Consider the following 119,587-nt stretch of genomic DNA (forward strand, 5'->3'; position numbering starts at 1 on the left):
GGGGGTCTGTGGCACAAAGTAACCTGATCCTTGGGTTCTGCGTTGGTTCAAAGAAGTAACCCTGGCTGCTGAAACAAACCAACCTCCACTTCTCAGCCAGTTAGCAAAATGAAAAGTTAATGGCTACTTCCTGTCTAAGTCTGACAGCGTTGGCAGGGAAGCTCTGCCCAACCCTGTTATCTGGGAACCCAAGTTCCTTCAACCACATGACTGCAATTTCTGGGGCCTCAGAGTTCTCCCCTGGCTCCCAGCAGGTAAAGAAAGAGCAAGTGAGAACACAAAGGCCAGGCCTGAAAGTGGCATACTTTATTTCTGCCCATATTTTGCTCTCAGAGCTCAGTCACATGGCCCCTCCTGACTTTGAGGGAGGCTGGAGAAACACAAGCTGAGACATGTCTGTACAAAAATGGGGTTTAGTGAACACATGGCCGTCCTCGACTCCATCTTCCAGCCCCACTTCTCCCCCTTCTCTTTGTAGTTGTCTCTGGCCTGTTGTTATTTAACCAGTAATACAAGGACTGGCCAAAAAGGAATGGCCCCCAAAATCTAAACTCTTTGCTACCTGGACTTTCACAAAAAAAAAATTTGACAACTTGTGCAAAACTACATCAGCTTTCCAAATTCCAAGAGTGTGTTGACCTCTCTTGACTGTGTCTGTTCTTCTGTTTCTTTCCCCCTTGTGGGTCAGCCTGGTACGCTGGGCAAGCCACAGGACGAGACAACCTCTAGAGAAGAGCTCCAATGTGTTGGAGAAGAGCTTGGATCCTTGTTTACTCTCAGGGTTCACTGGAGGCATTTTGGTCATTTTGTAACATGAATGAAGTTTTTTATGTTGTTTAGGCTTACGGAGATTCTTCCTGAATGTCCTTTCTTTCTCTTATGCACCCTCTAAAAGAAAGTTCCCATACCACCTGGAAGTTTTATATATATTTTCAACGAATGGAACAGAAAGTAAACAATCTGAGTAAGAGCAACTAAAGGACACAAAACAGGTTCTAGGAGGAACAGAAATTGGGAAGAGATGAGAGATGTTATGACAAGTCTCACAGACTGCAACGCCAACTCTACTCCTCTAGTATCTTCTTATTGTTGTTACTGAAAAAGACCAACTGCAGAATTTGACGTATCGCGTAAGTTGTGCTATCTTTGTAAATTCAGAGATTATATGGCACTTCCATCATCTTTGTTAACAACGACCATATGTTGCCTCGTTGTCCTTTATCATAGACAATGCTATTGAACGGTGCTGTGTGATCTAGGCTTCCCAGATCCTTTACTTAATAAAGATCTTGGTACTTCAAAAGAAGCTGCATCCTGCTCAGATGGCCTCTTCTCGCCTGGGGTTCCTGTGATTCACAGCACACCGTCCCACTCCCAGGGGCTCTGCCAAGCCCTTCTGCGGTGTTTCTGAGGACATAGGTTTGATTTCCAAAAAGCACCGACGCCTCCCTGCCTCTCCCAGCACTCAGAAAATGAGTTTCCCACCTCCTGGTTTGCTGGCTTTGGCCAGAGCCCACGCCCTGTTCCCCTGTTTGCAGAAGGGAGCCTGGGCCCTCTGGCGGAGACACTATCCTCTCATCCCACGGAGGAGTCGCTGGTGGGGAGGGGCTATGCACGCTGCCCTCCCGAGCTGCAGGGAGACTCTGGGCGGGGTTGGGGCTGGAAGATTTGAAGGCTGTCTCTCTGGGCTCCACCTGAAAGAGCTGTGGCCGCCTACAAAGCATCTGAGGAATTTTGGCTTTCTGCTTCCTGGGCATTTTTCACTAATCCCCCTCCTTTTTGTGGATCCTTGTGGCCACCTCAATGGCCCGAAATCTGCCACCCTCCTGCTGAAATCTCCCCTTCCTTCACCCCCAGACGTCCTGCTGAAATGTAAGTTCCATGAACACAGCGCTCTCTGTCTCTTCGCTGATGGACCCTCTAACAGCCCAGTACATATTAGGTGCTCAGTAAATATTCGTTGAAGGAATGGCTCTTAGATGATTTACCTATATGATACTTGGGAATGACTTTTGTCTACTTGTGTCCCTTTAGAACTATGCCTTTTTTATTTCTTAAACAAAAGAGCCTTTATTTAGGTGAAATTTACAGACAGAGAAATGTAAGGTCTTCAATGCACGTGAGGTCTGAAAAATATATTCCCTATGCAACCGAAACTCCAATCAAGATTTATAATATTTCCATCACCCCAGAAAAGATATAATGCCCTTTATTAATCAACTTGGGGTCCTACCTCTCTTCACATATTCCTCTTTAGGGTTCTTTTTTCTCTTTACACTTTAGAGGGACTCATGCCTGCCCTCACCTACCAAAGTATAAGCTCAGCGAGCTTGGGGATACCGTGACCCGTTGTGGCCTTTCCAGAGCCAGGCAAGTGAATAAATGTCGAAGGGCCCTCCTGGATAAGTAGAAGATAAAACTTACATTACAGATGCACGGTGTGCCTCTGACCTATTTCTGAGTGCAGTGCTGGGTGCAGAATCACAGAGAGGAAATCCTGCTGGAGAAGGAGAAGCTTCCTAAGGTAAAGAAAGAACAGAACAGGCCTCAAGAAGTGTCCCACGTTGGGACACAGAAATCTGATAGTTTTGCCTCAAGTCAGCTCTGCTCTTCTTATGAGCCAAAGGATTCTCTTTCTAATCATTCGGTGGAAGATTAGCACGGTTCATCTCCACACCAAAACCTACAGCCCAGGTTGACAGGCTAGCTGTGCTTTGCACCCAACAGATAGTCAACTTGTGATTCTTGAATAGAATTTATTGAATACCTGTCTTATCTCATGATAGAGCTGTACCTGGCCTGCAGCTAACCAGGGCCTATCAGACCCTGCAAGAAACGGGCTAAGGTCAGGCACCAGCCAATAAGAGTGGCGTGGTGAAGAGCACCAGCTCTGGGGCCACACTGACTGAGTTCACATTCCAGGACCAACACCAGACTGGTGACTCCGTGCGTGTCGCTTAGCCTCTCCGTTCGTCAGTGTCCTCCCTTGTAAAGCAGGATGACAAGGAGAACAAGCTTCTTGTGAGGATTCATGAAAACAGCACACACGAAGAGCTCAGCACAAGTCTTGCGTCTACTAAGTGCTCAGCAAGGATGTTCATTATTAACAATACTCCGAGAAGGGCGAGTCTTCCAACATCAGCCACAGCTGCAGGAACGAGGTAAAAAGGAGCTAGTCCATTCCAGGGCCAGCCACAATATGGGGGAGATGTGGCCTCAGCAGGTCAGAGTACCGCAGAAAGCGAGCCTTGGAGAATTTGGGACAAGGCAGCAGAACAGCCCAAGGAGCAGGGAAGAAAAGCTTGGAATTCAGGGGCAGTGGGGATTGATGGAAAACGAGGCAGAGAGAAATCTGGACGGTGAGGATGGAAACTGAAAATGAATGACTTGTCCCAGAAATGGGAAGAAGTCAGTTCAGCCTTCCAACCTCATACATTCGATTCCTTCCCCCACTTTTTGAATTAGGCTACAAGTACACACCAGGCACGTACTGAATATTGGCGTGTGTACAAATACAGCACAGATTTTCATGAAGAAACGATCACAGCAATTAACATAGGCTATTGAATATACAAATGGGGGGACAAGAATGTGTGAAACCTTTCTGTGGTAGCAGTCTCTGCTGAACCGTGATTGTTGGCTCTATAAATGAGATTAATATTGCAACCCAATGGCAAGTCGCTGAGGCCGGTGAGAGCTTTGTTCTGGAAAGCCGTGCTGAGTTTCGCTGCATCCCTCAACGAGAGCAGTGCAGGGAGGTGGGAGGCACAAAGCAGACGCGGAGCTGCCGCCCAGCAATTTTTTCCTTTTCCAGGCTACTCTCCCAACATCACAATTATTAATTAGCCATCTCTGTAACCCTATTGGAAGCACCCCTCCAGGGAGAAAGCAGTTGACCTTTAAAAAATGCGGTCCTTTAAAGGTTTAGACCTGTGACTGTCCCTCGGAGATGTTCTAAAAATGCTTCCCTGAGCAGCTCGGCTGTGACTCATCCGGCACAGAATAGCATTTCAGGGAAATTATGTTTTCTCTGTCTCTCAAACCAGGCTTATGGTCTAGTCGCTGTTGTAGGTTTCTCTTGCTTGGCTGACGGGACTTCATGGGGCCTCTTGGTGAAGGAATCAGGGTTGTATCTGCACATAGAACCTCTCCACTCCGCCGCCCGTCTCTATTTGGTGCGGCAGGAGACGCTAAGGCAGAGGTTTCCCACTTCGTGGTGGGGAGGCCTGGGGCATCCGCTCTGGGCCCTGAAATTCCTGGTGGCCCTTTCCTGCCGGGACGGACAGCTGTCCTCAATAAACAAGGGCTGTCACTGGTGCCTGTGGGAGCAGGTGGCCCTGCGTCCTCCCTGGCATGCTCGGTCTTTGATTTAACACAGAAACAGTTTGACTTGGAGAGTGAAGAAGGGATTCCTTCCCAGGGGATTTGTTCACCTGGCAGCAGATCTGGTTAGAAATTTACCTGTTGGCACAGGAAGAAAAGAACAGAGGAATTCTGTAAAGCTGTACAATCAGACTGGGCAGCCCTCTCTGAGTGAAGGCCTCATGTTGGAGTCCATGCCTCGTGAGCAGGAACAAGTGGGCCTATTATTGGATAAAAACAATTACCTGCGTGCCAGGAGACAGCAGGCTGCCGGGGGAATGGCCATGCTTTGCTTGTGTCCCAGCACTGTCACTTCCCTGATAAGTGATCTTGATTGAGCAAGTCACGTCAACTCTACAGGCTTCGGTGTTCTTACCTGTAGAACAGAACTAATAAACACAAAAATAGGGTGTGGGGGAATGATTAAATTAGATCAGTCATGGAAAGTGGCCTACAAAGTGCTTGACACATAGTAGGCCCTCACTCTTGTGAGTTTCCTAACATATTTCTCTTCCCTGTTCCTTTCCCTTTCCTGCTGGCTCTCATAAAAGCATGGAGAATGGGAAAATAAATAAAGAAAAGGCATGAAAAAAAAAGGATAATCCAGGCAGGGAGGACCACAGAACTGGAAGGAAAAGTCTCAGAAGGAAAGCTTAGGACATTCAGAAACAAGAACAATGATGGTATTTCGTGTCCTAGTATGTCCTGTGGCGCGTATCTGTCTCTTCTTCCTGTCTGTTCGATGTCATTCCTTCTTGTGTTGGTTTTCTATTGCTGTGTAACAAATTACCCCCAAACTTAGCAGCCTAAAGTGATGCACATTTATTATCTCCCAGTGTCTATGGGTGGGGAATGTGAGTGTGGCTTCGCTGGATCGTTCAGCTCAGAAGCTCTCACAGCTGCAATCAAGCAGTTGGCCTGGGCTGCCCTCTACTCAAGTCTCAGGTGGGGAAGCATCCACTCCCAAGTCCACTCAGTGGTTGTTGGCAGGACTCAACCCCTTGTGGGCTCTTGGCCAGAGGCAACCCTCAGTTCCTTGCCACATGCGTCTTTCCACGGGGCAACTTACAACATGGGAGCTGGCTTCATCAGAGTGAGTAAGAAAAAGGGTGGGAGGGGAACAGGGGTCCCAGACTTTGGTTAAGCAACGGCAGAAGGGATATCCCATCACTTTTGCCATATTCTGTTCATTAGAAATGAGTCACTAGGTGAAGCTCACACTCAAGGGGAGGGGATTACGGAAGGCCTGGATACAGGAGGTGGTGGGGATCATCTGGGACCATCTTAGATGGCTTATTACCTCACTGCTCTTCTGATAAGAGCAACACTCCTTCCTCGATAAAGGCACATACAATTCTGGTGGGGCTGCTCTCCATAATACCTGCCATCCCCACCCCTCCCCCACACTGGGATAGCATGAGACCCAGGTCTGGTCAATCATCATAACCCATCCAGATGGCCACAGTTCTTGGTCCAAGAAGTATCCATGTGACCCAAGTTCAGCCAATCAGTCTTTCCCCGGGATGTACATACACTGAAACGAGGAGACAGAAGTTCTCTCTTTCATCTAAAATAACTAGCATGAAATGATATAGGCTGGGATTTCCTGTAGCCATATCTTCTACCAGCCATATAAAGGAATTCTAACTATAACAAGAACAATTGAAGCCATGACATTTTGAAGTAGAGACAAAAGATTTGAGATTAAGAAGAGAGCACAAATCAACTAGTGATATTAAAAAACAAATTCCCTGAAGCTAGCCCCACCCCTGAAAGCTAATGTATCTCTCTTTTTTTCACTTGAGATAGTTTAAATTGTGTTGTTTCTTGAAGCAAAAAAGAATCTTGTTTAACTCAGCCTCAGTTTTTGCATCTGTAAAATGAAGAAACTGAACTAATTGATCTCCATGTTTTCCCCTGTATTTCGAGTTCTAAGATTCAAGCTTAAATGGTCTGACCCTTTACGAAGAAATAGATTGTTTAAAAGTGGAGAAAGAGCAAGAAGAGCAGCCTGAGTGAAGAGGAGTGCATGAGAGAGAAACAGGGGCACTCCTGTGACCCATGGGAGCCACAGACGGAGTCTGCCTTCTTCATAATGTAGTCAAGGCTCCAAATTTTAACTCAGGGCTTTAAGAATGCCACCGAAAAGGACTCATGTCTGTAGTGATCCAGGGTAAGACCCAGACATATGCTTCTTTCATGCTTCTGGAGCCATGATTATGCAGTATAAGGGGCATGGGCTTTATTAGCTAATGTTTACTGAGTACTTACTATGTACCCGGCAATGTCTCATGTCCCAGTGTCTTGACTTACTAGGTATGTAACCTTAGGCAAGTGGTTTAACCTTCCAGAAGGCTCTGTTCCTCATCTGTAAAATGGGCATAAAAACAATTTCTTTCTCACAGGGCTGTTGTGAGCATTGCAAATCAATCAATGCCAGTAAAGCACCAAGCACAGTATTTGGCGTGGCTGTTCTTACAATGGTTCTTCCTTGCCTTTTACACCCAGCCCAAATGTCAACTCTTTCACAAGCCTTCCCCCATTGCCCTCCACCTCCTCTGTACTCCCACAGCATTTCGCCACTGCCTGCTTTTCTAGCCTGAGGACCCCGCATTACATTTCCCTGCTCACACTTTAATCACTCCTGGCAGACCATACCTTCGTTATCTTTGGGTCCCTGAAGCCTAGATCAATGCCAAACACACAGTGGGGAGCTCAACAAATCCAAGTGGATTGATAGACACAATGAGTCTCACAAGAAGAGAAAGAGACAGGCTGATTAGTACATGGCCACACCTTTTGGTTTCACCGCCTCATTGGGCATGAAGGGCTTTTGTCAGGCGAAACTCTGATGTGTGTTTGTAAAAGTGCTTCTCAAATGAAACCACCAATTGCTCAAGTTAAAAGTAACAATTCCTTACAACTAAGAGGCCAGCCCATCAGTAACTGGTGCGGAGCCCAGTGTTAGCGGGCGCGGTGCTGCTGGTCTGGAAGCTGACCAAAGAGACAGTGAGTAAACACGACGGTTGCCCGGGTGCATAAACACAAAACCAGTGTCTCATCGCCTCATCCCAGAGACACTCTAGTCACAGCATCGGTGACACCCACAAGTGGTTACTTGTCAGCTCCTGTCAAGTGCAGCAGCAGGGGCCAGCCATCCCCAAAAGGCAGATATTAAGGACAAAAACACAGTAACAGCAATTTTTATCAGAAGCTAAACACTGTGTGTGCTTGTATGTGAGTGTTCAGAAAAAGATAGCTTTCTAAGGAGAGTATAGCGCAAGGGTCCGTGTTAAAGGAGGAAGTACGGCTCTACTTTTGAGACCATATTCTTTGTCCAGCTAGAGGCTGGGTAGGACCAGAAGGGACATTTTGTTGGAAGTGCCCACCCAGCTGAGTACAGAAAGGCCCTCTGGAGTACAATCTGCAGTGCTACACGGGTCTGACCGGGTGGCACCTTATTTCTCATTAGTGCAAATCCCAGGAAAGCAGTCCAAAGTGCTTTCGGAATCTATAAGGAGAGTAGGGGAGGAAATGAGAAGCTTGCCTGGCTGGGGTGGCATAAATAATGAAATAAGAGATTTTAGATACAATTTGTATGCCCCTGTGTTGCTCGGAATTCAACTTCAGGGCTTACAGGATTGCGGTGGGTGGTCTCCTCTCACAGGACAGGAGTGCAGTGAAACTCTCTTACTCCCAATTCTTCTTCCCCATCTGCTTGTTTCTATTCATTCACTCGTTCATCTATTCACACCCTGCCTGCTTCCTGAAAGCGATGCAGCCTCATCCTCTATAGGCACTGGGGAGCTATCAATGGATTTTAAACAGGGGGACTCCAACATCAAATATGACTTTTAGATCATATTGGTGTTGAGAATGGAATTTGAGAAGACAGAGGCTAGGAGCCATCCACATGCGTCCTCATCAGTGGCTGTGGAGGGGCGAGGACAGAGATTATTTAAAAGAGAGAATCATCAGGATTCTTTGTTGGCCCAATGTGGAGAGCAAAGAGAGTAAAAAATAACTAGAACGTTTCTTGTTTAGATGACTTCGTGAATGATGATGGTACTAAAGCATATTGACAACATGGGAGGGGGACCAGCCTTGGAGAAGGGGCGATAAAAAGCTCAAGGAACTGCTTTAGTGCAAAGTGCCACCAAGTGATGTGTCCATTACCAGTGTGGGGACAGATAACGTTGTTCCTAAAGGTCAGTCATGACTCCAGCAGTCTGTCGTGGGTGGGTCACTTAATATTACTCTGTCCTCCAGCCAGTTTGTCAGATGTGCTGATTGTGTCCCACGGCATGGTCACTTTGAGCAGTGGATGAACTTTGAGGGAGTGCGGGAGTAGTACAAGCCTAGGGCCTCCCTCTGAGACCCAACGAGAAGGCTTCTCCAACCGAAAGTGAACCCCACGGGGTACCACTTTCACATAGAAATATCTGGAGACTGGACAGGAATCAGTGCATCATGGAAAAGCGAGTACAGGAGGGTAGATAATGTGACTGTTGTGATTTTTCTCAGGTCCCTCTCTTGAGTCTCTCCCCAAATCTGATCTCCTAGCCTGAGGGATGGACAGGAGAGAGGAGTCCTTTCAAATTAGCCTCGTTTTCTCTTTTGCCCAAAACGCCTCCTTCCCATCTCAGAGCCTCTGCTGCTCCTTGCATGTCCCCAGAATGCCTTCCCTTTCCACACTGGACGAATCTCCGGGCTGGCCAGCTTCCTGAGGGGGAGGACTGTTATCTGTTAGGGCTGCACCACCTCTGGATTCGGTAGCTGTCTGTAGTACAAATAGAATACTGTCGTTCAGCTTGGGAATGTTTTTGTGTATTGCTTATTTATTCTCATCTTGTTTTAAATAAACTTTTGAGGCATTTTGCAGTGTAACAATTTTTTTTTTTCAAATAAGAACAGGACTGGGGAAGGCCGTGCATGGCGCTAAGAACTCACAGAGCAAATGTAGAGGCTCCCCCTGCTGGCTGGTTTTGCTCCTGCAGCCCTCTGGCGGACTGCCTTAGCCTGGGTGAAGTCCTGTGTCTCCTCGCAGGGGAGAGGGAATCACCTAGCTTCAGAAGACACTCTTGTTTCACAAACAGGGGTTGGTGTCCCTGGTTAACTGACCGTGTTTAAAACTCTTTCCATGCTGGGGTGCCTGGGTGGCTCAGTTGGTTGCGTGTCTGCCTTTGGCTGGGGTCATGGTCTTGGGGTCCTGGGATTGGGCCCTGTGATGGGGATCCTCACTCCATGGGAAGTCTGAGGAGCCTGCTTCTTCCTCTTCCTCTGCCCCTCCCCCCACTTGTGCATGCTCTCTCAAAAAAACAAAAACTAAAACAAAAACAAACAAACTAATTAAACCTCTTTCCAACCCTTTCTGCTCTCTCTCACTGGCTCTTGCACAAATACTCACTTCAGGGTCTTAATTTGTTCGCTTGTGGAACATTCATTGGGCCCTGAGGCTGAGCCAGCCCTTTGCTAGCAGCGGGAACACTAAGGTGAACGCGACCCACTCCCTCCCTGCCTTTAGGAGTTCCCCCATTAGCAGAACTGCCCTCCTTGTCCTAAAGCCCCAGCCAGCCCACGTTGAGAACACGCAGACCGAAGGGACTCCCCAGCCAAGGGCCCAGATAGATAGCACCTGGCTAGGATTTTCAGGAAATAGTATTTTATCAGCAGTTAACTTAGAGGTTGGGGGGGAGGTTCCTTACTCTAGGCTGAGACGGAACCAAACTGCCGCTTGCACGTGGGAGGGAAAGGTGGGCATCCTGGAGGCTGCACCTCGGGGGCTGGGCTTCACCCAGGTGATCTTCAGCTCTGAGGGCATCCCCGCCTGGTTAGAGCCGTGGTTCTCAACCTGTGATTCCCATACTAGTGGCAGCGGCATCGCCTGCGAATCTGTTAGACATGTAAACTCTCAGGCCCCACCCCAGTCCTACTGAAAGGCAACTGCGGGGAGGGGGCCCGCAGGTCCAGGGGATTCTGATGATCCCTCAAGTTTGAGACCCCCTGGCATGGCCATGTCCGGCATCCCTGCTGGCTAGCTTGGCTGCAAGAGCTGTGGCCCCTCCTGCCTCCTATCAGCCTCAGGACCACAGCACTTCAGAGGAACCCGCTGCATATCCTGCCCTTAACGAACTGGAACAGTGAGGTAGGAGGATGTGTGGTTTGCCGGAGGCCATCCTGTCAAGGAGTCTTCGCCCAACCCTCCCGAATTACAAGAGAGGAAAGGGAGGCCAGTAAAAAGGACTATCTGGGGTTCCTCAGACCTAACTGCTCACGGTCGTCTGCCTCTCCCAGGCCTTATGGGGTACGTCAGAGCCCTGGGCCTGGGCACGGGCACAGGCTATGTGCGCCCCACCTTGTCCTCCTCTTCTCTCCTTTGGGATGACGTTCCATCCGCTTTCTCCTCTTTGATCACGCTGGTCCTGCCTGTCACCCACTCAGAGATGAACACAAAGGGCCCAGCTGTGAAAAGATCACAACAGGATTTGGTTTTGTTTTTATCAATCCCCAGCAGCTAAAACTACTTGTCAATCAGAGAGATAGGAAGTCACTAGAAAGACAGGAAATGTTTGAGGATGGAAACGCATCCCCCTCAGCCTGGTCATAGGGCACAGATGTCTTTTCAGATAAGTGCCACGGTCTCTTCGGCAGGCTGGCATTAGGAGAATGCTCTGCCCACCTCGTCCCACAATATTCCCTTCCTAGAAGGGAGGTGGGGGGAGGAGAAAAGGAGAGAAGAATGCCATCTTTGTTAATATTCGTATCTTTACTGGTATCATCAGAAGTGTTGGGTCACAAAGGGGAGGTTGTGCTTTAAGACACAGCTTTTCTCTCAAAGAGCAGAAAAATTATCTGCTCCCTTTTCTAAGCACTGTAGTGCTGCGCTTAGCCGCAGACAGTCTTTCTCTACCTCTCCACCAGTTACGGCCTTTGCAACAGGTCCAGTGTTCCTTTGTTTCAAAACAGCACCATACACAGTTCCATTGCTTGCCCAGTGGGCAGGGCAGGGAGCGGAAGGAACTGTATACAAAGGAAAAGCTATCGTTCCTCACCAAGTGTGGAGGAGTCATTCTCCCGGGAGGCTCTACTCGGCTGTTGCGGAATTGAGGAAGAGCTGGGGTAATCATCCAGTAGTAGGACAACCCTTTCTCACCCTTGCAGTCGGAGCTCCACTCCCTGCAGCCCTCTTGGGAGGTGGGCTTTGCAGAAAACCCTGTTCCACTCAGAGCGGTTTCAGCAGGTATTGGTAGCATGGCTGGACTTTGGGAATAGAATTAAAAGAAGAGAAGGAGGAAACTTGGCAAGGGGAGCTCAGGGTATAAAAGTCTTGCTCATCTCACACACACACACACACACACACACACACACACACACACACTTAGAGCTGATTCTGTTTTGTTTTCTGGATATCCTACTATATTCCAAGAAAGTGGCCAATCCTTCTATTTCTTAACCTCAGGAGCACTTGCAAGGTGGAAAGCTGATGTTTCTAGAAGATGAACTCTTTCCCTGGCTTAAATGAAAGTTTAATCTCATTGAGGATACTATATTATTCTGGAAGTGGGCAGTGTCTGGGGAAGGGATGGGGGTTGAGCTGAAGGAGGAGGAAGATTCATGGGTTCATTGGTGGATTGGGACCCATTCCCTGTGCCCTGTTTGTGCCCCAGGGATACGGCAGGGCTTCTAGGAGGAATGACCTGTCCAGGGAGGTTAGATCTAAGTCTGGGGACTACCCAGTTCACACAGAGATGGTGTCATGGTTAAAAGAAATCAGATGGCCTGGATTTGAACCCAAGCTCTGCCACTTGCTGGGTATGTGACATGGGATAGCTACGTCCCTTTGTGTGTCTGTTTTCTCACTTGTAAAATGAAAAGTATGTATGTATTCCACACACACGTATTGAACTATATGCCAGGTACCGTCCTAGGGGCTTGAGAGATAGAAGTAAACAAAAAAAGATCCTACCCTTGTGGGGCTTATATTCCAGTAGGGGAGGCAGACAGAAAACACTATTAGTATGTAAAGCATAAAGCGTAGTATGTTAGAAGAAAGTGCTCTGGGAACAAAAGTACCACAAGGGAACAAGATGGGTAGCTGCGGGGGGTGAGGCCCAGATGCAGGTGTCAGAATAGGCCTCACTGGGAAGGTAATACTTGGGCAAAGACTTGGAAGAAGTGAGGGGGAACCATGAGTTATCTGGGAAAAGTATGTTCTAGAACAAAGAGTAGTTGCCTCATATGAAATTATTCATGTAAAGCACTACTGAGCCCCTGGCATTTTAGTAATGTTCCAGAAATACTAGTTATTATTATTTTGATGTCCAAGTGCGGCCCAGCAGCTACCAGACACCAGGGTACTATGTGGGCATGGAAAAGGAGCCTATCCACAGCTACCAGCATGCCCTGAACTGGGGCAAGCAAGGGCCGGGTCCGAAAGAACAAATGTGCCAACAAGGATCCTGTTGAAGGACACATCTGGAGATACTACAAGTGGTGTAGGAGTGGCTCTGCCGGCAGGGGCAGGTGGGCAGGGGCAGGTGGGTACCCTTAGTCAGAGGGGCTGGTGGTGACGAGGTGGGGAACAAAGGCAACAGAAAGGTGGGTACAATTAAATTTCCTTCTAACCTGCAGCCCTTGGACAAATACTAGAGGCAGGCAGAGTAGGCCATTCCTCCAGGAAACTCACAGCTATCCCAAGGTTAATGCTTTGCTAGAGGGAAAAACAACGCTAGCTTGATAATAGCTAGGCCTCCGGGAGCCTGTAAGTCTTTAGCATATGAAAGTTCTTTTGGAAACTTCCCTTGTCTTTACCTCCCCCAACTCCACAGTATATAATCATTTGCTCCTCACAATCAGGGCAGCCCTTTCTGCCCACGGGTCCTGTCCCCCCTGTCCCCGTGCATCAACAAAACCACCTTTTTGCACTGAAGACATCTCAAGAATTCTTGCTGGGGCTCCAAATCCCAAAGTTTCCTACATCAGCGATAGGGGCAGAGTGGCATGTGACTCTGGGGAAGCGAGTTCACCCACAGTCAAAAATGCTTGGGCTCCATAGATTGTGGGACTTAATTGTGTTAGAATTCTACAAAGTGTTGAAATCCTGGAAAAGGCTTTGGTGCTTTTCTAATGTGACCCACTCCTTTTTATAAGCAAAGGAACTGAGACTCAGAAACATGAAACAACTTGCCCAAATCACATTCAACTCATCGGGACTCTTTCATTCACAGTGACAGAAACCCAACTCAAACCAGAAGGGAAGCCATTGGTTCCTGAAACTGGGAAGACCAGGACCGGTCCACACGCCAGGATCTAGACAGAAATGTAGGAATGAAATCCAGGATTTATAGCAGAGACAAGATGAAAATTAGACTGCGGTTCGAGTATTCCGGGAAGACAAAGGCAGGCATGAGGCTCCCTGAAACATACAAGGCTTTTCTCAAAACGCATTGTGGTCTATTTCCCAGAACAAAATTACTCAACCGTCTACTCTGTGGGAGGCGGAGGGCTGCTCCCAGCCCTAAATGGCACTTTTCTCCAAGGACCTTCTATAAGGGTCTAAAAGGGAAGCTGTAAACTTATGGCCCTTGAACCAAATCAAATCCCCAGACGTGCTTGGGCTGCTTCACATAGTGGGGTGGTTTTTAAAAATCATTTACTTAACAAATAAATGTTGAGCACTATTTGCCAGGCACTATTCTAGGCACTTGGTGTACAATAGCTAACAAAACAAGACAAACGATTCTTGCCCTCATATACTTTGAGTATAGTGGTAGGGAATGCATAGACCAATCAATAAGTTTTTTAAATTACTATTTATTTAGAAAGTGATAAACAGTATGGAGGAGGAAAAAAATACAGGGAAAGGGGAGAGAGCACAGGTGGGAGGGGGAAGGTGTTGCAATTTTAAAAAGGGTGGTCAGGAAAAGCTTTGCTGAGAAGGTGACATTTGGACAAAGACCTGAAGAGAAGATGGACCAGGTTGTATAAGGTGTCTAAGAGGAAGAGCATTCCGGAAGGACCAGCAGGTGCGGAGACCTTGAGGCAGAGGCATTCCTGTGATGTTTAGGAAATAGCAAGGATGTCTGTTTTGGGTTTTGACTTCATTTTGTTTTGAATCCATATGAGCTGCCAACATTTAAATTTTGAGGGAGTTTACACTAACATCCCGATTTCCAGCTTCTCTTGAAAAAATAAAAATTCGGTTAAGACCCAGCAATGCTGGCCCCAAAATATTTCACAAGAGAACAAGCTAAATCTGAGACCTGCTCTTCTATAATGGGACAAGCACCTCCAATTCAACAATTCAACTCCTGCTCCTAGTTCACCGATAGCTACTTTATTCATTTTCATTGTCTGCTAGTCAAGCCCCTGCAAGCATTTAAGCCCTTGTAGTCTGCATATTATGCTAGGCTAGGCTGTGGTCATAAGTAAACCCAGACAGCTCAGTGGCTTAATTTCACAGATTTACTTCTTGTTCACACAAAATCCAACAGGGGTGGGGTAATTCTTCTAGGCATCTGTCCTTCGTGCAGTGAGGCCAGGATCCAGATAATTTCCATCTTGTGGCTCTACCATTTCAACCTGTCAGTTTCACAGTCACCATGGACAGGAAAGAGAGAGCATGGAGGGGACACACTTGCCTTTAAATACTTTCCATTGGAAATGAAACACATCACTCCTACTCACATTTTATTGGCTAGAATTAGTCACATGGCCTTGCTTAACTGCAGGGAAGCTGAGAAGTGTACCCTTCAGTGTCCAGGGAAGGAGGAAGAACTGGAGAGAGGTAAGAAGTATTAGCCTCTTCCCTACCCCTGTTTAAAACTGTTTAAAGGGGCGCCTGGGTGGCTCAGTCAATTAAGTGTCCGACTCTTGGTTTCAGCTCAGGTCATGGCCTTGGGGTCATGGGATCTAGCCCTGCATTGGGTTCCCCGTTGGTCAGGGAGTCTGCTTGAGATTCTCTCCCTCTGCCCTTCCCCCCACTCGCATGCTGACGCTCTCTCTGTCTCTCTTTCTAAAATAAATAAATAAATCTTTTTTAAAAAGGAGGAAAGAAAAGAAAAGAAAACTGTGTTTAAAAACTGTGAATGTAGTCCCAGCCAGAGCCACCTGGTTATATCTACATGATTGGATATCATTGAGAATTTTCCAGAGAGCTGAGCTGGCCAGCCAGATGGCTGATTAATCTAAGCACTCTTTGGTAAATTATACATGACACAGAGGTGAAGTGCATGAATCAGACAGCCTCTCTAAATTATGGCTCAATCATTTCTAGCAGTGTGACTTTGGCCCAGTCTTTTAACCTCTCTAAACCCATTTCCTCATCTTTAACTTGCAGGTAGTAAGAGTACGTGCCACATACAGTTAATGTGAAGATTAAAAGATATTACACAAAGTGCTCTGAAGAGTATTTAGTAAGCATTCATCGAGTCTTCAATAAAAGCTGGTATTATGAGGTATTTTTAAACTATATCGGGAAGTAATTTGAGACTGATAAATTGCAAAAGTAGTACAAAGAATTTCCACACACTTTCCTCAAATTCCCCAAATGTTAATATATTATCACACTTTATTATTCTCAGCCTCTCTCTACACACATGCAATTGTTTCTGAAATGTTTGAGAGTAAATCACAAACGTGATACCCCTTTACCTCTAAATATCTCACTGTGTATTTTCTAAGAAAGAAGGCCAGTTTCTTACATAACCATAGTATAATTGCCAAAATCAAGAAATTGGCATTGAAACAATAATATGCAATCTACAAACCTTATTTAGCTTTTGCCAGTTGCCCCACTAAAGTCCTTTTTCTGGTCTAGGATTAGATTCCGAACCGTATGTAGTGTTTAGTTGTCATGTTTCCCTTTTAATTTGAAACAGTTCTTTCATGACCTTGAAAGGTTTTAAGAATACAGTCTAGTTCTTTTGCAGAATATTCCTCAGTTTGGGTTTGTCTAATGTTTGTTCATTAGATCAAGGCTACGCATTTTTGTCAGGAATATTCCAAAAGCCATGTAGTAGCCTTTTCAGAGCTTCGTGTCAAGAGGCACGTGATGCCTTTTTGTTCCATTAATGATGGTGTCCCCTTTGATTACTTGGCTAAAGTGGTATCTGCCAGGTTTCTCCATTATAAAATGACTAATTTTAGCTTTGTAATAAGCATTTTATGGGGAGATACTTTGAGATTATACTAATATCCTATTTCTCATCCTACTTTTGCTCATTAATTTTTAGCTTTTCTTGGGGCACCTCGCTGGCTCAGTCCAAAACAGCATTTGACTCTTGATCTCAGGGTTGTGAGTTTGAGCCCCACATTGGGTTAGAGATTACTAAACGAAATAAATAAACTTTAAAAAAAATTTTTTTTAGCATTCCTCGATGAAGCTTTCCTAAAACTGTTATTACTGTGGTGGCCAAATCGCAATTTTCTAATGCTGGCGTTCCTCCTACATTCCTCATTAGTTATCATTACGTATCAATGCGCCTTGAGCCTCTCAAAGGAATGGGCCCTCTGGGATGAGACTATGAGATGTGCCATTAAATTAAAGTTCATGAACAATGAAAGAATGTGGCAACATCAAGGGACTTGTGGAATGAGCACTGTTGTTTCTATAGGATCTTGTAATTTCCGATATGAATGAATGTGGCCACCATCGCCACCCACAGCCTTCCAAAGTGGTGAATTGTAAGGGCGGGGCGGGGCGGGTAGACTGGTGCATGTTTGCACATCTTTCAAATTATCTAAAATAAGCTGTGCCTCCTAGGACCTAGCATACCCTTGGTCACATCAGAGGAGGAGGGGTCTTCACAGGGCTTTCAGAGAGCATGGGATGAAAGTGAAACCCAGGTGGTATGCTGAGAGACGAGGAATGAGAATGAAGGGGAACTTGGGGTGTTTTGACTATTACAGCCCATGCCGCTGAGCCAGTGAGAGAGGAAGACCAGAGAGGGAGGAATCGTATGGTGTTATGGAAACCATGGTATGAATCTGAAGAAAGAGAAAGCATCCAAGGTTATCTTCTACTCCTGAGTATAGTGTTAGATTTGGAGTGACTTGGGTGCTTTCAATTAGAAACACTTGGGTTGAACATTGTCAATATACCTGACTCCATAAAGTAATGGGGAACCTCCCTGTGGGCCCTGGGGTGTCTGTCCAACTGCTTTTCCTAAAACAAAAGTCACACAGCCAGTCCTCTGCCCAAGCAGCATTGTGCCCAAGTCCACCAGGATGTACAGGACCTGCTGTTCCGGCTCCGATAATAGGGCCTGGGAGGCAAATCTGCCCCCCTCCAGCCTCCATGAAAAGGAACCAAGCCCAAGGCCCTGGTGTGTCTGACTCAGCTTTACCTCTGTCACGGCAGCTTGCAAACACTGCACCTCCCCTGTGGAATCTCATTTACCTCCTTCTCCTTCTCTAACCCCCACTGCCCCCCTTTCCTAAGCATGGCCCACAGTCAGGAGTATCAAGGGTTACAGAAATCAGCAGCATGAGGTCGTTGGATGTGGCGTTTAAGCAGTGCATTGATGACCTTTGAGAGGCCAGTTTTAATAAAGATTGTGATAGTTCCAGATAAATTGGCTATAGCCTACAATTTCCAGAAAGACAGGTTAGCTAGCAATCTGACAGGAAAGCATAGCTGTGCTATAGGTTTTTGCAATTAAGACAACAGGCCTGCTTTCAAGAAGCTAGAGGAGAACAACTTGAAGATGCCAGGAAAAGGGAGATAATGAACAATGGGGATTAAGTGGAGAATCATTGGTAAAAGACCCCCAGGAAAGGTTAGCTTTGGGGTGGAGAATAAGATGCGGCTTCTCTAGAAATAGAAAGAATGAAGGGGAGAAAAAAGCAAAGGATGGATGGGGATGCAGACAAAACTGAGACAGTAGAAGAGCTGAGGACTTGACCTTCTCAGTAAATTAGGGGTAGAGGTCATCTGAGGCAATAGGGGGAGGTCAGAAGTTTTTTAAGAAGAGTGAGAAGAGGGGCGCCTGGGTGGCACAGCGGTTAAGCGTCTGCCTTCGGCTCAGGGCGTGATCCCGGCGTTATGGGATCCAGCCCCACGTCAGGCTCCTCAGCTATGAGCCTGCTTCTTCCTCTCCCACTCCTCCTGCTTGTGTTCCCTCTCTCGCTGGCTGTCTCTATCTCTGTCGAATAAATAAATAAAAAATCTTAAAAAATAATAATAATAAAAAAAAGAAGAGTGAGAAGAATTTGGAACAGCCGCCTTGAAGAATTCAATAGAAAGTTAAGAGGAACAAAAAGGCTACTCCGACAACAAAATGACGTATGAATCTGAAAAACAAACATACCTAGAGAATGCGTTGGGTACAGACTGATTTTCTCCAGAAAAGTCTTTACAGGTCTCTGCTGACTGTAGTGCTTGTTTGATCATCTATCTGAAAGTCCAAGTTTGATAGGAATCTTTGGCAGACTAACCAATGGCTGGAATAACTATTAGCATGCACTTCTCAATACTTAGAGAAATAACATTTTCCACTCACAGTAAGCTGTTAAAATCCTAATTATTCCCTTGGAGCCTGGCCCTCTCAATTTCAGAAACTAGCTCCTTTACAAAGGAAGGAAATCACACACACACACACACACAAACACACACACACACACACACACGCACAGGTACCCATTCATACACACCATGAATAAAATAAACTGATCTTCATTTCCTCCTCCAGTAAGATACTCTCAGTCACGCCTTGACACATTGACTTTCTGGTAATCTCATCATTGATCATTCCAAACACAGTAAGCTTTCTACCCGCTCCAGCAGCAGCAGCCGGTTTGTGTTAGAAGATGCATTTATGTCAACTCTGGAGAACATTTACTCCAATCCCACCGCATCCCATACCACACAGTGGCCAATTACGAATGAAAGGCCAGTTGCTTCACTCCCGAGCTTTTGTGGAGAGACTGAGAAAATCATTTCCTGAGGAAATGAAGGCTGAGAGCCCTGGCAGGGATGGAGACAGTTCTCCAGGGAGGGATAGGAAAAGGTTGGCAGGGAGAAAGTTGTAAGGGACTGATGCCAGAAGCAAGGTACCGAAGGTTGACAGCACCTTCTTCCAAGCCCTAAAGGGGTTCTTTGCGGGCTCTAGCTTTCAGCAAAAGGCAGCTTGCAGGAAGCAGTGAGGAAAGTTGTCCTCACTTGGTCCTGAGCAAAAAGACTGAGTAATGCAGCCTAGGAAACCCCCAGATCATACAGAAGCCCCATGGCAGGTTGCCCGAAACAGAATCCAAGAACAGAGTGGACATTGGAGGAGGTTGGGGAAGCAGAGTCAAGCTTCAACCAAAAGGTGATCAACAGTAGAAGAAAGGGAATAGAGTCTCCCACGAAGTTATGCCTGCAGAGAAAATGGAATTAAGAGTTATAATAATAATTATAATAATAATTACATAGCATTAAGAGACTCAAATATACTCTACAAAACTGAGAATTTGCAGCATTTTGTTATTTGAGGGCTTGTGTTAGATTGTAGTTAGATAAGTAGTTTAGTGTATAGATCATATCATATTATGTAGTTTAGCATATGCAAATCATATCATTTTATATATTGCTATAATTATTAGAGTTACTTTGCTCTTTGCCTTATAGGAAATGACCATCTCCCTAAAATAGTGCTGACTGAAAAAGTGATTCTGTTGTAGGGGGAAAGTAACTGTAAAGTCAAACGCTTTAGAAAAGTCAGGCTTGGCGGAGGGCGGGGAGGAAAGCGTATTTACCTTTAGAAGTGTGCCTTAAAGTCCACCAGTAGTCAAAAAGAGAAGAAACCGACAGAGCTATGAGGGTGGGGAAACACCATGGGAACATAGTTATATACAGTAAAAGAGTACAAATAATATGAAGTTAAATGAGTAGAATGGGGCTACCGCTGTAGATAAAAGTAAACAATTGAGTTGAAACACAACCAGACAGGTGATATATTGTGTTCTTTTCCGCAGCTGGCTGTTCTTTAATTGTGCTGTTTATCTCCTAAAAACACTTGAGTGGTCGCAAAGCAAACTTCTGAGCTGAGATCTGAAGTCTCAACTCAAGCACAATCCATTAACAGCTTCCCTATTGCTGTAACTCCTTGGTGCAGAATTTAAAACCCTCCATAAATTGGCCTCAGCCTGCCTTCCCAAACCGAGGTATAGAAGAGCCAGTCGTTAGAGCATTGGTTGAGAAGAGATGAGTTAACACTGGGCTAACACCATGTTGGTAATTGAATGAATTCACTAGTTGCCTAAAAAGGACTGGGATACTGGAAAGAACAAGACCTACCCACCGGTCCAGGCATTGTCCCAACTCCTCCGCTGCCCTCTCCACTGCCTCCTTCCTTCACCCTCACCCCATTTCCAAGGCATCCAGTTGAACTCGGGAGGTGACCTCAGACTTGCTGTAGTCATCATCATCATATCCAAAACCAGACTTGCAGCCAGTGCTTTGACATGGTCCAAACTTACCTTCACATTCTACCCCACTCCCCTGATTAAGAAATCATGGCATCATATCTCACAGTAAAACATAGTAGAGAATGTGGAATTAGGTTTGGGTTTTTTTTTCAAGATTTTATTTATTTATTTGACAGACAGAGAGAGAGCACAGGCAGAGTGGCAGGCAGAGGGAGAGGGAGAAGCAGGCCCCCCACTGAGCAGAGAGCCCAATGTAGGGCTCAATCTGAGGATCCCAGGATCATGACCCGAGCCTAAGGCAGATGCTTAACTGACTGAGCCACCCAGGCACCCCTTAGTTTTTAAAAAAAAAAAATACATAGTTGGCCCATTATGGAGTACTATGCAGCCATAAAAAAGGAGAGAAAAGTGCTATATGAACTGATGGGGGAAACATCCATAATATACTGTTGTGTCTTTTTTTTTTTTTTTAAGTAATTAGCTCAAAACTGTATCTGGAGTCAAATGACTCCATCTTTGTAAAGTAAATGAAACAAAACAGAATTACATAGATGTCTGGAGATCCCAAGGGCAGGACTGAGGGTGAAGGCCAAAGACTCTTGCCTTGCTGGGTTGGACTGAAGGTACTAATCCAGGAATGACGGTGGTGGAGAGCGAGAGCCAGTTCTCGTGCAGGGAGGCTGGGAGGAGGCAAGTTTGGGAGGAGGATGGGCAGGAGAAAAGGAAGGGCTAGAGAGATCCCAGAGAGAGAACTACCTTGAGGATGTCCTTTCAGCTACCCTGCAAGTCATGTGGGGTTGTGGTGGGGTAGCCACTTGCCCGAGCCAATTGCTCAGCTCAGAATATTTTTGCAAGAAACAAGACTCCTCATTGAGTTTTAGGGTTATGAATTGTCAGAGAACTTTTATTTATTTATTTTTAAACCATTGCAAAAGGAAGATAATGGAGCTGGTTCTCGCTGCCTCAAACACCTGAAATCTCACTGTTGGTTTTAAAGAAGAAAAACCCAGAGAAAAGTGAGAAAGGAGAAGAAAAAAAAAATGCTTTGAGTTTAATGGGATTTCATATATGTATCTCCCTGTGATTAATACTAAAGTAATTTGTGAGCCATCATCATTTCCTATCGTTGTTTTACTACCTTCCACGACTGTATGAGCCTTTATCACAAGCCTTTCTGTCCATAGAGATGTCATAGATTTATATTTGACAAGGATAAGGCTCTGGAGAAAAACCTTTTGACAGCAATGGTGATTTTATCCCCCTGTAATCAATAACAACAGAGAAAGCTGTACTTTGATGGATAGCAGGCACAGACAAATTTATGCTAATCTGAGACCTTCATCACTATCCCAGTAGTCAGCTAACAAAGGCTTTTCGTTTAGTTCATTAGGTCCTTATTTCAGCTTCTTCATCAGCCAAGGGCAGGGCATTTTCAACACAATATTGAATAAATAAAATATTTTAGGTCCAAGTGATTTGTTTCATAGAGTCCATTGAATAAAAACTGATTCTCTTCTCTCTTTTTTTTAAAGATTTATTTATTTTAGAGAGAGAGAGAACATGCATGTGCACAAGCAGGGGGAGGGGCAGAGGGAGAGAGAGCATCTCAAACAGACTCACCCTCTGAGCTGAGCAAGGAGCCCCACACAGGGCTTAATCCCACGTCCCTGAGATCATGACCTGAGCCGAAATCAAGAGCCCCCAAACTGATCCTCTCCTTAAGGAAAAATATACTTCTGGTTTTTTGTTTCAAATTTAAAACACAGTCATGGATATTAACTAGACTTATTGTGGTGATCATTTCTCAATATACACAAATACCAAATCATTCCATTGCACACCTGAAACTAATAGTAAAATGTTATATTGTGTGTCAGTTATATCTCAATTAAAAAGAAATTCTGGGAAAAATTGCTGCTTGGGATTTTGATTGGAATTATGTTGAATCTACAGGTTAAATTGGGGGAAACTGCCCCCTTCGCAATGTCAAGTTTTCTGCTGCATGAACATACAAATAACCACATCAGTGATAGCTAACATTTGCTGGTACGTAGTATGTTCCAAGCCCTGTGCTCGGTACCATATTTACAGCAACTCTTTCAGGCCTCAGATAGGTCCATGAGGTAGGAAACCATTAACAATTGTTTTACTGAAGCATAAAACATACAGAAATGTGCACAAAACTTGTAAAATCTTCACATGTACCTGATACCAGGCTTCAGACTCCTGAGGGACAAGGGGTATTTTGTTCATATTTATTTTCCCAGAACCTGGGACGGAGCCTTAACATACTAGGCAATGTTGTTACGTGGTTAAATAATAAGCTCGTAGACAAAAGTAAATAAATGGTCGCTTGTCTTCCCTGTTACCAACTTTTGGCCCATCACTATCACCTGTGGAACTTTGAAAGATGGGGCTGCCTCTGCCCCAAGCCCGGGGACCCTGATACAGTGGGAGAATCCTGATTCAGTAGCTGGATTTTGGCCATACAAATATTTTCATTAACTTTTAACCCGATGCTGTTCGCAAACGAGAACGTGTTTCCTATGACTTCACTAAATCATACGACTAGAAGCTTCATCATGTGTATCTGTCATTGCTGTACTTCTAAGATGACTTTTTTACACAACTCTTTATCTCAAATGCCTAAATTAAAGTACTCTAGGAAATATCACTAAAAGGATTTTTTAAACCCACATTTTCGACATTTTTACATCACAAAAAGAATAAAAGTGATCATTGGAATAACAATGAAAATGTCTCTGGCAGTGCACAAAAGGGAAATAGTTACTAGGTTAAGAAGGAATCCATTAATATTATAAATATCGGTAGTATCCAAAGCTGTGGTATTTTATAAAAGCAATACTCTAAAATTTGCTCTATTTTTCTTGTCAAGAGAACCTTATTGATGTTCTATTATGACAAGAACATAAATGGTAAAAAAAAAAAAAAACTTTTGAAACGATAACTATTTATGTTCAGAGCTGTTATAAACATGCTAAATTTCATACCATCAATTTCATTCATTCAATTACTCATTCATCCAACAAATGTTAGATAAACACCATACTAGGCACTAGAGATACAGAGATGAAGAAAACACTGTTCTTTCTTTTAAAGTTATGTGTTTAGTGAGAGAGTCAGTTTAGGAAATTGAAAATTACAATGGATGTGAAAAGAGCAATATTATAGATACACACAAGGCCCGACAGGGGCTTAGAAGAGAAGAAACAGGGGCGCCTGGGTGGCTCAGTCGTTAGGCGTCTGCCTTCGGCTCAGGGCGTGATCCCGGCGTTATGGGATCGAGCCCCACATCGGGCTCCTCTGCTGGAAGCCTGCTTCTTCCTCTCCCATTCCCCCCGCTTGTGTTCCCTCTCTCACTGGCTGTCTCTCTCCCTGTCAAATAAATAAATAAAATCTTTAAAAAAAAAAAAAAGAAGAGAAGAAACAAATTTGAGAAGGGCAGGTAGTACAGAGAAGAGGTCAGTGAAGGTTTCCAGAAGGGGTAATTCTTGTGGTTTGAATTTTATCTGAGGAACAAATAGAAGCCACATAGTTTAAAGGAGTATCTGTCAGAGTTCTTAGTCACCAGCAACAGAAATGGACATTGACGGCTTATGTGGAAATTTATTTAAGTATTAGGTAGCTCACAGAGTTTCCTGTATGAGGCAAGAACCTGGCTCAGAGTCCAAACAGCCAGAAACATCTCCCCAAACGTGCCAGAGATCTGGTCCAGTGAGAAGGCTGCCAAAACTGGTATTGCCAGGGCTACTGTCCTGCACATGAAACGGCCACCAGCCCCTGCTGCCTCCGAAGCTCAGTGTCGCCGAGACAGCTACCATCACCATCAGAAAAAGTTCTCTGTGGTTCTTGCTTCTATTTGTTAATTAGCTCCTAATTCAAAGCCTGGTGAGAGGCATCTGTTCAGCAAAGCCCAGGTTGCATGCTCCACCTAGCAGCAAAGGAAGCTGGGAAAGGAAGTATCTGACTAATTTTGTTGCCAATTGCTGAGTAACAAACTATCCCAGAATTTAGTGGCTTAAAACAGCAATCACCATTATTAGATCTTCAGATTCTGTGGGATGACTGGGCTCAGCTGGTTAGTTCTGCTGGGTCTAAAAATCATCTGAAGGCTCATCTACCTGGAATGTCCAAGATGGCTCACTTACATGGCTGGCTGTTGGCTGAGAGCTTAGCATGGTCACTTCTCTTATCTTCATGTAGATTGGACTTCCCACAGCGCGCTGTACTCAGGGCAGTTGTACATTTGATGTGACGTATCTCTCTTCCAGGATGAGCATACCAAGCAGCAAAGTCAGAAGCTTCAGTTCTCTTAATGCTCAGCCTGAAAAGTTACCCAGCACCACGTCCACCCATTCCATGGGTCAAATTAAACCACAGGCTAGCACACACTCAAGAGGAGTGATAAACTCCATCTCAAAAGCGCTGAGTGGCAACAATGTGCAGCTGTCTTTAATTCCCCACATTGGCCCTTTCAGCCTTTATACTGGGAGGAAGGGGTTGCCTCCCACCTAGACTCATAAATTGGTGATTTCCCCGAACATAGGAAAGGGGTTCAGATTCTGAGCTCTGGAAGGAAGGAAGGAAGGAAGGAAGGAAGGAAGGAAGGAAGGAAGGAAGGAAGGAAGGAAGGGAGGGAGAGGAAGAAAGAAAGAAAGAAAGAAAGAAAGAAAGAAAGAAAGAAAGAAAGGAAGGAAGAAAGAAAAAGAAAAGAAAGAAAGAAAAAGATAACCATCCACTGTTAAGAAGCAGGAAGAAAGGCATTTCGAGCAGAAGGAACAGTCTTGGAAAGTCAGAGAGGGCTTCAGCTGAGACTGCCACTTAAATAGTGTACTACTCTTGATAATATAATTCCCGCTGTTCTCTTGCTAACACTGCATTAGTACTGCTCCTTGTTGAGCAGAGCTGTAATTCTACTGTATTTGTGCATATTAGAGGATTTAAACTAATTACGATTGATTTGGAAGTTGCAGTCCTTGCTTGTTTTCTCCTTTCTGCATCTTTAAAACCCTTTACAAGATCACTGTGTACAAGGTCTGCTCCAGAATCAGAAATGTGTATTTGACAATGATCGCCTAGGGAATGCAGTCATTTGGAAATAAATGTAAGGGAAACCCAGACCTCATCTGTATACTTGGGTATCTTTTAAGAGCCTTTTCTCCTACTTCTTATTATGAAATACTCAAAATAGCAGAAAAGTAAAAAGAATAGCATAATAAACACTAAGACATCCACCACCTAGATTCAACTTAATAATGTCTAGTCTTTTGCCATATTTGCTTAGGTCTATGTATTTGGGTTTTTTTTTTTTTTCTGAACCATTTTATTTTTATTTATTTATTTATTTATTTATTTATTAAGATTTATTTATTTGAAAGAGAAAGAGAGAGCAAGCATGGGGAGGGGCGGAGGGAGAGAGAGACAAGCAGACTACCTGCTGAGCAGGGAGCCTGATGTGGGGCTGATCCCGGGACCCTGAGATCATGACCTGAGCTGAAATGAAGAGTCAGATGCTTACCCAACCGAGCCACCCAGGTGCCCCCTTTCTGAACCATTTTAAAATAAATTATACACATCATTACATGTCAGGCTTCTCCAAAGAGTAAGGACATTCTCATACATACCCACAATTTCATTACTCTATCTTAAAAATTTAATAACTCCTCAAGAACATTTAGTGCCGGCACCTAGTCAGATTTACTCAACTATCTCCAAAATGTCTTTTATAACTGGTTTATTCAAATAACGATTCTATCAAGAACCACAAATTGCATTAGGTTGTCATTTTTCTTAAGTCTCTTTTAACCTAGAATATCCCTTTTGAAGAGAATGAGTTATTTGTTTGTAGAATAATCCACGTGCTAGACTGGTACAATTGTTTCTTAGTAGTCCTGCTCAACTCGTTCCTCCAGTATTTCCTATAAACTGGAAGGTAGTTTTAAAGGGTTGATAAGATTCAGATTAAATATATTTGGCAAGAATACTGTGTACTTCTGCCATCTCTATGCTTTCTGTGATCTGGGTATTTTAGCTATGATCTGCATCACATCGGGGGCTCATGGTGTCCAATTGCCCTAGTCTTTCGGTTTGGGAGGGACAAACAGAAATAACGTACACAGGTTGGGTGAGACAAAATAGTCTTAAGGCAGGAATGCAGCAGGACTAAATGTGTAGAGAGAAGTGATAGCCAGCCCCCTGGGGTTGCGCTCTGCTTCTGAGCCCATAGCCTGGGGATGACTCAATTACCTGAGAGGAGAGACACTCATCTTGGTGGTATTAATGAAGGGAGGCAAAGATCCTGGCTGGAGTCTGAGAACAAGTCCTCCTCTACCTCAGAGAAGAGTAAGGTCCCAGCATAGCCCCTGCTCAAGTCTCTCTTGCCTTGTTCTGGGAGATGTCTGATCTGATTTCCCATTAGGAAAAGTACCATGGCAACATTTACTTCAGGGGGTCTACAGAGCTATAAGAATTTAGGGTCTGGAATACTTAATACGGACCCAGAGGCCAGAACACCTGCATTATTGTCTCTGTCAGTTCTAACATACCAGTAGAGGCCCAAAATGCCAGTAGGAAGCTCTCCAGAAATCCAGTGTGGCAGTTTGGCTCCTGGAGTGATTTTTAAGTTTGGGGGAGCAGTAGCAGACACTTGAGGGAGGGACCCTAGAGGCTCTACGGGGACTGTGTGAGAATCAGAAGAGATAATATACTGAAAAGCATTTTGAAAAGTTGTACAAATCTTAGATACTAGCATTAGCACAATACGTCAGGAACTCTCTCTAGAATGCTGTTCACAATTCATGGTTTTAAACTAACTAGCTCTGGAAAAGCTATCTTTTAACCATGAAAAAATGAATACAGAGCATGTCAGAGAATTACATAACACACACCACGTACCCTCTACCTAGAATTAAATGTAAATGGCTTGATCAAAATATCAATTGTACATCTTAAGTAAATACAATTTTTTTGTCAGTTGTATGTTAGAGCTAGAAAAAAAAAGAAAAAACTGTAAATGGCTTGTCACATTTGTTTCAGATTTTCTTAAAGATATAAAACATTGCAATTACAGATAAACCCCACTTCAGTGCTCTCTGACCCATTCCATACTGGCCCTTAATCTGTTTTGTGCATATCATTCCAGTCCATGTTTTTATACTTTATTATATAAGACTTATATCCATAAAGTATTGGTTTATTTGTAAAACTCACAGACACTATAAAACTCATATCACATTTTACCCATTCTGAAACTTCATTCACTCTTGTTTTTATAATCTAACCATATTGATACATATAGCCCTAGTTTATTTAAGTGCTGAAAAGTAATCCATCTATGAATATGTTATCATTTATTTGTCCACTAAAAAGTATTACTTAGCCGGGGCGCCTGGGTGGCACAGCGGTTAGGCGTCTGCCTTCGGCTCAGGGCGTGATCCCGGCGATCTGGGATCGAGCCCCACATCAGGCTCCTCTGCTGTGAGCCTGCTTCTTCCTCTCCCACTCCCCCTGCTTGTGTTCCCTCTCTCGCTGGCTGTCTCTATCTCTGTCGAATAAATAAATAAAATCTTAAAAAAAAAAAAAAAGTATTACTTAGCCAGAACGTGTTTACTGGGTCGTAAAATGAAATCCTAGGAAAATGTGTAGATGCAAAGGACCTTGGAAGTCATCTGATGCAGGGTTTCTGAAGCTGCTCATAGACCCTCTTCCATGAAATGAGCTTTAGGAAGTCTAAGAAATCTGAACCTCTGTGGGATGAGCATTTTCTGCAGAAAGGGCCAAAGCTTTGACTATATTCTCAGAGATACATGTGCTAGTTACTTGTCCTAAAGGAGTTGAGAACCCGTGACCTAGCTTCCCTCTCTCATTTGACATATAAGAAGACTGAAGTACAGAGAGGTTAAGTAATTTATACAAAATCATAGTGATGACAGACCCTGTTCGTAGATCCAGGTCTATGTCATTGCTTTTCCAGAACATCACATTGCTGAGGTTTGTGCTTGTTGATTTCTTATACAATATGAATTAAGCTCCTTTCAACTTTTAGTCTATAAAGTATAATTCCATATTTTTTTGTTTTGATTATTATCCACTGCTGGTAAGGAGGTGGTCAGATTGGTACATTCCTATATTACTGGTGGCATTGTAAATTGGTATAGTCTTTTGGAAAATAATATGAGATGATAAAGTGCCAATAAAACATTAATAGCTTTTTGGCTCAATCATTTTTATATTGAGAAAAAAGTCCTACAATTGGATAAAGCCACATGCATAAAATGTTCATTGGATTATTATTTGCAATAGTGGAAAATATCTACTAATAGGGTAATGGATAAATCACAGTATGTCCACTCCATTGAATACCATGTAGGCAATTAAAGTTAAGGTTTTATAAAATGTTAAGCAATAGAAGGAAATGCTTACTACATAATATTAAGTGGAAAGTTATGTTTACACATAACTTTATTAAGTTATGATTACAACTTTGTAAAAAATCTGCACAGGATAAAAAACTAGAAGTAAACACAATACACGATAAGTGATCATTTACTTTTTATTTTCTTGATGCAAATTCGTAGGTAATGAAGTTATGGTCATAATTTTTTAAAAGTAAACAAAAATAATACCATCATTAGATCCAAATGCAATGAATTTTTCCCAAAAGCAATGAATTTTAATAATTATGTTTCCTACAGATTCATCTTCTTAAAAACACTCAGAAACAAAGACTGTCCTTTAGTACTACATTTTCGTAGGTTTTGGAATGCCATCTTTAGAATCCTGTGTAAGATTGCCAATTACAAGTTGGTTGATTGCACTCACAAGTCATCTGACAAATTGCTACTGAATTTCCATATTCAAAGTTGGACACTGATTTCTAAATCGTTGTCCCTAAGTAAATAGAATTGGCTTCTACATTTATCTGACAAGAATCATCACTTTATAATCATATGTTATGTATGGATCAGGGAGATATTTTTCCCAAAGCAGGGTTTACTTTTTAACTTTTTGACGTTTAAATTCATTATTTCAATTTAAACATTTTCTTGGTGTAGGGTCTGCTATAGGATTTTATCGTATGCTCTTATTCCGATATTTCTGGTTAGTAGAGCTATCAAATTAAGACAAGAATGTGTTCACCTAAAGTCAGTTCATTTCCAGTCTGTATACAAACACACATATATTTTTCTTTCTTTTCTTGGTCAATAAACATTTATAGTGACATATACATTTATTTTTTTCAAGGTTGCACGCGAGCTACACCAGCAGGGGGCGAAATACAATAGGAATTTGACAAGCCATATAGATCTTTCTTTAGTGACTGAGCAATAACAAAAAATCCAGTACCACCACAAAGCAATTGGTACTCCAATTTAAAGTGATGCAGTCTCCGTATTTCTTACAGCGATTGAGTTGTAAAAAGACAAATGCGGGTCTCTTTTAGCGCTCCAAGTTAATTTGTCTAGAACATTGCAGAGGCGGGATAAACCGTGATGAACTGCTTTTGTCCTTATCTTTCCCCTGATTTGTATAATTTCGCCACTCAAGGGGGTGGACACTTCTCTGTGGCTGAGGGGGTGTTTTCCGTCCTTGTTTCTTTGCGTAGCTGTTGAGCTTTGCTGTCTTGGAACTATATTAAACTATTCAAATTACCGGTGCAGGTTTGGCAAAGTGAGCAGAATGAGCACTCAGCAGGGCTCATGATTTGCAGGGTAGGTACCCCAGGCTCATCATCCCGGAAGATATAACAATTCTTAAAGCCTTGTAGTCTGATTTTTACAGTGGTCGCTGTTCTAACAGGTATTTGTGATAAAAAGAGGGAAAGGTCATAAAAACGCAAATGACCAACTCCTCAAGAATCCGTTATGACCCCTGCTAGGGAAATGCATAAGTTGATTTGGTATCTTTAGCTTCATTGGATATTCTCCCGCAGCATCTATGAAAAATTACCACCGTCTCCATCTGTTAGCAAAATTCCCAATTTTTTTTCCTGTTGGTCTCAAAGCCGATTTGTCAGTCTTCAGCGGGTGCTTTCCCTTTTAAGGTTGATTTATAACAATCTCTTTGTTATGTATCAACCACCAGCTTCCTCTTCTGTCAGTTTAAATTAAAAAGAGGAAGGGACTTGGACTGAATGAAAAGTCGTTTTACGGGGCGAAAAGGGCAAGCTGATAAGGGCTCTCCGGTAGGTTTTTGGTGAAGATATGGCTCTGTATTTCAAAATCTTGGCAATTTTATTTGGAGAGCAAGAGACTTAACTTGGTCCTGACTGAACGATATCGTTAACAGACTGAAAAACACCTGTCCCTCGCCTTGAGCGCAGCTTCACCGGGAGGCGGAATGCGGAAAGACGTCCTTCTCCGCAACAGCTCGATGACTCGCAAGGAAGTAAAAGAAAAGGGCAGCTTGCCCACACCCAAAATGGCGGCCAGCACTCTGCACGACCGCGCCTGCGCAGGGGTAAGCGTTCCGTGACACTAATTCCCCTGGAGTGTCCTCCCCCCAACCCCCCCTGCACCCACCAGCGCCCGGCCCCGACCTAGCCACCTGCGCCCGGAAGTGACGTGTCGGCGGCAGCGGTTCCCCCGCTGCATGATGGGAGAGTGTGTGGAGTGGGCGGGGGGTCTCGGCGGAGGAGGAGGTGGAGGCGGCGGCGGCGGCGGAAGAGGGCGGAGGGTAATGGGATGGGGGTCCCGCGACAGCGCTGAAACTCCGGGTGGGCGTCCATGGCGCTGCTTCGCTGACAGGGCTGTAAGCAGCCTGCCTTCCGCTATCACCAGCTTCGCGTCGGACTAGCCGGTCCTTCCCCGGGGAGCCAGTTACTCCCCGGGCCCCTGAGCCATGCCCATCGCGGCCGCCCCGAACGAGCCAGGTAAGCGCCACCGCTCCGCTTCCCCGGCCGTGCGGGGGGAACAGGGGGCTGGGACCCGGCCCGGCCCACTGGCCGAACCCTTGCCCGGGCCGGGAGCACCTGCCTGCCGCGGAGCCTGGGACTGCGGGGACGGGGACGGGGACGGCTCTGCGGGCCTGCGGGCTCCGGACTTGGGCTCTGCCCTCTTCCGCGGCGGGTGCGAGGACGCCGGCGGCAGCGCCCAAAGCGCACAGATCCCTCCCCGCCATCCCGGGCACCGGCCGGGAAAGTGTGAACCGTTCCCACATCCCCGGCCGCCGCCGGCTCGCCCTGCCCCTCCGCTTCCACCTGCCCACAGCTCCGGCCGGCTGCTCTCCAGGAGCTGTAGAGAAGTTTGGGGCTTTGCTCGGGCTTCCTCTTTTTCCCTCCCCCTTCCTCGTGACAGGTGTAAACACTGCCTGCTTCTCCCCAGGCCCGAGGCCGGCTGCGACCGGAGTGTGGCTGCTTCCAAGGGTCTCGAAGCAAGCGGGTTTGGAGTCCTCCCAGCAGGCAGAGGAGAGCCCCAAAGCTCATGCATCCCTTCCTGAAAGGATCTTTCCTTCTCCTTTCTTGCACTCCTCAAGAAATAATCTGTGTCTTCTCCCCAGATTGCGTTCGCAAAGTTGGGCCATTATTCTTTACGCTTCCAGTTTGGCAGGTGCAGTGTCTTGCTTGGGCAGAGGACAAGAGTATAGGGTGAACAGGGGTAAGGTCTTTTCTCCATTAGGAAAGTACTGAGAATGGTTGGGTTTTTCTCTTAGTGGTTAATGTAAGTTTTAGCTTGGTTTCCCACTGAATCTTCTCTTGGGGGCCGTGGAAAGGACTTGTAAATATTTTAGTGGGAGCATGGGAAGGGGGCACATTAAACAAAAGCAGTGGTTCCGTTTCAAAGTTCTCACTTCAGGAGAAGAAAAGTAAAACTTTACTTTTGAACTTTAATCTTCCCTGTTCACTGGCTTTCATGGAGTACGTTCTCATACTCCGAATTGGGTTTTTTGGTTTTTGTTTGTTTTTTCTTTTGAGGGTGGGAGGGGGAGACAGATCCTTGAATTTACATTTGTTACTTTTAGTTAACCTTTTAGACATTAAAATATGCCAAACTCCACGGGAAACAATTGTTTCAGCACTATTCCATTGATATAATTTGCACAGTTTATCTACATTTTATATGCTTTGCCGGCTTAAATGTTGGCTTTTGTACTAGTCATTTTTAAATTTGCAGAAGTATATGTGTCTATACAGAGTGCCTATGGTAGCCTTGTTAATTTTGTCTATGAAGATATTGCACACGGATTTAAAGGTCTTGTATAAAATATTTAGCCCAGTAAATGACACCTAGTAAATACTCATTAGATTGAATTCCTTTATGTATCAGTTAGATATATTAATTGATCTTCAAAGTATAGATATATTTTATACCTTTAAAAAGCTCTTGTAAGAAATTCACTAGAATTCACATAATATGTAGGGCATTTGTTTTTCTGTTTTCTAATTTTTGACCTAGAGACTGTTATAAAAATAATCCTTTAATGTGTCCATAATTAGATACTGAATCCATAATTGCATTGATAAATTTTGCAGAATCCAGTTGTCTTTATGAAAATTTTGTAATCTAGATGAATCCTATTATAAAACATCATTTAAAATTTTAATTTGTTTTACTTGCAGTTAGTTAAAAGTTCAGAAAACAAGTGAAATTTGAGTACCAAATGTTTTATTTTTGTGTGAAACCTAAAGTGCTTCCCTTAGCAGTCTAAAAAGTCTTTGAATAGCTTCTCATTGAGGAATACCCCTTCTCTCCTAACCCTACTCCCCAAAACTCATAAAAGGAGGCCATTAAGTATATAGGTATTTTTAAACTGTCATAAACCATTTAAATCAAATGTTTATATTGTAATTTAATGTTACCTACAATTCATAAGTTAAAAAGTAAGGACTTCATTCTCTCTGAGCAGTTTCAGTTCCTCTTTAATTAGGCTAGTGAATCTTTCCAGCCTGAACTTCATATGTATTTATAGTTTTTACACAATTTGAAGAACATCTGGCACTATATGGGTTGTAATATCTATCAATTCGATACTTAGTCTTTTCGCAGAGTGTGTGTATATCATACACACAATCACGGGTCCTTTCGCAACTTTATGATAATTACTAACGCTGATATACATTACTGTGAGTGAGATACTCATGTAAGTGATTTATATAAAGTATATTAACTCATTTAATCCTCAGAACAACCCTATAAACTCGTAGGTGATATCCCCATTTTTCAGAAAAAAAACTGAGGCATGGATGTTAAGCAACTTGCCTAAGGTCAAACAGCTGGTAACAGAGCCAGGATGTAATATGATAGTTTTGCTTATCATATTTATGTAGTTTTAATATAGTTTTTAAAACATACAAAACTATACAATATATTTTCTGGGAATCATGGAATATGTAGCAAAAGTACAAAAACATTCATTGGAAAGATAAATACCAAATGAGAATAAAAGTTACCTCTGAAAAACTGAAGAGGGATAAAGGATCTAGGAAGGGACTGTTTTTCAACCATAGCTTTACCGTTTTTAATATAAATCTGAAGCAATTTGGTAAAAGATTAAGATTTAACACAGCTAGGTGGTGGATACTTACTCATTATATTTTTTTCTAAACTTGTGTGCTTGAAATCAATAAAATAAAAGGTCAGGTTTTTCATTTTAAAATAAAGTATCACTTTGTCTTTTAGCATTGTATATTTAAAAAGAGGACAGGGAAGTAGTTAAGTGTTATTTTGTATTGACTTCCCTTTAAGATATAAGGAGGTTCTAACTTGAAAATATTTAAAGAATTGTTCCCCTTCTGAGGTTCCTCTGCAGTAACCTCTCTTGCCTGGGCTCTCCTCTTACTCCTTCCAACCATCTCCACAGCCCTATATCACACTCCTAGTTTCTATTTCTGGCCTTACCCTGGGGTTGGGGCTCATAGGTCTGGATTAGACCTATTCCCTGGGAAAAGGAAAAAGTCAGAAACTGTACACTGGGGAGGAAGCAGAGGGGTGGGGAATCATTGCTCGTTAGTTTGGGAGAAATGAAAAAAGAAGGAAAATAGGTTTAATACACTCCCCTTTCTTCCTCAATCACCACCATCCCTATTTCAAATAACTTAAGTAAACCTTGCAGAGATAAATTGCTAGTAAATTAAAGGTTCTCTGTATGCTCAAAGCTTAATTTATAAGCACTGTTTTGCTGAATAGTTCCCAGAGGAAAATAAAGTAGTAAATTAGAATAAATTCACTGTAGGTTCTATTTATGTAAATACTTAAAAAGTGCCATAAACCATTTCAACTAAATATCTAACACCATGGTATTCTCTTCCTTTCATTCTTGCTGCAATATGTGAGGTCCTATTCTAGATGCTGGGGATACTGAAATGAACAAATTTTTAAAATTGCCCTTATTGAGCTTCATTTTCTTGCATTTGGGTGTGTGTGTGCACGCACGCCTGTGTGTGCGTATTTATGGGGATTAAAAAAATAAAATATAGAGGGGCACCTGGGTGGCGCAGTCGTTAAGCATGTGCCTTCAGCTCAGGGCGTGATCCCAGCATTCTGGGATCGAGCCCCACATCAGGCTTCTCCGCTAGGAGCCTGCTTCTTCCTCTCCCACTCTCCCTGCTTGTGTTCCCTCTCTCACTGGCTGTCTCTCTCTGTCAAATAAATAAATAAAATCTTTAAAAAAATAAAAAATAAAAATAATAAAGTATAGAGATGGCAGATGATGTTAAGTATCACAGAGAACAACAGTCCATTTGGAGGGATATGGGAGTACAGACTTTTTGTCTTAGAGACAGGAGTGGGAGGTTGTTGTTGTTGGGGCTTGCTGTTTTATATAGGATGGGCTCAGAGAAAGCTTAAGACCTGAACTTGGTGAGGAGAATACAGGGGAAGAGTGGTAGAAGCAGAAGTATGCCGGATTATTCAAAGAATTGCAAGGGGAAAAGTAGTATATGTGATCACAGTTAGAGGGTGAGAGGGCAGTGTTGCAGGGCTTTGTAGAAATTCTAATGACTTCGGCTTTTTACTGTGTGAAATGGGAGGCCATTGCAGGGCTTTTGAGTAGAGATGTGACATAATCTATGTTTTTAAAGGATCTGGCTGTGGGGGAAAAAAAAAGAATCTGGCTGGCTGCTGTACAAAAAATAGACTATAGGAGTGCAAGAGTGGAAGCAGGAAGATTCCATTAGGAGGTGGTTACAGTGATATGGACAATTTCTTGAATTGGAACCTCTAGTAATTTCCCCATTGCTAAATTCAAAAAACTTACAAGGTACTCCCTTCTGAAAATTCAAGGCCTTCACAGCCTACTTTCCCCAGCATACTGCCTACTTCCTTCATATATCCTACATTCTAACCAAACTCTGTTATGTGACTTACTGTTCTTTGACACTTGCCCCATACATTATTTTTAGTGCCTGCTGTTACCTCTATCAGTTAAAATCCTTTTCATTTCAGATTCTATCTCCATGAAGCTTTTTCTCATTTTCACCATTCTTCCTCTTCCCAATCAAGTAAGATCTTTTTCTTAGAATCCTTGTAACTACATTTTACTTCATTTGATGTTTATATTCTGGCTTGTGTTAATTACTTTTATTTTTCTCTTATGTTGTTCCCCCTAATTAATTGTAGTTTTCTTTAAGATTGTGACTCCTTTTACTCATTTCTACCTCTTACAGAACCTAGCACAGTTATGTATGTAGTAGATGCTCAGAAATAGTGGGTATATATATATTATGATTTTTTAAAGTAGTCTTTTATTACAGGGGCATTGTAGAAAATAGGCAAGCAAAAAAAAAAAAGAAGAAGAAGAAGAAGAGAAAAATCACATTCCTGTTATTCAGAAATCCTCCCTGTTAACAGTTTGATGTATATCTTTCCCCACATTGTGTGTGTGTGTGTGTGTGTGTGTGTGTGCCCTTTTAACAAACCGAAGTCTTATCATACAGACAGTGTTGTAGGTTGTTTTGTGTTAGTCAACTAAATTTCTCTTACCATTTCAGAAAATTTTCATCTAAATTAATATTCAGGGCTATATTAAAATTCTTCCCCAGGTGGATGTCCCTTTACAGTTGATTTGCCCATATCAGCATCCACTCCATAATATATTTTTCTGGTTATTAAAATTATGAAAGGATAATATGTTCATTATAGAATATTTGGAAAATATGGAACAGCATAAAGAAAAAACTGGTGTGCCCCTTGATGGCAGGGCCCATCTGTTTTAATGCCTGGCACATAGTAACACTCAATAAATATATGTTAAAAGGAATAATATGTGTTAAAAGGAATATTAGTCATCACACTACGAAGAGGTAACTAAACATTTTGGATTGCATTCAGTTTTTTCCCCCCTGTGGGTATATGAGTGTCCTCTGCACATGTATGTATGAATCAGATTGTATCTTGGTGGAAAAGTTTGTGATCTTTGACTTTGTTTTTGGTTATTTCCATAGGACTGAGTTTTAGAAGTGGAGTTACTAAATCAAAGGGAAAACCAGATGCTTTCCAAGGGGTTGAAATGAAATCACTTACCTACAAGCAGTGTTTGAGAGTACCCATCTTCATTTAATCTCCTCAGGTGATCAGTAAAAATGCAGTTTTGGGTTTTTTTTTAATTAAGCCCCCCTTTGCAGGGGCAGTCTTTTTTTTTTTTTTTTTCCTCCAAGATTTTATTTATTTATTTGAGAGAGAGGGAGAGTGCACAAGCAGGGAGAGCTGCAGGCAGAGGGAGAGGGAGAAGCAGGCCCCCACCAAGCAAGAAGCCCAATGTGGGACCCCGGGATCATTACCCAAGTGGAAGGCAGATGCTTAACTGACTGAGCCACCCAGGAATCCCAAAGATGCAGTTTTTAAACTGTTTACCTGAATTTTTACTTTGGATTTAGGCTTTTTAGCAGTATGGAATATTTGCATAATTTAAACATTTTTGAAGGGTTTAAACAGGAGATGTATCCTTATTTGATATGAAGTTAAAAATTCTTAATGCCATGTTCTTTTTAAAATAACTCTGATTATGTTAGCAAGCTATTTAAGTACAAGAAATACAATATTATCTTCTGCAACTATGTTGTGTAGTACAATAACCACTAGCTACATGTCACACTTTTAATAAAGCCAGTCCCAAGTAGATGGGCTCTAAGTGTAAAAAACACACCAGATTTCAAAAACTACTGTTAAGACATATATTTTAGGTTGATTATATATTAAAATAATATTTTAGATGCTTTGTGTTAAGCAAAATATAATTTTATCTGCTTTTTTAATTGACTATTGGAAGAGTTAAAATTGTATATGTGGCTCGTATTGTATTTCAGTTGGACAGTACTGCTCTGGAGCATGACACTGACTTATTTTTATCTATGGAAATGAAATATAAGATTAACTTCACTACTCTGGAAAGCAGTAAATAAGTTTTTAAAAATCGCTTCTTATATTTCAGTTAGTATGTTTTTCATAGGATACACAGTTTGCACAGTAATCTTTCAAATTATAAGACTATAACTTACTGCAGTTCTTATGCTCCGAATGAAATATAGGACTTGGGGAAGGGTGTTAGGAAATTTACCTGAGAAATTGATCCCTCATCTAAGAATTGAAGGATGTGTGGAAATGTTTTAGGCAATGGGACTGCCAGTGCAAAGGCCCTGTGGCACAAAAGAATGTTTGCCTTTCAGTAAATGAAAGAGGGCCTAGTTTAGAGCATTGGAAACAATAGGGGAAGAGAAGAGGAGGTGACTGGAGAGCTGGGAATGGCTTATATAGACTTTATTAAAGATTTTTAAAAAATCTTTATCACAAGCAGAGAATCAGTGTGATCAGTTTGACTTTTTTTTTTTTTTTTAAGATTTTATTTATTTGACACACAGAGAGACAGCCAGCGAGAGAGGGAACACAAGCAGAGGGAGTGGGAGAGGAAGAAGCAGGCTCATAGCGGAGGAGCCTGATGTGGGGCTCGATCCCAGAACGCCGGGATCACGCCCTGAGCCGAAGGCAGACACTTAACGACTAAGCCACCCAGGCGCCCTGATCAGTTTGACTTTTAAAAAGATTATTTGGATTGGGCGTGATTGAATACCAGTCAGGAAGAGGCTGTTTAAGATCATGGCAGCTTAGACCAGAACAAGTCACAGGAGGTGAAAGGAGGTACAGATATTCTAGAATTGAGGGATTTATGAGATAAAAATCATTCTTTAGAAGATAGGGGAAGGTGAGAGGAGCTTTGTCAAGGGTGGCTCTCATGTTTCTGACTTAGTAACTAAGTAGGTAGAGGGGCCATTCCCGGAGTTAAGAGAGCCCTGGAAGAGGACCAGATTTTGAGGAAAAAAAGCTTGGGTTCTCTTCCTGTTAAGCTCAGTTTGAGTTGAGGAATTTAAATGGAGAGAACTAGTAGAGAGTTGGCCTGGCAGGTCTGGAGCTCAGGTTTGAGGGCTGGGGCTGTAGAGAGAAATCTGGGAGTCCTAGAATGTGGTAATTAAAGCCTTAGGTGGATGAGATTGTTTGGGGGGAAGCTGAATAAGAAAAGAGCCTGGATGAAACCTGGAAGAACTTACACTACTAATTTGAGTATGTTTCATACTTAACAAGAAAATTTAAGTTTGAGACCTACTTGTAAAAGTGAAAGTAAGGAGTAAATTGGATCAAGTAAGTTAAGTATTTCTGTTTGACACGTGTGTAATCTAGCAAATAATCTAAGACAATGCTAATTTGATTATTTGGAAACATATCTTTTTCCTGCAGCAGAACACAAACTGGGCTTCCCTTATGAACATGTTGAAAACAATTATGAATAAGTATTGGGTTTTTTTGTTACTTTAACAGCCCTAAGGAAAAACTATGTAATTCTCTCCATAAATACTTTAACAGAGTCTCTCCATAAATTTTGAAACTCATTTTTAACTTTTTTAACAAAACAATTTAAAGTAAGAATTATTGAATAGTTCTGTAATATGATAAAATGTATACACCTCAAATCAAAAATCAGTATCTTAATGTAGGGTGAATACTAATGCCTGCTATCACCACTACTATTAGATTTGGTATTGGAGGCATTAGCCGGCACAATCAATAAAGAAAAAGAGAGACGTAAGAATTGGAAAGGAAATGGTCAAACTACTCCAGTTTGCTTATGATGTGATGGTAAATGTTACAAGTAACAGGAGCTTTCAGTTTTATAAATAGTACTCAGCAGTTAGAAAATAGGATGGAAGTGGAGACCCCATTTCACATGAGCAGCAAAAAAATAGATAAAATACAAGTTTAAAAACAAATGTAAGAATTCTACATTGCTAACATTGAATTTTTATGTTAAATAAAATTTAACAGTTCCATGTTTAGGTATTAGAGGATATCATTCTTAATTCACGTCTTATTATTCTTTAAGTGCTAACTTCAAATGATACTTTTCAAAGCAAGACTTTCAAGGAGGATCTTTAATATTTGTATATGTCTTAATAAGGCCACAGTCGTTTAAAGAGATAAGATAAATAATGTTTCTGCCTCACCCACCCACCAAAGTGGGTGTTTTTGTTGTTGTTTTCTTCTTAGTCATTGCTTATGTTTTGTAGTATTTTCTGTTTTGCTGTAGTTAATCATCTCTCATCTTAATTGTTTGTTACTTGGATGCAGAAATGTTGACCTGGAGTGTTTTCAGGTAAGACACTTCTGCTACAGTGACACTCAAAGTCTGAGGCATTGATTTCTTTTCTTAAGGCTTTTGTTTTTAGTAGCTATTTATAAAAAGTAGTGAATCTACATTAAGAGATAAATTAACTCTTCTGCACTGCATATTTTTAATAGCATCTTTGTTCCTTTAAAAAAAAAAATACCAGGAGTTTCGAGTATCACATTCAAATTTTCTCTTTCCTGAAGCCCAAACTGGAATGTTTGAATATTCATTACTTTTTTTAAAAAAAGAATATTCATTACTTTTTACCTCCAGTTAAGTCATCATTTCTTCTTACTCCTTTCATATTTCAGACACATTCCTCTATATCATAATGAGCTGGCCGATAACAGCTTTCCATCTCATTAGGTTTCAGAAGTTTACCTGAAACACAGTGCAAGTGTCACACCTAACTAAATAAAAAGTACAGATTTTAATCAGATTACCAGTGACCTTGGTTTCTGGAAGTAGAGAAGTTTCTGTTGTTGCTGTTCACATTCGTTTAATATTCAGCTGCAAGTGAAACTGATAAATTTTTTAAACATGATTTTATTTTTTCCAAGGATTCTACAACATTTAAATTATATACTTAATTGCATCTGTTTCAAGGATTATTGCAGTAATTTAAATTTGATCCTTTAAGGAAATTTTCCAAGTTTATTTAGGAAAAATATCAAAAATTTTATGTTGTGAACTCTTTCTTTTTTAAAATCTTGAATGTGAATTTCTTTGTGATATTTTCAGATAAATGTAAATGACAGCACTTTAAGAAATGTTTGTACAATTAAATTGTAAGTAGGGGAAAACCTTTTATAAGGAACATTACAATTTCATTGATTTACCTGTATCAGTGAGTTCAGCAATGAAGTTTACAGACATTTATGTCATCCCCAAAGTTATAAAGTCCAATGATATTATTATCCTCTGGGAACTTAACTCAGTGTCTGTCAAGCTTTGCTGACAATCGGCATCATCTTGGAAACTTTTAAAAAAATACTGATCTTTAGGTCCACCTGTTCTATTAAAAAAGGAAAACAATACAAAGCTAAGAGTGAGTAACATTGGTTTACAGGCTACTAGAGAAGAAAAATGTGGAAACAAATTTGATTTACTTTGTTGAATATGATAAAAGAGATAGATATAAAGAAGGATTAATTCAGAAAGGCAACCTAACATAATGAAAAGAACACTGGCTGTAATGTTAGAGCCCTACTTTCCATACTTAGTCTTTATGGGACCTTGAGTAGATTATTTGACCTCTGAGCCTGTTTTTTCCTCTATAAAAATGGGTGGTTGAGATTAAATTGGATAGTGTATGAATAGCACCTAGCATAGTACCTGTGATATAATAATTTGGTAAGTATTGGTGATCTCACTTCACAGAAAACTTCATGACTGAATAGGGTGTGAAGGTATAGTAAATGCGTTCTCCAAACAGGTAAGGATAGGAAGTTAGAAGAAATGACATGTGACAACCTAGATGAAACAGTGCCCGTGGAGGAACCAGGGGATACCTTTTGTCTGAACGGAGCAAAGAGAAAGTATCTTAGCTATGTTGGATAAGATAGGAGTTTTAAGTAGACTGTAGTAATCCTGGCCAAAAATCATGAGGCCCTGAAATAAGCTATTGGTCATGGGATGTTAAAACAAACATAGCAAGCAATATAGAAGATTTAATTTGTGGGATGGGGTGGCAAAGGAGGAACGGTCAGGGCTAACACTGGACACCACAGATTTCTGGACTCAGAATTCAGAATGTTGTATAGGAAGAAGTGGTTTCTGTTCTTTGAGTAGAGGTTGACTTCAGTTTTGGAATTGGAGAATATGAGATATCTTTGGGACATCCAAGTAGAGATATTCAGAAAGGCATTTGGGTAGTTGGATCTGGAGGTTGGGCAGCCTGTAGATAGATAGGGTTTCAGCATTATGAATATATAAAAACAAAACTTGGATGAGATTTCTCCGGTATAAGAATATGGGGAGGCCAAGACTTGGGAAACACTGAAATTTAAGAGGCAAGCAGAAGAAGCAGATCCATTGAAGGAGGAGAAAGGCTATGGTAAGAGGAGAATCAAGAGAGATTGCCTTCCAGAAATGCTTTTTTTCACTTAAAAATGTGTTTTAGACACATTTCCTAATTAGTAATGTAGCTTTATCTTTTTTTTAAAGGCTATATTTTAAAGGCTATTCCTTATAAATATTTATTTTCAGTTGCTCTTTAAACAAACTATATAGGAATTAACATTTATGTGGAATGATCTTTGCATACTTGTATGAATGCTTCTATAGGATACATTTTTGTGGATGAAATTGTTTAGTCCAAAAAAAATGCATTAAAATTTTTGGTATATTGCAGAATTGCCCGAAATATGAACCAACATTTACTTCCACCAATAATACCTTTAATTTTATTCTTAATGTGGCCTGCTTCCTAGATTAGGGTAGTATGGATTTAAAAAATAAACAGTAATTTTTATTACTATATGTAAAATTCTGTGAAGAGAAGAGGAACACTTTAATTTTATCAAATTACTTGGTTCATTCAAATAATGTAATTTAAGAATGCATTTTGTCCTTGTAAGCACCAGATCAAGGAGGAGTTCTTTGTTTTGAAAGAAGCTCTGTTCCCTCCTCTTATATATGCTGGAAGCAGTAATTGGATTTAGAGGAAGTGGATCAGAAGGAAAGAGAATGATAGTATTATTGCGAGGGGGATTAAACCTTGAACAAAATTGATGTGTGCAAACAGTTACTGTTATGGTAGACATACATTATTAACACAAATTCTGTGCTAAGATTTTGCACAGAGGTAATTTTGAATTTTTTTTCTTGTAGCAAACTTTAAGCCATGGCTACAAGACTGTAAAATGAGGTATTCCTATAAAGCTGATCATAGAAGAATTGATGTCTTAGAAAATACCAAGAATAGAAATACTGCAGAAGTTTGAAGTCACCTTAAATCGTGCCGCTTACATAGTTTAAAGGTAAAAAATATGGACAAATTTCAAATTTTTTTAATTGATTGACATTTTTCGTAACATCTGTATAGAAGGACCTGCATTTCCCTAACCTCAGTGGTACTAATAGTATTTAGGGGAAGTTGTTAGTTTTGGTCATTTTCTTTAAATTCTTCAGTGTCCTTTTTGTCTTGTTTTGTTTTGTTTTTTTACTTTGGGTTATGTCCTATTTCTGGTTTGTAAATTTAGGTTTGTAAAATCAATTTAGGGGATCCTGACAGCTATTAAGAAAAAGTGAACTAGAACTATCAAGAGTACCCAGAGAGTAAAGGATAAGTACTGTTTGGTGAAATTCTTTTTACCCTTTAGCCTTTCTACCTCTCAGGAGAAAGTAAAACTTTAAACCAAGGAACAACACCATTAAAAGGTCAAACACCTAGAATTTGTTTGCTATGGGAATTCCTTCCATAGTTCCACGAAAGTTATCAGTACAGGGAGACCTACTTGTGGCATTACCTGTGTATACCACACACACATACACTCCTGAGCGCTGTTTCAGAATGTGTTTATATTTGATTTTTCACATATACAAAGGTTTTGTTTTATAATAACTCACCCCAAGAATGTCATTATATGTTGTTATTTGTGGATGATTTATACTCGTTTTAAGTCTGATTCATCATCTGGTTTCCTTCTCACATGTTTCTAGGTTATCTTTTTCTCAATAGGTGGTCAGGGAACAAATTAAAGTAACAAATACCACTTAGCAAAGACAATTTGTGAGGTAAATCTGTTACATATGTCATATTTTATAGCCAAATTTGTGAGTTAGAGATTATGTAGGACACTGCATCCTTTCTCATTAGCTCAAATAATTGAATTCTAACTGCTTTTGGTTGCAGTTTTAGAACTTTTACTAGATGGCTTTTTTCTCTAAAAGGTGAGTTGCTCTCATGGTAGGCATTTATAGTATGGAGAGTAGCGCTGTCAGGAAGGGCAGCTGCCAAAGGCCTGCCAACATACACGTATTTTAGTTACAGACTGGGGGGCGGGGTTCTGTTTTGAAGGTTCACAAAGTTGGTTTTGTGTTTTTGGTTTTTATTTTTTTCAGAATACCTTGGGATCTTGAGGTTTAACTCATCAGTCTTGACCAGAATTTAAATCTAAAGCTTTACAGCAAGAAATTTCTTTCAAAACATGTCAGCTATTCATGTCGGCTGATTGCAAATCTGTGGGAAATTTAACATGGAGTACTAAAGTTGCTGGTAGCAGAGAACAAGAGCAGGGGAAATTAGTTGGGCCATCCAGAGTCACATCACGCTCTGGAGACACCAGCTGACACCTCCACTTATGGTGAGAAACTGTCTCAAATCAAAGCAGAGAGTCATACTAGCTGGTCTGTTAAAAACACATGAACAAAAATTTGTCCTTTAGCTGTTTTTTCCCCTAGCTTGCATATAAGTACTACCCCTCTCAACATACTCTCTTTTCCGACAGGTGCAGTACAAATGATTGGATTTGCTTTCTTTTACATGTGTTACATTTCAGACCAGCCTCTCTCAGATCACACTTACTTACCTTAACTGAACCTCGGTGTTTCCTAACTTACTTGGTGGAGCACCAGAGCTAGGGTTATAGAAACCTAGTGGGAGGTGGAGGAGGAGACAGTTCATGAGTGGTCATTGGAGTAAATGCCCCAGCAAGACCAATAATAGTGTATTCAGTTCCTCCCGTGCACCAGGCCCTGAGGATGCAGTGGCCAACAACAGAGGCCTGCCTATTCCTGCACAACATTTCCAGTCTTTTGAGCTCAAGTAAAGTACCTCTTGCAAGAGCAGTTTCAGTGGAGTGGTAGGAAAGAAGCCAGATTGTGCTGGGTTGAGGAGTGAGTGGGAGGTTAGGAAGTAGAGATAGCGAATAGATAGGGCCCTTTGAAGAAGCTTGGTGGTGAGGAGGAGGAGAGCTAGAAGGACACAGAAGGGAGGAGTTTGTTTTGTTTTGCTCTGATTTGTTTGAGGTTGGAAGACTCTTGAATATTTACAAGCTTGATGAGAAAGCGTCAGTAGTAATGGAGAAATTCAAAGGGTCCTCTGAGCAAGCAATTCAGATAGAGAACAGAAGGTCCAGGGGTTATCTCTAGACAATACTGTAGATGGAGGCACGATTTCAGTGAAAGGACATGAAAATGAAATAATTCCTGCTTTTAGATTCTGTTTTTGTCATCAAGTTTCAGGGATATGAGAGGGAAAAGTTAAGGTGGCGAATTTATTCTGTAACTGTGTACAGAGTACTAGGGAAAAAACTTTATCCCAGGGCTAATGCATCTTTCCTCACTGCTGCTTCTGTTCTGTTGTCTTTGTTATCAGCAGTTATCCAATATCATTTATTCAATTTCAAGTTGAAGTACCTTTTGGGGAATAGTAGCTAGTAATCTCTCAAATATGGTCAGTTGATTGGGTTAATTAAAGGTAAAACAATTTCAGCTATTTTTATTTATCTTGTTTAATTTTTACTGTGCAGCCATACAAACACAAATAAAATGCCTTATGGATTTATGTAGAAAGTTAAAATATACAGAAAAAGGAGGGCTCTTTCTTAGGAATTTTTGAAAACGACCATCTGTAAAATGATAACTCTTATTGCTGTTTAGCAACATTCATTGAAGAGTGAATGTGAGTTGCTGCTTATGTCATTTACATTATGTATGATATTTGCACTTTTGTGAATCATCCTTATTGACATCAAAATCGGGAAGACAGACAATTCGGTGGTTATTTTTGGCAGTCTGGCCTTTTGAGGGTGATCAGCTTAGTTATAAAGATATTTTGCTGCTTGTTTCATTCTTCACCACATTTTTATTACCATGTACATTAATATTGAAAGAAGACATTCGCCTCTTGGCATTTTTGTTGGTTGTTAGGTTGTAAGAATCTTTTTTTTTTTTTCCTTCCAAATTATTGTGGAAGTTTCAGAAACCTTTTTCTGGACAACTCAGAAACCTTTAAGGGATTATTCTTGTAATTCCAGTATTTGCTGTCAATTATTTCTGCAATAAGACATATTTCAGGTATTTTATTAACTTGTGACGGATTCACTGCTTTGTAGTTACACTAACATGAGGGATTATTTAACCTCCCTAAGCTTTTATTGTAAAATGAAGATAATAATCCCTACCTCATAGCATAGTATGAGAACTAAATGAGATAATTCATGAATGCTTTTCTCATAGTAGCAACACATAGTAAGCATTGAATAAATGTTAACTTGATATTGGCGTGAGCAGAAAATGAAAGCACTTGGAATATACTATTTGTTCAATGAACTTTTTTTAAGATTTTATTTATTTGAGAGAGAGAGAGCGTGAGTGGGGTGGAGGGGCAAAGGGAGAGGGAGAAGCAGACTCCCCACTGAGCAGGGAGCCCACCCAATGAGGGACTCAATCCCAGGACCCTGGGATCATGACCTGAGCCGAAGGCAGACACTTAACCAACTGAGCCACCCAGATGCCCCTCAACAAATGTTTTAAATAATACTGCATGTTACGCAGTTGGTATCTATGATGTCTTGGGTTTTGTTTTTAAATCAGCAAGTTTGAAGGAATTATGGGATCTCTTAAAAATATTCAGTTTCAGAATTGTGGAGGTTTATTAAATAGCCTTGAAGTTTACAGCCTATGTTGAAGGGAGTCCTACCAACAAATAACAACAAAACTTTCCTCAATTCTTTACTAAAAAACATCTGTTTTTAGGGGTTCTCTTTGTTTTATTAGCCACCATAGAGCCAATATAAGATGCTGAGGACAAACCACTCAAAAAGAGAAAATGAAAATTATCATTCTTATAGATTGTCAATTTTAGAAGCATGAAAACGTTTGTGACATGCATGGTGCAGTCATCTCTAGATGTATCGAAAACCAGAAAGTTAACTAGAATCTTATCTTCATATCACTCAGAAGGAGGCTCTTTTTGAGACAAGATGATATGACTCTTAAGCAGAATGTAGGCTGGGCAGATTCATTGACAGTGTATTTTGATCATATCTTAAAACTCCCGTGGGGATATTACAGTAAAGATTTGAATAATTTGAACTGCAGTAGCAGGCAACATTTGTAATGCAAATTGGTGTTGTTAATTGCTTATGTAACATTTTCTTTCATTTTTCTAAAGAAAATACACATTTTCCCCCATCACTCACTCAAAGGATTTGACAAGTGACTCATTAAAAACGTCAGACATCATGGTAAGAAGGTAGCGTTTTTTGTGTGTGTGATCCATTAACTAAACCTTGCTGGGGGGTTTGCGCTGCTCAAAGCTTGTAGCACAACTTCGGATATGGTTGGTTGTCTTTTCTCTTTTCTTACCACCGTCCTTCTGCTTGTTTGTGTTCTCCATTGTCCCCACCCCCATTCCAGTCCAGTAAAACTAAATTTGGAGTGAAAGGTCCTCAGTAAAGCTGGGGATTGTATAATCTGGGTGTGCTTATCTGGCTGCATGTTGATGTAGCTTGGCTGGTGCCCTGTAAAACGTGGGAGTTTCTTTCTGGTGCATTTTTAGCTTGTCTGCAAGGTTCTCTCAGTGTTTGAATCTGGGAAATTCCTAAAGGGCTTCTTAGAGACCCCACGACTACCACCAAATGTGAGCCCGAAGACCCTAAGATAGTTAAATCACTGTGTGAATGATGGAGGATAGAGGGATGGTCAAGGATTAACTCTTAGAGGAATATGTAGAATCCTTTCCATCCCAACCAGGTACCTTAGAAGCCTTTATTCTCGTGGTCTTGTCGCTAAATGGATAGTATCTACAGCCAGTTTACTTCAGGTTACTAGTGAGGACTTCTGGGTTACATTGTCCTGTTCCTCATCAAAACCTCCGTTCCTTTAATAAACGACTACGAGGCTCTGAACTACCAGTAGTAGTAGTAGTTCAGAGACTGTGGTCTCAGTCCTTCCACCTTGGGCATTGTTTCATATTTTCCAGGGGTGAGTTATAGAAATTGGCAATAAAGTCAATGTCTTGTATCTTTAGTGTGGTTAGTAATATTTTTCTTAAGTGACTTACTCTTTCAGTGACCTTTTAAAGTATATGCCAAGTCATGAGAATGTTTTTTGGCAACTAAGCCAACATTGGCTTAGATTTTTGTTAAGGGTAGATTATGGTTGGAACCACAGACTTGGTTTAAGTTAAAATGTAATGATAGTTGATAACTTGCTGAGGCACAGAATGTGCCAGGTACCGAAGGTCTGTTATCTGTAATCCTCACAACAGCATCGACAGGGAGGAACTGCTAGCCCTTTTTTATAGATAGGAAGCTAAAGCTCAAGGAGGGCAAACTCACGTAACTAGTAAATGAGGAAACTGGAATCTGAACCTAGAATCTGAATCCAAGTCCAAGATCTTTCTCCTACACTATGCTACCTTTTGAGACATACATATATTACCTGAAATCCCAGAGTTAGGCAAAGTATAAATAAGCACAACTTTTTTGTAATAGAATGGTATGCTTATTATTATATATCCATTCACTTGGAATGTAGTTGTTGTTAATCTAAGTATGTTGATTTTCTGAGACACACTTTTTGTTTTTTATTGTTACATACATACAGCAAAGTATATAAGTCTTAAGTGTACAATGGGATGAATTTTTACAAATATATGTGCCTGTGTAACTGGCACTCTGATCAAGAGATAATAACATTATTAGCACATACCCCCTTTATACCCCCTTCCAGTCAATACTGTACCTGCTATAGGTACCCCTATTTGGAATTAACACTGTAGTTTAGTTTTGCCTGTTTTAAACTTCCCAGAAATGGAATCACACAATATGTATTTTGTGTGTGTGTATCTGGTTTCTTCCACACATCATGTCTGTGATAGGCATCCATGTTGTTGCATGTAATAATAATTCATAACGTACCCTATTCGTGTGTGTGTGTATATATATATATATATATATATATATATATATACCATTATTCATTTTAACCATTCTGCTGATGGACACTTGGGTTATTTTTAGTTAAGAATAAAGTTGTCATGAACAGTCTTGTTCATGCCTTCAGTGCATGTATATACTCACTGTTGTGGAGTATATACCTGGTACAGTTTTAGTAAATACTGCCAAACAGTTTTCCAAGTGGGTATACCAGTTTACACTCGAACCGTTAAAGTATGAGAATACCAGTTGTTCCATATTGTTGCCTTTGGAAGCTATGATTAAAATTGTTTTGTCTTAATTTTAGCTGTTGTGGTGGGTGTATAGTAGTGTCTTACTGTAGTTTTAATGTGCATTTCCCTGACGACTTTTCATATGCTCACTGGCTATTTGGATAATCTCTTTTGTGATTTACCTGTTCAGGTGTTTTGGCCATTTTTCTGTTGGGTTGTCTCACATTGATTTGTAGGAATTCTGTGTATGTTCTGGCTATGACTTCTTTGACAGCTAATGTACCACAGATATCTTCTCCCAGGCAGTGGCTTGCCTTTTTGACCCTCTTAATGTTGTTCTTCAGGTGAACAGAAGTTTTAAATCTTAATGAAGTCCAATGTATCATTTTCTCTTTTATGATTACTGCTTTCTGTGGCCTATTTAAAACACCTTGCCTTCCCTAAGGTCATGAAAATAATCTCTTAAGAAGGTTGATTGTTTTTACCTTTCACGTTTAGGCCTACAGTCTGTCTGGAGCTGATTTTTGTGTGAGTTATTAGGTAGAATCAAAGATTGATCCCCCTGTGTGGGTATTCACTTGATCTAGCACTATTTGTTTAAAAAAAAAAAAAGGCTCGTCCTTTCCCCCTCCACACTGCAGTGGCATCTTTGTTATCACATAACATGTACCTTTAAACCAGGTCTCGATACCTGGTAACTTAAGTACTCCAACTTTGTTCCTTTTGGGAAACTATTTTTAAATTGCCGGCTAGTCTGAGGATGATAGTTAACCCCATTCCCCCTTTCATTCCTCTATGTTCCCAAGCCCACCTTTCCACTTGAGCCCAGAGCTTTCTGCCTACAGACCTACCACCTCTTCTTTTCCATGACCGTTTCAGACCTGCGGCTGGCACTCCTTGAGCAGGTGCAGCTCCCTTTCTTGTGAGAGATTCATATTGAGTCGCTTTGGCCCGTTGTATGCCTTGTTACCCTGGCTGCTAATCTGACACAGGACTCAGGATTCCACTGCTGATTGCTACTCGGATTGTGGATTAGTCCCCTGGCCCCTCTGTAGTGGACTCCTATAATAGAATTACCAAACCCAGGATCCTTTGATTTTCATGGTTTGTAGCCCTGAAGGTCTTCTTTGGCTTGCATTTTTATTTACTATTTTTCACGTACAGTGTCCCTAGGCTCTGTATTAAGGATGGGATTTCCCATGGGCATATCTCCAAAGTGCAGGAGGTCTGCCAAATTCTCTATCTGCATGCTCTAACTAACTTCAGGTTACCCCGTTTATTACCCAAGCATGAAAGCCCCATGTCTACTGTTTGTGTATACTATGACTTGACCCTTTCCTAGATACCCCCATTACTTGTTTAAACAATTACTTGTTTAAGGGGTCCTGGAATAAGCAGGCATAAAAATGGGAATTTGAACACACCCTTCTACACACACACACACACACACACACACACACGCACCTGTGCATGTGCTTGTTAAGATTATAAAGAAATTAGACAACTGATTAGAACTCCTTGTGGTGTGGAATACGTAGTGCATTAAGAAGGACGAAGAAACATTTATTAAGGTCGCTGTGTGCCAGGCACAGCATTAAAGTAGCTCATCTATCCCTTTTTCCTGTTAAGTAGGAATAGCTATTTAAAGTCTATATTTTCTGTGTAAAAAAAAAGGAGGGGGGGGATTTGTCTAAGTCAAACTTACTATGCTAATTCATCATACAAATACTTCAGTTAACAATTAAATAATACTTCTTGGGGCTCCTGGGTGGCACAGCGGTTAAGCGTCTGCCTTCAGCTCAGGGCGTGATCCTGGAGTTATGGGATCGAGTCCCACATCAGGCTCCTCCACTATGAGCCTGCTTCTTCCTCTCCCACTTCCCCTGCTTGTGTTCCCTCTCTCGCTGGCTGTCTCTATCTCTGTTGAATAAATAAATAAAAATCTTTAAAAAAAAAAAAAAAACAAATAATACTTCAACTAACAAATTTTACTGAGTTGGAAAATTTTGGAAAGTTCAAGCTTCCTCCACACTGGCTGGTTGTCATTCTTGACTGGAACTTGAGAGTAGCATTCTCTAAGATTTTTGAAGGATGAATGGACCAAAGCCAAGACCCGCTGAAGGGGAATGTGTAGCCCAAGTTCTTCCCATCAGTAGGTGACACAGTTTTGAGAAAGAAGGAAACATTCATAGTCTGGGAGGCTGACAGAGCCTGTTGCATCTAGAAGGAGAAAGAGAGTACTTTTTCAAGATGTGACAGGAAAACTATTTTCTGTGTTGTTGGTTTGATCACAAACTTTCTGATTCAGATCTTGGTATTTCCTTGACATATGAGTTTGAAATAAGCCTGAACCAAGGAAAATATTTCATTTTTCAAACAATGAAAAGTTTTAGGAAAAGCAGTAGGTTAACCGTGAACAGATTCTACTAATAAGAAACATCACACATGGTTCTTTAAAAAGTAAAGTATTATGGGGGCACCTGGGTGGCTCAGTCGGTTAAGCATCTGCCTTTGGCTCAGGTCATGATCCCAGGGTCCTGGGATCGAGTCCCGTATCCCTCATCTGGCTCCTTGCTCAGTAGGGAGGCTGCTTCTCCCTGTGCCTGCTGCTTCTCCCTGTGCCTACCGCTCCCCCTGCTTGTGCGCTCATGCTCTCTCTCTCTCTCGCTGACAAATAAATAGAAATACAGTCTTTAAAAAAACAAAAAAAGTAAAGTATTATGGAAGGTAAAATGGTACAGCACTCTGAAAAATAGTTTGGCAGGCTTTTAGAAAACTACACGTGCACTTACCATAGAACCCAGTAATCACACTTTTGGGCACTTATCCCAGAAAATAAGAACTTAGGTTAACACAAAAACCTGTACATTAATGTTGTTAGCATCTTTAATATGTATACTATTTAAATATGCCCCTGGTACGTATATTATTAATGTAGTTTATGTACTACTTATAATAATAAAATATAGGAAATAACCCATATGTCATTCATTTGATGAGTAGTTGAGCAAACTCGTGTATCTGTACCATAGAATACTACTCAGCAATAAAAATAATTGAGCTACTGATACATGCAATAACCAGGATGGACCTTAAGGGCATTATACTTAGTGAAAAAAGTTACCTTCAAGAGGTTACATATTGTATAATTTCATTTACATAACACTTTTGAAATTACAACTGTGAAGACAGAAAACAGGTCAGTGGTTGCCCAGGGATGGGGTGCGAGAGAGGGAGCAGTTCTGTATCTTGATAGTTGTGGTTACACTGATCTGTATATGGGATAAAATTGAACAGAACTACACACAAACACAAGTGGATGCAAGTTTTGTTTTTGTTTTTTATAAAAGTGAGGACTGAATAAGGTCTGTAGTCTAGTTAATAGTTCTGTGCCAACATGGTTAATTTCCAGGTTTGCTATTGTGCTAGAACTGTATAAGATTAACCATTAGGGGGAGCTAGGTGAAGGGTGTGCAGGTGTCTACTATTTTTGCAAGTTTATATTAATCTATTGTTTCCAAACAAAAAGTTAAAAAAAAGATAAGGTATGTTGTACACCTATGTTCATAGCAGCATTATTCACAGTAGCCAAAAGGTAGAAGCAACCCAGCTGTCTGCCAACAGATGATAGTATATGCATACAGTGGAATACTGTTCAGCCTTGAAAAGGATGCTACACAAAATGTATAAACCTTGAGGACATTATGCTAAGTGAAATACACCAGTCACAAAAGGACAACTACTGTGTAATTCCACTTATATGAGGTACCTAGAGTGGTCCAATTCATGGAGATAAAATAAAATGCTGGTTGCAGGAGCTGGGAAGAGGGAAAATGGGGAGTTACTGTTTAATGAATACAGAAAAACGGGGCCACCTGGGTGGCTCAGTTGGTTAAGCATCCGACTCTTGGTTTCAGCTCAGGTCATGATCTCGTGGTCATGGGATAAAGCCCCACGCGCGCTCCATGCTCAGTGTGGAGTCTCTGTGTGTGTGTGTGTGTGTCTCTCTCTCTCAAATAAATAATAAAATCTGTTTTTAAAAATGAGTACAGAGGGGTGCCTGGGTGGCTCAGTCGTTAAGCGTCTGCCTTCAGCTCAGGGCGTGATCCCAGCGTTCTGGGATCGAACCCCACATCAGGCTTCTCTGCTAGGAGTCTGCTTCTTCCTCTCCCACTCCCCCTGCTTGTGTTCCCCCTCTCTCTGGCTGTCTTTCTCTGTCAAATAAATAAATAAATAAAATCTTAAAAAAAAAATAAAAAATAAAAAAATAAATAAAAATGAGTACAGAAAACATTTTAATATTTTGGAAGATAAAAAGAGTTCTAAAGATGGGTGGTGATGGTTGCACAACAGTTTGAATGTACTTAATGCCACTGAACTGTACACTTAAAATGGTTAAAACAGTAATTTTTTATATTTTTAAATAGTGAATTTTATGTATATTTTGCCACAATTTTTAAAAATAAGATACTATATAAGTAGCACATATTTATTATACAATGTGCACCTTTAAATGCAAACATAAATCTTGAATGCTTTTAATTTTTTCATTTTCATTTTGAGATGATCACAAACATAGAAAAAGTTGCAAGTTCGGTACAAATAATCTTTTTCCAGAATAATTTGAGACTGTTACCAACCTGATGTCCTGTCTCCCAAGGATGTTAGTGTGCATTTCTGACAACCAAAGACATTCTCTTACATAACCACAATACTGCCCTCAAAATCAAGAAATTAGCATCAACACGTTGCTCCTTGGACTCTATTCAGGTTTCACGGTTGTCCCAATAATGACCTCTATAGAAAGGGAAGCCAGTTGAAAATCAAGTGTTGAATTTACTTGTCGTGTCTCTTTAGTCATCTTTAATTTGGAAGAGTTCTTAAACTTTTCCTTAATTTTCATGACATTGATACTTTTGAAGATTACAGGCCAGTTGTTTTGTAGACTGTCTCTCAATTTGAATTTGTCTGAAGTTTCCTCATGAATAGGTTCAGGTTGTGTATTTTGGGCAGGAATATTCCAGGAGTGATCCTGTGTTCTTACTGCATCTTGTCAGGTGATGCATGATTTCAGTATTCCCATTGCTAATGACGTTCACTTTGATCATTTGCTGAAGTGTCAGCCTCCACCACTGTAAAGTTACACTTTTTTCTTTGTAACTGAGTATGTTGTGGGGAGATACTTTGAAACTGCAGTATCTCTTACATGTTTATATCTGAGGACTGACACTTGATTCTTTTATTCAGTGGATTATAATCCAATATTATCTTTATTTTTTTTAAAGATTTTATTTATTTATTCGACAGAGATAGAGACAGCCAGCGAGAGAGGGAACACAAGCAGGGGGAGTGGGAGAGGAAGAAGCAGGCTCTCAGCGGAGGAGCCTGATGTGGGACACAATCCCATAACGCTGGGATCACACCGTGAGCCGAAGGCAGACCCTTAACCGCTGTGCCACCCAGGCGCCCCCCAATATTATCTTTATTTTGATGCTCAAGTTTTCACTGATTTTACCACTAAGAATCCCTTCAGGCTGGCTTTTGTGTCCTTTTGACATGTTGCCAATATTGTGAATGCTTTTAAATTTAAAAAAAAAAAAAAAGGAATCATAATATCAATGGCTACATAGTATCCTATTGGAAGGACAAAGCATGATTTGCTTAAGTAATCCCTTTGGAGCATTTTGTTTTGTTTTTAAGAAAGAAAAAAAAAAAAAACAGTTTGTATAGTATAGCCAGATTGCGTTCTGGAAGCCTTCTAACAATTTACACACCCACCAGCAGTATGTGTGTGCAAATGTCCTTTTCTCCACACACTCATTAACAATCAGTATTTTTTAAAAATAGAAATCATAATCACAGGGAAACCATTAGAGGTCAAATTACCCTGTATACCTAAGCATTGGAAGGGGTTATCAGGACTCTGGACAAAGGAGGAAAATAGGGTTTATATGTATCTTTTACTGTTATCTGCCTTTTCTCTTTAAATCAGCAGAAAAGAAGGTATTTCAGAAGTAAAGCCATCATTTTCTTCTTTATGATGCTGATTTTGTAAGGAGGGCAGTTTAAAATAGATACATTACAATGGAGTCTTTTTTCTTTTTTTTATGACTTGTTCAATTTCTTTCAAATAACTCTCAGTGACTGACCAGTCATTGACCTCAAAGATCCTTTTCAAAATTCTGAAGCCATTCTCTACTAACCAGCTGTATGACCTTTAGGAAAGTTGCTTACCAATAGGCCTCTTTTTCCTCATATCTAATTAAATTAAGTGGTTTCTAAGGTACCTTCTCCCTATAGCTGGAAGATCTTATGAAATTTTATTCTGAGAGTTGGAAGAAAGTGGTTGTTTTATTTTTTGAGTTTACAAAACTGGTTGAATTGTGTAGTAAAATATTTTCTTCGTGTATCTAATTTTGCAACTGTGAATTGCAGGAAATATTCCTTGGGCTTCAGTTCATTGAAAGTATCAATTTATGGTCTGGTTTTATTCTAGGACTTTTGTTGTTAATTCTCCCTTTACTTTTAATGTAAATCTGTCTTGTGGCCCTTTTGACTTTTTATTACAAAGGAACAGGATAACCCAGACATAGATTCCATTTGAGAGTTAAATGTATATAGAAAGAAGATATCATAAACTAATGGGTATGGGAAGGATTATTCAGTAAATGGGATTATGATAATTGTTTGGCTCTTTAGAAAAAAAATTACTTAGACCTTTGCCTTAGACCATATACCAAAATAAATTCTGGATGTATTAAAAACTAAATGCAGATGAATCATCAAACACTACATCAGAAACTAATGATGAATTTAAATTTAAAAAAAAACTAAATGCAAAGAAAACAACTAAAAGAAAAAACTAAAAGTGAATATTTATTAAATCTCAAGCTTATATGAAAGCAAAATAATGAAAATTACTAAGAAAAGTTGATCAATTTGTCCCCTTAAAAATTAACTTTGGAAAACAGTTTGGCTGTTTCTTATAAAGTTAAACTTATACTTATTGTAACCAAGCATTGCACTCCTGAGAATTTATCTTAGAGAATTAAAAACTCATGGTCAGGGAACAGTCTGTACATAAATATTCATAGCAGCTGTATTTGTAATTATTTGTAATTAGAAATAATCCAAATGTCCTACATTGAGTGAATGGAGAAACAAACTGTGGCACAGCTATGCAGTGGAGGACTAGTTGGCAATAAAAAAGAAGGAGCTCTTGACATGCAACAACATGAATGGATCTCAGGGGCATTAAGCCGAGTGAAAAAAAACCAACTTCGAAGAATTATATATTGTGTAATTCCATGTACATAATACTTGTGAAGTAGCAAAAGTATAGTGATGGAGAATAGATCAGTGGCTGGCACAAGTTAGGGCTTTGGGGAGGGTGTGAATATCGAGAGGTAACACAAGGGAGTTTCTTTATATAGATGAGTATTATTGAACTATTTTTACAGCAGTTCTTACCCCAATTAATAGTGGTGGTTATTTGAATCTAATCTGCACGTGTGATAAAATTTCACAGAACCACATACACAAAACTGGTGAAATCTAAATAAGGTCTGTAGCTAATAGTGTTGTACTGATGTCAGTTTTCTGGTTTGGTCATGTACTATCATTATTTACCATGCTATCATTGTGGGAAATTGGGGGGGTATACATGAGAACTTTATATTGTGTTTGCAGCTTACTTTAAGTCAGAAATGATTTCAGTATTGAAAATTATTTTTTAAAATGACTTAAATAAACTGGAGTACATCTAGACAATGGAATATTATTCAGCGCTAAAAAAGAAAATGAGCTATCAACCATGAAAAGACGTGGAGGAGGCTTAGATGCATGTTACTAAGGGAAAGAACCAATCATACAGTATGTACAGGCTACATACGATGTGACATACTGTGTGATTCCAACTGTATGATATCCCAAAAAAGGCAAAACTATGGAGACAGTAAAAAGGTCAGTGGTTGCCAGGGCAGGGGAGAGGGAGGGATGAATGGGTGGAACAGAGGATTTTCAGGGCATTGAAATTACTCTTTGTGGTACTGTAATGGTGGATACATAATTTATGCTTTTGTCCTGACCCATAGAATGTACACCACCGAGAGCAAACCCTAATATAAGCTATGGACTTTGGGTGATGATGTGTGTCAATGTAGGTTCATCATTTGTAACAAACAGACCACTCTGGTGTAGGATGTTCATAATAGAGGAGGCTATGCATGAATGGGGGTGGGGAATCTATAGCAATCCACTGTTCCTGCTCAGTTTTGCAGTGAACCTAACACTGCTCTAAAAAAACTGCTCTAAAAAGTCTATTTAAAAAAAATTAACTTGCATCAGAAATAAACATTGAAAAGCAAAGTGAGAAACATATCTGTAGTAATTATTAGAGATAAAATTTTCATGTCTTGTTTATAAAGTCATACAAATCAATAAGGCAGGCCCCGAATCCCCAGTGGACTGGGAAGAAGAGAACAAACAAGTTCCCCAAGATAGAATTTTGTAGATAATACTTTTGTGTTTATTCAGACGTTTTTGGAAACCTCAAATTCAGTAATGTAATACCAGTGTTCTTGGAAACATACACTGGAACTGGAAAAGAGGATTTTTTTTTTTTTTTTTTGCCATTATAGCTGTGTAAAGTAATCTCACCTAATAATTTAAAAGGTACAAAACAGAGCACTGTAAATTTGCATTGTTTTGAAATAGCTTTGAGAGAACTTTGAAAGACTTTATTATATGTAATCTATCCCCTCCAAAAAAAAAAAAATCTGTTCTTTTTTTTCAGGTGTAAATTAATTATTTGAAAGCAATTGAATAATGGAGCCAGACATCATTCGAATGTACTCTTCATCCCCACCACCACTAGACAATGGAGCCGAGGATGACGATGACGATGAATTTGGGGAATTTGGTGGGTTTTCAGAAGTTAGCCCTTCTGGTGTAGGGTTTGTTGATTTTGATACACCAGATTATACTCGTCCCAAGGAAGAGTTTGTACCTTCAAACCATTTTATGCCAATTCATGATTTCTCAGAAAATGTAGATAGCCTTACTAGCTTTAAGTCCATTAAAAATGGTAATGATAAAGACATCACAGCTGAACTTTCTTCTCCTGTAAAAGGACAGTCTGATGTTTTACTCTCTACCACCAGCAAAGAAATAATTTCATCTAAAACTTTAGATACTTCCATTGATGGCATGGAAAGTCCCAGAGATTTAAATACTATAGTGAAGCAAAGACAGAATGTTGAAACACCAGAAAGTTTCTCTCCAGGAGATTTTAGAACTGATGTGAATGTTGTTCATGAAAACAAGCAGTTAGAGAGCTGCAATGGTGAAAAGCCTCCTTGTCTGGAGATTCTAACAAATGGGTTTGCAGTACTGGAAACTGGAAATCCTCAGGGAACAGATGATCTGGACACTGTAGCCAATTCAAAAGGAAGAAAGCCTCTTAGCACTCATAGTACTGAGTATAACTTAGACTGTGCACCTAGTCCTGCTGAGGAATTTGCAGATTTTGCCACATTTTCCAAAAAGGAAAGGATACAACTAGAAGAAATAGGATGTGAAGTTTTAAATGATAGAGAGGCATTAACCATTCAGGAAAACAATAAAATTAATAGAGTCAGTGAACTGAATTCTGTAAAAGCAGTGTCTTTGGGTAGAAGTTTTGATGATAAAGGAGACATGGATGGAGAAGATCAGGTTTGTGTTTCAGAAATAAGCATAATGAGTACCAGAGGTTTCAGTACTGAAAAACAAGGCCTTCCAACATTGCAACAGGATGAATTTTTAAAAGCAAGTGTTCAGTCAAAGCCGTGGAATTTGGCAGACTCAGCTGATAATTCAGAAGCCAGTATGAGAGAAGAGTGTAAAACTGAGGAAAAACTTGATTTGTTTACTTCCGAGTGTGCTGACCTATGTATGGATTCTGCTAAAACTTCTGATGCTGATGATGAAGTTGGTTCTTCCAAAGAAGAAAGTAGAAAGTTTACTTATTCCCAAAGCCCCAGCTTTGATCCTACAGAAGAAAATGTTCTGGATGATTCTATAAGTGTAAAAAATGGTGATAGTAGTAACGACTTTGTGACTTGCAACGATACTAATGAGGATGAGTTTGGTGACTTTGGCACAGCCAGTGGCACGACTCCACCTTTTGTTTCTGGTACTCAAGATTCAATGAGCGATATCACTTTTGAAGAGTCCTCAGAGCACTTTCCACATTTTAGTGAACCAGGTGATGACTTTGGAGAATTTGGGGATACAAATGCTGTTTCTTGCCAAGATGAAATTATATTCACTGAGTCTGACCTAAAGCAGACTTCTGATGGTTTATCAGAGGAATGTAAGTTGGGAGGAGAGTCTGCCGGGACAGGCACTGATCCTGTTTCAAAACTGGAAATTGGGCAAGAAGGTGAATTTGGAGATTTCGATTCTGTGCCAAATATTCGAGATGACTGCAGTGCTTTTCAAGACTCCGATGATTTTGCAGACTTCAGTTCAGCTGGGCCTAGCCAAGTTGTAGATTGGAATGCTTTTGAGGATGGACAGAAAGATAGTTGCTCTTGGGCTGCTTTTGGAGACCAGCAGGCTACTGAATCTCACCATCGAAAGGAAGCCTGGCAGTCACATAGGACAGATGAAAAGATTGATACTCCAGGAACCCCCAAAATGCACAGTGTCCCTTCAGTAGCTTCCAAAGGAGCAGTTGCTGGTGGCCATTTACAGGAAACAGCCACTTCAGTTCAGGTATTTACTGATTTTCCCTATTTTGTATGATATATTAATTGCTGTGAAGACTTTTCTGAAAGTATTTTTAGATTGGGTACCTGTTGAAGGAATCTCTTACGATACATCATGCTTGCTTGATTTGTAGATTAGTTATGTTTTTCACGACCCTTTGGTAAACTTTAGTAGACAGTCCTATAGTGAGTAATGCTTGGTAAGCTTTTTCTTTATCTCAGTGAGTTTAATATTTACAGAAATTCGTCAGCTTGGTTTTTTGATTAACATAAATACCACTTATGTAAAAATTCATTAATTAGGTAATTAACTATCCAATGAATCCTTCAGTTTTTACCTTTCCAGTGATTTTTTAGAACGTTAAACTGAGATACAGAAGATTTTTTTTTAAGTTTCAGAAATAATGTCCCTTCATTTTGCCCACCAAAAGACCTAGGAAATTGAAGTACAGTCTGTTGTGAGGTTTTTTTTTAAGATTTATTTATTTGAGAGAGAGCCTGTGCATGTGCACGAGCTAGGGGTGGGACGGAGGAAGAGGGAGAAAGAAAGAGCAAGAACCTTCAAACAGACTCCTCGCAGAACCTGACCAGGGAGGGGCTTGATCCCAGGACCCTGAGATCACAACCTGTGCCACAATCAAGAGCCAGCTGCTTAACCAGCTGAGCCACCCGGGTGCCCCTGAAGTACAGTTTTGAGTGCAGGAGAGAGCAAGCAGAATTTGAAACCTCAGCGCCTGCTGAAGGCTGTAAGGAATTGAAGGGTGGCAAGAGAATTTGAACAAAGTGGATTTGGACTTCATAATTTGACAGCAACTAAAGACCTGGGATGAGAGTATGAGAAGAATTAAGGGTTAGACCTAGAACAAGAAGCAGTCATGGGTTGACTTACTGTGGCTGTATTTATTTGCTTATAATTTCCTGCAAACGTACATTTCTGTTTACACTTCTTGGGGAGTAGGTGTGTCGGAGAGAATATTTTTACCCCCCAGCGCCTATACTTTATCCTTTTCTGTTCCAGACTCTTTGAGAAGATTCACTAAGATTTATTTTGAACTAAAGTAGCTCCTAGAGATGCAGTTTGATATCCATCTTGTTCCCCAATCCTAAGTTGTATCCTGTGCTAAACCTAACTTCTCCTCAACCCCGCAGGTGTTGAAAAGAGCACTCCCTAGAAAATCACTGCTTTGTAGTGACAGTTGGTATAGGCAACACTTATCTCACAAGCTTCTTTTTTTTTTTTTAAGATTTTATTTATTCATATGACAGAGAGACAGCCAGCGAGAGAGGGAACACAAGCAGGGGAAGTGGGAGAAGAAGCAGGCTCCCAGCAGAGGAGCCTGATGCGGGGTTCGATCCCAGGACCCTGGGATCACGCCCTGAGCCGAAGGCAGACGCCTCATGGCTGAGTCACCCAGGCGCCCCATCACCAGCTTCTTTTAAAGATACTAAGAACAAGATCAGAATCTGCAAATTCTTTCAGTTATCTTTTGCTAAGCAAACCATTTTCAATTAGAAGTATTTCCAAAGTCTGAGTGTTAATTGAAATGGTTATACATCATTGCTTTGATACATGAAGGTATTATTATGGTATTACCAGGTGGTGGAAACAGCTTATCACTTTTCATTTGACTTTGAGTGTCTGAATAGCTTAATTTGCTAATTCAGTTATTATATGATTTGGCAAATGTGTATTTTTCCTGTTATTTATTATCGAAGTAGAAGGTTTCCATTTTAAACAAGGAGTAAACTAATTATATAACGCAAAACCAAGACCGTTGATTTTGACCTAATCCTTTCCTATTTAGTTTCATCTTACTGTAAGGTGACACTGGTATTCAGTGATCTTTATAGCCCTAGAACTTGTAGACATTTAACATGAGATAATGAATTTTTTAAAGTATGACCACTTTAAAAAGGAATTTTTTGCATTACACAAGTTGAAGTTATTTACAACTTGATAACTGGATATAAGAGGTAATAAAGTATATAAGCTTCATATAATCTTACAAATCTGAGTTTGAATCTTGACTCGGCCTCTTACAAGCTTTATGATTTTGGACAAGTTACTTCTGAAGTCAGTTGTTTGTTAAAAAAAAAAAAGAGAGAGAGATAATATCCACTTCAAGGGACTTTTGTGAAGATAAAATGACAGTAGATTTTAAAGTGAATGAAAAAAATCCACTGAAAAATAAAAGTTTTGTAGTATGATTCTGTTTTGTAAAGATAGAGCAAAAACTGTATAGATGTGGCAAAATACATTTAAGACTGCCTGAGATTTGTTGGGCTTGGCCCTCAGACTTTTATTTTTGCTTAATAGGTTTGGAAAGTGAGTAGACTTTAGAGATGGATTTTGGAAAGGAGAAATTGTTGGAAGAGGCTGGAAGATAAGTTTAGAAGGAAGTTGAGGTAGGGAAATGGGTAAGCCCTGCTGAGTTAAATGACTGAATTGGAAGTGATTTTCATTCTTACCCTGCTGTTGTGAAGGCAACTTGTGGCCTTCAGTTTCTTCCTTTTCCAGAATATGCTGGAAAAGTACATTAATCTAAGTCCCCTAGGAGAGGATTAGATTCACTGGTATTTTTTCTAAAATGTTTCTCCTACTTGCTACAGTGTTGGGGACAGCACAGAAGTCCTCACGTATTAATGACAGTGAACGTTGGGTTCTTTTTTTTTTTTTTTTAAGATTGATTTTTTATTTTAGAGAGCACACACAGGCGTCGGGAGGGGCAGAAGGAAAGGGGGAAAGAGAGAGAAGCAGACTCCCCGCTGAGTGCAGAGACTGACACAGCACTCCATCTCAGGACTAGGAGATCATGACCTGAGCTGAAATCAAGAGTTGAATGCTTAACCGACTGAGCTACCCAGGAGCCCCAAATGACAGTGAACATTAGGTTTTTAACGGTAAAATTTAGAATGATTTATTCCTCTTGAATCTTACCTGGATACAGTAATTCTGTCCTGAACAGAATAGTGCCTTCAAGTCATTTTGTCCAAATTCTGCTTTGACAGAATGTTGTGAGTTTTTTAGAATTCATAGTTCAGTTAATTCAATTAAACAAACATGGGGAACAATTCTTTGTTTTGAGAAATGAGACAAATGGTGCAGTTGTCTTTTCAGATTTCTGGTTTTCACTGTGATGTGATCTGGGTCCCTATTTTTTAGTACTTTCCTTTTTTCAGGCTACCAAAAAGGTACCTTAATATTTTAATCAAATATACCTTCCTTGGGTCAAGGGACAGTTAATTGTTGCAGCTTTATTGTAATAATTTATTATTTAGTTAAAAGTCAACCAAGAAGACATCTTTCAAACTTATAAAATGTTCTTAGTCAAACTAATTCTCAAATGTGGGTCTAGTGAGCCTCAGAGGTTCAAGCCTTGATGTAAAGCCATACATGACCATTTATTGAGAGATATTCTTCCCTTTCAGTGAATACTTTTTTCTGAGAACCCAGAGCTCAGTATTTCATTTTCTTGTTAACATTCTTATATATTGTAGAAAACAAGTAGAGGTATCTCTGTTGTACAAATTGGAGGAGAGGTCCAAACTGTTTGCTTTTTGGGCTAAGAGTCAAAGCAAAATGATGATAACAAAAAAAAATCCTTATTTTCAAAGCAGTCCTTTTTTCCAGATTCCTTTATTTCTTTCCTTTTTGAATCTGTTAATATTCCAGAAAGGAAATTTGATTGAAATAACCAAGATTACTTTTTCTTAGATGTATGGTAAATGAGGTTAATATTCTAAGTACTACATTTAACTCTGAGCTTTTATGAAATTTTTAAAATGTTGGCTATGGATGTTATTTGAGAATTTAGGTAATTGGTAAGTAATCTCTTTATATTAATTGACTATAGAAAAGGAAGCTATGAGTAATTTTTTCTTATTAGCCATCTACTTAATAATGCTACTGGGAAAGTATAACTGGATGAAGATTTGTTTTGAGAGCCTTAAAAATTAAGAGTATCACAAAAAGAAAAAGGAAGAGAATTATGAATAGTTTGGCCTATTTTATTTTGAAATTAAATTTTTGGTTTGTTCACCAGAAAGCATTCTCAGACTGACTCTTAACTAACCCTACATTTTCATCTTTGTTTATTTAATCATCTACCTAAGATTTGTGCAAGTTTTCCTTTCTGTGGATGAACCTGTACTTATTACTGAAAACAGAAATAAGCAACCAAATAAAGAAATTAAGTGGTCAAAAGATACAGTTATAAAATAAATAAGTTATAAAATAAATAAGTCTTGGAGATGTAATGTATAGCATGGTGACTATAGTTAATAATACTATATTGTATATTTGAAAATCTCTAAGAAAATAGATCTTAAAAGTTCTCATCACAAGAAAAGAAAATTTTCTAACTACATGTGGTGATGGCTGTTAACTAGACTTACTGTAATCATTTTGCAGTATATACATATGAAATCATTATGTTGTACACCTGAAACTGATATATGTCAGTTATATCTCAGTTTTTTTCTTAAAGAAAGAAATTGAGATTTTGGCTTTATAGCTCTTTGCTTACTTGAAGTATCTGGATAGCAATTTCTTTTGTTGTTTTTCCCTCAGGAAATTCTGGTCTTTAATTCCAGAATAGGTAGAACTACTTTATTAAATTTATCCAGAAATTGTGCAGAAGGGCCACACCATCTTTTTGGAGCATGGTGAATATTACAGTTGGTCACTCTTCTTACGTTATAGCTTGAAATTGGGAATTGACTAAGTGTACAATTGTAGATTGTACTTGATATCTTACTTAATATTTAATGGTGGCAAGGCATTAGGTAACCTCTTAAATGGAAGATTAAATTACCCACTGGATTTTATGTTCTTCTAAACTTCCACTAAGAACAAGATCTAATGCTATCAATGTTAAAACTATTAACATTAATCAACTTTTGTTCCAAAGGAAGAAAAGAAAACTAACTAGAAATATGTTGAAGGAATTTTAGGAATTACCTTAAGTACAAGATACTTTAAAGGAGATATGCATTTGAGTGGCATAAGAACCAGAGTCTAGGATCCTAGGTGCTGGTCTTACACACACCTTTGGAAAACTGAATGGGATTTTCAATATACTTTTTATACTCCAGTTTAGTCATTTATAAAACAGAGATATATTAGGGTTCTCCAGAGAAACAGAACCAGGTGGGGGAGAGGGGGGATGGCCTGGGAGGTGGGGGGGAGGTTTGCATAGAAGGAGAGACTTATTATAAGGGATTGGCTCATGTCTTTATGGAGGCAGAGAAGTCCCAAATAGAGTCCTAAAGCTGTCTTCAGTAGATTGGCTGAGGCTCACTCATATTAGAGAAGACAATCTGCTTTACCCAGTCTACCAATTCAAATGTTAATCTCATCCAGGAACACCCGCACACATATACCCAGCATAATGTTTGACCAGTCATCTGGGCACTTCATGGCCCAGTCAAGTTGACACATAAATTTAACCATCAGAAGAGGGAGCGCCGTTTGTCCCTGTATGCTTTCAGGATTTGGGGGAGACTTGTAATCTGTGACTGGGGCCTACCAATTGGGAAACTCTGCATTTGATAATATGACTTGTTTGCATCAGTGGGTGAAATGAAATGGCTGCTTATATACCTCCTACCCTAAACATAAGATTTGTAGAATGAGTATAAGTGAATTCATACATGATGCTTTTGCCCTCATTGATGAATTAAACCACTGGATAGTTGATCATTTGTGTTTCCCCAGAAATCATATCAGGTTTGAAAAAGCAGTAACTATTATTACAGAGACATTCAAGGTAATAAAGGACCCTGATAGGAAAACAAATATATGAGAAATGAGAAAATTGGAAAAGATAAAAGCCAGTGTACCTTTGAGAGTAATGTAGTCAGGGCCACATATGACTTTATGTGTTTTACACATAAAAGATATTTAAAATTCTATTTTATAACTTGGTATAAAGATGAGTATGTTAATATTAGCTCTTAAAACATTTTCACGAGCCTAAAGTTATTGTGGGCCTTAGCAATAGTATAGGGCCTGGCAATAGCTTAGTGCTTAAAAGCAACGCTCTGGAGTCACACTGCAAGGTTGAGATCCAGGTTTCAGCCTGACTTGTACTAGTCACTTACCTGAACCTTAGATTTAGAGAATAATAATAGTAGTTATTTAAAATCTCTCATTCTGAAGGTAAAATGAAATTGTGCGTGTAAACCTGCTTACTACCACATTGTCTTGCATATACTGAGCACTCAATAAAGTTACTGAATAATCTCAGAAATGAACTTCTTGGAAAATGGTCTTTAAAGGTGCAAAGAAATAGTGTTGCCAACTGAATTTTTTGGTGAATGGCAGAAAGTAAAATGGGGGCAAATGAGAATTTGTGTGGGAGTACCTCCAGCTGTGGCTATATACTCACGTGTCAAACTATTTTGAGAGGAAAGCTGCTGCTTTGGGCTAGTTTCCATTCTCAGAATAGTGTTGACAGGTTAGGAGCTCTTCTGAGTACTAATGCCCTCCTCCTTTGTCCTAGCACTGGACGTGAGTAGAGAAAATAAAATGGAGTCTGGCATCTGCCTTGAATAGCATTTGACTTTCAACTCTACAGATTTATCAGAGCCCGAGTTCTTACAATGTGTAATTGCCAGATGTGGTGCTCTTTGCCAAGCTGAGAATTTGATGCACGTGTGAACTGGTTACATAACTGATACTCAGCTAACCAGTCACCAGTTCTCTAAGTCCAAGTTCAAGGGAGAACTGTTGACTACTTTTCTTCTTTGACTTTGGAGTTAAAGGCATTTGAAAGTCAAGTAATTAATGTGAATATTATTTCATTTAGTTTGCTATTTGGTTACTACCGTAACCTCAGCTAACTAGTATGCTAAGTGTGTGGGCACTTGGCACCTTCTCATTAATTTACAGTACAGCACTCGATTAAAAATTTACAATTTGCTTTGTTGAAAACTATGAATTATAGTGTTAGATGAAATCATTGCTTTCTTAAGTATAGTCATCACCTCAGCAGTTAACAGCTGAATCCCTTATCTGATGGCTACAAATGTTTGAAAGACCACCAAAAGTGGACAAAAGCATGATTTGGTGAAAAGAGTAGGCTTTGGAGTCAGACTTGGGATCAAATCCTTGCTGAGTACTGTACCAGCATGAGACTGTGGTTGGTTAATCTCCCTGAGCTTTAGTTTCATCTGTAATATTGGAAACAATAATACTTATCTTTTGGGGTTTTTTTAAAAAGATTCATTAAGTAATATATGTAAGTATCAAGCATAGTACCTAGTATGTAAGGGATTCAGTTATTATTTATACTTGTTATGATAATATAAATATATCCAGCCTATGTACAAAAATGGTTTAGATGGTTTATAAGACACACTTTCATACGTAGAACAAATGTGCCCCCTGCAGTCTTGAATAAAAGTGAAGTGTGTTGTGTTTTGTTTCTTAAATCTAGTGCGCCCTGATCTAGCTAACCTTCTTCATCAACTTGTACAGGAACCTAAGTGCTGGAGATTCAAGATGAGACATATTCTCCTCCCTCAAAGCTCCTAAATTTTTAGAAATTGAACTTAGAACTGCTTTGGTGACAGCTTAATACAGTGTTTAAGAACACAGACTCTGAAACTGTACTTTCTAGATTAGGATTCAGCATGTAATATTCATCTAACTATGGGCAAGTTAACCTCTTAGTGCTCTGTTTTTCTCATCTAGAAAATGGGGATAATAATATGACTGCTACCTCCCTCCTGTGGTTCCTCTGTGTTCTTCTGTGAGCTAATATTTGTGAAACATTTAGAATAATGCCTGGCATGTGGCAAGCACTGCGTAAGCATTAAATAAAACACGTAATGCACTGTATCAGGCTTTTGCAGTTTCTAACTATGTTGTAGAGAAATCTTTTGATATTTTACTGAATTTAGGCCCTCACTTTCTTGCACTGATTAGGGTTATACTGATATTGTTTGCTTTATATATTCTGGCCTGCCTAAGGAAACTTATTTAGCCAGTCTGACTTTACCTCTAATTCCAAATAATAAAATACAGTCTTTTAGAATTTTATATCTAATACAAGTCCATATGTACTGTAACATGTTAATAAACATTACTATTTAATTCACATCTTTTTCTGAGTTAATCAGCTACAAGGAGTTTAAAAATTTGTAGTGTCCCCATTTAATCAAAACCAGGAATAGGTTGCCTCTTATGGCTAGATATACTCTATAAAGAAATAAGAATTCTTACAAGCAGGGTAATATTAAGTTCCTTTTCACTTATACACAATAGAGTAAGTCCATGTTTAAATAATATTTCACTTTGTTGACCCTAGTGTTGATGTAATACTAATTTTATTACTGATTTGGTTTAAGGCTCTTGTATGTATTAAACTGGGCGCTGGGCGTGGAGCCTGCTTAAGATTCTTCCTCTCCCCCTGCCCCGCCCCCCTTTCTCTCCCTCTCTCAAAAAAAATTTTTTTTAATAAAAAATAAATAAAATCCACAAGGAGTAGCAGTAAGAGGTTCTGTTTATATAAGTGGTTCTTAATGATAGACATTTTAAAATTGGTACTTATCTTCCAATTCAGTAGGAGGATCTTAGGGAGGTTGCAAAAATTTGGATTATTTAATTTCTTCTTATGGTAGAAATTGATAGATTGAAACAAGTATTTTCATAATGATGTAGAATGCTAAATAGTGGTAGAGAAACATCCCTATGAGATTTGAACCTAGTTTTGACATTTATTTTCTTCCCTGGTAGGCCACTGTGTTTTTGTTATGTTACCCTCTGTATAATAACAATAGTAGTGCTGAAAGTTCCCACTTCTCAGGTACACACTGGGTGCCAAGTATTTGATCCTGTAATTCGTCACCCAACCTGTGAGATTGCCCCTGATATTTCCAGTTTAGAAATCCAGAAACTGAGTCTCACCCCTGGGTCCACAGTCGTCCATTGAAGCATTATAGTTCATCAGCCATTTACTTCCTGGAATTAACTAGTAGCAAATGAAATTTGGTATTATTACCATGAACAACATATTGGTAAGAAACCCTTTTTAGAGGATTCCCTTTTACATCAGATTACATACATTGTGGATAGCTGGAAATTGATATACTTTTAAAGGAAAATGTCAGGAAATTTAATTTTCATCACCATCTTTGTTAATTCTGTTAGCTGCTTTCTTGTTGAATTGTTACAATCCCTCCTTTTGGTGGGTGGTGCTGTTCAGTTAGTGGATTCTGATTATTCGAATCTTTGTTATTTATTGCTCTACCTCAGGGGTCAGCAAACTGTGGCCTGTGAGACAAATCTGTCCTGCTGCCTGTTTTAGTAAATAAAGTTTCATTGGAACACACCCCACTTACTTGTTTATAGATGGTGCAAAGCTGAAAATACTTACTATCTGGCCCTATACTGAAAAAAATTGCTAAAAGAAAAGAAAGAATTGCTGACCCCTGCTCTACTTCAGTCAACAAAATATTTGAAGCAATTGAGTGTAGTATCTAACTGTAAAGATAAATGGAACTTTCTTTTAAATTTTTCATGTAATTTACATTCTGTATGAGGAAAGGTTAGGGAAGAAGTAAAAACTTGAGGTGAATGTGATCTGTTTGTTCACGCACATTCCACGGATTTGAGAATTTGCTTACTGGTGTACCTAAGACTGGTAGTTAGGTATAATATTGCCCAATTGACTGAATGTGTTTTGGGGTCATTTCTTCCTTCCTTTGATAAATATTTTTTCTTTCCCATTAAAAGGATAACAAAGAGCATACGAAGAGATTCAGTTTTAATTTACGGACAAGTAAAATTTGGTCATATGTGAGTTTTTGTTTACCTTCCCTGCCCAGAAGGAGCCAGGGCTCATCATGTTTCCAATTAGATGGTTATCTGATCCCTTTAAAAGTGATGTCTGTCCGTTCCCTCTGTTGACGCAAGTAAGTGCCGGTCCCCTTGACACACTCAGGTTTCACAAGCCTTGGGATCTGGAGTCTACTCTTTACTGTAGGTTTCATAATTGATACTGAGAAGCTTTTCCCATATCACACACATGAATATAATGAAGGCGTTAGAGTAACTTTTGTCGAGATAGCAGAAGAGTACCCTGAGACTAATTATTCAGTGTTAAGTTTTTTGCTCTGATACAGCTTCCAAAAGAGATTTTGGTTTGGAAAACATGTTTGTGAAGGTTTTTCCTTTTGTTTTTCATTTTCCTGTTTGCTGACTATGCAAAACAGCAGAAATCAAGCGTTAACTTGTTTTTATTACTTGGCAGGAAATACCACCATGATGTGGCATTTTCTTGTACACTCAGTATCATTTCAGGAGGACACTTCCAACAATCTTTAACGTAACAGTTTGTATTCCTATTTGAAGTTTAAGTAGTAAATTGAGCTAAATTGAAAATATTTTACGTGTATGACATACAGTTAAGAAAGTAGGAAGAAATATTGTAGGTGCACATATAGAATAAGCTAGTAGTACCCCAAAAAATGTAAGTTAATCTCCATTCAACAAGTTTTAATTAATGAAAATACTCCAAAATGCCAATGTTCTCAGTGAAAATTCTCTAGGGAATATCCAGTCTTTGCTTGGAGGAAAGGCAGTGTTCTATTCAAAAATACATTTATACACACCATAGATAGAAGAGTAGAGAAATGGAATTTTTGAAAGATAACACAGATTATCAAAATGCTAAATGAACTATTGGATTTCTTAGTAAAAACTGAGACATTCTTTCCTACTTTGGTTTGTTCTATTAGCAGCAGAGATATTTTTAAAAGGCTTTTAAAATTCAGATGTTTATACTCAAGAAAAGGGTTCTGTTCAACTATAATAGCATAATGCTTTTCATAAACATTCAGTTTAATTATTCTTAAATCTAGAGTACATGAGTGGTAGTAGGGAACACCTAGTGATGGAAAGAATAGGAATGCTGCTTGTTTGTTTTTCTGAATGTTTCTCTTTGTTTTTATTTTTGCTTTGGGTAGATTATTCACACTTTGAGATGCTTTCTCACTGTACAATTGAGTAATAATTTCTTCTTTGTGAATTCTGTAATAGATTCAATAAAGTATCAGATATGTTTGCATGTAACTACATTTGTCACTACTGTATCACTATGGTTACGTAATGTAATCTTTTAGAACAGTTGTTCTGTGAGTAGTTATGGTCCTTTCACTTAGTGTTTCCTGTACCTAACTGGTAGTTAACCTCTCATAGTAGTGGACAGGGTGTGGGGTTAGAGGTATGTGTGTTTGTGTTGATGATAAAACTGACATCATTAAAATTAGAGAAATGAAAATAAACTTTTGGGGGGTGTTTTGATGCAGACAGCTTTACTAAACCGCCTGGAGCGAATTTTCGAAGCATGTTTTCCTTCAATATTTATCCCTGATACTGAAGAGGAAGTTACTTCCCTGAAGCACTTGCTGGAAACAAGCACCTTCCCAATAAAAACAAGAGAGGCCTTAGCTGAAAGTGGGTAAGTAGTAGACAGTTTTAGACAGCATGGATATTTGTTAGTTTCAACTATCTTATAAGGTTATCTTAAAGCTTCAAGATTCTGAAATGTTCTTGTAGCATTGTGTTGAAGTTTAAAAAGTCAGATTGTGCTATTTAAAAAAACAATCCCTGCTCCATTTTTTAATGCTTTTTAAAATATTTCTAAATCAGTATTCTCAATTTTATATATTATCTTTTGACTTCTAGTATGATAAATGAGAATTTAGACTTCACATCTATATCCTTCTCCCTTCACCATCTCTATTTTTTAATTTTTTTAATTTAAATTCAATTAGCCAACATGTAGTAGTACATCATTATATTTATATCAGTTTTTCATTAAGTTGATATTTGATATTTTCATTATTATAATCATGTAAATAGTGTTCACTGCTCATTATTAGAGCGTCTTCCTGGACGTATAATTGCCTCTCTTTTTCATTTATTAAGTCTTCTCCTACCCTCCCACAGCCTATTAATAATTTTACTTGTGATCAGACCTGTCAGGCTAGCCATTCCATTTTTTTTTTTCCTGAGTCCTCCATCATCCTATTCTAATCTGGAATGGATTCAATCTAGGCTTCTTAAACACATGTTGTCTTGGAACTTCCCTTCACTTAGAGCCCATTTTGGTGGAGTACATCCTCTAATAGCCTCCTGAGAAATAAAGTACATAGGTGGTAAAATTTTATTTTATTCTACCCTCACATTAAATTTATAATTTAGGATTTTTTGTTGGTGGTGTTCTGAAAATTCACAGTGAAGTGTCTTGATGAGTCTTTTTATTCATTGGGCTGAGCGCAAGGTGTACAGTCTTTCAGTCTAGAGACTTCTTCAGTATTGGGCAGTTCTCTTGTTTTGACAGTTACCTTCCCTCCATTGTCTGTTTTCTTTCGGGAGCTCCTATTAATTATTAGATGTTAGAGGGTCTAGATTGATTTTCTAATTTTAATTTCAAAGTTACTCTTATTCCTTTTCTCTTGCATTTCATTACTCTCCACCTCTGGACACATTCTCTCCCTCTGTGTAAGTCTCTTCTTCATCCCTCTTTGTAACCTCAAAGCTTGTGGTGCAAGGTTTTAAGTACCTCTCAATTTCTTTAAAGATGAAGATTATGATTTGCTTCTTGGTTTTTTGGGGTGTGATTTCTGAGAAGAAAAGGGGACAAAAAGGTGTATGCTTTATCATCTTAAGACCGTTTAGATGTGTTATTTAAAAATATGCTAGTTGTCCAAATACACCCAGGAATCTCTCCAAGAGATTCATTTTTGGGATATAACAACTCTATAACAAAACACACCATAAAATTCAGAAAGATACTTTTGCCTTAACTAACAATAGGAGTTGAACAGTAAAAACAACTTATTTAAACTGTAGGGTTGTGGCCAAATAAATAATGGTGCGTTCTTGTCTACCAGAACATTACACAGCCATTGAAAAAGGTATACGTGTAGATGAAGAAATGCTTAAAATCTGAAAAATAATACAAAATTCTCTATATGTTACAATTGCAGCTGTGTTTGTGGGTCAAGACTCAAAGAGAAAAAAGCACAAATACTAAATGGCTGTAGTAATATGGTGGAAGGTTGAGTGATTTCTTTCTTCCTTTTAAATATTTTTGTTTTACAGTTAAAAAAAAAACAGGCTAAATTTTGATTACTGGCATATTGTTCTAAATGAGTTTAACTTAGCTACTTTAATGACTAAGTGGTGGCTGTTGATTTTATTCAGCTAATAGTTGTATACTCACGTAAAGATTAATTGGAATGTATAACATTTCACCATCACATTAAAAACTAGAATTCATGGTGAAAGCTATTGAGTAACCCATTATTGGTGGCTTCGTCATGACCTTTGCAGGGAACTGCTGGATGTGTGGACCGAGCTACAGGACATCCACGATGCACATGGCTTGAGATACCAGTGGGGCGGCTCCCATAGCAACAAGAAGCTTTTGTGCTCCTTGGGAATAGACACCCGAAACATTGTGAGTTTTGTTAGTGTCTTGGAAAATCCTTTAGTGGACTTATGAGTGTTTTTAAATTCTGTTACAACTTCTGATCAAGCTGTGATAAGCTAGTTGCTCAGAAAAATAATTATTAGTTGTCTAAAATGCTCATGTATTTTGACTATGCCAACTTTTAAACCTAAATCTATATTTTCTCCAGTCAATATTTCTTATTTTAGGAAAAGGTTGTTCTGGTGTTTTTTGTTAATTATAAAATGAAGGGATTGGACTAAGAGATCAAAAACATAATCCCATATGGGCAGTTTGATAATTTGTTGTATTTATGTTTCACACTGTGTATAATAAAGCATTGCAGGCATATTTTAACTGTTTCATTGTATGCCATAACATTCTCTAAATATGTGTTCTTTTTCTCTAACACATGTATGTAGCTCTTCACGGGTAATAAGAAGCAGCCTGTTATAGTACCCATGTATGCAGCAGGATTGGTAAGTACAAAAATGTGCAAATTTATCATTGCTGCATTCTGTAAAATTATCTTACGTGGCATGACATGGAAAGAATATTTTAAGGGGCACTTAGTGTGGAAACATTAAATGAATATTAATTTCCTTTTTGATTTCATAAATCCCTTCAAGTCTTGATTTAAGGACATTTTTCTGTATTCTATTAATTAAAGACACTGTTTTGTTTTAGGTTGAAGATTATTTTTATCCTAGTAATATAGTGCTCATAACTCTATAAAATGTACCTTTGGAGATTTTGCTCTTTCTTCTTTTTTTTTTTTTTTTTTTGTCTTTCTAAATTTGCTTTTAAAAAGTGGAAGCTGAAGTTATCTGAAGGCTTAAATATCATGTGTTTTAATCCAGTTGTGATAAATTTTAAATGGTGCATTAGTGAAGCTACGGATGTGTATAAAAGCTTGGGAATGCCATATGATAGTAATTGAAAATGAGCCAGGATCCATAATTGGTCCTCAGTTTTTCTATTAATTTTTTTAAATGTGTTGAATTTTGTTTTTTCAGATATGCCAGGTAGTCCAGGATAACTGAGGAATTTTCTTTCTGTACCTTATCAGGACTCAGTCACACTTTAAAGTTTGATGTGTTTGTGTTTTTTGGTGTGTCTTTGAGTTATTGGTGAACAAAAGTGTTCTATTAAACTAAAAATATTTTTAAATGTTTTCACCAATAACTTGAAAATAAGGTGAAAATACAGTGTTTAAGAAAAAAAGTAACTAACTTGGTATGGAGTTTATACAACCCTTTATGTGCATGCAAAAATGAATTTGCTGTGAAACTTGACTTTCTTTAATCTACAAGCTTTTTCCTTGAATAAACTGTAATTATTGATATTGAATTGGAATGTTTTTGGTTTTTTTTTATAATAATTTTTATTTTGTTATGTTAGTCACCATACAATATATCCTTAGTTTTTGATGTAATGTTCCGTGATTCATTATTTGGGTATAACACCCAGTGCACCATGCAATATGTGCCCTCCTTAATACCCATCACCGGTCTATCCCAATCCCCCACCTCCCTCCCCTCTGAAGCCCTCAGTTTGTTTCCCAGAGTCCACAGTCTCTCATGAATTGGAATGTTTTTGTTTCATTTTTGTAGTTTTGTTTGTTTTACGGAATTAGACAAAAACTTTTCTGTGCTTCAGCCTTTTAATCAGTTTCTGCTCCTTTATAAATGTAAATGTAACTTATCTGGTATTTTCAAAACACCTTGATTATCCTTATACTTTTTTCTGTTGTGGTAAATATAATGGAGAACATTCTTTAACTTCTTGGTTATTTGTATTTCTTTTTTCCTCAAGGAGTAGCATTCTAGAGATTGTTGATGTTACTGTCACATTCTGAGTAGAAAGTATGAATTTAATTTGTAGGAGTTTTCATTCAGCACATTGGCACTTAATCCTTATGTGTGGGCTCAGCACATTAACCAGTTCTTTAAATTTTGTGAGGAGTTAGAGACTAATATTTTTGCCCAATTTTCCTACCTTAATAATAATCTTTATTAGTAATAATTTTACAATTTTTATGAGCTTTTAATACCAGAGTTGGTTTTGTGAATATACCTCTCGTACTACTCCATAAAGATGATGCCTTACATTGAGAAACTTATTCTTTTTCATATCTGGTTTCAAGTTTTAATTATACCTGAATTTTTCCCATGGTGCTTCACACAGATGAGGTTATTCAGTATCTTTTGGTCTCATCTGGAGGAATAAGACCTGAAATGATCATTTAAGTCACTGGTTCTCAGACTTTAATGTGCATCAGAATTGCTTGGAAAACGTGTTAAAACAGAATGCTGGCCACCACTCCCAGAGTTTCTTACTCAGTAGAAGTGAGGCTGCACATCTGACAAGTTCCCAGGTGATGTAAAAACTACTGATGGGGACCACTTTGAGAACCACTGAATTAAGGGATAGTTCCCACTGGAAAAGTCAGCTAAGGCTGGGAATTGTTGCTGAATGCGTTGTCTCTCTGTATAAGATGCACTAGATAGAAAGCCTGTATAATGTATAAGCTGTTGAGTTAGACCATGAATTTATTTTCGTTCAAGCCGCTGGAGTAAAGCCTTTCACAAGTACCATTGTTAAGAATTGAATCTGTAAATTGCTTTAGTTAGCATTTGCCCTATTTTATGAGAAGAGGGGGGATTGTCCTGAAAACTTGTTTTTAGAAATTTACAGATTCTGACCTTACTGTCTTAGCCGCTTTGATATTTTTCCCCCAGTAAAGGAGGACTTTTGTGTGGTCTGGTTGATAAATATTCAAGAGTTTATCGAGTATTATTTTAAAATGTATTAAAGCTTAGCTTTTTTTTTCAGGCCATTAACTGGTGAATTACCCATTATTATTAGTATTTCGTAAAGTATTGATACAAAATGCTGGGGTTTTTTTTTTTCCTTCTTTATTTCTACCTGCACCCTGAATGCCTTTCTTACTCAAAAAGTGTGTTAGATTTGTAACACACCTAGAGGAACATGTTAGGTGTTTCCGCCTCTGAAATGGCTGTGTCTCTGCTTTGCTAGTCCAGGAACTAAGTATTAAGGCTACCATCCTTTAGTGGAAATAGGATCAAATACTAAATTTACATTGAAGCATGTAGACATCATCACATGAGATGACATGTTTTAGAATTCTCACTTCTCCAAGCACCAGCATGGTGTAGAGGGTACAAAGGGTGTCCTTTTCTGTAGTTTCAGTGTCTGAAACATCATAAAATTGTTGGAATCTCAGGGCCTGGATATAATCTGTGGTGCTCGCCTCTTCCCCACCCCTGCCGGAGCCACATTGCTTATACTTTGTGTAACAGTGATAACCAGGCACTTTAAAACCAGTCAGATTTAAAATACAAGGTCTTACTTTAAGAAGTTTGGATTCCAAAGATACTATTGTAAAACATTTTTCATTATAGTGCTAGAAGATTATCTCTAAACAAAATTTAAGAATAGTTCCTTTTTGTCTTTAGTACTCTCCAAATGACTTGGTTTTTTACTTTCTGCTAGATGGACTTTCTCATGAAGTTTGAGTTGATTTCTCCCCCTCTTCCACTAATGGCTAATATGCCTTTTTCAGGGTATGTTAGAGCCCACCAAGGAACCATTGAAACCACTATCTGCTGCAGAAAAAATTGCTTCCATTGGTCAGACAAACACCGTGTCACCAGAAATGAACACATGTACATCTGACCAATTCCAGGTAAAAATATCTGTATGTGTATTGATACCTTTATGCATGTGTACACACATATGTCCAGACACAGTGTTTCCTGTAATATGTAACTTTTAGCTTAAAATATTTTAAAAATTGATTTAATGATGGACATGATTTTGATTACTTATTAACATCCCTTGGAATACAATAAACAAGCTATCTTTAATTTTCAAAAAAGGAACAATTTGAGAACTCGCTGGTTATGGGTAAGTCCTTTAAATCTTTCTAGGCCCTAGTTTCTTTACCTATAAAATGAAGACTTTGAAGCAGGCATCTCTAAAAATCCCTTACAGCTTGAACATTGTATGATCATAATTACTGACACACCAATCTGGTAAGTACTGATTTTCAAAATAATTGGGAAACACTGCGTTTACACTAGCTCTTCAAATCTGCTAATGTGTGTTTTTTCTGAAGCTTGCAAATTTTATAAAGTAATAAAATTAGGTGTGTTTATTACATCAAAAACTATTTTGAGAGTTTGAATAAAAGTGTTACTTAGGGCGCCTGGGTAGTGCAGTCGTTAAGCGTCTGCCTTTGGCTCAGGGCGTGATCCTGGCGTTCCGGGATCGAGTCCCACATCTGGCTCCTCCTCTGGGAGCCTGCTTCTTCCTCTCCCACTCCCCCTGCTTGTGTTCCCTATCTGGCTGGCTGTCTCTCTGTCAAATAAATAAAATCTTTAAAAAAAAAAAAAAGTGTTACTTAAGTTGAAAAGGATGTGGCATTTTACAAAACATTATTTGGATTAAGAAAAAAAGTTGTCCTACCTTTCTTATCCTTTACCTCCTTGGCACCATTAAGCACAAATTTTTTTTTCAGTCTAATATGTTTATTATCAGAGCCATCCCCCCCTCACATTTTATCTGGGAAAAAATTTGCATACTCTTCCCACATCAAATTAGAAACTGACACAGTGCTGGTTAAGAATTCTTTTTAGAAGATTAATATTTTTAAGTGAACATTACCATTTGTAAAACATTTGCCGTGTTTGTCACTTCTTACCTTCAATATCATCTTCAGTTTTTTCTAACACAAAAATGTGTATTTGGACAGCTGTTCCCAAAATGTGTGTTCCATCGAACATTAATCCCCAGAGTTGCTCCACTAAAGAAGGGTTCCAAGGGGAAGTAAGTTTGGAAAATTTTTCATATCATACCCTGTAACCGTCCTTGGAGATTCTCAACACACATTAAGGACTCTGGAATCCTGCAGTGAATAACCCTATTTCATGTTAATTATTTCTTAAATTTACTTGGCCACAGGACCCTTCTCTGCAGGGACCAGAGGAAAGAGTCGTAACACCCATAGAACTAGTATTTTAAAGAATGTACTTTAGAAAATAATGATATAAAGCAAAGTCCTACCCTTTCATGTGTGTTTCAAGGAACATCTAATACTACTGGTTTGTGCCACTGGTTTACACTTGAACATAGCTTAAACATCCCTTTGAAGCCAATTTATTACTAGCACTGAAATAGTGGGCAAGGAGGCCTGAAGCATAAAATGCCCAGCCTTGTTGATGGTTGGGCAGCAGGCCAGGAGATTTGGGCAAATTTGTCTCCGTAGGTAGGCTCTGTCCTTAGTTATCTTCCTTTCATTGCCCTTATATTGTTCTCTGGCTATCAGCTCCCCTCCCAGGCCTGCCCTACGTAAGCAGATTTCAGAATTACTTCTCCCACAACACATTCCCAGCTCGGCCTTAAGCAACATTTTTCTCCAAGCAGTGCTGGGTGTTAAGAAAGTAATTTGAACTGCCTGGTTCAAACTACCTGGTTTGTTTACTGAAAATGAAGCCGTTCTTTACTTGGGGCCACTCATTGCTAGTTTTGCTTTTGACACCACCGCCTCCCCTTCTCCCCCATCCAAGCACTTCTCTGTGTTACAGCCCCATAAACTATTGCTTATTTTCTCAGAGATGGCTCTCACCTGTCATTTTTGCCCCTAGCTGGTTAAATCAATCTCATATATTTCATTCTAGTCACACCTCGTATTTATCACCTTTCTTATAGAATTTAATTATAAAAGACTAGAAGTCTAGATGATCTAATAAAAAATATTAATTTAATGGAAATTTTAATGGAAATTAATGTGTATTAATTTAATGGAGGTTAGTCATAGCTCCATATATGTGTTTAGCTGCCGCTATCTCTACGTGGACACACACGCCTCTATATTTATAATCAAAAGACTACTGTCCCCCTATTCATAGGCACGTATAGAAGTTTTCAGTAGCATTTAAGCATATCTAACTTTTTTCTTGGAAGATGGAACTTTGGTCTCTTGTTAATTATATAGAAAACTTCTTAATCACATCCTTCTGTTTAGTGCACACATCTCTCTTGTTAATCCAATACTTACGTGTAATTTTTTAAAAGTTTATTCTGTTCTTTTTTTGTGGTAGTTTGTGATCGTCATTAGCTTTCACTTTAGGCTCTTTTGGGAACCAGTGAAAATAATATTTCCCAGTGGAAGTCGTTCAAACATATTTCTGATTCAACTTGAGCCTCTCTAGGTCTTCATTCTAACATACACACAATTAAACTGAACATTTCAGTATTTATATCAGAATTTTGTGCTGAAATGCCTGACCTTCTTCACGAAATTGTATGATCTTTGCTTGACTCCATACCCCTGAATCAGGTTAAAATATTTTTAAAACATCTAAAATGCATTGTAAGATTCTTTTTATATAAACCAGTATTTCTTACCACTATTCTTTGGCAGTTAGTGTGTATATTATTTTTACTTTACATTTTGGCCGTGCAGTAATACTGTTACATCTTCCCACTAATCATAATATCCAGAAGAAACAGCCATAACCTTTAGTGCTGGAAGTTCAGCAAAATGTGTCAAGGAAAATCTGTTTATAATTTTTTTTTTTTTTTTTTTTTTTTGGTCAACCATGCACCAAACCTTGCTTTTACGTTTTTATACTGGCACCACTAACAGGGACTCTCAAACTTAGCATCATTGTTTAATTCTCATTATGACTGCCTGCTTTCTGATCTGTCTGTTCTCAGTTTTGATGCCCATTGGATTTTTATAATTTCTTCCAAATTAGTTTGTACTCATTACTCTTGTAACCATTGCATCTCTTGGTTAGGAGCTGGATGACTTACTAACAACTGTTCCTGGTGTTTTTGCCAGGATACTTTTACCTGAAAAGACAGCTTATGGGCAAAAAGCAGTAGTGATACTTCTGTTGTTTTGTTTTTTAAAAAAAATCTTGATTCACTGTATTTCAAGGTCCCATTATTCATGATGCCATTACTGATTCCCCTCTTAGTAAGATCAGTATCTTAACCACACTTTATCCACTGCTGAGCAGAGTCAGCTCTCTGGCTAGCAGTTACCCAGCTAGTCACTACTTAGCAAATTTCCTCTTAGGCTACCTGATGTGGCTCTTTCATTTGTGAACCAGAATTTTAAAGTTAGAAGAAAGAAAAAAATGATTATATGGCATTGTGCTTTTTTACACTTAGAGAACGTATTTGGAACGGCTAAACGATGTACCCAAAATCATCAGTCAGTGGTACAGCTAGGACTAGAACCCAAGTCTATGATCTCTAGTCCCCATTGGTTTGGGGGGAGGAGGAGGTCCGCTTTTTTTTTTTTTTTTAATCACATTCTTTGTCTTTATTCACAAATGACGTGATCATCTACATAGAAAATCCCAATAATTTTACCAAAAAAAAGATAGTAATGCCAATAAGTGAATTTAGCAAAATTTCAGGATATCAGATCAATATATAAAAATGAACTATATTTCTATTATACTAAAAACAAGCAATTGGAAATTGAAATAAAAAGCATGTTATTTACCAAAGCAACAAAACCATGAAATACTTAGGGATAAATCCAAATGTACTTAATTTTTCTCCTTTCATTTTTTTTATTTCAAGTTTTTATTTAAATTCCAGTTAGTTGACATACAGTGTTTTTGCTTTTTTTTTATCATGACCTTTTCTTCCTTGGTGATTCTAGTCACTAGTGCTCATTTATGCCACATTGCTTGAGGTTGTTTTTAAGTGCTTCATTCAGTGCTTTCATCTAAGTAGCCCTCCTCCCCAGTGCCATTAGTTAGCTTACAATTGCTAAGGTCTTCTGTTTTACTTCTGTCTTATTTCCATTAAATGTTGATTTGTGTTTTAGCACCTCAGTATTTTAATATCGGCTATGTCTTCAAAATGCCAAACACCTGTATAAGAATCTAAAATTCCAGCAAATCATTGAAATATTTCTAAGCAACCAGCTACTTGACATCATTTAGATAAAACATGTTAATGAAAAGGCTTTGCTCCATTTAACCAGAAATTTTGTTATGGCATAAACCTGGGTGTTGTCCATCCAGTCAGGATTCAGTAGGACTAAAGGTTTCACTGATCTCTAAGGAGAATAATAGGAGTTGAATCTGTGGAAACAGACTTTTTTGTTTGTTTGTTTTTGAGATCAGCTAAAGAAGATCTTTTCTAAATGTTTATCAGTTTTGCAGATAAGTTATAAACTAGATTTCCACCAGCATTTTTTTAATGTTATTTGAAATAATTATAGATTCACAGGAAGTTGCAAAGATAATACAGAGGAGATGCTTTGTATCCTTCACCAGTTTCTCCCCCTAATTACATCTTAACTTAATTATAGCACAGTATCAAAATGAGGGATATGACTTGATTATGTGTGTATAGCTCTGTGTCATTTTATCATGTGGATAGATTTGTGTAACCACCACCACAATCAAGATACATGACTCTTCCATCACCATAAAGAACTCTCTTAATAAGCCCTCCCCACACCCAACTATCCCTAACGCCCCCCGGCAACCACGAATGTGAGGATTTTGCTTTGTTTGTACCTCCCTTCTCAACCTCCAGGCCTGACCTGATTTAAGAAAGATTAAATGCATAATAGTAACATGCCTGTCATTGGTATCCCAGTTATCAAGACCATTGTATTATAATATCATGGGATTAGACTTTCAAAAATAACCAATTCATGCTCCTTTCCTACAGGGAACAAGTCTTATCTACACACCAAAAAATGAATGTAAAGTTTTAATAGTACCTACCTTACAATTAAGCATAGTGGTAAGCAATACCAAAAAAAAAAAAAAAAAGCAACATGTTGGTATTAAGAGTTTATCAGAACACAGGCTATTTCAGTAAGTGATGTCAACACTACCCCAAAATAAAAGAAGAAAGAAAATCAGGAATCCCAATTTTTTTCTTGTTAAGATTGTTCTTAAAACAGTGATCATTTTTTAAATGTTTTGTATTATTTTCCATCTTACATGAATCATTTGCTCAATTTATCTTTATGTGTTTGGCAGTCAACAAAATTTAAAAACCTAGACTATTCAAATGAGCTCTGAGTATACTTTTAAGTACATTATTTTAAAAATTAAATTCTGATGTTGATTATAAGTAATTAAAGTTGACTTGGTTTTTTTTTATATAAATGTAGTTCCTCTTACTAGCCCATAATTTTCTTGTAATCTGGGAAATTGTAAAGAACCAGAGACCTTGGACTTTAAACCTTCTCATTTTATGTACAAAGAGACCAACTAAATTAAGCTACACATGGTCATACAACTAGTTATTTAGTAGTTACTTGGTCTTGAATAAGTCAAATCTCATTTTTAGTATGGTACTTTCTCTATTGCATTAGACCGTCCACTGAGAAATTTTAAGTGGCTAGTCATTTAATATAAAGTAGATCACTTTTTAGTAATAAAAGTCAGTGATTTTTTCCCTATTATTTGAATTATAATCTGGCCAGTTGTATAAATCATAACTTGAGAATAGATTGAAATCTTGACATAGAATCAGTCCATAAAAATCTATTTGAAAATGTAAAGTGAATTCCATTTCTCAAAGACAGTTTTTTTATATCAATAAGCTATATTGTTTGTCAATTTTTCAGTTTCAGTTTGTGTTCATATTTTTAGGTAACCTTCTGAAATTGTAAATTATCCCAATTTTGTCTTTAGGTACTTTATTGCCTAATGATATTGCTATAATAGTTTTTATTTTTTTGGTTTTGTTTTTTTAAGGATTCTTTATGTTGCTACAGCCTGTACTGATTAATTTTGATTTTTTGGTTTTCAACTCTAGGAGTCTCTACCACCCGTCCAGTTTGACTGGAGTAGCAGTGGCCTTACTAACCCTTTAGATGGTACGTCTCTCCGTAGAGCCTCTAGCACCAGAGCTAGAGTTAAGAAAGCTACAAAGTTCAGACAGACTTCTCTCTGCTGATTTCCTTTTTTGTTTGAACATAACTTCTTATCTTTGGAAATTCAGGCTTTCTTTCTGAATAGTAATTGCTCAAAAAAACAGCTGTTACTATTATTAACAGTATTAATGTCCATAAGTAGGTAGCAGTAGCTAGGTAAAATTTTAATTTCTTTATCTTAAGTCAAAAACAAGCTTCTTTATTTTTTACAAATATCTAAGTAGTTGAAACGATATTTTAGATAGGACCAGTTTACTTGAAATTCATTTCTATAGTTTTAATTTATGGAATTTTCTTGGATGCAAAGTCTTGTGGCTAGAGGCTGCTTAAAAAAGCACAAAGCACAATTATATAACCAAAAACAATGTGCAAATAGATCCATATTTATTGACTCAAAGTAGTTTTCAGATTTAATAATATTTTATAGAGCACTTATTATGCAAATGGAAAATGAATGATTTTCATGATCCTTTTCTAAAACTTATCTCAAAATACTAGTAGGTAGTTCCAGAAATAATTGGTTTCTCTCATGGCTTCAAGAGAAAATCCTGAAAAAGGAGTAACTTATCCTAGTAATGTGGGTCTTTAAAACAAGTGACACAAAATGCTAGTTTTCCAGTGCGTTGACACCACAGATTTTAATTGGACCCTAAGATGCAATTATTCTTATTCCTTATACTTGATAAGTTATTTGAGCCATTGTCTAAGACACCTGTCGTTCTATCAGCTTTGCCTTAGACTGGGGGTCCTGGGACATCTGGAAAGCGTCCAATTGAATAACAGTGCTGAAGGAAAGCCTGGATGCACCTTTTGCTGTTGTCTGGTGTCTCAAATATTCAGTCAAATCATCATGCTTTTTATTAACAAACAACTTCTTTAAAACTGTATGCTGTTTCTGATTACTGTCTCAGAGTTAAAGGGGAACAGTACAGCTTGAGGTTGCACAGCAGGGTAGGGCAGTTATGACAGTCCTTAGTAATGTTATTTTAATTTAAACCAAGTTAATGTATCGGTGCGTGTCCTGCAACTGACAACTTTGTCACTTTTTAAAAATCATTAATTCGAAACCAACATTACTAATATGGAAGATTGATTTGGGCATGTACAGTGATTCACTGTTGGGTTGAGATTAAAGTATTGTTTCCCTTTAACGGGTACACTTTCCCCTTGGTCTTTCTGGTATGGCTTTGAGTTTTGATTGAAAGAACTGAACTCCTAACTAAAACCTTACTAAGTGTTAAATTATTTACTTTGTACATGAGAAAATGTACATTGAATTATTAAATTGTTACTTTAGAAATGTCCTTAGTAATGAAAAACTAATACTGTACACATTGTTTTAATGTTGATTTTAAAATATGTAATGACTACTAATTATAACCTGCATGTTCAAGTGTGTGTCTTACCCCTTTTTACACATAACCCCTCCTCCCTTGGCTTACCTTCTGTGTGGCTGCCTACCAACACGGTCACTGAATTTCAAGCTAGTGGAGGTTCCACTCTTCTGAACCTTGATTTCTTTGGGCCCGTGGATGACAGTAGCTCTAGCAGCAGCACCACAATCCCAGGTCAGCAGAGTGTTAAAACCACAATTCTAGTTTAATTACTAAAAGCATGACCACATCACTTGACTTTCCTATAAACAAGGAAACAAGTAGTTGTATTCTCTATAATATCTTTCTAATACTTTTCTTTTATCTGTCTATTGTTATTTTTTAGTATCTGACTATAACAAATGACTTCTGTGAAATGTGTTTTAAGGAAAGCTTTCTCAGTGTACCAGTCAGAGCTGAACGTAGTTTCTAGGAATAAAGTAGCCCTAATGTCCTCAGACAGTTAAAGGCAGGGTTTGTTTGTGGGGGTTTTTTTTTCCTGTAAATGGAAAATGTGATATTTTATATGCTTATTTTTGAAAGCATATTCTATAAAGCCATTTGACAAAAATACAGGTTTAGAGATAGAAGAATATTTTAGTATACGAAGATGACTTTACATTGTAGTGCCTGTGGTAATAGAACCTCTACCGGTTCGGGTATTCAGTTAGCTGTTTATTAATGGTAAGTGTATAATTAGGTTCCACAGTGGTAGAGTCTAGCACTTAGTTCTATATAGGTCCCACATAGAACTTATTATGTAGTTTTTATGTAGCTCCTAAATAAAAAGTATTCTGTTAGTTTTCCACAGAGAAAAAAGAAATGTTACAGAAGTTAATAGTAGAAAATAATTGCTATGAGATATTAAAAGCTAGAAATTAAAACTTACTGGAGTGCCTGTTAAATTAATGTTCAGCCCTGCAAAGTTCAGTTTATTGACCAAAGGACTAATGTACTTTGTCATTTTTTTTTAACTGAATAAAAGATTAAAATATAATGGCATTTTTATGTTTACATTTTATTTGATATGATTTTAATGAGTCCCTGTCATCCCTCCTTGTGATCTGGTAATCATGCCCATTGATCACCGGACAGCTGTTGGGGTGCTGTACAGATGCCGATGCCTAGCACGCATAGCAAGGGTCCCTGTCTGTCCCCACTAGCAGCCAGTTACACAGCCGGCCTGGTTCCTGAGAATTTGCTGGTTTTGTTCTCCTCCACTTGATACCCTGCCACCCACTTCCAGCAGTTCAGGAGCCATGATGGGAAATGGGGTCAGAGAAGGGTGAGCCTGGAACCCAGAACCTCCTTCTCCAAAATCTGGTTATGGAAATGTGATCCTGCTCTAAGAAAGTTCCAAGGCCATTTGGTAGAATGACTGGATTTCTGAGATCTAAGCCCCTGGTTATCATTTTCATTATTTCCAAGATTTTGCAAGTGTATGAAAAACCAATCTGTGTCTGGTATTGACCTCAAAATGATATTTTACTATTTACTCAAATTACTTCTAAATACATTTGAGCTGTGGAATGACCGGGGTGAGCCTAATTAGCTGTTTTTAATACTTAATTGGGGGGAAAAGACAACAAACACTTGTGTATCAGTTTCCTTATTACTGTATTCCCGAGAATGAATTACCAAACTCCCATTTTTAATTTGCTCTCAGATTTGTTTTGTCATGAACCGTGCTATAATATCCATGAGGTCACTATTTTTGGACACCTAAAACCTGGTTTAAATTTAATTTTTGGTTACATTTCAAATAAGAACACAAGTAAAGAAGCACAGAAATTACGTGATAACCAAGCTCAGTACACACAGCTTCAAGAAGAGCAAGTGGTTCAGAAGCGTAGAGTTGTGACGGAAGTGAAATTTAGCATGCTCAAATGCAGTCCTCGTTACTTTGGAACCTTTGAAGTATTTTTGTTCCCTATTTTCATTAATATGCTCTAGCTGCTATATAAACTTGATTACTATAAATTTGCTTTGGCTTCTTTTTATTGCTATTGGGTTTTGTTAAAACTTACCATCAACCTACAGGTATCAGCACCTTTCTCGGTATTCCATTTCACCACTTGCTTGCACTCTTTCTGACTTGTTTCTGGGAAAGTCATTTTGTCTTAGCTTGCGGTTATTTAATTATTTTGTGTGTGAGACTTAGGAGGTTGGCATAGAACTTGGTTGGCTAGCTTTAGTTATGTAACTAAACTATGCCTCATTAAGGTTCTGTTAAAAAAAAAAAAAAGGCAGACTCTTCCATTTAAGAAAATTACTCTCCAATTATTAGTGTAGAGTAAGTAGTTATCTTGTTTTTGAAAAATATAAAATATAGTCATGGTACTTTCCTGGGGTTTTTTGGTTTGGTTTTTTTGTGATGGTGGTGGATTTGTTTTGGGCAAGGGGGGGTTGGGTCTATTGTTACCTTTTTTTTTTTTTTTTAATCTCCCACTTTATTCTTTGACATCCAGTATTTTACAAACCCATCCAAATTTTTACTACCACTTTTCTGTTGCCAGTCAGAATGCAGTTTATTCTGCACTATATAGTAGACATCAGCTTAAATTTTGTGGTTACTTGGAACCTAACCTTTCACAGTGGAGGAAGGAGGTACTTTGGGTTCATTTGGTCCCCTCCAGGCATCTACAATTTTTTAGATTTTACTTGAAACCTGTATCCTTACAGAGATACCAAGAAAGGGCCTCATTAAGTATTTTTTTGAAACTGTGCCTTAATGAAATATTAAGAACTTGGGAGAGTCAACAAACATTTTCTATAGCCTTCCTCCCGTGTTGGACATGATAACTGTGGAAGCTGCTTTTGCTTGTTTGATTTCTATAAACATCTGAGGTCTGTGTTCACATCTGCCAGTCATCTGCAAAGTTCATTAATAGAAGGCAGTGCCTGATTTTTTCTTAACCTTAAAATATCTTAAAAGGGGGAAACTTGTTAATAACGTTAGTATTTACATTTATATATAATTTTCTCTGCCGATCATCAGAGCTTTTTTAGAAATAATAAGTAAAAATTGATGAAACTATAAGACATTCTTCCTTACAGTCTACTTTTCTGCTCTACTCTGAAACTACCAAACTTGTTACCTCGAGTAATTTACTGGTACCATAGAGAGTAGAGGATTATTTTTTTTTAATCTGAGTCTCTATTCTCCAAAGTTGAGCTTGAGTTGAAAATATTTGTTCTTTTCAGTGTTTTTGTAGTCATTGTTATTTAATATAAATCTATATTCAAGGGAGATATAAAAATATATATGTATATTTTAGTGAAGTCAAATAAATCTAACTCAGCTTCATTTTGAATTCCTTAAAACCAGGTCAGATATGAGACCATAAAGTATAATTAACCCTTGAGACAGTTTTCATTTTGTCTAAAAGTAGTGCTTTTATTATGTTTTCTGGGACTCTTTTACCCTCCCTACTTCTGACCTGAAGAAAGAGCAATGTATATAATTTATCTTTAGTAATAATTTGATGCTTTGAGTAGTATCTCATGTCCTCAGGTGGTCAGAATACATTTAACCAAGTCACTTATCATATTTGAGACTTCAGATTAGCTTCTAAATCTTCTGGTGTGGAAGAAAGTGTAATGGAGATAAAATGGTTAGAGGGGTGTAGAAGGAGAGAAAATTTCAAAAATGAGGTTAATCAGTCCATTTAAACATTGAGGTATCCTATAACAAATCGTGTGCGCTCTCTATAAAACGTTGATAACTTTCGTATCGCTCATCCAAAATTGAGAGAATTTTCTACAGCAGATAGAAATTTTAGAAGTATTTGCATGATATCTACTACATAAATGTTAGGTGAATTAAGGCTGTATTTATACCAAAGTGAGATTTTAAAAGTATTTTCCTACTTTATAAAAATTCTGAAAGGTGGAATCTATAATTTAAAAATAAATGCAATACTGCAGTAGTCTAAAGACTGTTGTGCTCGTAAAGACTCAGATGTTTACAGAATGAGTGCCTTTTGCATCTTGGATCGTGGCTGGTTGAGGAAGGCGCTGCGGCTCGCCCTCACTGACTGTCGTTTTATACTGTAAGGTGTGGATCCAGAGTTGTACGAGCTAACAACTTCCAAGCTGGAAATCTCCACATCAAGCCTCCGAGTGACTGATGCATTTGCAAGACTCATGTCCACCGTAGAGAAGACAAGCACATCTACCAGGTAAACAGCTAGTGGTCATCACACCCTGTTTTGAATTCTGTGTTAAACAAAACAGCCCAAATGGGAAAGCAAATAAGTTGACACTATTTCAATATATTGTGTTAAAATTCACTTTGTATTTATAAAAATCAGTAGATGATGCCTAATTTCAGAAAACAGTTATCAAATTATGTTTAATTACGAACTTTATTAGAGCAGAGCTATTTCTTAAGAGGCTGGAAGGGGCTGACAGATGTGGTTTTCTCTTTTTACCCCCCACCCCCAAACTTTGTAGAGAAGAATTCTGATTAGGTATCGAGATCATAAGCCGTTTTAGAAACAATCCCTCTTTCCCTTCATAACCACTGAGGTGACCATCTGTAGGAACCCACTTTCACACTCGCAGAGTCCCTTAGGCTAACCTTTCTACTCCTGACCTAAGCTGGAATAGGCGATGGCTGCTATTTTATTTTTTCATTTTTGCTGATGTGCAGCGCCTCTGATTTGGGATGTGAAGCCTTGTTTTGCCAAGCTTTCTGGGAGGCCCTTCAGGGATGTGGCCTTTAGAAAAGCAGTGTTGGAACCAGATGGAAGGAATGTCACTTGGGCCCTGTGCTCAAGATCCGGGAAACCTTTAGTTGTATGTAATTTAGCACAAGAACAGTAAGCCATTGCTTTGACATGTTGGCCATAAGAATAGGCCAGTTCCTACTAGGAGGTAGTCACTGTGAACCAGGAAATCACTACTGCGGGAGCAAATACTGGTTGATAGGAGCACCGACTTCCCTGTTCCAAATCCGTTGTTCATCAGCACTGCTAGTTGCCCACTTTGGCAGAAGTCTTATAGCCCTTACTCCTAAATAAATACATTCTGTTCCCATGTCAGATTCACACTTATCTTTTGAATCAGTTCTTCCATAGAGAAACAGCCATTTAAAAAGCCTTTATTTTCTTACCAGTCTTAAAACTTTGGTTTGAATTATCACATTGCCTTTCAAACTGTATTGGGTGCTTAAATATCCATTCATTCAACAGATACGTATTATTATTAATATTCATGATTATGAAGAGGCAGTATTACTTATTTTACAACTGCGGATACCCTTCGCTTTTCCCTAGGATAATTGACAGCATGCACGCACCGCGGACTCTCTTGCTCTCCGTGTTCCCCTCTCTTTGTGGTAGGGCCTCCTGGCACTGGTAAAGCCTCCTCTTCAGTGAACCTATTTGTAAATGAATCCTCTGTGGATTCTTTTTGCTCACTTTCCAATTTTTTCTCTCCCCAAATCATGTTTTCAAATCGAAATTCTTCTCATACAAATTTCTCGTCCACTTTTTCTATATACGTTAGCCAAAAGCTACTGCACATTTGACTTAAAAAAAAAAAATACTGATGCTCTTATTGTTTGGGCCTTCCCTGCCATTTTTAGGACAACCTTTTCTAAGGACAGTCCTACCATTTTGTTACCTTTTTCCTTCTGCAGTCTCACTGAACGTACTGTGGTAGTTTCCCAAGTCCCGTGGTGAGAGTTCAGTCTTCATGCCATTAGGAGGAGCCCTACACCACATTGTTAGCTTGCTTGCTCTCCTGATTCCTAACTCATCCTTGACACATCCTGTGTATACCAGGGAACTTGAACAACAACTGTCACTTGAAGAAATTATTTTCATTGTTTCCCTTACTCTGTACTATTAAGAAATGAGCTGGAACCATTGTGTGTATGCTAAGGTGAGTATCGTAACTGCATTGAATTGCTCTCTAGTGTCTGTTCAGCTTTGTGTTTTTAAAACACAACAGATTGGGAAAGAAAAAAAAAGTTGCCAACTCTGTATTTTGTTTTGAGTTAATTATTTGAAAATGGTAAGAAATGCAAATATTCACAAGTCTTAAAATTAGAAGGTAATGCTGTAAAATGTCCCCATGAATGATTCTCAGTTGTACAGGGAAGACAAAGGTGGATGGCATGTATCCTTTCAGAAAATTTCAGAGTCTTTGTTGTTTTTACATTTTGTTCTGTTTTTCTTTTTGTTTGTGAATAAAATAAGCTACAAAAGTAAAGTTTGGCAAAATCTTGACTATTGACAACACACAGAAGGTAGAGTGACTGTAGGGTACCGCAGGGTTAAGAGACCCAGGTGTAGGTAGAGGAAGTTGACGCATAACAAACACAGACTCTTTTCTAAGTGCCTTTGCTACGTGTGTAGGAAGAAGTGTGCGTGTGCTCAGCTCTTTCCCTACACAGCTTGTTAAAAGCAACTTCTTACTTTTTAAAGAAATGCAAGATCTTAGTTTTAAAATAGTTCCTTCTTCTGGCTTTACCTTTCTAATACAGAGAAAAATTACTTTCTTACCTTACTCAGTGGGTGACCACCTAGTTAGTAGCAGTAGACCTCTGACTCAAGTTTATGCAAGCCAAACAACTAGTTGCCAAAAGGGATACATACGTCTTTTTCTTGTCTTTTTTTTTTAACCTTTTAATTGGGATATAATCCACATACCATAAAATCCACCCTCTCAGGTATACAATTGAGTGGTTTGTAGTATGTTAGCAGCATTGTACAACCATTACCATTAATTCCAGAACATTTTTATCACCCCAGAGAGAAACTCCATACTCATTAGCAATTATTTGCTATCTGCCACTTTTCCCAGCCCCTGACATCCACCAATCTGCATTCTGTCTCTAGGAATTTGCCTGTTCTGGTTATTTCATATAAATGGAGTCATACAGTATGTGACCTTCTGTTCCTGGCTTCTTTCTCCTAGTGTGTTTTCAGGCTTGGCCATGGTACTGTGTGTGTCGGTATTTTTCCTTCCTTTTTATGGCTGCATAATATTCCTTTGTGTGATTATAGCACATTTTACTTACCCATTAACCGATTGATGGATACCTGCGTTGTTTTCACTTGTCGACTGTCGTGACTAACGCTGCTCTGAACACTCATGTACAGGTTCTTGTGTGGACGGATGTTTTCTGTTTTCTTGGGAGTGAAACTACCAGGTCATATGGTAACAGTATGTTTAACATTTTGAGCAACTGCTGAACTGTTTTTCAAAGTAGTGCCACCATTTTACATTCTTCCAATAATATGTGAGGATTCTAGTTTCTCCACATTCTCACTGAGGCTTGTTTGTGTCTGACTTTTTGCTTGTTGCCATCCCAGAAACCATTGCCTACTTCAGGGTCAGGAAGATTGACACTTAGGGTTTTTTCCTGAGAGTTTTATAGTTTCAACTCTTACACCTAGGTCTTTGATCCATTTTGATTTAATATTTGAATGTGTGGTAAGGTAAGGGTCCAGCTTCATTCTTTTACATGTGGATACCTCACACTGTTTAATGAAAAGACTCTTTTTTTCCCCATTGATGATCTTGGCACTCTTATTGAAAATCAATTTTTCATTAACATACAGGTTTGTTTCTGGACTCTCAGTTGTATTCCACTGACAAAAAGGATAAATCTTAGCTAATGAGAATGTAAATCAAAATTAGGTCACTGCTTTTGGATTTGAAAAAAGTTCATGAGACAACTTTTTATTTTCAAATTCTCCACAAGCATTTTTTCCTATACTCCAAGAAAACCAGATGACATAAACGCACAGTGACTACAGATAAAGACACAAACTATCAACTCTAAACTTTTTTTTCAATGTCCTGTTGCCTCTAAGTAGTGCCTCTGAAGTAAGGCCATTAGTAGAAAGTCTAGAGTAATCTTTACCAACCATTGCTTGGGTAAAAGCTTCTACCTTGCTCTCCTTTCCCATCCCCCAACTGCATTTCACAAATGAGAAAGTTTGTTTAGGTGCAATTTTATTTGTTACTGTGTTTTGTTTTGTTTTAAGATTTTATTTATTTGAGAGAGAGAGAGAGAGCACGAGTCAGCGGGGAGGGACAAGCAGACTCCACTGAGCAGAGAGCCCCACACAGGGCTCAATCCCAGGACCCCGGGATCATGACCTGAGCCGAAGGCAGACACTTAACTTACTGAGCCACCCAGGCTCCCCTGTTTGTTACTGTTGTTTTGTTGTTGTTGTTGTTTTAATTCAATTAGCCAACATATAGTACATCATTATTTTTTGATATAATGTTCAGTGATTCATTAGTTGTGTATAACACTCAGGGCTCAGCACATCACGTGCCCCCCTTAATGCCCATCACCCAGTTACCGCATCCCCCCACCCACCTCCTTATCCGCAACCCTCAGTTTGTTTCTCAGAGTCAAGAGTCTCTCTGTTTCTTACTGTTTTTAATAACTTTCTATTATTACAGAAGCCGTAAAATAGATTATAGAGTTAGAAAATATAAAAATTTAAACTTAGTTTCATATTCTTACCACTCAGATCAACATAACTCCTTTCAGATCATTTTCTGTGCAAATATATACATATGTGTGTTGTTTTAACCAAAAATGAGATTTTATAGTCCATGCCGGATTGAACTTACCTCTGCAGTCTGTGGTCTCAGGTTACCTGTCAACTAGAGTGCATCTTAATTCCATCTAATACCGAAGCTGTATTCAGATGTCTGCCCAGCCTCCTTCAGCCTAGCTTATCTACCCCCAACCCTTTTGTTTGTTTTCAGTTTTAACAGTAGCTTATTAAAAAGATCAGTCCACATGTCCTGCAGAACATCCCCACCTCAGGATTTATCTGTCGGCTTCCTTCAAGAAGTGTTTAATATGCTTCTCTTTTCCCCTTATTTCCTGTAAGCTAGAAATTATATCTACAAGTTTAATGAATTCGGATGAAACATTTTGGCTGGAACACAGCACAGGTGTTGTACTGCATCAGAAATTGCATAATAATCTGGTTGACTCCATCATCAGTGATGTTAAGATTGACCATTGGTGAGAGGCTGGCCTTTTCCGTTATACAGACACTCCCAGTCTTTCACTTCACTCTCTGGTTTTTCTTCATCAAACATCCACATAATAATTCTGCCACCATTTAAATGCAATTAAAATTGTAGGTTTTGAGCAGAAAATACTGGATTGCTATTCCATTCTTCTGAGAAACCTTTGAACTGAGTATCGGTTGGTCTCATGGTTTCGGTGTGCCTAAAGCCCACCCCTTGTTGAAGAACTTCGGTCCTAAAATTCTGATACTTGATCTTTCTGTCATTCTATTAAATCTTTTCATTTCAGCCTGAATTCAAAAGTGATAACAGAAGAGTCTAGGTATGAAATAAAGGTCCATATCTGTGTTTCCCTTCTCACTTCATCTCCTGACGTCCTGTTCCCCATCCCAACGACAAAGAAAATAATGAGGTAGAAGAAATCACTTCTGTCACACCTGATGTAGTACCAGCTATTTTACCATAAAAGAGAATTGGGCTTTTTAGAATCAACAATTTTAAATGAACTTTGGTCTAAAAATTAGTATCTGTATGACCGCAACTATTCTTTCAATATATTTAACATCCTGGAAAAAATCAAGGTTGGCTTACAGTCACGTGTTCAATTTGAGCCACATTTGAGGCTCACTTGACATTTCCGCAGCTCGCCATGTGGGAAGCCCTGGCTGGAGAGGAGTCCTTCCTGTCTGTGCTAGCACTGAACTGCTCACCTCTAATACCGAGAGCAGTGAGTAGTGTACTTCGTCTGCAGAACCCCTGGGGTTCCGAGATTCCCCTCTCCCCGAGCACGGCCTGCCTGTGTGCCTTCTCGGCCTCGGCGGCCAGCTCTCGTGCTCCTGCCCCTGGACCTGCTGTCTGCGTCCCCGCGGGGCCGAGACTGCTGTTTTTGAGCCGAGGGCTTTCTCTCCTGGAATTCCCCATGGGGGACGAAGAAAGCCCGAGGTTAGAATGACTTACACGGTCTTGTGCCAGACATGCTTTGTTTTATGTTGAAGTAATTTTGGTAGTTTCACGGGGTCGGGGAAATCCGGTTGGGTGAAGTTTTATTAGGGCCCCGGCATTATATTTCTGCTTAGTAACATTTTAAAAGTGTGCCCGGGCCGATGTTCAGCCTTAAGCCAATCTGTGAGCTGTACGTGGGTACGTGGGATGTCTGTGCGTCCGTGCCGGCAGTAAGGAGCACGCATAACTGGGGAGCACGCGTCCCTGTAAGACGCTCGGCGGCTCGCACAGGAAGCTCGCGCAGAGGTTTTACGAGGTGCGGGACCTGGCAGAGCAGTCCCCACAGATCGATAACTGTCTACCTTGAGAGTGGATTTTCTCCCGTTTGACCCACAGCAAAGTCACATTAACTCGCTTCTCTTTTTTCATTTGTCAATAGGAAACCGAAAAAAGAAGAGCACCTGAGTGAAGAAGCCATCAAGGTGATCGCTAGCCTTCCGGACTTAACGTTCATGCATGCCAAGGTGTTGATGTTCCCGGCCACGTTAACACCTTCCACAAGGTCCCAAGAGAAAGCCGACTGATAACTGAATTGGACAATTTCAATTGCTTTTCCTTCCCTCCAGCCCTCCCCTACCTACCATCAAAAGCATACCTGCTCTAATTAAAAAAAAAAAAAAAAAGTTCAGCTGATTTGTTGGTAAGCCGCACTAGAAAGGTATACATAGTAATGTATATTTATTTACATACTGAAGTCCTAAATTTATATTAGAAAAAAATGTAAATAATCGGGGGTGAACATTTTTGAAGATTTATTCTTTTTGTGTTGCTGGGGTGTATACATTTATGTCTTTGTGAAATACACTGGTGGTGTCCTTCTTACAAAACTTTTGAAATAAAAAAAAAGAAAATTAAAAACTCAAATCTCCACTGTCTGTGAAATCCCCTTCAGTCTTTTCAGATTGCGTTGAATGTTCTATTTTTCATATCATATGTTGAATTACTTTTGCTATCATAAGTAAGCTCCAAAGTCCCCATTTAATTTTTTTTTTCTATTTTATGTGTAGTGGGTTTGTTTCAGATCTGACTTTTTGTTAACATTTTTGCGCTCTTTTTTAATCTTTTCAGTCTGGCACGTTGCCGTGTGACCTTTTGCAAGGTACTTGATCGCTTGCTCTTGTATTAACGGGGTGTGGATCATTGTCAGCACTTGATTGGAGGGGTTTGAAGAGATTGTGTCTGTTTTAAATCAGTTTGGTTTGGAGAAGGACCAAATTATATGAATGTCTTACAATGAAATTTACTTGTTAATGATTTTTTTGTTTTATCGTACCACTATTTTTTGAGGATTTTGCACAGTGTAAAATGACATAATCATAGATTGCTATGGTTTAGGCTGTATATACAGTAAAAACTATGGGTTTTAAATGTTTGGGGAAATTCCTATGGAAAAAAGAAAGACACGTAGAAGAACCTCTGACAAGGTTAATGTGCATGCCCAAGGTCTTTTGAGATTTCAGTGTGTAAATTTCCTTTTAGCTTACACAAAAATAAAATAATTTAAAAGAAATTTAGCCTGGTGTTTTTGTACTTTGGTATCAGGGAAAATCTGATGAATTTGGATGTGAAGGTTTATTCCATTTTAATGTATTTCAGTCCAGAGGAAATCATCTGGTAGGTCGGGCCTCACGTTTTTGAAAGCAGAAGGAATTAGGATCTGGCCCGTAGGAACTGGATCAGTACTAAGGTGAGCTGTTTTTATGTAGAACATGAGATCATAAAAGAAATTCCCATGATTCACTATAATGTATCTTCATCAGAACTGGCAAAGTTAAGTGAGCATTTCTAGGGAATTTTTTTCTTTTCCAGTAAATACATACATGATATTAATCACCTTCTCTGAGCCTTAACTTGAAAATGGGAATGATACTGCCTTCCTGTGGCGGTGATGTATTAAATAATAAATGTGAAACACTTGTCACATGAGGAAAGAGTCAATAAATGGTAACCAGAACGTAGAGTCGGCAAAACCTGTGACGGCCCCCAGAGTCCCAGCAGGTTCAAGAAGCAATCACAGGTGAAAGGATCCTGTAAAATAACAAGGAATTGCGTTATTATTTAGACATGGTCAAGTGGGTCTTCCTCATGAAAGTGACCCTGCTTCAATGACACACAGAATGGATATTTCCTCTTAGAGCCATGTTTGGATAAGCCAGATTTCCCTTTTGTTTGTCCTGTTGGCCTGGGATGTTTTAATCACACCAGGCACATCAGTATTGGACTATCACGGGTTAAAGTCGGGACTCGCCTCGAGGACCAGAAGTGCTCGCCCCAAACCAGGGCTCCGGTCGCACGAGAGAGCAGTAACAGTGGCTGGTGAGGGAAGGCCTCAGGCGCCTCTCTGGGTCTCGGCTAAGGGAGAGCCCGTTGGCTGCACACAGCAGCTGACCATTTGTCCTGCTCAAAGTCAGCCAGGTGGACCCTGCAGACTTGGGGAGAAGACACTGAAGAGGCAGAGACCCTAAAAGCCAGTCACACACAGTGACGACTGGTTTAGCAATCAGCTTTGTGTCCTCGACACCTTAAAGCCGGCTCAACTCATCCTCTAGAGTCTCCACTCACTTGATGGCCAAATCCAAGTAGCCATACGTAAGTCCCCATTTAATCCAAGCCAGACTGGGAAGGATAGGAGAAATGTCCCTAAATTGAGTCATGTGTCACTACTATTTTTGTGAGTCATTCTTTTATATAGAAACTTTTTCCTCCCTCTACATGAGTATCATGGTCTTTATTTAGAAATTGCCACTTTTCATTCCCTCATGTTTCTTGAATCAGTTAGGATTAGGTTTGGCTGTGAGTAACAAAAACCCAAAATACTGTATTCCATGTAATAAGATTCATACTTCTGTCACATCTGAACTTCTCTGAGATGGGAAAGTGCCCTACAATCGGAGGGGCAGCCGTTTCACCCGAAGTGGTTTTTCGGTTAGTGATGTACAAGATAACGCTGTCTTACAGCCAAGAACCAGAGCTGATGAAACGTGGCAGTGGTGGCTTAAACCATAGAAGTTCATTTCTCTTGCAGTCTAGGGCTGGTGAGGGGGCTTCAGAAGATCGTCAGTGACTGAAGCTCTTGACAGTCATTTCGTCGTTCCACCATTACCCACACATAGTGTCTACCTCATGGCCCAAGGTGGCTGCTGATGGTTCGGCCACTATGCCTATGTTCCCGCCATCGACGAAGGAAGAGCGAAGAAGAGCGTTCTCCCTCTCGTTGAGAACACTTTCCATAAGGTAATCAAAATACTTCTAATGACTACCTCGTGGCCAAAACTTTGTCGCAGCGCCGTATCTGGCTACAAAAGAGACAGGGAAGTAGCTGTACTCTGGGCCGCCACCTACACGGGCTTCTAGTAGTAAGAAGGCGAGGACAGATGCTGTAGGACCACGGCAAAGCAGGGCCTTCTTTTCACCTCACATTTCATACAGCATTTCGCGGAGCTCGTCAGACCTAGAGGAAGGAATTCCGGGATCGTTGTCTCGGGCTGGATCCGTTGGCTTCTGGTGTTTTCTTGTAAAAGGGAAAGGCATCTATAGAGGGCAGCACAGGTTTGCTGAGACCCGGGAGGAGCGTGCGCTAAGACAGCACGGACGGTGGCAGGGGGCCGCCTGGGGAGGCAGAAGGGACACCGGATTAGGCTGGGAGTCGTGTCTTCTAAATATAGTTCTCCACTAATCAGCGGTAGGCTGTTGAATAAAATCCCTTTTCTAAGTCTCCAGTACTTCAGAGTCTGCAGAATTGAAAACTAGGGTAGGAAGAAACCTCGGAGAATCACAGAATCCTCGGGCTGGAAGGCGAGCCGGTCGGGCGCCCGAAAGCCGCCCCAGGAGCCCGGCGCGCTGGCCCCGCGGTGCCCGCACGGCGCTCGCGCCCCGGGCCTCTAGGCTGGGGGCAGGGCTGTCGCCGATTACACATTCGAAAAAGCCACGGATGAGTCCCTTCTGCAAGCTGAGGCAGTGGGAAGTCTACACCGGAAACTGACTCACGGCATCATGCATCTGTAACCGCAGAGGCAGGACCTGAACCCCGTTTTCCTGACTCTCCTGCGTCTCCCCTCTGAAGGGCTGGCCAGGCCGGCCGTGAACATTCGCGGGGACCTCGCGTTAGCTCCGGATCTCCCAAGACAGCCGCCAACCGTGCTTGCTTGGATGGCCAGCACTGACCAGCAGGACTTCTACCGAGTGGACACCAGGGTCCCCACAGCCTCCCGCGGTCGTGTTCCCGACAGTAAGTCAGCCTGACCTCCAGAGCCTTCCGTGTCGGTTATCCGTTGTCCCAGCTGATCCTCTGGGCCTGGGCTGTCGCGGAGAAGAGCGCGTCCCAATCACTTGGCATGATGTGTGTGAGCACACGGCACCTGAGATCATCGTCCTCTCTCTGCCCCTGGGCTCCGGGGGACCGACCCGGGCTAGCGCCTCCGCCGGGAAAGCTCTTCCTCACCAGCCAGCCAGCACCCCTCCCTCTGGGAGCCTTTCTGAGCACCCCCCACCCCGGACACCCCTCACCCCACAGAGCCGCTCTCCGGCCTCCCAGAGTGCTCAGCAAACCTCTCTGATAATGTAACACTCGTAATAAACCTGGCATACATTGATCACGAGCATTCTTGAGCCCAGACACGAGAGCTTCGTGCACACTTTCCCCAAATCCTCCCAAGGAACCCTAAGAAGTCCCCGAACTGTACCTGACTCCAGCTCACTGGTGAGGAAACCAAGACTTAGACATGATGTCACGTCCCCAAGGTCACTCGGCCAGGAAGAGGAAGAGTCTAGAACCCAAGTCTGATCCCAAAGGCTGAATGCTTCCCGCAGGGTATCAGCCTCTTGGCATGCTGAGGGGCTGTTAACTGCCCCTGTCACCTGGCTTTAGGATGACCCATCTGCTCTTCTTGCTCCTGCAGGCTGTGAGATCCTTGAGGGCAGGGTCAGCGTCTGGCCCAGATTTGTCCCCCTGGCGCTGGCACAGTGCCTGACACGTAGGCGAACTCTCACCTGGTTTGCTTCCTAAACCAGTTTATGCATAAGCCTCTCAGTGAAATGGATGGGGATCCTTCCAGAATCTGTGTCTTGCCTTTGCCTGCAAATACTGTAAACCCCACCTTGAGCCCCATCTGAATTTTTTCCAAAACATATCCTATTCTATTGACCACTGACTCAACCCTTCAAGCTCTGAAGCAAACCCCAAACACTACACCAAACTTCTGCGGCTTCCATTTTGTCAAAAGCTATTTGTTCTGGTTTGGTTTTGCCTCAGTCCTTGCCTCAATCCCTGCCTCGGGCGAGCAGCAAGTAGGGGCTGGACACATGGGGATCTGGGCCACTCCGGGGCACAGCTCTGTAGCCTACACCACCAGCGGCTCCTGGCTGAAACGGACACGGCTCCCGAGGATACTCCCAAACCTAGAATCATCTTGACCATTTCCCAAAGCGGGCCCGAGCAGATGGCTCTCTGGGAAATGGGAAATCAGGAAAGATGCCTCCCAGTCTCTGAGCAAGGCCCGATGTGACTCAGAGGGGCTCACATGACCACACCGTTGGGTCCTCAGACAAAGCTGGAGAGCCCTGAAAGGGGAGGTCACGCTGACAGTCACTACCCCCCACCCCCCAGGGACAGGACGAGGATGCCTGGCGGCATGCTCCATGATGCAACCTGCCCGGGCCATCCGCTCTCCCCTTTACCCCACCCCTTCTCTTCTGTCCTGTTATCCAAAGCAGGACTTGCGTTCCGGAGCTGGTGGCGGGCGGGCATGGTGGGGAGCATTGCTTCTGACTGTGTGGTTCCAGGCCCGGGCTGCCATCCTGGCCGCAGGACCCCAGACCCAGCAGGACGGCCGCCAGAGCAACCTACCCCAGGGCTCGCCTTCCCCTATAAATTCAAGCCTCCACCGAATGCAGACATTTCACTGAAATCAGTATTTTTACTCTGTGGGAGGAGAGAAGCGTGGCCCAAGGACCGTCCAGCTCCCCCCTTCACGCTCTGCCCGTGGGAAGCATGTTTGATGGGTTACGATTTGCTTCCCTTTATTTTTGCTGGGTTGCCGTGGGAGCCCGAACTGTGATCTGGGTGGGAGTCACTCATTCATCGGCTCCAGAGAACGGCGCAGACCAGCGTTGCACCCCTTGTCAGAAGGAACCGCTCTCCCTGGCTCCGAGGAGAGGCCAGAGCTCTCCCAGCCACCTCCTACCAGTGGCGGACCCTCCAGCGCCCCGGTCCCCCTCCCGGGCCTGGCGAGTCACCTTTCCCGGCCGCCCGGCCGCGGGGCAGCCACAGCTCGGCCCAGGGAACAGGGAGGCGTTGTTTCCCTGCAGCTACTATCTTGTAACTCCCTCTTAATTTACAATCTGTTTGCTGTTTCAGATGTTTGGAAAGAAAACTCCTTAGTCAGCAGCTCTGGAAAGCTTCATTTTCAGTGAAATCTGGACTCTTCTTTCCCACCCCAGATTTTTTTTTTTTTTTTTTTTTTTTTTTTTTTTTTTGGTTTTGTGGCTGGAACCTCACATCTGTGAGGCAGGCAGGACCTCATGGGCCCTGTGTCACCAAACACCTATTGAAAGGATGCATTCAAGGGTAGCAAATCCGGGCAGAGCCCACCGGTGACAACTGGTATTTAGCTAATATCCGCCTTAGCCGACCCGGAGATGGACGGGCCACCCGCCCCGGGAGAGAAGCAAGGACGAAACACGGTGCTCGGTCCCCGCTCCGGTACGCGTGGGGACCCGGCGGGAATGCCCTGCCCTCATGACGGACAAGAAAGCCCAGGGTGCTTGAAACGGCTGTTTTCCCAGCGGAAGGGGGAGAGTCCGCCACCGCGGTTCCCATTTCTGGCGGCCGAGGGTCCTCCCAGACACTTCCATAGAAGGTGACACTTGTCCATCAGCCCGACCTTTCCTCGCCTTGCGGTGGCTCCCGCAGGGCTGTGGAAGAAGGGGCACGAGCTACCATTCCAGAGAATCGGTGCAGCACAGAGCTTGGGAGCTGCAGCCCCGGGGCCCTGGGGGTTCGCGCCTTTCCTTGCTAGCTGTGTCCGAGCAGTCACCAGCCCCACGACACGGGACTCCCCGGGCTTCCAGGGCCACCAGAGAGGCGGCCTGAACATCCCCCCCGGAGAGAAGCAGCAAGGAGGCAACCAGAGTAGAGAGTCCGCATCCTAACCTGCCACTGACTAATTGTGAGACGGTGAGCCAGTCTGCACACTGCACAGGCAGAGCGAACACCACCAACCCCGGCGTCTTCGGAGAATTGAACACGGAACTCATGTGAAACACTTAGCACGACACTCGGAAATACTAAGCGCTCAAGAAATGTTCGGAATCGTATTATTATTGAGGACGCCAAGTTCTGTCGCGCGCCTGCGTGTGCCTGGCCTGACTTGGGGGCCTCTTGAGCCCCAGCTGTTAGGGTGCAGCCCCTGAGTCAGAGAAATAATTAGGGCCCAGCAGGCCAGCTGTTCAGGACCCGGTGATTCTGAGCAACCTACCCTCCACCTGAACGGTGAGGTACAGAAATAACTGGGCTCCAAGAGCAGGCCTCCTGGACATGCCGGAGCGGCTCCAGAGGAGGGCAGAGGGCAGCGGTGCCCGGAATCATCCAGAGAGAACTCACAGGCGTTTCCGTAAAACGTGACCCGTGGAAGTCTGCCCACGGTTTTCCTGGTCTTGTGGTGGGCTTGCAGGGTAGGTGGGAGGTAAACGTGAAGGGGCGCGCTCGGTCCCACAGAGGCTATCCACGCATCCATCCATCTTCGATGAAGCACGTGAAGGCCAGGTGCGGGCGCCCAGTCCCCTGCCGGCCACACAGGAAGTGCACAGGTTGGGGTCTGGCCAGCGTGGAGGCCCAGCCAGCTCCAGGAAGGTGAGCCACGGCCCGTGGGGCCTCGCGTTCTCCTTCCTTGACCCATCCTAGACCTTAGATATCTTGGATTTTATTTACTTATTAATTTGCTGAACAATTTCAGAATTATGGATATCATCCCATGTCCCTCCCCCCCACACCACTGTCGTATCAAAATAGAGATATTCTCATCTAACTGCAATACTATTATCACATCTACAAAAATGAACAATAATATCCGAATACCATTTGAAAACCAGTCTATTCGAATTCTCCACAGCATCCCTAAAATGTCTGTCGTAGCCTGCCTCTTCGAACCAGGGTCTGCTTAAGGAGGATGCATCCCATTTGACTATATGTTCCTTTGAATCTAGAACAGTTCTCCCATCCTCTTATTTTTTATTACATTGTTGGGTTTTTTTAAAGAGACCAGGCCGGTTGTGTTGCAGAATGCCCCACATTCTGGATGTAGCTGTCTCCTCCTGGTGTCACGTAGCTTGTTCGTTTCCCTGTCCCCCATATTTCCTCTAACATCATCTAGTCTCTTCAGGCTGCTTAAGCAAAAGTACCATAGACGGGGGTGTTTGTAACATCAGAAGTTTATTTCTCACAATTCTAGAAGCTGGGAAGTCCAAGGTCAAGACACCAGCTTGGCTAGGTTCAGCCGTCTTTCACCAGGTCCTCGCATGGCAGAAGGGGTAAGAGAGCTCTCTGGGTGATCTTAGGGGGGCACTAATCCCATCCCAAAGTCCTAATCGCCTCCCAAATGTCCCACCTCCGAATACCATCACACTGGGGCTTAGGATTTCAACATAGGAATTTTGAGAGGACACAAACCACAAACGTTCAGTCTATAGCAAACAGTATAGCCATTCTTAAGGTCAACATCTTGAAATATCACAGACTCCATCCAGCTTTCGGCAGAAATCTTTGGGCTCTGCAAAGTGTAGGTACAATAGGGAGGGGTAAGGCTCTGGGAGAAACAGCCCTCGGGGTGCTCTCAGCATGACAGAGGCCCAAGCACACAGCCAGGAAGGACCTATGTGCCCCAGGAAAGGTTCCAGCAGAGGGCAGGGGGGCATCCAGCAGCCCGGCCATCCAGAAACTCCCAGCTATGGGGACTGGCCCTTGGGTCCACAGTCATGCTGGGCTGTCCCAACCCGACCAGGATCGGCCACCTGGTGGATGACCTTCCTTCCTCCCTGGGACCTCCCCATACCTCTGCATGGCTCCAGGGCCTTTTCCTTTAGGCTTCTAGCCACTGGGGGCCGTGTTTTTCTTCTCAGTACACATTACCATCCGACATATATTTACTATTTATTTGGTTATGTGTCTTTCTGCCAAGACCGTAAACTTCGAAAAAAAAAAAATAATAAGGAAAAGCACTGTTATGTCAATATCAAATAAAAATATAGCATAAAGAGATGAAAAGATACATCAAGGTGCCTAAACCTAAGATATCATTAAGTATCTCCATGTAAAAGCAAACAAACAAACAAGACTGTAAACTTCATCAGGACAGGGACCTTTGCTGCCCTGCGCACTGCTTTATCTCCAGGGCCTGCAACAGCTTCTCAGGCGTAAGGAAGGCACCTAGTAAATCTTGAATGAATGAGTGCGTGGGGCCACAGCATACAGCCCAGTTCCAAGCCCACAACCGACCTCAAGTGAACAGATACTGTTTGAGGTTATCATCTTCCCAGAAACCTGTACGAAAATTCCGAAACTACACTTAACATTAAGTAGATAAAAAAAATCACACCAATCGTGAATAAGAAAATCTCCCCTGCAAGCTGTCTGATCTCCCCAGCCCGGTGTCTTTCCTCCCTGCTGCCAGAGTTTGGGCAACTCCTGAATCGCTCAACTCAGGGTGAGTCCAGGGCCTGTTGGTCATAAATACCAGTTAGTCCCACTCAGCGAATAAAGGCATGATGAATTATGGCGTTTGGCTTGGAGGATGATTCCTCCTGTCTGTTTTTTTTTAAGTTGAGTCTTCTTCCTCCTCCTCCTCCTCCTCCCCCTCCCCTCCTCCTCCTCCCCTTCTTCCCCTTCTTCTTCTTCTTTCCTCTTCTTCTTCTTCTTCTTCTTCTTCTTCTTCTTCTTCTTCTTCTTCTTCTTCTTCTTCTCCTTCTTCTTTTTCTTCTTTTTCTTCTTCTTCTTCTTCTCCTCCTCCTTTTTCTTCTCCTTCTTCTCCTCCTTCTTCTTCTCTTTCTTTTTCTTGGCCCTCAAACGCTGAACAGGTGCTGTCTTTAACTCCTAGCCAAGGGTCGTGGCTTGGAGTAGGCAGTGAGCCAGGGGGCCTGGGGAGAGGGATTGAGGGGCATGGGAGTCAGGGTGGAAACCGAGGTGCCACCCACTGATGAGTAAAGGAAGAGCGGCAGCTTTTGTTTTGTTGGAGTAAAACCAACAAACAAGACATGGAGGGTGAATCATCTTAAGAGGGGCTTCTCACCCTGGCCCTTAAGGGGTCCGGGAATCCCCTGAAAGCCTGTGCAACATATTGTGAATCCTTGCTTCTGAGCACCTTTCTGGGGAGACGGTCCAGAGCTTTCATCAGTTTCCCAGCAGAGTTTGTGACACAGCCTCAACCTCCACTCCCACTAAAAAGGGCTGGGGGGAGGGGGGTAAGAAAAACACAGAGAGGGCATCTGGCAGCTTTCTGGAGGGTGAATCAACACAGTTGTGTCAAACTCCGGCCACTGCTCCTCCCACCCAAGAGTGCAAGCTAACGGGGAGATGAGGCCTGAAGCGAGGAGGGGGTTGGGGCGTTGGGGCGTTGGGGCTCATTTCCTGCGGTCTCCCAGGCACACAGCACAGGGCTCCGCTCTCTGACAGCAGCAGGTGCCCACCTAGCGGTCGGTAAGGGCCAGACACCACTCGAAGTGCCCTCCGGGCATTCACTCCCCCAGCACCACGCTTCTCACCTCACCTTACAGACCATAAAACTGAGGCCCAGAAAGCTCAAGTAACTTGCCCAAAACACACAGGAGACCGGATTGAAACCTGGAGTTTAGAGTGCCTGCGCTGTTGCTCCAGCTCTGATGTCCGGCGAGCCTCCCCACCGCCCCGCTGCAGTGTCTACGGCGATCGTCTCCATTGCACAGGTGATAACGCTGAGGTTGGGTAACTGGCCAGACATCACCCTGGGCTTTCCAGACCTCCTGCTGCGAGGGCTGAGAGCAAAAAAGAAAGTCAGAGGAATTCCGAGGGGCGAGAGGTCACTCTGGGCAGGGGTGACCAGGGGAAGAGTTGGGAACGGAGCAATGGGACGCTGGAAGGCCATCTGGCTCGGCTGCGGGTGCCTCTGGGACAGCTCCTGCGAGCCACCAAGCAGGGCTCCTCGCCCCGGCCCCATCGCTTTACCTCCTTCCACAGCCCCCAGCCTGGAAGACATGGCTTGTGAGGTGGGGCCCCAGGGTCAAGGTTAACACCCCCTCTCACTCCCTTTTCTGCGCCAAATTCACCGGGTCTTCTGAGGAGTCCTTTCCATGGGGAGAGAGAGATGCACAAGCCTCCAGAACCTTCCCTCACCTCAACCTCCTCCTCAACCACGGTCCCACTTCCGCTGACCAGGAACCTATTTACAGCTCTGCAGAGAGGCCTGGCCGAAGCCGGCGGGACCTCCAGCAGAGCTTTCTCAAATGTTCTGTGTGGGTTGCTAAGGATTCCCTTGCTCTAGATGTTTGGAGAAGAGCTGCAGTGAGACCTCAAGTCTTGAAGCTTGGGCGCTTCCGGCCAAGTCCCACTGCATTCAAGACCCGTCACAACCCTGCCCTTCCCACTGGTATTTGACCTTTATCTAAATTCTGTGAAGCAAATATACATACAAAATAGTACACATATTTATACATTCTATACGTACATATATCTTTAAGCTACTTGCAGGGGCATTTTTGCCACTTGCAACCAGACTGTGTTCTATACGTCTCTGACCCATCTGGACATTTTGTAGGAGCTTCCCTTCTTGCAGAGCGGGGTAGGGGTAGGCTGGGGAGCACATGAAGGCCTCTGGGTTAATGTGTTGGAAGCTGCTGCCAAGCTTATAAATTAAGAACTAGCCTCTTTCAACTCATTCAGTAGATCTATAGGAAAATGGATTTAAGTTTAAAATAATGTCATTTCCACCCAGTCTTGGGAGCATGGGTCCTAGACGCTGTGTTCAGGAGCTCCCAGCCCAATGGCAGCTGCAGCCCTGGATGGGGCTCCCGGACCAGCAGGGCCTGCCTGTGGTGCAGGGGCAGGGCCAGGCCAGGCTGCAGCCTCAGCGGGAGGGACAGCCAGGAGCTGTCTCCTGTCCAGCTGGATTTTCCAGTCAAGTCTGCACGTTCCTTCCTGTTCCTTCCCTCATCCCCCCAGGCAAACACGTGACTGTAAACCAGGCACCCAGATAGTGAGGGGATTCCCACAGGGACCTCCCCTTTTGGAGGCCAGGATGCCCGCCTCCTGCCTCATCCTCCTTTCCTCCCCCACTGCATAGCTCTCTGCCTAGCCTCAGCCCCCATCCCCCGCCCTCCTGCGGACCCCATCCCACCCTCACCCACTTACACGGTCCAGGCGGACAATCACAGCCCCGGACAGCTGGAAGGGACCTCAGAAACCATGCCTCCTCCAACCCAGGGGCTTTACACAGGAGAAACTGAGGCCAGAGAGGTGAAGTGAGCTGTTGATGGCCGCCTCACTGTGAGGAACAGCCCCGAGATAGGATCCAGGTGGCTAGACCCGTGATCTGGGGCCGGGGTGCCCTTGAACCTCCTTCTGGTCCTGTGGGCCAGGGGGCGAGCGCCGCGCTCCAGCCACAGGCCTCTGGAGAGGAGGAAGGGCTCGGGAGGCCCGGGCCCCGCCGGCGGGCCGATCAGCAGGGTCCCGCCCGCCAGCCCCGGCCGCCCCCCTCGGCGGGCCCCAGCCCCCCCGCCCCCCACGCCGCCGCCCGTCCGCCCGCGCGCGCTCCCGCTCGCCCCGGGGCCCGAGCCCGTCCCGCCGCCCGGGGGCGCCGCTGCGTCCCCCCGGCTCGCACTACCGGGCGAGCCCCCCCGGGACCGTGGGACGCGCAGGCTCTCGGGCCCGCCCGGACCCCCGCCCGCGCCCCCAACCGGCAGCCGAGTGTCGGCGGCGCTCGAGCCGCGCTCCGCAGGCCCGCAGGAGACCGTCACGTCCGCGGAAGTTGGCGAAGCGCGGCTCTGGAGCGCAGACACCGCCGCGCCCCTGTGTCTCCGCGGGGACGCCGATCCCGTCTTTGTTCCCTCCGTTCGTGGCTGTTGGGCGCAGCCGTTCGCCTCTGCGGCTGAGTGACTGCGGGGAGCCGGAGAAGTGTTCCTGGGGCCGCCCTGGCGTCTTTAATAAAAATCCTCTTTCCTGGATGATGACCAGGAAGGCCTTGGAAATTGACAGGGTTCCTCAAAAAATTGATCCACTCAGCATCTCCCTAGATTCAACCCCAAATTGTTCACAGTGGAGCTGGAAGGGCACCCTGACCCTCGTTCGCCGTGGCCTCTGAAGAGCCCGCAGCACCTGACGCGGCTCGCCTGTCCCCCCTTCTGCGAGGGGACCGTGGGCCGCTGCTCCACGGAGGTCGTTCCCAGGCGGAGTGAAAACTGTCCAAGAGGGGTGTGGATAATTGGAAGCTGCTGATCTAAAAGCTCACTAACGGTTGTTCCCATTTCGAAAGAAGAGGCTACTTCACTAGCCTAGAACAATGTGGAAGAACGAAAGATATGGTCATATTTCATCTTCTTTCCCAGAATAATCTTCAATATTTTTATATAATGTTTTCAATAAAATTTTAAACGTGCATAGCTCAGTAAGGTGTCCCAATTCCTAAGGCCCAAATCTTGGCTATTAACCTAGTGACAGAGAAGGGTAGCCTAGTAGCCATGTTTTAGGGGCAATGTCTCCAACTGGAGACATTTTACAACCAGTTTACGACCAGCACCGAACCACACTGCCCTTCACCCACGGAATAATCCCGATGATGGAGTCCAGATCAGAGAGGGGAGATTTGGGCATGGGTTGGCCACGTCGTTCCAGTCCCATTTCCCAGGTGACCCTGCCACCTGCTTCTGACTGTTTGAAAGGTCAGAGGGGTTAGGTGAGCTGAGAGAGGGTTTGAGAGAGCAGGGGCTTGTTCAGAGCCAACTGTGGTGTGTCAAGAGCCTTGCAAATATCCTTTGTCTTTGTCCCAATGACTCCACTTCAGGCATTTCTCTTACGGGAATCATCAGAGAAGCGTAAATGAACCACAATATGGGGGCGGTTTAAATAGGTGGAACACTGTCACATGAAAGAACAATATACAGCCATCAAAAATCCCATTTTCAAATTATTTCTAATGATCTGGGAGTTGCTCACGATATAAGGCTGAAAAGCAGCATAAAAATAGTATAGTAGGAGCGCCTGGCTGGCTTAGTCGGTGGAGTGTGTGACTCTTAATCTCAGGGTTGTGGGTTCGAGCCCCATGTTGGGTATAGAGACTACTTGGAGATAAAATCTTTCTTAAAAATTGTATTGTATATTGTTCCACTTTATCCAAAATACATATTATTTGTCTAAAAATACATATTATCGTAATATATATATTTATATGTATATATAAATAAAACAAAGTATTAGAAGGAAAGTTACCGAAATATTAACAAAGGTTTTCTCTGGGTGGTGGGATCACAGGTGATATTTGTTTTCTATTTCACTTTTTCTGTGTTTTCCATTTTTTTCTAGAATGAGCACTTCTTACTTTAGCATTAGAAAAAAATAATTTAAGAACTTACAATGTTCTAAGCATTGCACCAGACTCAAAGATGCATAAGAAAACAAAAGTGTATTTTCTGCCCTGGGGGGAATTCTATGGTCCAAGGAGACTAGAGGTACCCCAAAAAATACCAATTCAAAGCAGGGTAGGATGAATCCTGGAGAGATAAGCATGACACGGTGCGAGTGCAGGGGAGCGGAGGAGAACACCTCCTGGACTTGAAGCTCCTTGGGGCCAGGCACGGAGAAGGTCAGCGTACATGACATGGAACACAGCGCACGGTGGCCTGAGAATTCAGTCCTGCTCCCTAATACCCCGTGATTTCAGGCAAGCTATGCAGAGCTAGTCTAACTCTCCTCATCTGTAAAATGGGATAACAAAATTGTTCCTGTGAACAGTTCGTAAGGTCGTGGAGATGAAGCATGGTGCCTGGCACAATGTAAGCTCAATAAAATTAGATTTACAGTAAAAACTTCAGTCAAGTCTGAGTGGGAAAGCACAAGGGCTGTGGGGAACCGATGCGGGAGTGTGGGATTCTCATGGGGGGAGAAGATGAGGCAGGGCGCTGAGTGCAGACAGAGGGGTGCAGCTTCTGGTGTAGGGGAGGCTCAGCGCAGGGGGGAGGTGGGGACGGGACTTTGGGAGACTGCCTCCTCCATCCCGGAACAAAGGAGTAAGTGGGGGACACAGAGATGAAAAAGAGGGTGAGGACTCAAGCTGGACTCGGAGCCTTCAGCTGTGACTGGCGAATGCAGGGAAAGGGCGTGGAGGGGTGTCCACGGAGCGCCCCTGGCATATACTCAGAAGCCACAGTGTGCTACATACTGCTTTTACGGTCCTCTCAGCGACCCTGAACACCAGCATTACTACCTCCATAGGCACTGAGGCTCAGGGTCGCTTACCAGCACGAGGAAGACGAGGATCCACGCGGGGCTTGCACCCTCATCGGGGAGTAGCTCCTGGAAGACCCCGCTGGCCTTCCTGTGCACGGCCTCAGCCGCACCACCTGGAGCGGCACCGAGCCAGCCCGGGGCTTTCCAGGGAATTTCCTGAGGGCATTGCCAGAAAGACCCTTTCATCCCATCCTGTCCACCAGGTGGGCCCTGCACAGGCTGGGGTGGAGGGGGGTGGCGGGTCAGCCAGATCCTGTGAGTTTTAACAGAATTCAAGGAAGTTTGCTCTGACAGTGTCCTAAACCCCATGAGACAACCAGACCTTAGTGGAGGCAGCCCTCCCACCACCCATGGGACCCCTCCCACCCTCAAGGCAGCGCTCTGAGCGGGGTATGGTTCCCTCCTGGACGACCTGATTCCTTGGGCCTGCACTCCTCTCTCATGCCAACAACTGAAAGGAGATCAAATGCCTCAGAGAAGACTTTCACTGGAAACCTCGAGGCCCAGAGAGGGCAAGATTGCTGTGCATCTGAAGGGGGGATGCAATAGAGAAGCAAACTTGTTCCACAGAAACCCAACCTTACACGCCCGCCCCCCAACCCCCAGCCCCTGGCTTAGAGCTCAGGCTGTCTTCAGGGAAGGCCTTATTGCCTGAGTGAGCATTTTTAATTTTTTCCAATCCACCTGGCAGAGAGCCTGACCACAGCATCTGCCTCACCCTTTCTCCTGAAACTCTGGCCTCCTTGATGGGATTTATAGAATTTAGGAGGGGGTGCTGTTTTGTTTCCCAGTTCTGCTGCCCATTTTTCACAAGAGAAAACTGGGTGTCAAAGAAAGGAGAATAGATTCTGCAATAAAAGCGTTTGGAGCCAGACAGGGAGAAATCTAATTTATAACAAAGCTTCTCAACCATGGCTGCAGATTAGAAGCGCGAGGACACTTTCAAACATACTGATAGCCAGGCTCCACCAAATATTTACTCTGGGATGAGGCCTTTTCCCTTCCTTTCTCCCTCCCTCCCTTTCTTCCTTCCATCCTCCCTCTCTTCCTTTCTTTATTTAAAAAGTCTCCCAGGTGATTCTCATATGCCAGGGTCGAGAACTACTTACCTAAATAAGACAACTGTGTTAAAAAGAAGATGATCCAATAGAAAAATGGACCCAGGATGTGAATGGGTACTTCAGAGAAGAAATAAAAATGGCTAATAGGCACATGAAAAACTATTGACCCCAATTAATAATTAAGGAAATGCTAAATAAAACAATAATGAGATAGCATTTCATGTATCAAATTGTCAACCTTTTTTTTTAAATGGAAGAATATTCCTAGGAATGGCAAGAGTGTCTTGTGAGTGTGTTGGGGGCGGGGGGGGGGGGGCAAGCATTGTTCATGAGGACAGAGGGCACTTGGCAGCAAGCACGCACTTTTTGACTCATCAATTTCACTTCAAGATTCTAGATAAGGATGTCCTGAGATTTTAACTAGAGTTGTTAATCATAGCAAGAACAAAAAATCAGAAATTCCTAAATATTTAACATTAGGAAATTAGTTCAATGAATTACAGTATAACCATAGAACCGAATGCCACAGAGCCACTGAATATGATACAGTAGATGAAAAAATATGTCCCTGCTTGGGAAAATGTTCAGATAAATTGTTGAGTGCATAAAGTTTCCAAATAATAATGGTAACAGTTTTGCTTTGTTAGAAAAATAAAGAGTATGAAGAAGTGTATGTGTGCGTATGTGTCTGCGCTTAGAAAGAAACTTACAAAAATACATGTAAGGTTTCAGCAGTCATCACCTCTAATACAAAAATGAATATTTTACATTTTTATTTTTGCTTCTCTGTATTTTCTAGCTTTGCCCTACAAAGGACATACTTGTTTTTGTCAAAAGGAAAAAAAATATTTTTAATTTTAAAACTTACTTCCCAGAGCAAAATTTGCTAATCTGTTTTCTTCTGGGAGGGGCAGGGTCAACATCTTGGAGCAATGAAATCTCCAGATAATCCCCGACCACTCATCTTCCTCTAGCATCTCATCTTTGACCAAGGAGCCAAAAGAGAGGCTCAACTTGGATTTTTCCTCTCCTTCCAGGCCTTTCCCACGTTTTTGAGCCGTGAGAACTGGCTAGGAAGTTGGTTTTGGGGAAGAAGAGGATCCAAAGGTCTGAGAAATCCCCATCAGGGTGGAGAAGAACCCAGGGTTTGAAGTCCTGGATCCACCTCTATTTAGCTACGTAACCTTGGGTGAAACCCTTAACCTCTCCAAGCCTCACTGTGTGCAACTATAAAGTGGGGGTAATAACAGTGCTGACCTTATTAGTGATTACAAGGCTTTACTGAGATAATGCAATGTAAAGGGTTTAGCACATCACCTGGCACAAAGCACTCAATAAATGGCACTTCTGATCATTTCTGATTTGGGAAGCCAGACTCTTCCCTGCCCGAGAGGTAGGGTCGCCACACAGGAAGCCTCTGACAGTCCTAACATTCACTGAAGGCCTTCTGACCATCTTGGGAAGGAAACTGGAGAAGCCAAACCCCTGACCCACAGACTCCAGAGGGGCCTTCTAGACTCTGGGCTGGACCTATCACCTAGGAGGCCGCCCATGGTGAGGGCTCTTAACTGTGGCCCCTTCCCCACATGCCCTGTCCTCCTTTCCTGTAAATGCCCCCAAAGCCTGGGTCCCCATCTTGACCCTTCCTCCACAGTACCTCCGTTCATCACGGTCTACTTGGAAATGCCTCAGAGCCCCCCAAGGCCTGTGAACTTATCTTGTTCACCACCCAACGAGGGACTAAAGGATTCAAAAAAACCCACCCACCCATCCTCTCAACCCCCATGACCACCTCTATGTTGCCAAGCCCCCCCCCCCAACTATCAACCCAGAAGGAAGTTCCCACAGAGATGACCCAGCTTTGCAGTCCAGAGCAAGGGTCAGGGTTCTCCAGTCAGTGCAGCAGCTAGGACCTGTCCCTTGGGCTTGGGGAGTCTCCTAGACAACGGTGCAGGCCGCATTTGACAAAACTGGGAACAGAGTGGCTCTACGGTCTTCTAGAAGGCTCCATCTGGGAGATAGAGAAGCTGTGCCCCCTCCTTCACCCAGAGGAGGCCACATCCCTGGAGGCAGCAACTGGCCCGCCCGCTCTGCACCCCCCTCCAGAGCAGGGCTGCCTGGGACCAGGGCCCCAGGAAACAGTGTTGGGAGGAAAGAACCTTTATGGAAACACAGTGAGCACCTGTGAGAGCCTCTTCCCTGAGCACCAGCAAAGAGTCGGGGGAAACAATTGGGGTTTTTAGTATAAATGACCTGGTGGGCTGGCTTGACTTCACCTATCCTGAATGAGTGAGGGGATGAATAAATGAATGATTTATTTTTTTATTTCTAGAGTTAGTTAACATAGAATAAAACATTCATACAAAGAAGATGTGGTGCACACACACACACAGAGGAATATTATTCAGCCATAAAAAAGCATGAGATCTTGCCATTTACAACAACATGGATGGACCTGGAGGGTATGATGTTAAGTGAAATAAGTCAGATTGAGAAAGACAAGTACCATAAGTGGAATCTAAAACCTGTAAGTACAGAGAACAAACTGACGGTTGCCAGAGGGAAGGGGGTGGGGGATGGGCAAAATGGGGGTTGGGGAGCGGGTGATACAGGCTTCCCGTTGTGAAATAAATAAGTCACGGGAATAAAAGGGACAGCATAGGGGATACAGTCAATGATACTGGAAGAGCGTTGTGTGGTGACAGATGGCAGCTACCCTTGTGGGGAGCGCGGCTTGACACAGAGAGATGTTGAATCACTATGTTGTACACCTGAAACGAATGTACCATTGTGTGCCAACTGCAGTCAAATAAACACCGTTTTTAAAAATTCTGTAAGTGTCTAACCATTAGAAAATAGTTAAATAGGGGCACCTGGGCGGCTCAGTCAATTAATCGGCTGACTCTCCATTTTGGCTCAGGTCACGATCTCAGGGTCGTGAGATGGAGCCCTGTGCCGGCGGGCTCCTCGCTCAGCAGGAGTCTGCCTGAGATCTCTCTCGCCCTCTGCCCCTCCCCCACTCATGCTCTCCCTCCCTCAAATAAATAAAATCTTTTAAAAAAAAGAAAGAAAGAAAGAAAAGAAAACAGTGAAATAAACCCAGAAGCTAGTTGAGCACACAAGTGTCGGGAGGGAGTCACATTCTGCATTTGCTGCCCAGCAGCTACATGGAACTTGGCCCGCAGCGCAACAGTTCAATCAGTGGAATGGATGACCGAACGACCGTCCCAGACATCTGAGATAAGGTAGCGAAAAGCGGAGGAAGCTCTGGCTGTGTCTCCACGCCCCGTGGAGTTAAAACCACTTGCACCTGCTGGTGGGACCTGAGAACTTGGTGAGCATTTGGAGTCAAGCACCCACAGATGGGAGCTCGTTTAAAAACGTGAAATTAACAAAGCAGGAGGGGCGGGGCAGATTAGGGGGTTTCCACTCCCACGGCAGGCTGCTCTCCCCGCTCACCAGTAACCAGACCGGAGCTTCTGCTGAGCAAGAGAACCGAGTAACACCTGCCGGCCTGTCGGTCTTCCCCCTCAGCATTGCCTGACACTCTTAAGACACACAGCCCACCCCTCTCCACATATACACGCGGACCCTGTCCTGGGCTATTCTGAGTTTTGGATGCCTGAGCCAGAGTTAGCGTTTGTGTGGACTGGATTCCTTGGAGGTTGAGCTCCTGGCTGGGACCAGGTGCCCAAGAACTTCTAGGTAGAACCCAACGCAGGCCACTGGGCAACCTCTTGCCTCAGGGTCTCTGGCTTTATTGACTCAGCTGGGGTGGCTTTGAGGCTTTCCCCGATGATCTGGACTTGTCCCCAGGGCTCTGGCCTTCTGCCTGGTGCCTTTCTCCTGTCTCCCACCCTTGGGCTCCCCTCGGCAATGAGCTGCCCCAGTCTGGAAGGAGCAGTACCAGGGGCAGTGCCCAGGCCTGGTCAAGCTGTGGCCTCAGCACCAGGCAGCATCTGGAGTGCAAGGCAGGCCCACAAAGCTGGTGTTTTGCTCTTGGGGAGTGGCCCCTTTTTGTGACTCAGACCCTGGGAATTTGGGAGCCTTGCTAGGCTCTCGCTGAAGCTGGGCTCCCAGGAGCCCCCACCAGGCTCATAGTGAATGCACTTGGGTTTCTTAGCTCCCCTGGCCCCCTCCCATTCCCCTCAGTGGGTTCCTTTTGTTGTCACTAAATCCCCTCCAATCTTCCTTTCCAAAAGCCGGCAGATCCAAGTGGAATTCAACACCCAAACACTCACACAAAAGCTAGGATTAATAGCTGGCTTTGTCTGGGCACAGATGTGCAGCAGCTTGGAAGGGGGGGCGTTTTTTCCTGCCACTTGAGTCAACCCGGCTCCACACTGGGGGAGGGAGGGGAAAGGAAGGAGGGACTGCTGCAAGGGCCCTCTGAGAGGGCGGGGGGAACCATGCCCCACCTCTCTGAGCTGGTGTGTTCTTGGGGGTCTGACTCCACCAAGGAGGAGACAAAGGTCCCCCCTCTCTGGGAGGCCCCTCAGTCTCTCCTCCTTCCCCTTCTAGCAAGTCACACTCCTCGGTGGTGGAGCTACGCAGCCGGCTGGCGCTCAGTCTCTGGACTCAGTCCCTGTTCTTCTGGAGCCTGAGCTCTGAAACAGGCCGCAGCAATCCTCAAAGAAACCCTGTGAACCCAGCGAGATAACAGGTCGCTGCCAGGAGACGGGCACTGTCAGGCAGGCAGGGAAGGCTCTCGGAGGAGGCGGGGCTTACTCTGAGCTCCAAAGGACAGGCAGAGTCTGGTGAGGTACCAGGCGAGGAAGGATTCCAGAAAGAGTCCATGGGGCAGGAGACAGCAGGGTCTGGCCATAAGGAACCACCAAAAGTTATAGATCTGGAGGAACGCGTGGGGTGTAAGGAAGCTATTCTGTTGCTGAGTGGAGGACAGGCGGGTGGGGAGAGGTGGTAGCCAAGGAAACAAGTGGGTGTTGCTGGTGCCGAGCTGGTTCTTACCCGTGCTCTCCACCTCCAATAGAATACCTTTCGTGAACAAACCATGCTACTATCAACCACGTGATCATGGAGATTCTGAATTTGGTCCTCAACACTTACGGGGAAGATATCATATTTCCCTATTGTTCTGTCAGGTAAATCAGGCTCCATTCCCAACAGGATTGCTGGTTGGAAATATGACATCAGTCAAGTTTCGGAGTCGGGGGAAGGCATCCTCCTCCCTAGAATGGTACAAATATGTAGGGTCCTCAGCCCATCTGGTCTCTGAAGAATTTTTTGGCCAAGATAAAGTCTTTACTGCTAGGAGGTTTATATGCTACAAGAAATAAATGGGTAATAAACAAGGAAATAAATGAATGAGATGACCTCACATGGCGATAAATGTTATGAAGAGAATAAAACAGAGCGATGTGCCTGGCTGAGGGTGGGGTGGGGTGGTCAGGGATGGGCCACTCTGAGGAGGTGGCATTTGAGCTGAATCTTGGAGGATGAGAAACAATGGAATATATTAGGTAGAACCCCACCTAATCACGGATATTTAACCTTTTTTTTTTTTTGTCTACAAAAATACTAATTTCATAGGGTCCAACAAAATACAAGGATAGAGGAGAAAGGCACAGCAAATGCCTGTGAAGCAAAACCAAGCTTGGAGTGGTGGTCCAACTTCAGAAAGGTTAATGGAGTCATGGGGCACCAATCAAGGGAAAACACTTAGGAAAAATGAGGTTGCGAGGGGAGGACTGGTCAGGGAAGGAGTTGGGACTGTTGAAGGAGAAAAAAAAGTTTAAGGTCTGATCACTTGACCTCATGACTTACAAATAAAGCTACAGTGATCCAGACGGCACAGTATGGGAAGAAGAAACACAGTTGAGTGGAAGAGAACACAGTACCCGGAAACAGACCCACAGAAATACAGTAACTAATCTTTGATAAAAGAGCAAAGGCAATTCAATGGAGAAATGATAGTCCTTTCAACAAAAGGTGCTAGAACAACTGAGCATTCACAACACACCAAACGAATCTAAACACAGACCTTGGATTCTTCACAAAAAATCAACTCAAAACAGATTATAGATTTAAATGTAGAATGCAAAACTACTTGAAACTTCTACGAGATTACATTGGAGGCGATCTAGGTTACCTTGGGTTTGGTGACTACTTTTTAGATAAAACACCAAAAGTGTGATCCATGAAGGAGAAAATTAAGAAGTTGGACTTCATTAAAATTTAGCATTTCTGCTCTGCAAAAGACACTACTAAGAGAATGAGAGGAAGTCATAGAGGGGGAGAAAATCTTAGCAAAGCACATATCTGATAAAGAGCTGGTATCCTAAATATACAAAGAACTTTTCAACAATAAGAATAGAAACAACCCAATTAAAAATGGGCAAAAGATCTGAGTAGACAGTATATCAGATGGCAGATATGCATATGAAAAGATCATCAACATCATATGTCATTATGGAACTGCAAATTAACGAGGTATCACAGCACACCTGTTAGAGTGGCTAACGTCTGAAACACCAAATGCCGAAGAGAATGTGGAGCAACAGGGACTCTCACTCATTGCTGGTGGCATAACCGCTTTGGAAGACAAGTTCGGCAGTTTCTTACAAAAAATACTCATGGGCGCCTGGGTGGCTCAGTCGGTTAAGCATCTGATTTCACCTTAGGTCATGATCCCGGGGTCCTGGGATGGAGCCCCACATCGGGCTCCCAGCTCAGCAGGGAGTCTGCTTCTCCCTCTTCCTCTGCCCACCCTCTCTCCCCCCACCTCCACTCATGCTCTCTCTCTCAAATAAATAAAATCTTTAAAAAAAAAAATACTCTTACCATATGATCCAGCAATCATGCACATAGCTATTTATCCAAAAGAATCGAAATCTTATATCCACACAAAAACCTGTACACAAATGTTTATAGCAGCTTAACTGCCAAAACTTGCAAGCAACCTTAATAGGTAAATGGATAACCAAATAGTGGTATATCTGGACAGTGGAATATTATTCAACAATAAAAAGAAATGAGCTATCAAGCCATAAAAGGACATGGAGGAACCTTAAATGTGTATTGCTAAGCAAAAAAATTCAGTCTGAAGGGCGCCTGGGTGGCTCAGTCGGTGAAGCATCTGCCTTCGGCTCAGGTCATGATCCCAGGGTCCTGGGACTGAGCCTGCTTCTCCCTCTCCCTCTGCCTGTCGCTCTCCCTGCTTGTGCTCTCTCTCTCTGTCAAATAAATACAATCTTAAAAAAAAAAAGAAAAAGAAAAAGAATCCAGTCTGAGAAGGCTACATATTGTAACATTCCAATTACGTGACATCTGGAACAGGCAAAACTATGGAGACAGAAAAAAGAGTAGGGGTTGCCAGGGGCCCCAGGGGAGAGAGGAGGGACGAACAGGTAGAACATGGGAGATTTTAGGGTGGAGCAACTATTCTGTATGATACTGTAATTGTGGACACGACATTATGCATTTGGCAAAATCCATAGAACTGTACAGCACAAGAAGTGAACTCTAATATAAACTGGACTTTAGGAAATAATAATGCATTAATATTGGCTCATTAATTGTAACAACTGTAATACTCTAATACAAAATGACATAATGGGGGAAACTTTAGGGGGGCAGGGAGAGGGGGATATATGGGAACCCTGTGCCTTTTTTTTTTTTTTTTTTTTTTGAGAAGGGCAGGGTCACAGGGAGAGAGAGAATCTCAAGCAGGCTCCACGCCCAGCGCCGACCTAGATGCCAGGCTCCATCTCACGACCCTGAAATCACTACCTGAGCCAAAATCAGGAGTTGGACGCTTAACCCACTGAGCCACCCAGGCGCCCCTAGGAACTATCTACTTTGGTGGCAGTTTTTCTATAAACCTAAAAATGCTCTAAAAAGTAAAGTCTATTAATAAAAAGTCTTCAAAAGTAATTTTAAAAAAATTTCTGCTACCTACTTCTCTCCCTTCAGGGCAGGGCAGGCCTGGGCCATCCCTCTCCCTCAGCAGCACCTGCCTTCCCCGCACCCCCCCCCCCCCCGTGGGT

At 41.4% G+C, this 119,587-nt stretch overlaps 1 protein-coding gene and 1 long non-coding RNA gene across 34 annotated transcripts; one reads left to right on the plus strand and one right to left on the minus strand.

Annotated features, from left to right (window-relative positions):
* The first annotated feature begins 31,352 nt into the window (after window positions 1-31,352).
* On the plus strand, window positions 31,353-96,567 carry AFTPH (aftiphilin). Of its 32 annotated transcripts, XM_044377700.3 has the most exons (15): window positions 31,381-31,660; window positions 36,171-36,226; window positions 37,169-37,293; window positions 43,213-43,361; window positions 47,501-47,573; window positions 58,296-60,259; window positions 71,566-71,717; window positions 73,598-73,724; window positions 74,138-74,194; window positions 77,302-77,424; window positions 83,550-83,610; window positions 85,152-85,235; window positions 89,098-89,221; window positions 94,345-94,467; window positions 95,437-96,567. In XM_044377700.3, the coding sequence occupies exons 6-15, from the start codon at window positions 58,328-58,330 to the stop codon at window positions 95,579-95,581; spliced, it is 2,928 nt and encodes a 975-aa protein (XP_044233635.2). In that variant the 5' UTR covers window positions 31,381-31,660; window positions 36,171-36,226; window positions 37,169-37,293; window positions 43,213-43,361; window positions 47,501-47,573; window positions 58,296-58,327; the 3' UTR covers window positions 95,582-96,567. The 32 variants fall into 32 exon arrangements, with proteins under 32 accessions (XP_026340416.2, XP_048078564.1, XP_057165009.1 ...); XM_048222609.2 differs by lacking the exons at window positions 85,152-85,235; window positions 94,345-94,467 and adding an exon at window positions 40,341-40,365; XM_048222594.2 differs by lacking the exon at window positions 37,169-37,293.
* Window positions 96,568-103,466: 6,899 nt separating this feature from the next.
* Window positions 103,467-107,771, minus strand: LOC113244916 (uncharacterized). 2 transcript variants are annotated; one of them, XR_003312559.4, is made up of 4 exons: window positions 107,431-107,771; window positions 105,889-106,058; window positions 104,105-104,238; window positions 103,467-103,822 (listed from the first exon to the last, which is right to left on the minus strand). It is a non-coding gene; the product is annotated as an uncharacterized LOC113244916 (long non-coding RNA). The 2 variants fall into 2 exon arrangements; XR_006407955.3 differs by having other exon boundaries at window positions 105,815-106,058.
* Between the last annotated feature and the right edge of the window lie 11,816 nt (window positions 107,772-119,587).

This window comes from Ursus arctos, unplaced genomic scaffold (genome assembly GCF_023065955.2).
Source record: "Ursus arctos isolate Adak ecotype North America unplaced genomic scaffold, UrsArc2.0 scaffold_8, whole genome shotgun sequence".
Lineage (NCBI taxonomy): Eukaryota > Metazoa > Chordata > Mammalia > Carnivora > Ursidae > Ursus > Ursus arctos.

Bases quoted from the DNA above. Each gene is read 5' to 3' on its own strand.
- AFTPH (XM_044377700.3), top strand. From the start codon at position 58,328: ATGGAGCCAGACATCATTCGAATGTACTCTTCATCCCCACCACCACTA. The intron at 74,195-77,301 runs GTAAGTACAAAA...TGCCTTTTTCAG, and splicing joins CCATGTATGCAGCAGGATTG to GGTATGTTAGAGCCCACCAA. The intron at 77,425-83,549 runs GTAAAAATATCT...TTTCAACTCTAG, and splicing joins GTACATCTGACCAATTCCAG to GAGTCTCTACCACCCGTCCA.